This window comes from Acomys russatus, chromosome 18 (genome assembly GCF_903995435.1).
Source record: "Acomys russatus chromosome 18, mAcoRus1.1, whole genome shotgun sequence".
Taxonomy (NCBI): Eukaryota; Metazoa; Chordata; class Mammalia; order Rodentia; family Muridae; genus Acomys; species Acomys russatus.
In genome coordinates, this window is record NC_067154.1 from 45,835,341 (window position 1) to 45,979,519 (window position 144,179).

At 38.9% G+C, this 144,179-nt stretch overlaps 1 protein-coding gene across 7 annotated transcripts; it reads right to left on the reverse strand.

Moving 5' to 3' along the window:
* Window positions 1–33,276: 33,276 nt before the first annotated feature.
* On the reverse strand, window positions 33,277–102,838 carry Rbm26 (RNA binding motif protein 26). 7 transcript variants are annotated; one of them, XM_051160944.1, is made up of 22 exons: window positions 102,699–102,838; window positions 83,016–83,134; window positions 82,004–82,140; window positions 77,972–78,060; window positions 76,454–76,671; window positions 75,036–75,296; window positions 74,025–74,264; window positions 73,444–73,584; window positions 72,985–73,125; window positions 71,876–71,987; window positions 70,143–70,302; window positions 68,844–69,008; window positions 67,951–68,082; window positions 66,730–66,801; window positions 59,719–59,844; window positions 59,330–59,404; window positions 57,547–57,714; window positions 55,736–55,840; window positions 51,812–52,012; window positions 48,778–48,864; window positions 41,386–41,499; window positions 33,277–34,204 (listed from the first exon to the last, which is right to left on the reverse strand). In XM_051160944.1, the coding sequence occupies exons 1-22, from the start codon at window positions 102,767–102,769 to the stop codon at window positions 34,184–34,186; spliced, it is 2,955 nt and encodes a 984-aa protein (XP_051016901.1). In that variant the 5' UTR covers window positions 102,770–102,838; the 3' UTR covers window positions 33,277–34,183. The 7 variants fall into 7 exon arrangements, with proteins under 7 accessions (XP_051016901.1, XP_051016899.1, XP_051016898.1 ...); XM_051160942.1 differs by having other exon boundaries at window positions 72,985–73,140; XM_051160941.1 differs by having other exon boundaries at window positions 33,277–34,207; window positions 72,985–73,140.
* Between the last annotated feature and the right edge of the window lie 41,341 nt (window positions 102,839–144,179).

The following is a 144,179-nucleotide window of genomic DNA, read 5'->3' on the forward strand; positions in this document are numbered from 1 at the left end:
ACTTCGGAAGCTCAGTGCACCGGGGACTGCGTGAGGCTCTGAAGGCTGTGCCCCGGCTGGTGGTGGCTTCTTGGGATAGAGCACCAAGAGGCATTAAATTTCCCCCTTTGTGACCAATTTCCTGCAAGAGTCTCCTTTTCTTGCCCTGCCTTGTTGCTTGTGTGCACGTTCCTGCTTCTGTGTCCCTTAGAGCCTCCCTCTCTCCCCATGCGGCATCCCAAAAATATTTAAGGAAATGTTTTGTGAAGCGCATCGAGTGATTTGAGACTAACGGCTCCTTACAGAAGGAAGCTTCTAGGTGCCAACACCAGAAACATCAAATTACAAACTGTAGACTTTGATTGCTGACATGCAGTAATTAAATTATGTAGAAATTTCCTTAACTATGGGGCCCGAACAGAACAAAATAGCTAGTAATTGGTCTCAACCAGAGTAAATAATGCCGTCCTTTGTATTTACATTTGGCTCTCCTATAAACTGCCTACTGGGTTGGGTGGAACTAAGAGGCTAGCAAAAAACTGAGTCCCCATCCATCAGTATTAATCTCACACTTTACTGTGGCTCCATCCATTTATCTTTCCGACACAAATTAGAAATTCAAGAGTTTTAACAAATGAGCCTGCAAATGTAAACTTATTAGGCCATATATTTTTACTACACACTGTGCAGTGCCCTCCACAAAGCCGTCCCTTCAGAGAGCATTCTCCTATTTTGTGTTATTGATGGCAGCTAACTAATCACATTTTTAATGTTGTCTTTGGGGAGGGCTGTTTGAGTGAATGTGCAAGCTAAACTACCCAGAATAAATCTACCTTATTAAATGCTTGAAATTATGTGTCTTTTACGATAAAGAAACTCCCGAGCACTGTTACATTTGCTAACCTTCTTTTTGCAGGAATCAAAAGACCAGGATTAATTAAAATAATACATCAAAACTGGGGTGTTGCGCAGAATGTGTCTGTGTGTGAGGAAAGGCCAAGAAAAATTGGTTAATTGGTCTCTTCATCCCTATTCACTCCCCTCCATCTGAATGGCTTTAAGTGGTGTTTGAAACAGACTACAATAACATGAGCTGGGGAGGAAGATCTGCAGGCCTCTTTGCTAGACAATGGCTGGTCCCACGCATACCTTTACTCACAGGAAATTCCGATTGCATGGATCCTCTCTGTTTAACAAGGAATCAGAAACAAAACAAAACAAAAAGGCTTCTCGATCTAAATGTTCCAAAAACACATCAGAAATATACATACAGCTCCGGTCTTGTATTTTATCTAAACCAAAATGTCCAGCCTAGGTGCTTGTTGAAGAATGCCATGGTTCACAAGCACTGAAAGCAAACACTTGGAAGGTAAAATGTGCCTTTCTCGGCTGTGCGGGGCCTCTCAGGGATCCGTGAAGTCATTTCATTATTCTCAGGTAGGTTCATTACTAGTACATCCTTTATTACTGAGCTCAAGTTGCTAATCTGAGTGCTTCTGCTTCCTACTGTTCTGTGAGGTTTGTACTCTCCCAGGCAAACCAAACATGGTCACACTTGTGTCTTGTCACATGAATTTCAAGGATGTGGAATGATGCATAAGCTTACATCAAGGGGACAAGAGTCACCGGGGAGCCAGTGATCCCAATGGCACTAGAGGTACAGGATTTGCGATGTGCATCAGTACATCCCTTCAGGATAAAATGAGACATCGTAGAAATTTACTTGAAGAAACAAATGCCTGGAAAGTGGGAACATGAAGCCAGAAATCAATTCTTAGCAAATCTATGCCCCAATACTTGACAATCTTGCTTGAGCATTTCAAGCAAGCATTTCAAGGTAATCTAATGTGGGCTCTGGCATTCACCTACGAGGCATGGAGCAGAAAAATAAACCTGATTAGTACTTAACGAAAGTGGAATGGCTGATGAATCGTCCTTAGTGCTTTAACACTCAGCAACTACATGAAGGATGCCTAGAATTTATTTATTAACCGTGTAGATATACTCGTTTTTCTCTCTCAGTCACAGAATCCACAATTTAAGGATGCCTTGGCTCTCTGGAAGTTTCTTATTTACCTAGGCTTAAGTGTTCAGCCTAGCAAAGGTGCAGCTGAAGAGAGGACGTGATAAATTAAAAAGAAAGTACAGATGGCAGAGGTAAAACTCACCAGAAAGCTTTTTGCATTGGAAATTTGGTTTAAAAAATTCAAGGTGTTTAGTTAGTTATTCAGCAAACATCGATCATGGTACTTACTATGAGGCAGGTCCTGAGTTAGATAATAGAAAGACAAAGCTATCAGGCTTTGTCCATTAAGAGTTAATTACTGGAGAAGACATCCCTTCGAGCAGATGATAAACAAACATGGTAGGTTACGAACCAATATGGTAGCCAACCAAGAGGCTGAGAGCTTAAATAATTGCTGTAGAAATGTTCTTGCCTCCTTGAGCCATACCTGTTAAATGTTTAGAGTCTAGGTTACACTTGATTTCATTGTATTTTGGGGAAGAAAAATAATTCCATTAACTCTTAATGTTATTGAATCAATGTGTACATTAGGTAAAACTTTCCACCCCAATGCTGAGAATGAGTTTCAGACACCCCATGGTAACAATGTGTTCTCTTACAGAACACTTTGCAATGGGTCATTTATTTAGCAAAGAACCCTTTTTGTTGTAGGACTGATTAAGCCTGAATTTTCTTACATAAGATATGAATACCAAAAACCATAGAGAACTGTCCCCAGACAACATGCATTGTCTCCTTTGGCCCTGGCTGACTGTGCTCCCATGAATAGGTGGAGTGGGGCTTTAAAAACACCAATCCCTCTTACCAGCAGGATAAGGCCCAAATCCTGAACCCATCAAAAGCCTGGTCTCTCTCAACCTTCCAGCCTTAGGTTGAGTGACAAGACAGTAGAGCTTTAGCCTGCCTGACTCCTGAGTGATGGATTAAAACAGACTTCTTCCCACATGGCCCTCTGATCATGTTGGCTGAATAGCATAAGCCACAAGCCATTTTCCTTAGGCTGATAGATTCTGGGCCTGGTTGTTGTTGTTGTTGTTGTTTGTTTGTTTTTTCCTTTTATTGAATGTCTATGATTTACACGTCATGCACCAAAATCCCTCTCCTCCCCTCAGTAAAATAAAACAGACAAACAAAAAATCTTGTCACAGAAGTTGTAGTGCATCACACAGTATAGCCTTTTGTCCACATATGTTTACTTTCAAATGTTTATTGCTACAAGTCATGGGTCTGGTTTGAGAACTACACTATTGTTACCAGATCCTCAGTGGGACTGCTGTCGGATATCCCTTTGTTGCCTTGTGTCAAGGAGCTTCTTAATCTTTGAATCGGAGACCCAGCCCTACATGTGTTCCAGCAGGTCATACATGGAGTAGATATTGGGATGAAGTCCACTTACCACCCTAGATCAGGACCTGTTTCCTTGTCCTCAGAGCAGGGCCTGCTCTCTCACTCTCGTGTCATCATGGCAGGGCCGGCTTACTCTGGGGCTGTTTTTTACGCTGGTATAATCTAGCCATCCTTCAGCTCTGCATAGTGGGGTGTGGACTACTGCAGCCAGTGCTTCTAATGCTGGAGCAACCACACTGCTTTTACCCAGTTGGATGCATATGTTTTAAATAAATCCACATATCACTGCTGCAGATGGAAAGCCAGTATCATTTTCCATAAGAAAAAGGTAACTGAGAAAGGCAACATTAGATAATTATAGAGCATTACATTCAAGTCACTAAACACCACAAGTATAGATCTAAAGCATTTTTAGGAAAGTAAGGCACAGGCCTCAGTATTCAATAGAATTCAACTTGGCTTTCAGATCTATGCACCACTGTTGTTCCTCAGCTAATTTATTTAGTCTCTGTGCCTCAGAAAGTTTTATCAGTATTCACAGTGGAAAACTATTATTACATAAGATTAGCTTTAAGATGAGAAACACTCTGGTATTTAACACATTGTTAAGAAGTTTTCCTATACTGGTATATCTTAATGCTCAGAAACACCAGATGTATCAATGGTGTCATTAGTCAATGTTCATTTTCATAATCAAAGCTTGCTCCCATTCTCTGTGGTGGCCATCCCCACATGTGGATGGTCAGTCTGCCTGCTCTTGTGGTTCCAGTACAATTGCAGGCTTTTCTAGAATTCTGCTCAAAGGCTAATGAGGATTCTCATCTTCAGAAGCTGCCACTGAAGTGGGATAGAAAGGAGATTAAAGAGCATAAGGAAGGAAACACCCCCAAGCCCAACACCAAGTCAGGTTTACATTTCTTACTGAGAGTCAAGCGTTTCCCATACAAGAGAGGTGTGTGTGTGTGTGTGTGTGTGTGTGTGTGTGTGTGTGTGTGTGTGTGTGTGTGTGTGTACATGTATATGCTTGGTAAGGACCTTATGTGCATATTTGTGTGTAGGACACAGTTGGATGTCACATGTCTTCCTATGTCACCCTCCTAGTTTTAAAGGCAAATCTTGTAGGCTTTGATTTTGTAAAAACCTACTTTATTTTGGGTTCTTTAAAGCCTATACCTCCCTTCTAACCCACCTCCCTAGATAGAAGAGCAAAAGGATTAATAGGGACAATGGAAGTAGACCTTTTTAGACTCAGTTCCTTGGGGAAATTCCACTCTTCATAGTCAGGATTCCAGAAGACCAGTTAAACAGAAAACCCCAGAATACAGCAAAGCTGCCTGCAACTACAGCAGTAGAAACCCTAATCATTCTCTGGAGCATTTCTCTCTAGGAGCAGCATCTTGAGGTGAAGCAATGAGCAGCCAAGTGACACAAAGCGATGCAAAAGGCAATTGATTTTTGTTACTTGGATTATGTATACTCTCCCATAGGCCATACAGGGTGTTTATCAACTGGCAAAGACCATGCCCCTGCAAGAGGCAGCTCCCTTTCTAGTGGGCAAACATCATGCCCCCTCTCACAAGTCTGTTTCCAGAGGACACATATCACATGCCCTCACACAAGTCTGTTTCACATCCCACACTTGAAGTCAAAGAAAAACATGTTTATATCCACAACCAAACCTCAGATTCTTTCTCTTCATTTCCACTGCATCTCTTCCTTGTGCATGGTGTGGTGCTGCACAAGTATACACAGTATGTAGAGCATGTTCTCTTATTCTCCTCTACCATCCTCCTTATTCCTGTCGTATTAGTTCATTTTATTCTCCCCCCTCACACATACCCTTTTTTGAGACAATCTCTCCCACTGACACTGGAGATCATCAATTTGGCAAGATAGCTGGCTAGCATGCCACACGCAGGGATCCTCCTGTTCTGTCTTCCAGAGCTGAGAAACATTTCATGTAGGGACTAAAGATTTAAACTTGGGTCCTAATGCTTGCCGCCCAGTTCCCACATGACTAAGTCATTGTTCCTCCCACTTCCACTGCTCCCCTGTGACTGAGTCATTGTTCTAGCCAATGTCAACAATTTTGACACAATTGGCCCCTTGCAGGGAGATGATGCCCATTTTCTGAGATACGCCTCAAACAAGAACATGAAATCAGCTAATGAAGCATGTATGCAAAATACAAGTCAAACCCTATAACTATTGACATTTAACTTGGTCAGCACTTGTGTTTCCTCCATAACCCTGGACAGTCAGCTCATTCTCCACCACACAACCTCATCTACAGATGGTCCTTCAAGATACAAGAAACAAGTAAGCCATCTTAGGCATTTTTTTTTTTCAATCTAATTTTTAAACCGTGCTTAATCTTGGAAGCTGGTTTAAGTTGCATCCTTTAAACAATGTCACTTCAATAGCCACGAAATCACAGTTATTGCTAAAAGTTCTACGCATGTCTGCATCCTCACGCCTACAGATCTGTCTGTGAATGTGGACTAGTAGCCCTTTTCTTAATAAGTGCTCCTTTTGCCTCACGCTAACTCATCCTGAAAGCCTTTCAGGCAGAGTACGCCAGCTCAGCTACACACAAGCAAAGATTCTAGACTCCTCGGGTTGCACAGCAGACAGGACTGGGTTGCATCCCTCGCTGTGTTGTGTTCTCTCCTCAAAGAGAAAACAATCTATATATTGTCTTCTTCTTTGAAGATTCAATAATTCTATCAGAAGAATATATCTCAAGTATGAAGGTTTGGTGAGTGTCATTGTAGTTGGAAAATATGGCAGAACAAAAAGCCAGTCTTTGCTCTCAGAAATCAAAGGATCCGGGCCAACAACTTGGCTCAGTGAACACAACAGAACAGAACAGCCTGCTAACCTTAGTTTAATCCCCAGAACCCACAGACAGGTGGCTCCACAAGTTTGTTCTTTGATCTACACACATAGACAATAACACAATACACACTCCTCTCTCTCTCTCTCTCTCTCTCTCTCTCTCTCTCTCTCTCTCTCTCTCTCTCTCTGTGTGTGTGTGTGTGTGTGTGTGTGTGTCTCTCTCTCTCTATCTATCTCTCTATCTATCTCTATCTCTATCTATCTATCTCAGCAAATTATTAAGTAAATGAATACAAATTTAGAAAAAATAACAGGATCTATGATAAGGAATAATCTTTACTGCTCACCTTTCATGGACACATTAGAAAGTCATTTTGGGATGTTTAAGCATAGATAATCTAAAGCCAAAGTTATGACTTTGCATGTGGATTCATCATGGACAAATTACTAAATCTTCCTCATCTTCAGTTTCCTCATCTATAATATGCCCTTAATAACAGTCTCCTTTAACATTTATTCTGGGATTAAATACACGAATGAACAGAGCTTAAATGTATGGCTGCGCAAAGCTTTGATTGATCTGACAGCCACCAAGAGCACAGTATTAGTAGTGGTTGTTAGCTAGTATAGCAGGTATAAAGAACACTGGATCTGGACTCCATTCTCATAATCCGCAGCATGTTACTAGAAGAAAACATGGGATACCATTTATATGGGGGTAGGCAATAGAACATCAACACTGTAGAAACTTACTCCAAGTATTAAACGATGAAAATAGAAAGTTCTTCTATAGCAAAGGAAACAACCAGAAGAGTGAACTGTCCATGACTGAGTGCCATGGTAGGAAGAGTAGGCCACAATGTTGAGTCATTGCTAACATACATACCTCCACTCACTCACCTTATCCAGAACATACTGCTTAGCAGTCAGCTTTAGGGGTATCAGAGTGGTAGGGGAAGCAGCTCACTTACCTTCCATAAAAGAGGGGATCAGCTATCATGGAAGTATGAGGACTTCTCCTACAAATAAATGACCATTGCAATCACTCTTCAGATCACTGGGTCCTGGCAGTTATGACTTCTCAAGATGATGACACTGTCCTACAAAGCCAACAAAGCACTTATCAAGGTTCCATAGCAGATAATCAATAACCTGAGAGAAGACACTACAAAAACACTTGTAACAGTTTCTCCCCATACACCAGATTCCAGAAATGGAATCCCATTTCCAGGGCAAAAGCAATTTTTACCTAATTCTCAAATTGAATCAATATGTGAGGCTGATTGATATAATTTGTTTTAGGCAGTGAAACAACCAACAAGAAACCATCTTCCCTATAGGGAAGGTATCCCTGTTTCTCTGACTCTTCAAACTCTCTTTTCTTGACAAAAGAAGACTTTCTGGTTAAATCTCCCACTTCCTTGTGCTACCTCAGCAGCCTATTCTTTCTTTCACTGTCAAATGGCAAAAGCAAAGGTCTATCTTGGTTATCATTTTCTAATCCCCCTTCCCTGTACCAACCTCCCATCACCCACTCAGCAAAAGAGTACACAAAAGCATACTCATAATTCTCTCCCAACTAGTTCTGTCTCTTATTTTAGTTAACATTTTGCTCAAGTTTGAAATAAATGTTCAGGCTTTCAGCTATCTTAGTTCTAGGCTGTGTCTGTCCTATGGTCATAGTTAATTATTTTAATGAAATCTTTCTCTTGTGTGTCCTTTTCAATTTTTTCAATACCATTTTATTTGGTGCAAAAAAATCATCAGCTATTTGGTCTCCATTTCCCCAGGCTTTTCTGCATCTTTACATTTCAGTATGTCACATGCATAATATTTCTAAAATATTACTTTATTTTGTTTGTCACTCATAGCTTGCCATTTCACACACAGTAGCACCAACCACTTTACATGGGAATTCTTGTTTTAGGCATGAATTTCCTCTCAAATGAAATCAAAGCACTCATCAGTCTTAGGAAGATATGTGACCTTTCTCATTGCTCTGACAAATACTTGAGAGAAGCAATGTTAGACAGAGAAAGTTTATCTCAGCTTAGGGTTTCAGGAGAGTTTGGGGCCACCATGGCAAAGAGGGTAAGGAAGAGTTCACAGTGATGGGTACGTGTGTTGGATCCATTGAGTTTATATGGTCATTGAATCAGGAGAAAGCAGAAAACAGATGGACACAGAAAATGACTACAACCTTCAAGCCTTACCCCTTAAGAGCTACTTCCACCAGTGAGGCATCACATTTCCAAAGGCTCTACAACCTCCCAAAATGGCATCACCAGGTGGGGACCAAACCTCCCAACACATGAGACTGTGGGAGCATATATCACATTCGAGCCATCACAAAATGATGCTAACTTTCTCTCTCTACCCTTCATCTATGTCCCTATCTAGCTGGTTTCTCATCTTCTCTTAGGCAAATTCTATTTGTTCCAGAAGAGTTTATGAGGATAACTTCTTTCTGAACTATGGCATTCCTATAAATATAATATAGGGTAGTGTAAGTACTCCCACATGCCAGTCAAATGTGCTTTTTTTCCTCTTAAAATATTTCCATTGGTCTGGTATGACAATTCAGTGAGTAAAGGTACCTACCTCCCACCAAGCCTGACACTCTGAGTTTGATTCCTGGGATGCACATAGTAGAAAAAGAAAACCAACTCTCTCATGTTGACCTATACATGTGTTCTACAGTGCATGTGCACATACACGTGCTCATACAAAAAGAATCACATGTTTCTGTATACATATATATGTATATATCCATTTACATGGATAGAAGGACACTTTTATACTAATCTACATTGCGTATTGAGCACCTATCTCATGCCTACCCTGCTCTCCTTTTTCTCACTCCTCCCCCACTCGGTTCATTTGTCCCAATAAGTTTCACTTCTCTTGTTGTCATACACACATGATTTTATCTGTGTGTAAAAGTCTAGGTTCCACCAATTTGACAAACCATATATTATCTTCCTAAGGTGATTGAATCTGATTAGACATATTTTAATGATTAGTCAGGGTTCTCTAGAGGAAGAGAACTTACAGAGTAAATCTATCTTTAGAGAGAAAGGGGCTTTTTGGAGTGTTTTACAGGCTGTGGTCCAGCTAATCCAACAATGGCTGTCTATCAATGGAAGGAAGGGCCAGGAATCCAGGAGCTGCTCAGTCCATGAATCTTGATGTCTCAGCTGGTCTTCAGCATACACAAGAATCCCAAAGAAGTAGGCTCAAATGCTAGTGAGTGAAAGGACTTGCCAGAAAGAGCAAGCAGGCAAAACGAGCAAGCTTCCTTCTTCATGTTCTTTATATGGGCTGCCAGCAGAAGGTACACTCTGATTAAAGGTGAATCATCCCACCTCACAATATCTGGAGAAAAGCTGGGTCTCCCTATTTCAGGTAATGTAATTAAGAAAAAAATTCCTCACAGATGTATCCAGCTGCTCAGGTTTTTGTTAATTCCAGATGTGGTCAAGTTGACAATCAAGAATAGCCTTTCCGAGTCTGGGTGTGTGCTCTAATCCTAGCACTTGGGAGGCAGAGGCAGGCAGATCTCTGTGAGTTCAAGGTCAGCCTGGTCTACAAAATGAGTCCAGGACAACCAAGGCTACACAGAGATACCCTGTCTTGAAAAACACAACCAAACAAAAAGAATAGCTGCCACAGTGGTTAACATTGTGGTGATGCTTTTACTGTTGCTTAAGCTAAATTTTTAATGTTTTTCCACATTTTAAGACTGGTTCTCAATTCGTACCTCTACCTAGTCTGGAAATCATTATGTAAACCACAGAGATCTACCAGCCTCTGCTCCCTAGTACTGGAATTAAAGGCATATACCATCAGGCCCATCTTAACGCTTTTATGAACAATATATATATCCCTTAACACTTTAGTTTGAACATCCTAGTCTAGGGCACATTTTTAAAGAGGCACTCTCCAAAATCATTGTCTGTTGTGTTTTACAAATGTTTTTATTAACTGACTTGAATGCTTCCTAAGTCAGAGAAATATTTTATACAATGAAAACTTTAGACAAGGCAAGAGGAATGGAAATTATTTTGTAAACATAACTAGGCAAAGAGCTTTAGAAACTGCTTCTCTTGCCATATTTCCTGTCCATACAGAGACCATGAATATATCTTAGTGCCACTCAAGTGCAAAAATTATATTTTTCTCTGGAGAATAGGAATGATCCTCTAAATAATTTCTTTTCTCTTTTCCTGTATATCATCCAAACTAAGAACTCATATTTCCATAATAATTGATAGATTACTTCAATATTTTAAAACATTTAAGGCTAAGTACTTAAAAATTCTATGTATATAAAAAACAATAATCTGGAATATCATAAAAATCACAAAGAAAGATGTTTCTGAGAAGGTAGGATCAAAATGCAAAAATTATTCCCAAGAATAAAACATTAAATTCTTCAAGAGAAGCACAGGAGAATCTCGAACATTCATAATGTTTTATATATGGTAGAAGAGTACTTACAAGTAATATTTTCAAAAGAGCAAGAATTGGAATGTCCTTAAGACTGAATGAGTTTTTTTAAAAAAAAAAAAGACTGAATGTATGAAACATCACATAGTATTGTAATTTGATATAGCTTCAAAAATCATATTTCAAAATAACATTTCAAAGTATTGTACAGAGCCCAAATTCACTCTAACTACTATTTTTTTGAGCAAATTCTAATATAAAGCACCATATGTTAGAGAGATGGTTCACTGGTTAAGAGCCAGTACTGCTGTCCCAGAGGACCTGGGCTTGGTTCAGAGCGCCATTTTCAGAGGCTCACAGCTGCCTGTAACTCCAGCTCCAGGGGATCTGATGTCCCTGGCTCTATGGACACCAGCACTCACATACAGACACTAGTACCCATACACACACACACACACACATTAAAAATAATCTTTGAAAAAAGTAGTGGCTATTCTATGAGGACAGGGCTATCACTTCCATTGCAAAAGAGTAAAGAAAACCACAGTGATGATGGTCACATAACTGCTGATGGCACGACACAAGAGTCAAGCTATTGCCCACAGTGTCAGAGCTGCCTTCATAGTTACATAATTTGTGATTAGACCAATGCAAAATCAAACCATGAATGAGGATCACAAAGTCTCAGAGCAGAGAAGGGACACAAGTTAGGCTAGAAAAAAAAAAGAAAAAATAGACTTAGGTTTACTCCTTTGTCTAAGGCTGTGTAGTGTTTCCATAAGTGACTTCTCTGATAAAGTGCTTTATTTGATCTTCTTTAACACATGAAATTCGTTTTGAGAGTTTCTCCCAGATGCTTGGGCTAGGGAAATGAAAAGACAATCCCCAAAGTAACATTTACCATTGCTGTTCCTACTCACATTGGCATGTAGAGACTCAAGGAGATTTTCATTCATTCATTCATAATCGGAAACTATAATGACAAAAAGTGATGTAGGCACAAAACCATCCCCTTAGCTCTGCCCAAAAAAAGAATAAAAACTCAACGTGTAAGCTTGTCACTTGTGTTGAAAATAAAAGATTTTCTACCATAGTCTAGCTCCTTTGATCTAAATTGAGATAACATTTTAACATAATTGTGGATAATACCCACATTTTCAGCATTTGCGGAGTTCTGGCTAAAAGTTCAGTGTGTTGTTTTCTTTGAATTACTGAAACAGGTTTGTAACTAGATACTCTTCATACATATGTATGTAGCTTTTCCATTAATCCTCTTCTCATGGCCTACTAAAAAATAAATTCCCAAAGGAATGGTGCAAGAAACAACGCCACATTCAAGTTTTGCAGGCCAACTGTCACTATAATGTCACATTTCATTTTAACCCAATCTCAAGCTTATCTTCCCCCAATTCTCAAAGGCAATTTAAGGCATAGTTAACCTTAAAGCATTTCAACTGGAGTCAGTGCCGTCCTGATGCTTGGGCTTCCTTGTCTAAAGCAATGGCATCGAGTCAAGGCAGCAGCAGAAGGAAGGGTATTGTTTTAAACAGTAGAGACATTTTCCTGTGACTCTGAGTATGGACTATAGATGCACCGCATGTGTTGTTTTAATGGGCATCAAGAAATTACCAACCTAACGCCTGTGAAAAGAAAATAGTGAAGTCATCATTATAACAAATGCTGAAACACAGTGTGCATATTACAAGTACAAATTTTCAAAATCCTCACATTATGTACCATTTAAACACTGCTCCTGTGATTGAGTGTTGGCAGCAAAGGAATTTTATCCATTGTTTCTAATACTATTTCAAACGGAATCATTTTAAACCTTGATTAAAAATGTATACTATTATGTCAGGTCAGGTATTAAGGAATAGGAATATGCTTTTTAGGACTCATTATACACTTTATGTTATTTAAGGAACACAAAATAAGAAACAAAATAGCACATAAGTTTTAAAATCACATAAAGCTTGCGACAACACCCATCCTTAAATTTCTCCTACCAAAAGGTTATATAAAGAAACAGCATTTTGAGATGGAGGCACATGGAGGCATCCACTAGGATTATGGAAATCAATTGAAAAAGTGAAAGTGCAGTTGTCTTTCTTCCGTTTTTAATTATGTGTTTGTTTGCCATGGTGGCCTAATTTAGTCCAGGAGAGGAGCCAGCATTAAAAGCTGGTAGGAGAGGTAAGTAACCCCCAGGGTGGGCTGCCTGTGCTCAAGAGTTTCAAAGCTACACGTGCAGAGGCGGGAGCCAAGGTGCATTTGAGAAGGGGGTCCACATGACAAACAGTGAGAGGCAAGCAAATCAGATTTTTCACAATTAGTTGAACAACAACTGTGACAGGTTTAGCGCTTAGCATTTTCATTTGTGTGCTCAAATTTGGTTATCTGTCCTCTTTTATGCAAATGCGATGTGACAGGAGAAGCTGGGAGCACTGGAGCAGGCCAATCACTCACCACAGGGGCGAGGGCTGCTGGGCTGAGAGTCCGGGATTAAATGGACTGGATGCTGATGGATAAATGGCAGGAGGCTCACTGAAAGCCTCATGAACTGATTTAAAACTTCTAAGGGAGGACGCTAAGAATATAATTATGCTTTATGCTCCAGCCTAAACTGTCAAAAAATAAAAAGATAAAAGAAAAATACAAATTATACCAAATGAATATTATCAGAGTCCATAATTTAGTTAAACCCAATATGTTTATCCTACACCAGAAAGTACCTAAGATTGCAAAGCTGAGGCCTGAGGACTACCCACCTTGTGGAAGGAGGAAAGCTAGAAATGTGCAAGTGAAGTACAATTGAAAAGAATTTAAACCATGTTCAATCTGTAGCAGACAGGGTCCCTCTGTGAAATAGGCACAGCCAGTTAGGTTTAAGTGCATCCTTATTCCATTGTACAAAGACCATAAAGAGAGAGGGTGAACGGGAAAATTTTCCTTTGTTCATAAGGCACATGAGGAGCAGCACCTAGGAAACTTGAAGGACCACTTTTCTGAATTCTCCAGTGTTCTTCAGTAGCACCTAACTCTAATGTTCAATGATTGTCAAGTAAAGTGATTGAAGCATATCACGGGCTGTTATCATTTTCTTCCCCTGCATCTTGTGATTGCATTGTGCCTGAAAGATCTTAGTAGAATGGTTTGAAATGCTTAAAGGGTCAGCTCTAATCTGAAGCAGTGACCCGAGCCACTGTTCTCAGGTTTTTGGTTGGTTGGTTGGTTGGTTGGTTGGTTGGTTTTGTGTTTTTGTTTGTTTGTTTGTTTGTTTTGTTTTGTTTTTTGAGACAGGATTTCTCTGTAGCCTTGGGTGTCCTGGACTCACTTTGTAGACCAGGCTGACCTCAAACTCACAGAGATCGGTCTGCCTCTGCCTCCCAGAGTGCTACTCACTCCCTGCCTTATTCCCTTGAGACAGAATATTCTAAGTCTGGAGCTAATTGGCAGCTAGCAAGGCCCCACCCCCACCCCAGCAACCCTCCTGTCTCTGCCCTACTCAGCTTTTTGTGTTGTTCTGGGTATCTGAACTCAAGTTGTCATGCTTGGGCAGCAAGTGCTTTCACCCCCGCGACTACCTACACACACACACACACACACACACACACACACCTTTCTGAGAATACCTCAATGACATCTATCAAAAACAAAATCAATTACCTCCATGTATGTATTGTATGGCTATATTCATAAAAGAAGAGCATGAGCTTAAATTCTTTTAGAAAAAAGGATAACAAACCAGCTAATATATTATGAAGCCAAGCAGACAGCTGAGATAGGAGAAAGGCAAACAGTGAATTGAGTTGTGGAGTACCGCATGCAATAACATAAAGACACGAATGCTATATTTTCCTGTGCTTGAGTTTTATAAACTAATAGAAAATTTTTCCATTTATATTAAACCTGTACATAACTTATTATCATAGTACATATCTTAAAAAGTATTATTATTGCTGAGTATGGTAGGACACACCTGCAGTTCAGCACTCCAGATGCTAAGGCAAGAGAATATTGAGTTTGAGGTGGGATGGACTATATATTGAGAGAGGATAGCTGCCTTACATCGTCAGATTCCATCTCAAAATAAGTACAGAAAGGAGAGAAGGTGCAAATGTCACTGCCTTGTACAAAAGTCCTTAATATATTGAGCTTATGATAAGAATTATTAAACCAATTCGAGGCCAGCCTGGTCTACAAAGTGAGTCCAGGATGGCCAAGGCTACACAGAGAAACCCTGTCTCAAAAAACCAAAAAAAAAAAAAAAAAGAATTATTAAACCCATTTTTTTGCAGCGCTAGAATACATTTGCTACAAAGCACTTGTAAAATCAATTTATAGACACAAAACTATCGGGCCAGGAGGCAGCTCAGTTTTGGAGTGTATTAGCATGGATGAGGCCTCAGACTCAACTGCTATGACCATGAGGAGATGAGAGAAAAGTACAAATATTTATAATGTACATTCATCACTGCGTCATATGTAAGGCATATAAAGCAAACACAGCTGCATGCCACCATCCACATCAAAACGAAAATGTGAGCATGGAAGGCCTGAGCAGGCTGTCCACTCGACCCCTTGAAACGCAAGCATTTTCCAGCAAACCCTGTGCACAGCTCCACTGAGCCTGAATCATACAAGGTCTGCACACTGTGGTCCTCTTCTTCTGGTGAGAGATGACTTTTTTCTACTCGATATTTTATTTGCTGAATTATTCATAATATTGTATAAATGGTAGGTTATTGTTTTTCATTATATAATAGTCTGCTGTATTTCTAGAACACTCTACCACTAGTGAGCATAGGGAATATTTTCTGGGTTCAGCTACTATTCTTACTGTACACTTGCTCTGGTGTGGACTCTGCTTGTACCTCACTTGAGCAAGTACACATTTTATTTCTAGGGAACATTACATACCTAGGAGTTAGAGGGCCAGGCCTTTGGATTTACACATTTTCCAGTGTGATTTTATAGCTTGACTAGTTTCTCTATAGCCTTTTTCTGCAATGAAATAAAGCATTTTCTTTTAGATTATAAGACAAACAAAAAAGGCTTTATATAGTAAAGAAAACTTACTATGCTCTGTAGAATTTTCTTTTAGATTATAAAACAAAAACAACAAGAAACACTGGCCAAATTAAACCTACATCTCATGCACAAAGACTCTCAACTAAAATGAATGTGTCTGAACTAAAAGCTTAATTTGACTCCATCCAGCCCTTCCTGACTGAACGTGCTTCACTGAAAGTAGGGGTGCTATCACAGCTATCAACTCTGATGCAACCTACAGCGGGGATTCATGAGCTGTATCAGAAGAGTCACTTAGTGAGCAGCGTCAAAAGTGTGCTCAGCTTAAAAAACAGACTCTGCCACCTGCTACACCATCTGAATATGAGCTGTGTGTCTGTCCTTCAACACACCTGGTTTTATCTTTTCAGAAAGAAAAAACCCTGCTGCCCTTTCAGTGGTCTCACAAGTGGGCTAAGTGGACTGGCTGCTCAGGCGAGAGGGGAGCCAGGCAGCTGCCACATAAAGCCATCATGGCCCTACACTGGCTCATTTGCCCAAACGGAAATAGACCATGTGCAAAGCAAATCCAGCTGCCAAGTGTCATCTACGGGCATGCCGACATGTGCTCACAACTCAGAGCCTTAGTGAGAAACAATGTATGTATTATTACATTCTTAATGAACTGCACCTTCTTAATTAAAAAAAAAAATCATGCCATGCAAGCAACTTCATATTGGCAACTATCTATCTAATACAGTCAGCCACTCACATTAGATTTCATTTTTTATTCATATAAGTCCAATCATATGATACTCTAAAACAGACAAAACTGGTACGTGGTGATGACCAGAACAGTGGTTTCTTCTGGTCCCTGTAGTTACCATGAGCTCACAAGAACAAGGCAGATATCAATCTCTTCCTTCATAGAAGGTCCCTGGTGCGAGACTTGTCCCACTTCTCTGGAGATGACAATGCAATCTGCACAGTAGACAGCATTTTATTCCTTTCTCTTTATGTCATCTTTTTCACATGTATAAAGTTTTATGTTTTCAGTTGCTGAGACACATGGACTGGTTACTGCATGGTTTCCCCCATGATCATGCCTCTGAAGACAGATAGACTCCTGATGATGTCACTCATATTTAGCCTTACTGTCATGTTCTAGAACATGACACTGTTTCTATCTTCACATCCCTGGAGGAGCTCAGTGGTCTGAGAGGTGCTTTGTTTGGAGTATCATTTCCATTCTCAGTCCTTCTATGGCCCGCCCTTCCCTCTGAGCCTCCAGCTTTGCTTCCCGCCTCTGTCACCTCTCTTCTGAATGTTCTCCCAAGTCATCGTCCAGGGATATGTAGGTGTTTATCTGAAATCTCTTGGCCTTTCTCCTCTCAGGTAAAGGGTGGGATTTGAGAAATCACATTTCTAGGCCCACACCATCTGACCATAGATTCCTCAACAATTAACAAAATAATTACTAGTAATGATGCTTCAATTTTCTACACTCCATCTTTACCAAAAATAACCCTCCAAAATACAAATATTTGTCAGAAGAAATTCTATTTTCATTAGTATCAAAGCACATAAGCTATCCTCTGAAGGGACACATTACCATTCATTTTGAGCTCAGATAAGTCACTGCCTCTGAGGAATCTGCCACAAACTCCTTGAGACAAGTTAGTCACTTCATTGTCTGAGCCTCATGAGACTATTACAGCATTTAATATGTGGTATTATAATTACCTTCCAGGATGGCCGCCCTCCCCACTGGGCCATGAACTCCACAAGAGCAAGGACTGCATCTTATTCACCTTTCAATCCCCATTTCAATTCAATTCAGCAAATATTCAATACCCAGCACTGTGTCAATTTCAAAGTTAGCACTTAATAAATATTTCATGAGAGAATGAAAGGGTAAAGGAAGATAAATTTACATTATCTTAAAATACTTCTCAAAAAGTTTTAGCAGAAACTACTTTTTAGATTCTCACTTCTAAAAAAAAAAAAAAAAAGTGTGTTTTTCCAAAATCCATACTCAGATTAAGGGACTTCAAATTTTGTTCTTCCAGTTTGTTTTATGTTTCTAAATTTAAATTTAGAAGACAAATAAATTGAATTATATAGCAGAGTACAAGCAGCAATGTAGTCTAGGGAAAGAGCTAAAATAAGGCACATATCACCTGTTCTTTACCTCCTGAACCCAAAGCAGGCAGCATTAATGGATCATGGTGATTTCTCACCAAGTCTTGACTCTGCCTTTGAATGTACAGGTTAACACACAACAGGTCACTTTCAGGAGCTGGTTTGCAAGATGAATCTTATATGACACTATTGATGTAGTTCCTTTTCTCTTGCTGAAGATAAGCTAAGTGAGTCTCTGGGAAAATCAATTATTGTTTCAGTCATAGAGCTGGTTAGTATTCAGATGCCAAACTAGAACCCAGGTGACCTAAGTCTCTTTTTACACTTTACCTATTAGAATATACTTTAATTTTATAGCTGATTAATATTGTGGATCTATGTATAATATCCAGGTGCATATGCTAAACAAAACTAACATTTCAATAACAATTTGCTCTTTTTAACCAAAAAGATACAGATACATGTGTGTATATACTATTACATTATACAGTATATCTAAGTATTATTTTATATATTCTACTTCTTAATCAAAAGTAAAGTACATCTGAAAGCATTCCATTAAAAACAGTAAAATAAACCAGGCATGGTGGCACACACCTGTAATCCCAGCACTCTGGAAGGCACAGACAGATGGATCTCTGTGAATTTGAGGCCAGCCTGGTCTATAAAGGGAGTCCAGGACAGCCAAGGCTACACAGAGAAACCCTGTTTCACAAAAAAAAGAAAAGAAAGAAAAGAAAAAGAAAAAAGAAAGAAAGAAAGAAGGAAGGAAAGAAAGCAAAAAAGAAAGACAAAACAAAACAAAAACCACTAAACAAACAAACAAATAAGAGGTAAAATATGGGCTGGAAAGATGGTTCAGTAGTTAACAGTACTTGCTGCTCTTACAGAGGAGCCAGGTTCAGTTCCTGGCACCCACACAGAGGTTCACAATAGCCTGTAACTCCTGAGGATCAAAGCCTTTTTGACTTCCACAAGCACCATACATGGATGTGGCACACATAAATAAATTCAGGCAAACACTCATTCACATAACACAAAAAGTTTTTAAAATAGTAAAAGACAAAAGAAACCAGATAAAAATAAACTCTGATTAGTATAACCATTTGCATCTCATTTATCTTCTTAGCATAACTAAGACACAGATGAGAAAATAGGCATAAAAATTAAAATAATAGGTAAGTCTTGTAAAGTATGTTTTTGTCCTTTGCTTTTGAGGCAGTAATTGTAGTTTTCATTTTTCACTGAGCAAACAGCAAACGTTAGTACAGAAGGGAACTGGGAGCTAAGAATAGCTTTAATGGTTTTTCAATTCATTCATACCCTATAGCTGCCCATCTTTACTATGCACAAATGTGCACATCTAAAAATAAATGTATGCCAACAAAAATGAGATTACCAAAAAGTAATCATAAACTACTGTTTTCTGTTTCGGCACAAGCTTAACATTCTCCAAAGAAATAGACTTCTTTCTTCCAAGTCAGTCAACAGGGAATGAGGGGGGAAAAATATCACAGGAGCTGAGATAAAATACCATCTTCCTTAACCTCCTTTTCTTTGAGAAATAGAAAAATACTCTCCAAGAATTAACACCCAGGATACCTCATTACCAGAAATAAAAAGGCAAATGAGACAAAAAGGTAAAGAAAAGCAATCCCCCTGCCTGCAAATAGACAAAAGAGGACAAGGGAAAGATCTTGGACATGGAAGTACACAGAGGTTAGTCACCTGAGGAAAAGAAATGAAAGAAACTCTTGGAAAGAAAATGGCTGACTTTTGTGAAACAGTAGCTGTCACTGGTGTCTGGTTAAGACTTGGTGTGGTGGTTTGAATAGGTTTGGCCCCCCAAAGACTCATGTGCTTGAATGCTTGGCCGTAGGGAACAGCACTATTAGGAGGTGTGGCCTTGCTAAAGGAAGTGTGTTGCTGTGAAGGCAGGCTTTGCGATTTCCTCTGCTCAAGCTTTGCCCATGTGGCACACAGTCTCCTGCTGCCTTAGGATCAAGTTGTAGAACTCTCAGCTCCTCTCCAGCACTATGTCTGCCTGCATGCCACCATGCTTCCTGCCATGATGATAAGGACTAAGCCTCCGAAACTGTAAGCCAGCCCTAGTTAAGTAGTTTCCTTTTTAAGACTTGCCATGGAAATGGTGTCTCTTCACGGCAACAAAACCCAAGCTAAGACACTTGGGCTCCACATGTCCATATGTATCACTATGTTTCACACTGTCTTATGACAGTGGCCCTGGAGGTGTGCCTTTTCAGACATGGGGTTGAGGTTGGGGTTAGAAATTAAGACATTAGTGATCCTAGTTTGCTGGTAGCAAATGTGGCAAATGTGTCTCTCAGACTCTGGCCAACCTTCCCAGCTAGCTCTTTTCTCAGACTAACTTGACAGCTGGTTTCCAGCTGAAAAGACTATGACAGACTGTAAAGTGGAGGTCACAAAGGAGAAAGGTTGTCCCACTCTCCCCTCAGAGTGTTTTATCACTTTTGGAAACAATCGGATGTAGTCCCCTTGGAAGTCCAAGTATCTACTGTTTTAATCGTTCCTCCTCTAGGATCAACATTTATGCTGAGCCCCCAGACAGCAGCAAGTCCTACCCTACATGTTTAAGCTGTCATAGCACTTAAATTTATCTGCTTTGGTAAAATATTTCAGGAGTTGATCTTTGGGAGGCAAGAGAGCAACACAACTACATGTTTTGGTGTGTGTGGTGTGTGTGTATGTGTGTGTGTGCACACGTGTGTGCAAAGTAGGTATAAATTGAATAAAAGAGGGCTAGTGATCAATAACTGACAGATTTTAAAACAAAAACATGATGGGGGAGGGGCTGCTGTATTTAAAGGAACTATAGTTAAGTAACAGTTAAATGCATCAGCAAATCTTTAATGGAAGGACTACCCAGTTGTTCATGTGAAAACCCACTGGCAGCTGGGTGGTGGTGGCACATGCCTTTAATCCCAGCACTCTGGAGGCAGCAGTAGGCAGATCTCTGAGTTCGAGGCCAGCCTAGTCCACAAAGGGAGTCCAGGACAGCCAGTGCAACACAGAGAAACTCGAAAACACACACACACACACACACACACACACACACACACACACACACACACACACAAACCAAAAAAACAATTCCACTGGCATAACTGAATTCTTGACCTGAAAGTTTTTATTACCCAAGCAGTAAGAAATCTTCCAATTATATCTAAACATGTCTTAAAAGATGTGTCTTTGGCCACCATTCTTTTACAGCTGTTTTTATATCCCTCGTCTAATATCCTTTTTAACAATGCAACATGAACCATTTACCGATTATGAACAAACCATTCGCAGTCAACATCCTTCCTTCCATCTCTTTCTCTTCAGTCTATTAAAGATACTCACTCATGTCCATCCAACTAAAAGTCACTTTCCTCTTGCCCTCCCCCATGTCTAGGCATTACATGAAATGTGGCTTTGTCTTCACTATGCACATCATTTCCTGCTTTTAGTCTCACTTTCTCGGTTGTTCTTCATTCTACATCACTCTGTCTTCTATGGAGCTCACACATTTCCAGGTCTACAGGCCCTGGCCATCTTGGTCAGATTTGACATCTTACTTGAGCAATGCACAATGACAATCCTGGTTTGTATGTATACCACTGCACTTATGTCCTCTTCCTCCAGCTCTTGTGGAATTTACCACATGTGCACATGTACACAATTGCACCCATAGATAGGGTGACCAGATGTGTACTTTCAGCCTAGATTGTCCTAGACATATCCACTGGTATTTGCTCTTTGAAATGCCACAAGGCCACAAAGAGCTGTATGTCAGAAACCAAGTCAATGCATTTTCTTTGTCCTGCAAGTTGGCTTCTGGCCCCATGATAGATTTCTGGACTCTGTTCTTCAACCCAGAGATGTACTTTCCTATGCCCACCCTGCTTCTGTTGCATCCTTCTCACCATTGCAATGATTGTTTTAAATACAAATAGAACCATTCCTCACTCCCCCACCTTCACACAGATTCTCCTTCCATTCTATTCCAGTCTTTCCTAAGTTTCAGAGGCTTCCAGGGGTTCCCCAATACCTCGGGATAAAACTCAAAGTTATTTTTTTTTTTATGTGCTTGGTGTTTTGCTTGTATGTATATCTGTGTGAAAGTGCCAGATCCCCTGAAACTGGACTTACATACAATCGTGAGTTGCCATGTGATAGCTGGAAACTGAAACTGAGTCTTGTGGAAGAGCAGCCGATGCTCTTAACCACCGAGGAGCCATCTCTCCAGCCCAGAAACTCAAAGTTCTTATCACACACTAAAACTTTCAAAGCTCCTGTTTTCCTTCTCTCCTCCCTTCTCTCTTTACTCTCCCTTTTTTTCTTTCTTTTGTTTGTTTGCTTACTTTTAAACCCTTCACATTTTAATGATTTCTTGTTCCTTGCCATTCCTTTGTATACTTATCTGCATGAATATTCATGAAACATTTTCCTTAAGTAAGAGATTGGGAGGAAAAAGTGGGTAGAGCAGAAAAGGGTAACAGAAAGGATAAGTAAATGGTGTCCTCTTCTCTAGTTTGAGGAGTTCGGATAGGAAATAAGAAGCGTTCAAGGCTGGCTCTGAAGGATGCTATGTACTGGGCCACAGACACACTCGGATCAACCGGATGTTGTCAGACTACAGTGCAGCTTAGTGCTTGGCAAGACAGGACACAATGTGGGACCCTGATGAGCCTGGTATAGAAGACTCATAGAAGAGGAATGTAGTTGAGGTTGGACATTCCTTTTTTTTTAATGAATAGTTTTCATACAATATATTCTGATCATGGTTTCTCCTCCTACAAGTTCTCCCAGATCCTCCCTAGTTGCCAAACTCCACACCCTTTCTCTTTCTTCAGAAAACAGACAAAATAACTTTTTTAAAAAACTAAAAACACATGAAATGAGCAAACACATAAAACATAAAAATGAAAAATTTGAACTCATAATATACATGCAAAAGATCAGTGAGACCCCACTCAAACTAAGGCACCAGCCAAGGACAATACAGGAGGTAAATTTTAAACCCCTTCCCAGATCTAGCCAATGGTCAGAATATTCTCCACAGTTGAGTGGAGAGTGTGATACGACTTTCTCACGTACTCTGGTGCCTCACATTTGACCATGTCCCCTGGAGGGGGAGACCTGGTGGCACTCAGAGGAAGGACAACAAGTAGCCAAGAAGAGACTTGATACCCTATGAGAATATATAGGGGGACGTAATCCCCCTCAGGAACAGTCATAGGGGAGGGAAATAATGGGAAAATGGGGGGGGGGAGGAATGGGAGGATACAAGGGATGGGATAAACATTGAGATGTAACAAGAATAAATTAATAAAAAAAAAAAAAAAGATCAGTGAGACAACAAACAAAAAACAAGCAAAACAACCCAATGTGAGACAAGAGACTAGAACTCTTATGTCCCAGGTGTAAGTAGGAAAGACAGTAAAAGGTGCATGTGAGGGTAAGAAATCATGGAAGTGTAGAATATGCAGCAAACTACATTCCTAATACTAAGAAAAAAGAAAAGGAAGTCATGAGTGTAGGAAGAGGGCTTGTAGGAAGGAAGTGGGGTCAATAGAGGTACAAAAGAGATTAAGGAAGAGGATATAACAACAGTGCATCTCCCAAATAAAGAAAATCATCAAATAACATTTTTTATTTTAAAAAAAAAACTTTTTAGACAATATTTTCTGATCCTGCTTTTTTCCCTCCTCGGTCCCTCCAGATCCTCCTCATCCACTCAACCCCACGATCTTTTACTCACTTCAAAAAACAAGTAAACAGCAGCAGCAACAACTAAAACCCAAACCCAACAAATAGAAATAAGAAATTCACACACAAAACCCCACAGACACACAAAATCAGAACCCATAATAATACAAGCAAAAGACCAATAAGAAAAATAATTGCCCAAACAAAATGATATGGAGAAAAAAAGTCTGTAAAAGTAACACTGAATTCAATTTGTGTTGGCCATCTACTGCTGGGCATGGGGCCTACCTTTAACTGTGGTTAATATAGCCAGTAAGATTCCAGTGGAGAAAACAAATTTTTCCTTTGCAAGCAGGTGTCTTAAGGTTACTACTGCTATGATGAAACACCATGACCAAAAGCAAGTTGGGGAGGAAAGGGTTTATTTGTCTTACACTTCCGTATCACTGTTTATCATGGAAGGAAGTAAGGACAGGAACTCAAATGAGGAAGGAATGTGGAGGTAGGAGCTGACGCTTACTGGCTTGCTTAGTCTGCTTTCTTGCTTTTTAAAAAATATTTATTATGTATACAGTGTTCTGCCTAGATATAATGCCTGCACACCAGAAGAGGGCACCAGATCTCATTATAATTGGTTGTGACCCACCATGTGGTTGCTGAGAATTAAACTCGGGACCTTTGTTTTCTTATAGAACCCAGGACTAAGAGGTCAAGGGGTGGCACAACCCACAATGTGTTGGGCCCTCCACCACCAATCACTAATTTAGAAAACGCCCTACAGGTTTACCTACAGTCTTATCTCATGAAGGCATTTTCTTGATTGAGGTTCCCTTCTCTCAGATGACTCCTGCTTTTTTCAAGTTGACATAAAACTATCCAGCACAGTGACTGTCAACTGCATATAGCTTCTTGGTCAAGGGTGGGATCCCCTGTCCATTTTCCTTCTCATTGCTGGCACTCTGTCTGGATTGTACCTGTGCAGGCACTGTGCATGCTGCAGTCTTTTGAGTTCATATTTGGATCAGTCTACAGTGTCTGGAGGACACTGTTTCCTTAAAGTCATCCACCCTCTCTGACTTTTATAATCTTTCAGTTTCCTCTTTCACACAGCACCTAGAGCCCTGAGCAGGATTTGAAGACATCCCATTTAGAACTGAGTGTTCCAAAACCTCTCACTCTCTACACATTGTTCAGTTGTGGTTCTCTATGTTAATTCCCATCAAGAAGGTAGCTCTCTGATGATGGCTGAGCATGGCATCCATCTACTGGTATAGCCAAATGTCATTAGGAGTCATTTTATTGCTGTTTCTTTAGCAAGGTGGTTCTCAACTTATGGGTTGGGACCAATTTGGGGTCCAACAACAGATATCCTGCATATCAAATTTACATTACAATTCATAACAGTAACAAAATTAGTTATAGAGTAGCAGCAAAAATAATTTTACAGTTGAGGTCAGCACAATATGAGGAACTGTATTAAAAAGTCATAGCATTAAGGAGGTTGAGATCCACTGCTTTAGAATACTATTTGGTTTTCCCCTAAACCCACATCCATCCCGTCTTGGGTTCTTGGTTACCTGAACAGTGTCTGGAGTGGGTCTTAATTCCTATCAGAGAGTGGTTGTTTACTCCTTCAATGCTTTAATTCTTTTTAGTTCTTTGAGACAGCGTTTTTCTGTGACAGCCCTGGCTGTCCTAAACTCAATTTGTGGACCAGGCTGGCCTCGAACTCAGAAAACACACCTGCCCCTGCCTGTCAAGTGCTCGGATTAAAGGTGTGTACCACCACGGCCAGCTTCCTTCAATATTTGTACTACTACTACTGGTTAAGTCTCTGCCTTCCAAGCCGGGCGTGGTGGCGCACGCCTTTAATCCCAGCACTCGGGAGGCAGAGGCAGGCGGATCACTGTGAGTTCGAGGCCAGCCTGGTCTACAAAGTGAGTCCAGGATGGCCAAGGCTACACAGAGAAACCCTGTCTCGAAAAACCAAAAAAAAAAAAAAAAAAAAAAAGTCTCTGCCTTCCCTTTGTTTCTCCTGCTTTACAAATTACTTTCATCTTTTTCCTACACTTAAAAGTCCCAAAGAAATCCATTTGCAATGGTACATAACCATAATCTTAGTTATGTAGAAAGTCCAAGTACAAGGACTACTTGAATCTCAAAGTTCAAGGGCAGTCTAGGCAATAGAGAGACTTCTTTTAAAAACAACCAACAAATCTTTCTGTCCACTAACTCTTCTCTCTTCTACTTCTTGACATGTACTGTCCTACCTAGATGAAATGGAGAGCTCCTTCCACCCATAGCCTCCAGACTTTCCTCCTTACTTACTGGTTAAATTATGACGCTTCCTGAATCCTGGTTTACAGCTTTACACTAAAGTCATAGTAGCTTTCAGTTTCAAAAGCTTTTTATTTTTATAAACAATGTATTTCCTGAGTGGCTGAGGCTTCTCCCAAAAGCCAATGGCTATTAAATGAAAGTCTCCCAGTATGAGAGGTAGGCTATCTACATAGGAATTTTTGATCAGAGAAGCTCCTGAGTCCACCCTATGGTACTGGTTGCTCACCAGAATTAAATGGTAAGATCTGATTGCTGAAAACACATTATGTTGGTGCTGGTGTTGCTGTAGAACTTTTTAAAGACTTGCTCCCTACTAGCTAGGCTATTTGGGGGGGGTGGGGTGGAAGGTGCTATAAATACTGTGAGAATTACCAAGAAGTTTTACTCAGCTGTGAATGCTGCATGTTTCATTACTGTTAGGCAAGTAGGTGACCAAGCCTTACTGGATTTGACAATTGCTCCACAGGAGAGAATTCATGTATAGTACTGTTAATATGGTTTAAAAAAAACAAAAACAAAAACAAAAACAAAACCACGACTGAAGTGTTATATGGCGCAGAAGTGACTGTCATTTGCTAAATGTGCACATCAAATTGCTTTCGAGGTATTTTATGTTAATAAGTTGGTGCTGCTGTCAGCTCTGATTAAAGGAGCTCCTTTTACAATGGGAGTCCATTACTATAGCCAATTTCTAACTAGTCAAACTGATGAGAACGTGACTGTTCAATGTTCAGCTCTAACAGGGACCTGTATTTCACCCTCATCTCATAGACACAAAGTTCAGGGAATATAGTATGAGGTGGAAAGAAATAAGAAAGGAGTAGAATGTTGTCTTTTAAGTATGGCATGGTCACTGAAGCTTTGAATTTTCAGAAGTGATTGCCTGCAAAGGATTGGGTTATAACCTATTAACTCCAGCTCCAGGAGCTCTGATGTCCTCTTCCAGTTTCCACAGGCACTTTAAGCACATACATACATACACCTAGACACACACACAGGGCAAGGCTATATAGACTTTCATTCCCAAGCACTCAGGAGCAGAGGCAGATAGATACCCAGGTATGAAGCCAGTGTGGTCTACGTACCAAATTTCAAACCAGCAATGGCTAGAGAGACCTTCAATAAAAGTAAGATACTTCACAATGTTTTTAAAACTAAATTTGCTACAATCATATTAGATCATAAAATGGTAATGCAAGGTCACAACCAGGATGCTCACAATGGTAGTCAAGACAGAGTCCCATCATTAAAGGGTGACTTCTGTGGCCCTTTTAGTCACATCTACTACCCTCCCACTTGACCACCTCAAAAACCTGTAACACAGATCGGTTCACCACTTGCACACTTCAAGAATTACATATAAGTGGAGTTACACAACAGCCTTTCAAATTTGTCTTTCTTCAATTAGCACTGCCTCTGAAGATTTATTTGTTAAGCATGTCATCAATGGTTGACATTTTACTACTATGCATTAATCTCATGGAGTGAAGACTCATCGAAGACATGCTTATTCCAGGCATTAACTGACCTGAAAAAAGTTCCAGTGAACGTGTGCACAGACATGTTCCATTCATCAGGTAGTTAACACATTTATCTACTTAAGAACCTACCAAGATTTCCCACTATTGTGTAACACATCTCCACAAGCAATGTCCACATGGCCACTGCTCTGTGGCAGCCCTGGTGATACTTCTTTTCCTTTAATTCTGGTGTATAGTGATCTTGAGACGCCATCCCCTGAATGCTAATTGGTGCTGAACATATAGCCTTTATAATATTCTTTAGTAGAAGATTTATTTTTTTCTTTTTTGGGGAGGGGGCTGTATATTCTACTTGTGCTTTAGCATAAACTAGATATTTGTAAACATGTTCCATTTAATTTTTTCACATATTTAACTAGTTCTTTATCAACTTTGTAAAACACTGATGAAATGCCACTATGATGCTTTTATGGACCAAACCTAAGAATCTGTATACCTCTAAACTCCAAGCTTGTTATACTTTTCAATAGGCCCATGGTTTCAACTTTTATATCTAAGCTCAAAATCTGTTCTAATTGTCCAATAGGATATAGGGTAAACACTTGTGTTCATATTGTCCAATTTCCCCAGTATCATTTTTGTAAGAAAACATCAGTTTCCAAGCTGCTTTTGTACTTCCCAAGTCAACTGGACATTTGCACAGGATCTGTATTCTCTCCAATTGACCTATCACCACTACCGCCTCACCCCACCCCGTAATGTGACCCTTCCCAAGACCACAATCTTGGTGAATGTAAAAGCTTTCAAGTTGAGTATTCTCATTAATTCGTTTTTCCAAAAATTGTTCTTAGTGGTTCTAGTTCCTTTGCCTTTTCACATAAGGATTATCTTATGGCTGCCTATAATAATCTTGGCAGGAATTATATTAACTTGTATATGAATCTAGGTCAACTAGCAATATTCTGAATTTTCAATCCATGAACACCAATCATTTGTCAGGGATGAGTCCTCTTATAGGTTATGCAATCCCAAGTGTGCTCCTCAATAGGAAAGAATGATGGGGTTTTATTTTATAAGCCCTAATGTACAGATAATAACAGCAATCCCCCCACACACCCCCAAAAATTCAATACTCCTTTGGTTTCCCCACTGGTAAGCTTCTTAGACTTCATGAAAAGGAGCCTTCAAGAAGCACATCTCTCTCTCTAGGATGACTGTTATACAGCAATTTCATGTATAATTTATAAAATTTCCTGTTTGGCACTTCTTTAAAAATGAGGTCTTAGGAATAAAAATATTTGAACTTCAAAAGATTTTTAAAAGAATCAAGGACTTTTACAAGTTTACTTTTAAGAATGTGAGTTGTACTTTATCCTCAACTAAGCAACTTCACTAACCCCATACTCTAAATCCCCCAAACAGGAAAGACTGGGATGAGGCCCAATTGGTAGTGCCCTTTCCCGGCAGGCATACACACTGAGCTTGATGGCCAGCTCCTTGTCTGCCACTGGTTAACAGAGCAAGTTCAGCATCAGCCTGGGCTGCGTGACTATGCTCCCCATTCTCCTCGAAACTGCTTAGAATCATGATTTTCAGAGCATTGAATAAAAGATGTATTACATGACACTCCAATAATGCATGTTTTAAGTATACTGTGATTCAGTAATGGAGAATATAACACTGTACAACATTGCAAACCCTCAATGAATCAAACCAGTCATACTATATCCAAGTTTTCCCATTTCTAATTAAATAAAAACATCACCACCAGGTAGATGACTGAGGAAAATATATAGGTAGGTATTTTAAATTGGACTTACCTAGCATTTCCAAGATCCTGGATTTCAACTCTGGAAACACCAAAACTAAACACTCTTTTCTTTTGATGACTAGAGGGGGGGAGCTACTAGTATATTAGCTAATGTCCTTCTTTCACTATCTACTTCATGCTGTTTATCAGCCTGGACGTCATTAAACACACAATATTTTTTTCCAAAGAAAAACAGGATGGAAGGTTAAAATTTTAGTATCAAATTTTTATTTGGCAGATCTGTGTAAATCTTAAAGATAATACAGTTTAGAAATAGAAAACCCAACCTGGATTTTATCACTTATTTAAATAAAAAGGAACACTTACCATATCTTTTAGTAAAAAGTTTAATAATGTCTTAAGAATTAAGAGCTGAAGTTTAAAAAAAAAAATCCTGGCAACTAAATGCTATGAAAACCATCACTAGTAGTGTCACTCCTGCATCAGAGCTTAGAAACAAAAAGAATGTGGTTACTAATGTAACATTAACAAATGATATGAATTCAATGAGTTCTACTGAAATGCAAAGAAAACTATACTTTTGACTCCTAAATGTAAATTATTAAAGAACCTACATGCCTGTGCTTTATAAAAGATCATATACAAAGTATATCTCTAGGTTAAAAACCAGTACACTTAGCTGGGCAGTGGTGGCACCCATCTTTATCCCAAGCACTTGAGTTCAAGGCCAGCCTGGTCTACAAAGCAAGTCCAGGACAGCCAAGGCTACACAGAGAAACCCTGTCTCGAAAACTGAAACAAAACAAAACAAAACTGGTATACTTAAGTAGTTGAGAATGTGTAATATAGAAATAATCAGAAGGGTAAAGATTCAAAAGGATGTTCTGCTTACACTATTAACCTCAAGCAAGAACTACTTGATTCTAACTCACAGTTGAGAGATTAAATTGTTATAAACACACCAAAAAAGAGCAAATTATATAATCCAATTTTTAAATGTCTAGTTTCTCTACAATACATAATTACATGTATATTTGAAAAACACTAAAAAAGAAAGAACTGCATTCTTTTAAAAAAATGCTTTTGGGTAAAGTAGAAGCTGACAACATAATCTAAAAATGCCCACAGGACTGACTACATATTTGTGTACATATGTTTGTGTTAACATGTATGTGGCTACAAACTTTAGTAATTTTACCAAACACCAGTTTTGTTTTTAAATTTTACTATTTAAAAACTAAACCTCTGAAGAGTATCGAGCTTTATGCCCTTTAAGATAAAGATGAATTTTTAATCCCCAGACTCTGTCACAAGCGGACAGGCTATCCATCAATTTTTTATAGGTGACAGATGCATAGCTAACAATGAAAACACACAGAAAATGTGCAATCATTGTAACAAAATTAACTCTGAAAGAAACAAGGAAAAGGAAGCCACATCAGACCAGGAGAAAGAAGTCTATTTCACCATCAGGTGACATGAGGAACTTCTAAACACACTTTTATAGTTTGTAGATCACCACTGCATATATAATCACCTTCGGACTCCATAGCAGTCATTCTTAGTCATCACTGTAGTATCTTTATACTTATCACTCAACATAGGAACAACTTTTTGGCCACCAAATGGAATAAAGAAAAAGTTCAGCCGTAAAGTAGCAGGAACTAAGGAGAAATGGCATCTAAGATCTGTGCATATGTGGGTAGACTGACTACACTGGAACCATGGCTGACCTTCAAGAACCTCAAGTGAGAACAGAGGGTGGAGAGTCAAAGAGGAAACATGTGGCTATTTCTTCATTAAAAGTCAGCAGTATTAAATGTGTATGCATGGTAGATACAAATCACATATAACTGTTATAAGATGTAGGATAATTTTTAAAAAATTAACAACTGTTTTTATTAAGACTATTTTATTTTTAAAATTTCAAAATATAAAAATAATAAACATGGGTATTTAATAAACAACATAATTCAACTATAAATAATAGAAGTGTTGACAACCCACACAAACACAGTCACTATAAACATTCTGTGCATACAAGAGTAGTTTTCTAGTTCAAGTTTTACCTTTTTCAGTTCAAGTTTTATCTTCACTTTTAAAAATAAACAAGGAAGCTGCTACAGCTTAACCAGTTACTTTCGCTCCACTCAAAGAGCAGGGAATTTTCCCCATGCCAACACGCATTCATGAAATGGGATAGTTATGGGCACAGGCACTAACCACTGGAACAACCCAGTCTTCAGACAAGAAAAGACTCCTTTGGTGTTTTCATATTCAACAACAGTCCATAGTACTGAGTTAAAATAAATCACTTATTAAAGGAAATCTTGCATCAAACAGTATGTTCTGACGTATTATCACACTCAAAACAAGTTTAGGATTCTGAGAATCAAAAGTAAACATGTATGAATGCTTTGCTGATACTTAACTGTATCTTAAAAACATTCACTAAGGTGCTGGAGTGAAATCTTGAGGACAAAACAAAAAATACACATCAATGGAAAACTTACACAATGTAATAACTGATTTCTTTATAATTCATCAAATGTTCTGTAAATATCTTTAAGAAATACTCTGCCTTTGATTGAATAAAGGACAGATGGGTATTTAAAGCAGAGTAAAATGACATAATTATTTTAGGACTAGAAAAGTTTTCCATTTCAAATATGAGGGAAAAAACATGCTTGAGTATATCATTTTTAAATGCTAATCAAATTAACAGCCTTCCTCTTACCAAAATAAACTATTTTCTTTTGGGAAAAGCTGGGCACAAATAAGAATACAGTCATTCTGCGTCAGTTTCTTTATTATCAGGTGTTCTCTAATGGGCTGGGCTCTTACCCAACTCAACATCTACCTCTTTATAATTCTGCTGCTAGCTAGAGTAAAGTGTAAGCGATAATACATTAAAGCCTAGCAAAGACTAGACAACAGATTCAATGACACTGAAAGATTTTATAGCACCAATGACTGTTTCCTAAGACACTTGAGGGGCCTGTATCACTTTAAAGTATTATCTTGTAAACAAGACCAAAAATATTTAGTTGATCTGTATTTGAGCATAAATATTTATAAATTCTATTAAAAAAAAAACAAATATAGCATGACTAGAGCGACCAATAGTGTAAAATCTAAGTATATTGAAAAATATAAAGATATATAAAAGGCTTCCATAATGCAATCATGCAGAGGTAAACCGCTCCACTCAATTACACAAAAATGACTCTGTACAGTTATGTACACAGAGCTCCATAACGAGGCTGTTCAAAGACAAATTTTAGAAGAATCTCTAATAACCAATATATAAGGACTTCTACGTAACTGAACAACTGAATCTCCCAACAATTTTCAAAAAATGCAGAAAACTCAACTTGACTTCTGATCCCCAAGGGCATATTCCATTTTGTTTTGCTTTGTTTTTTAACTCAATAGCAAAAGGAAAAAACAATGGCAAAAGAAGTTAATGTGACAGCGTGTAGCACTCACCGAGTAACCAACCAAAAGAGGTCTTGGCTGGCAGGTATGGTGTCTTCAGACAATTGTTACTGGCTCTAAATTAAGCAGCTACAACACTATACTACTGTAAAGCCTTCTTTGAAAATAAAAATTATCAGCTACTCTGATAAAACATTTATGAGTTCCTCATGGCTATCTGCCAATCTATAAAAAAAGACAACAAAAAAGTTGGTGGGGGAACAACCAAACAAAATGCCTTGTAGGCAATCTAAATTATTATTTAGATAATAATTATTTGAAATACATGCTTTTTGTTTAACCATGCATGTATAATCAATGTGGATCAAGACAGATAATTTGAAATATGACTAATGAGTTTGTTACATTTTATTACTCATAAAGACAATCATAATGCATACTCAAGAGGAGAAAAGTGTTTGCAGGATATCAACTTTGTTTAAGAAAGTGTGACTGAGTAGAACTGAGTAGAACAGAGAGAGAGAGAGAGAGAGAGAGAGAGAGAGAGAGAGAGAAACAGAGAAACAGAGAGAGAGAGACAGACAGCTAGAGAGAGAGAGAAAAAAAATCAGAATCAATATAATTTGGCCCTCTCCAAGTAAGAGTGGTTATCACATCACAATTCTCAAACACCTCTAAGAGTCTATAAAGGAATAACTCAAAATAACTTAGTGAAAAAAAAAATACTTCTGGTACACTATAAAAAGAATTTCGTTAATTCATGTTTAGATTAAGAATTTTAATTGTATACTTTTTAAGTTTAAGCTATAATGGCTATAAATAATTAGTACATATACCTTTAAAGCAGCTGAAAACTATTCTTTAAAAATAAACACATAAAACTATTTCCCCTTGCTTGAAGGACTGTCTTTGATGTCCTGATTATAAGTGATGAAAACTGATGAATTAGACAAATTTAATGAATGTTGTTCAATTGCAGAACACACAGGTTATCATTTATTATTTGAAAAGAAATAAATTATTTTCTTTGTTTTTGAGGAATTAGAACAACAACAACAAAATGCACTGGAGAAAGTGGCCCTGGCAATCCCATCAATTAATACACTCACAAGAAAGAGAGAAACTAATTACAATATATAAAAATGACTTTACAGTCTACTCAAAAATTATTTTTAGTGCCTATCCTAATTCAATAAATACATTCTAAAAAAATAAAAAAATTAAAGCCAAACTTATGTTTAAGTTTTTAATTCATTTTCTTCATTCTAAAGTGTTCAGTTAATGCTCTCATGGCTTTATAGAGTTCACAGACGCATTTCTCAGTCTGCCTGAGACATAATACAGCTCATAAGGAAACTAAAAGGCCTTGTTCCTTCTTAAGGTGTTTTACAAGTTAAGTTGCTCTAAAGGGGAGAAAACATTTATGACTAAAGTCATACACATCACACATTGATACACTTCTGGACTCAGGTGTACTTATACAGAACTGCAAGGTAAAATGTTCAGCATAGGACATGTAAACAGCTATTCAGATTGATATAGGGCAAACCAAATGACAGGATGACATTATTAACAGTCGTCTCCAGAAAGGACAGGACAGGGCTTGCTCATGTAGTCACAAAGCTAAACTCAGGCAGTGATGTCCTCTCTCTGCTGGAAAAAAAGAACATTTATTAAAATACTTTTTTAAATAACAGAAGAATCCAAAATTCAAATTACTATATGAGCTATCTCTAATATAAAAATATTTCAAAGAGTCTACTTGAGAAGAATCAAAGCGTAAGTTACAGACAAATTATTCCAAAGATTTTCCTTGGGCTGAAGTGATTTAACAAAGCTTCTCTGCATCACTTTTTCTGAAAACATTGTCAAGATCACAGCACTACAAAATGACTATTACTGAAATGTGGGGATCAGAAAATTTACTAACTGGTCAGGTGGTATTTTTACATAGAGCTGTGAGTAGGCAAAGAAATTTCTGAAAATCATGTACAAGCCTCAAGTTACTATAAATAAACCAAAAGCAAAAACAAATTTCTTAAAGTTTCCCAATGATTTTTAAAATAATTACAAGGATATTTTATTTCCTTAATTCCATATAATGATCACTTCATTCTTTAATCATCTTATATATGATATAAAATTCTACACCAAGCGCCCAGTGCAACAACCAAAATTTTAAAAGGAACACATAATGAGGCAGTGCCTGGCATACAAAGGAAGATTAACTTTAGATGGGTAAGCGGAGTGGATGAAATAAAGAAATAGAGAGAGACTTAGAAAGGATCAAATGTAAAAAAGTAAAATTTTAAATTTCTCAGTAACAAGCACAGAAAACTAACACACTACCAAAAGTTATTAGCAAGTTAGATTTTTTTTTAACTAAGCATGTCTGTTTTCATGAGAAATAAGTGATAGTGGCAAATTGTGTCCAGCAATTTTTTTTTTTCCATTTTCTAGAATTGGGCAGCTATTTAGAAGGCTCTGTTCCACCTATTCAGAGAATGTGTAAGAGGCAAGGCAATAATGCCACTTTTTCCACAGGACTGTATTCAGACTGTAGAACGGGCAAGTTAATTCTTTCAGTCCAGAGAATTGACAAAAGTGAGTTCCTTCTACCTAGAAAGATGTTTCCTTTTTGCCTTACAACTATTTCATACTGGTTAGTGTACTGGTGGCTTAAAGTCTATGTTAGTAGATGTCCATTTTCAGTTCACAGATTTTTAGAAGAAAAAATGTCCTGGGAGGAAAACCCAGAGTAAGTAATCCAGAACTTCTTTTAGGACAATCTTAATTTTGAAGGCCCAACTGACTTTGTGGGGGCAATGGGACTTAGAGGGATTTATATGAATACTAGGGCTAAAGTGCTGCTTTTCTGAAATTAGCCTATAGTCATTGTTATGATGGTAGATATATTGTCAAAATCTGCACAATACTCTGAGACAGCCACTGATATTCCAACAAACTAAGTAAGTAAACGTTTGATTTCTTTTTGTGCCATTATATCCAATGGTTAGTGTTGTAAGAAAAATTGGAATACAGCCCCTCTTCCTACTCACCAGGAAATAGCTCTGGTTAACAAGGTACTTTCTTGAATGTGGCTTAGCCATACTTGCTACAAGTAATCAGCTAAAACAATAACATCTTATCTTCATAGTAAACTACTGGCTTGTTACATTTGACCATATTACAATAAAACAGAACCTATGGAAGACTCATTTCCTGCAACATCTTTTCATCAAATGTCTGGGCTTCAGTTACTTGTTTAAAAAAAAAAAAAGTTACAAGAATCCAGTAACATTTAAAACATTGTTTAGAGATTTAAAAAAAAAAAAAAAAAACAATGTGACAACCATCCCTTGAGGTAATCCTAATCAATCTTTTATCCAGAAATATATTAATATCTCCTATAATTGCCTACATTGCCTTTAGGTTTTTTTTCCCACCCCCAACTCTACCTGTACAACCAGATAACCAGATGTGTACAATAAAGCAGCAAACTTATCAGAAGAGCTGTAGAATTAAAATGGTTTCTACTTTTAGGTGGCATACTGTAGAAGAAAAGAATGGAGATGGAAAAAAAGATACAAATCTGGATTTGTTGACAAAAAATATAATAGGCAATACTTTTTTAAAAATCAATTTTAAAAGCCAAGAGGAAAGTTATTAATGGGAATAGGAAGAACGTGTAAATACAGAAGTTAACCTGCATGGTATAGGCTAAATGCAACGTGTGCTGGAAACATATACACAAAACTTTAGCAAGAAGTATTATATGATTTATTATAGTCAAATCTAAGTTGTTTCCACTGATGAGAAAAACATCATCAGGTAATAACTGGCTTAAAGGTATAAAATTGTTTTGGAGTCGAACACTAATTTACCACCAGGGACACCATTTAGTCCAGTGCTTTTCATTTTATACATAAGGAGCAAACTCTGTAAGGCAAGAGACTTGCCTAAGGCTACAGAGTTAGAGCAGAGCTGAGAACTGAATCTCTTAACACTTTTTCAGTTCTCTATACTCAACCTATGAACCAAAAAGACGTAGTGAGAAGGTCTAGATTGGTGGTTCTCAGCATTTCTAACCATGTACTCTAATAAAAAAAAAAATAAAGAAATAAAAGATAAACTAACCCTGTATATGACTATAGTATTTAATGTGCACCATCTACATGGATGCCTTAACTGGGGAAATGTCACGATTGATGATAGGTGTCTACCTCCATCACTACTTCTAGCCCTGTGATGAGACACACAATACTATCATTTAATAAAGTGGACCCAGTGACTGAGGAGACTTATTTAGAAAATTGATAAGAATTAACAAGGGAGGTAACTGTCAACCTCATTACTATAAATTTAAATATGCATTCATTCATTATTTCATCCAACAAACATCTAAGTGCTCACATGAGCCAGGTTTTACTATAAGCACTAGAGATAAAAAGATGAATAAGACATGGTCCCCTTCCTAGAGGAGCTTGCAATCTCTTGGGGAAAGACAGACATATAAACCAGATAAATTATGTTACAACATTAAATATTATAACAGAGATATGAACAAAGTGCTTTTTAAAAGGGTAAACATAGGAACTGCCTAATGACCAAGAAGTCTATTAATTCTGCGCAGTATTTTGAGGTAAAGACTACCATAGTTACTATAAACACAATCTCATGGTTGATCAGTAATTAGGAAGAAAACAGCAGCAGAGTTCTGTAAAAAATTTTTCATTTTTTATAAAAGTAGCATTGAAATCACAAAATGCATATGTTAAGAATCTAGTACTTCCACTATGACTTTAGGTAAATCACTCTATTTCTAACAGCCTGTTTTCTTATTAGAAAAATGAGAACTACCATCTACTTAAAAAGGTGTCTTAGGTTTTAAATGAAAAAAAGTGTATGTAGAGTACTAGTATTTAGAAACATACTCATGAAAACCCAATAGCAACACATCAGTAAGTAACATTTATAAATGCAGATTAATGCTTATAAAAGTACAACTGTGAATCTAAAGAATACTGGGAATATGTAATCCTCATACTAGGGAACCAAATTGAGTTATATTTGATCTTCTGAGCCATTCAAAGCACCATGACTTAAAATATTTTAAGTTCTTACATATTAGACAATTTCAGGCTAGGGAACTTGATGAGCTTAACTGAGTAGAAATCGTAATTTGAAACTATCATCAAAACATAGAGCCAAAAATAGAATGGAGATTTAACTGGCCTTGGAAAGATTTACTTTCTTTGTAATACCTGTTTGGTGTAAAGAGAAGAAACGTGAGCCTCTGCCAATTTGGCATCTTTCACGACTACTAAAAAGAAAAGAAAACAAACTTACCTAATGAATCAGAATAGCACATAGCAAACATACAAGAGACTACACAAAAATATACCATAGTCTTAGTAAACTTTAAGAGTCATTATTTTAGCAAATGGAATCTGAGTTTGAGAATTTAAATATGTGTACTGACTGCAAGTCAAACATTCCTATAAAATAGTATTACCACTAAAACCACACAACTAAGACCCCAAGTGTAAAGGGGGAAAGACAGAAAAACATTATCTAAGTTATATGATGGCTGAAGACTGGGGCTTGTGGGATTAATTTTGGATTGTGTTGTTCCCAAAAGGCAAGAAAGTAGTTCTGTTAAAATATGGTTTAAAAAAAAACACCCTAATTTTGAGAAGCAGAAATACTTGAAAATAAAAGATTTTTAAAAATACAGTAATCTAGTACTCTCCTAACCTCATTCTACAAAGAATATATTTCCTGAAAAAGGTTTAGTTAACTTTCAATAATGATATTTATGTGCCAGAGAAATCCACTTATAAAAATAATCACAATATTGTTGCAAATGTGAAAGAGTTTTATATAAGTATAGTAAATGCACACTTAAAATATCAGACTGGAACACTTACCAAACAGTGTTTTCCTAAAGTAGTATCTATAGTACATTTCTTTATTCATATATCTTCAAATGGTCAAGTTTTCTTTCATACATCCAAAATGTAATATGAAGTTGTCTTATTCATCAAATGTTAGCGCTACTTGAAGTCTGGTTCCAAACTAATCAGCCTGCTTTTAAATTTTAAGACATCTGTTGAAAATTTATATGATCAAACCAAACTGAAGTGGTATAAATTTTAAACATTGGATTGTACATCATTGTAAAAGTACTAGTAACCATTACTATTTAGTGATTATAGCTCCTTTTGATAGTTAGGGGGAAGGCAGGTCACCATCTGGAATGGTCTGTTTCTTTTTTCATTTTTTTCTTTCCTTTTTTTTTTTTTTTTTTTTTTTTTTTTTTTTTTTTTTTTTTAAAATCAAGGAACATTGTCATGGATTTTTTTTTTGTCATTGTTTTCTTTTTTCTTTTCTTTTTTCTTTTCAAAGACCATTCCACTTTATTTTAAGCATCCAGATGCATAAGGACTCATATGTAAAGCAGTCATACACCATTATCATTAACACCCATGTGATAAAATACATACACAAATCCAACAAATGGCTAATACATAGTAAAGCCTACGCATACTACTATGCAATATTATGAATACATAACGTGGAGACTTTAGAGTACTATGTCATCTATTCATTTTTGAAAACATTCATTTTTTAAGATTTTAAATGCAAATTCATTCCTTATTTGGAGTAAAACAAAATCCTCTATGTTATTACAAGTATTGGGTAATAAGTATTCAAATCTATTCATTAATTTACAAATAATCCAAAGAATTCTTTACTGCTCAATAGAAGTATGTAATAAAAACATTGCATATGTTCTATTGTGATGTCTTTAGCAATTGTTTACTGAAATAAAATGCAAACATCAATCTTCAAAATACAAGATCAGAAGGTAGTTTTCTTCTCTTTTATCTATTTGTGAAATCCATCTTCATCATATTTTACCAAAAATTGTTTTTACAAATATGTAAAAGTACATTAGATAATCTAATGAAACACAGGTAGAGTTCTAGCATATGCAGCTCAATCATCAGTCAAATCATCTTCTCCAAGAACGAGATTCATTGTCCTCTTCTTCTTCATCATCATCTTGAAGTAATGAGTCATCCACCAAAGACTCTTCCTGAAACTTTAGGTTAAGATGTATTTAGGAATTTACCCAAAAAAAAAAAAATAATAATAATAATAAATAAATAAATAAATAAATAAAAATAAAAGAAAGAAAAAAGAAAAAAAAAAAGGAAAAGAAAGGTAACACTTTTAAGCACTGTTCTCTCTCAAGAGTTGACTGCAAGCGGTTATTTGTATACCTAGCGCACTTGAGAGAACACAGTAAAGCAGGCCTGATCTAGTCCATCTCTCCACTGCACCAGCTTCACTGCTTACATGAAGTAAGCACTAAGTATGAACCTAAGGTTGTGTACATGCCAGCTCTCCTACTCTAACAAATCATGCCATCTGCTGTACTTCAAAACACTACTCAATGCTTCTTTTAAAAAGAAATACATTTCCCCTGACTTACCCTAACTCTCAACACTCAACTATTCAGTGACTTATAAAAATCCTACAATTTCAATGTTTTACTATATATATGACCTTTTAATTACAAAACAAACAAACAAGAACAACAAGGAAAATAATAACACCTTTCTTTTCCCCATTCCCTTCATAAAAGTTTCTCAGACTGCTTTCCCAAACTTTTCAAAATACCTAATACCAGGAGCTCTCCTGCTTTTCTCCCCATTCAATTCAAACTCATGGAAGGACAAAGGTATAATCTAAAATATAAAATGACAAATCATGTACATGAGTTTCAAATATACATTTCTTCTTGCATTTGACTATGGATATGCGTAACAGACTTGAAAGTTCTGCAAACAAAATGAAGCAGTATTACGGAAATCTAACAAATGTACAACAGAATCTTTTAGTTTCTTTACCTTACCTTTATTTTTTAACTTCTTCAATTTTTTTCTACAACTTTTTTCATGATTAAGCAAAACAGAATTGCTTATTTTAAATCTTCTGTCTCAAGAGCTTTTTATATTCACTGTCCTTCCTGCTCTATGATACTTTTTAGTGCACTAACTTGCTAGTGTTCCCTGAGAAAATTGCCTTCTCCCATACTTATCCTGAAGGTAGACTCCTGCTAAACACGCCTTTCTCCACTACATTCCTAGCCCCAGCACATCCTTACGGAACACTATTTTATCACTCAGGGCTTGGCTTTACTGGCAATAGACCTTTAAGATTGTTATGGACAGAGACAATTGTTCCTTCCTGGGGGTTGCCATAGCATGTTGTTCAAATCCTCTTTTGGCACATCAGCATGCCTGTTATTGTAATGAGTTTCTTCTGTTTCTGCCACCACCCTCCTTTGCAGATTATAAGCTCCTTGATGACAGGGACCGTGTCTTATTCATTTTTGTGCCTATCACAAAATCTACCACATACCAGGTAGTCACTCTAATGAACTAAACCAACATGAGTTTAAAAAGAAGGCTGAAATGTTGATACAGCAATTAAATAAAATAAATGCCCTAGAACTTAACATATTATTACAAAATTTCCTGTGGATAAAAATCTAATAAATAATTATTATCTTCTATAGTAATTGAAAATTGATATATCACATATTCTTTTGGGATTAGCAATGCACAACTCTTCTCATTAATCCAGAACATATAAAGTTGTCTGCATTTATCTGATCTCCCCTGTCTGGAATATGGCTTAGGAATAAAAGTATTATGTTAAGATCATAGCCATAAACAACGACAACAAAAAAAAAAATCACCTTTTATAAATGAATTATGAATAATGATGGGAAAACAAGTTAAAAAAAAGAGACATACTTCCTCTTCATCAGGTTCAATTTCTTCAGTTTCCACAGCTGAAATATTAGCTATTGGTTTATTCCATGCCAGTTTTAAATCCTGCCCTTTGAAACGAGCTCCATGAATTGCAGCCTAAAATAATTAAGAATACGGCAGTAGAGAACATTAACAATTTCTAAAGAAAATCTGAATTTTTTAATGTCTTTTTTTTTTTTTTTTTTTTTTTTGGTTTTTCGAGACAGGGTTTCTCTGTGTAGCCTTGGCCATCCTGGACTCACTTTGTAGACCAGGCTGGCCTCGAACTCACAGTGATCCGCCTGCCTCTGCCTCCCAAGTGCTGGGATTAAAGGCGTGCACCACCATGCCCGGCTCTAATGCCTAATATTTAAAGAGCTAAACTTAAAGACAGTTGCTTGTTTATTTGCTGTGTAGTCGTTAACCTGTCAATTTACTATTATAATTACTATTTTATAGTTACTTCTTTATATCATACTAGTGATATAAGAGATTCTTTAAGTAAACGATTTCTCATAATCAAGTACATTTCACTCCTGCAAAACTGAGTAGAAAAAACTGTCAGTTTACAGTACAGTAATAACTACTACTCAGCCAACAATCCCAATATACATGGATGTCTATTTTAAGATCAACAGACCAATTTTACATGCTAATTTACAACTGATAATATAAATGTAAGCTAGGAACCTTTAACAAAAATTAATTTGCATGTAAATGTCACATTATTTTCAAATTAATGAGCAAAATCACTGCAAAATCATGCAACTAATGCAAAATATAATACCTTAAAGAAAAGGAAAAGTAACTCTGAACTTTTCTACAGAAAAATACAGTATTTCCTATAAACTGTTTTATAACTAATTACAGTTGAACTCAAGAAATGGTCAAGCCTAAGTTCTTGTTATAGGCAAGACCTACAGGAAAACACCACATTTAAAGTAACATGAATGAACATAAATCAGTGTTAGCAACCTTTTAAAAAAACTCATGTTCCCAAAGATTATAGCACATACTCAAAGTATTGAATAATATAAAGTGTAGAAACAAGTACATATTCAATAACATCTTAACATGATTTGTGTGTGGCATTAATGCCCTGATATACAAATTTAAATGTGTACATGATAAATTTACAAGATTTCATGCCTATTAAAATTCAGCTTAGAATTTTCAGTCCATGCTTTATCAAAATGCCATACACAACACAACACACACACACACACACACACACACACACACAAATTTTAGTTCAGAAAAAATTGAAATTATATAGAAAGTATACTGGATTACTGTTAGGGAATTAAAAAAAAGCCACATGTAAAATACTTATAAAACCTTTCCCCGCCCCCCATTTATTAAAAAGGAAAATGTAAAAAGTATAAAACTATGACCAGCAATATCTACAAGAAATTTGGGTGAGGAGTTGTCTTTGCTGTGTAACCCTCCCTATAGTTTACCTCACCAAGCTCCAGCTTTAGCAATGTAACTGTGCATCACTACACCTTGCAACAACAGGTTACTGACATACTTCTAATAACCTCATTTTATCCATCTCTATATTCAACACACATTTCAAGTTTGTAAGGTCAACTTTATATAATTCTTTTTTTTTTAATAAACTGGAGAAAGGGCCAAAAGGTCCCCAAACCACCACCAATGATGCCATTACAGTAACTCTATTGCTCAAGATAATGACATACTCTGACTGTAGAATGAAGAGAAATTGATCCAGAAACTAGTCCATGCTAGCAAACAAAATGCTAGAAGATACTATGCAGGCTGCTGAGGAAAAGAAGGTGTCAATGGTCTTCCCCATCACTGGACTCTACATGCTAATTCTGTCCTACCAGAAAAGATATGCCTACTGGCACAATAGTGGTAAGACTAGCAGCCACTTTCTGAGTGGATTTCAGGCCTACTCCAGACGGGAATTTCATGTCTGGTACTCTAACCCTGGACAAAAGTTACTGTTAGTTTGCTCAATGGTCATGTTGTCAAACTACACCCTAACTATTTACACTTATGTTCACAGACCCAGGGTGCTCTCAATCTTGGTCAGAGAAGCTTCTTTTTGCAATGGGCAGCAGTTAATAATTGGTCAAAGACTGAGTGCTTGCTCAGTCTTTAATGGGAAAGTTTTGTCACCACCGCCCCCTTCTCTACCATCCAGGCTCAGGAGACATTGCAGAAGAGAAGGCAGAAAGACTATTAATATTTGGAGGATGAGAAGTGCCATGCAATGCTGTCTTCTGTATATGGCACAGCTACTGCAATCATGATCTCACAGCTGTGACAAAGTCCCACAGATAGAGAAAGGATTCTCCAGGCCTCAGCCCTTACTTAGAAGCAATTTACAGCAGATAGTTTCTAGGGGAGTGAGAAGCCTTCTGTATTGGGGACAGCTCCACCGCCAGGTTCCCCTGCTTCAGCAGACAGTCTAACACCCATACACACATGAGCAGCTGTAACAGGGCTTAGTGGGTTATCCAAAGAAACAGACAACAATGATATCAAGTTGGGAGAGGGGCTTGTCAAAAGAAAAGATGGAAGTAGATATATCTCATTTCATACATGTAGGAAAATTTCAAGAATAAAACAGTAAAATTTGTTATTGGATGTTTTCAAAAACTAGGTGTATTAAAATTTTAATGAATTTTGTTCATTAGAAATTTTTGACAATTCAGGCTACATAAATTTGTAACACAACTTTGAATCTTCAATCACTGAAGCTGAAAGTTTATTCAAGAAACCTAAGCTTTTCTGATATTATAACAAACATTATTTAAATTTCAATTATTTTCATTTTAGCAAAACCTATTTATAACAAAAGAAACCAGTATGTATTTCAGATAACTTAAAATATAAACAATTCTTTCTGTAACTCATCCACTTATTTATATAAAACTTATTTATTTATAAAAATATTTTTGTTTTATATACATTTGGTGTTTTGCATGCATCTGTGTGAGGGAGTTGGATTCCCTGGAATTTGAGTTACAGACTGTCGTGAAGTGCCATGTGGGTGCTGGGGGTTGGACCTGGATCCTCTGCAAGAGCAGCTAGTGCTCTTAACCCTAAGCTGTCGCTCTAGCCCTTATTCTGGTTTTTCAAGAAAAAGTTTCAGTTTGATATTTATTTAACTTGTTTTGGTTTTTCAAGGGTTCCTCTGTGTAGCCCTGGCTGTCCTGGAACTTGCTCTGTAGACCAGGCTGGTCTCAAAAGATCTGCCTGCCACAGTCTCCCTAGTGCTCAGATTAAGGAGTGCACCACCACACACAGCTTTGTTTTACATCTTTTAAGAGTTGAAATGTTAAACCACATAATATAAAAACTTACTTTTCACGATTATCATTCTCATACACCAAGAGAAAACCACCACTATATAAATAATTTAAGACAGAGTACAGTGCTCATGGAAGTCAGAAGAGGACACAGGATCCTCTGGAGCTGGAGTTACAGTGTTGTGAGTGTGAGATGTGAGGGCCGGAAACTGAACGTGGGTTCTCTGCAAGAGCAGTATTCATTTTAACCACCAAGCCACGGAGCCACCTCTCTAGTCCCTCTTTAATATTTTTAATTATAATTTTAGAAAGCAGTTATTCTTTGATCTTTAACAGAAAGCCTTTTCCTAAATAAATACCATGCTATGACTTAAAAAGCCCTTACTACATTAAGGTAATATTTTAAGTATTTTTATGTACTTGTTTACTTTGTTAAGTGTGTATATCCGAATGCCTGTACATGTACATGTGTATGCAGACCAGCAGTTGACACAGGATGTCCCAGGCATTCTATTTTTGAGACAAGATCTCCCACTAAACCTAGAGCTCATCAATGTGACTGGAAGGGTTGATTTGCTAGTAAGCCCCAGGTTTCTACCTGTGTCTACCTGCCCAAAGATGGGCTGGCAGACTCACTTGTCATGCTAGCTTTATAGGGGCTGGAGATCAGAGGCTAGGTCAACAACAAGAACTTTACTGACTGAACCATTCCCACAGAAAATTGTTTTATATTTATTTACTGTTTGTCTCTCTTTTGTGTGTGTGCATGCGTGCAAAAACATATACTGTGTGTGTGGAGGTGGCCCAGAGGGCAGAAGAGGGTGTCAGAACCGCTACAGCTGAAGTTACATGTGGTTATGATCTGCTACATGGACGCTGTGAATCAAACATGGGTCATCTCAAGAACACAAGGTGCTCTTGGGTGCTCTTAACTGCTGAGACATCTCTCCTGTCTTGCTTTGAGTTTTCTTGGGGCAGGGTCCTGGGTTTTGTTAAGTCAGGCTGTCCTCAGATTTCCCAGACTTTAACAGGTATTTTTGTTTTATTTTCCTTCTCAGTTTGAATTTAATATTTTTAAATGTAAAAATGAGTTACAAGGCTTTGGTTTTTGTCATCATCACTGTCATGCCCCACCCCAATCAGTCACCCAAATACCATTTAATAATGTTTTATTTTGTTCTTCACCCCCCACTCTCAGACAGGATTTCTCTGTGTTGACAGCTCTGGCTATTCTGGAACTTCCTTTGTAGACTAGGCTGGCTTCAGACTCAGAGATCCACATGCCTCTCTCTGCCTTCCCAGTACTGGGATTAAAGGTGTGTGCCAGCATCACTCAGCTTAATTTTGGCTTATAACCATCCCTTTTGTGATCCTTTAAGAGCCATATATATGCAGTGTCTCAGTCAAATTATTCTTGTAGTAGTTTCACTTTGAAATATTATTAAGCTTAGAAAATTAAAATGTTCATTGAATCATCTACAAAAATGGACCAGAAAATGAGAACATTAGTGAAAGCTGACAACTCAAAAAGGTGTTTTTTTTCTTTTGTCTTCTTCATCCTGAATTTATGACGTCTTAAACTTTAATGTCAGAATTTCTTTTTTCTCTTCTTTTTAAAATAGATTTACTTATTTTATGTATAAGTGCTGCATCTGCATTTATGCTTGCAGGCCAGAAGAGGGCATCAGATCACATTATAGATGGTTGTGAGCCACCATGTGGTTGCTGGAAATTGAACTCAGGACCTGTAGAAAAGCAGATAGTGCTCTTAACACTGAGGTATCTCTCCAGCTCCCAGAATTTCTTTTATTTTATAAAATGCTAGGGAAAATAAGTGGCAATCACTTATGTATTTTCTATTCTTCCTTATGAAATCAAGTATTTCATATTTTTGTCAAAAAACTAAATTTTAAATTCTCAAGCATTTTGTTGTCTGAAATCTAAAGTTTCAAAATATTTTATCTATACCTTGCTTATTTAAGTTTTAATTTAATTTTCCATTCTTTTCAAAACATTATAAAATTTCAAGACATTTGTTGGCTTAAAAATGTTCATGATCAAACTTATTTCCAAATATTTATATAATAGGAGTCTATCTATTCCTTACATCTTATTTCGTAAATACAACAGAAATAGTATTTACTCTCATTACGTGTGAGTAGACTCTATTCACTTAATCAACCTTCAAGGTCTTTCTTTTTTTGGGACGAGGGGGTTTCAAGACAGGGCTTCTCTGTGTAGCCCTGGCTGTCCTAGACTAGACTTGTAAACCAGGCTGGCCTCAAACTCAGAGAGATCCGCCTGCCTCTGCCTCCCTCCCAAGTGCTGGGATGAAGTGTGCACCCAACCTCCGCCCACCAAAAAAAAGGCCTTAATGTAAAAGATCTAGACTTAGATCTGGGATCTGTAGTTGCAATGAAGGGGGGTAGAGTGCATGTTTAACATGCACAAATTCCTGAGCTTAATCTCCAGCATCAACAAACAAATCCCTGTATTTTAAAAGACAAGCTCAAGTTATTCTACAAAATAATCTCCCCATGCCAACATCTTCACCCCTATAGCTAGATTATTTTAGGGTTCCGGATGAACATGTTTCTAAGGCCAATGAGATCTCGTCTTTCCTGGTTAAAATGTCCTGACAGCAACTCCTATCATATGCTCTTAGCAATGTTTAATGGTGCTAGCAGGAGTATTCATTTACAAAGATGACATAACAACTTAGTTTTGTCCAAAAAACTCATTTGACTATCAACTTAAAAGCTTTAGAAAGACATTTTCACCTATTCACATAGGTTTAATTATCTTGGTATAAAAGCAAGGACAAACAACACTGTCTTTATTTTATAGTATCTTAAAGAATCCACAGGGCAAAAAGTTCAGCCCTGCCGCAACACACATGCTCCACTTCCTTTTCTCTGTTATTGTTTGGAGATCAATGTACAGGGTAAAGTTCTTCCTATATAAGCAAGAGGACAAGAGTTCAGATCTCTAGGACCCATGTAAAGGCCAGGAAGGTGGGACAGTCCAGCAGGAATCCCAGCATTCAGGAACCCTAAGATCAAGCTGAGTTCAGAGAGAGACGCTCCCTCAATATAAGATGAGAACAGTCAAGGAAGACACACTGTACCTCAACCTCGAGTCTCCATAAGCACACACACACACACACACACATGCAGGTACACCTGCAGACATGCGCGCGCACACACACAAGGACACTTCTGAGCTGCCTTTTAAAAGACAATTCAAGTGCAGGAGCATGGTGGTACATGACTTTAATCCCAGCACGTGGGAGACATGGGCAGGCAGATCCCTCTGAGTTCAATGGCAGCCTGGACTACATAGAACATTCTAGGCCAGCCAGAGCTACATAGCAAGACCTTGTTTCAAGAAGAAACAAACAAAAATGACAATTCAAAGCTTACAGATTAAGTTAATAATCTTACAAGGACTTTAAAAGCTAACAGCAATCTATTCACAAATGTGCTAAAAGAGAAATGCTTTTCTAGAACTCATCCTGTTGGGACTGGAAACTAGTAGATGAAGGATAAGTAAAAGGGGTGGGCAACAGAAGTATACTTTCTCTGCATCCACCTTAGATAACTTTTACCATTCATTCTACTAATTCAGACTCTGTTCTAGGCCAGATAAAATAGTAAACAGTGATGGTCCTAACTCCTGTACAAAGAACTTACGACATCTTCAAGTTAATACAATCATTGTTTTGGTTTGGTTTGAGACACGGTTTCTCTGTGTAGCCCAGGCTGCCCTGATTCACTTTATAGACCAGGCTGGCCGCAACTCACAGTGATCTGACTGCCTCTGCCTTCCTGAGTGCTAGGATTAAAGGCATGTGCCACCATGCCCAGCTAAGTTAATGTAATCTTAAAGTCATCTTGATGTCAAATTTTACAGACTACATATATATAATTATGTTATGTTATAGTATATATTATATACAGAGACATTTTATGTGCACACAAACTTGCACTTAACATATTCTGCCTTCTGTCAAAATAGTTTCTCCGTAAACTTGAAAAATAATTTATATTAAAACTTAAGGAAATACTAATCATTTAAATATGAAGTTTTAATAAATTATTTTAATACTTACAGCTTCTGCTTCTGCTCTTGTCTTGAATGTAATTATCGCATGAAGTGAAGAGTCATCAATCTGACAATCCTCAATTTCACCATATTGCTGTAAATTAACAAATTATTTCCTAAAAGTGTTTTAAAAGACCTAACACCCCCAATAGTATTAGAACAGCAATAAACATAATCCAGAATACATAATAACCCATATTGATTGCGACAAGTAACTCATTTCCTTTAGTCCTATCTTCCAATCTCAGCTCTAATCCTATACGTTCCAGAATTAGTAACTTATACTCTATTCGAATTACAATGGGTAAACCAATGGTCAAAGCCTGTTTACTGGCCCTTCTCATGACTCCAACCTCAGGACAAGGTCATCTTTGAACAGCACACTGAGTCACCAAAACAAACTATGAAATTCTAGTATCACTTCCAACAAAAGGGGAAAAGATTCAAAGAATTTAAGCAATTTTTCCAAGTGGTCAAGGTATCGGTACAGGACTCTTGACTTACACATCTACTATAAACTGAGTATGGATGGGTTCACTTACTATGTGCTCCACTATGGCAGACAAAATTTACCACACTTAAATACTAAGCGTATCATAAGATACTTGATTGGAGTTTGTTGCATTTTTCCCATATAAAGAAAGACTTTTCTAAACAGCAGTTTTAGCACACAAGAGTTAGTCCTTTATATATTATTAGTATTTTCCTTCTCATTCCAAAGAAAACTATAGCCATGCACTAATTAATATAAATTTTTGTGAACAAATTTAAACTTGAACAAGGTTTCATTTTCTCATCTATAAAATGGGCACAATAAAAGCTATTCTTCGTGTCAATTTGACATCTAGAATTAACTAAAAGCCAAGGGCTGGGCACACCAATGAGTTTTTTCTTAATCAAATTACTTAAAGTGAGACGACCCACTTTTATTCTGGATGTCTGAGGTGGGAATATACATCTTCAATCCAGATATTCTGAGATAGGAAGATATACCTTTAACCTGGACCATACCTTCCCCTGGCAGCCTAGGTAAACTAAAGGACATGAAAGAAGGAAGCTGGCTCTGTCTACTTGCTACTGCTTCTTACTAGCATGAAGTTTCTTTGGGATTCTCAGATCAGCTCAGACATCCAGCTTTCGGGACTGAACAACTACTAGATTCCTGGACCTTCTATTGGATTCAACAATCACTGTTGGACTAGCTGGACCACAGCCTGTAAGCTATTCTACTAAATCCCACACCGTGCACATGTGCATAAGTGTGTGTGTGTGTGTGTGTGTGTGTGTGTGTGTGTGTGTAAAATCACTATAAGTTCTGCTCCTCCCGAAAGCCCTCACTAAATCAGTGATAATTCAAATAACTCTTAATATCCCCTTTAAGTTTTAGCTGCTTTTATTACTATTATTACTAGTCTCACTGGATACATTTTTTTTAAAAAACATTTTGCTAGTCACAATTATTCTAACAGTCAATTGTTCCCCGCCCCCCCCTCTCCCTTTCTCTCTCTCTCTAAGATAAAAAAGCTAAACTTTGAAATGTGTACTCTTGCTTAACACTAATATTTTTCATGGATAAATTATGATTACTGACTTTGAGCAGAGCTCAAAATTTCTGTGTATGAAACAATTTCCACTCTAAGTTTCTGAATATTTATTTCTCAAGCCTATTATTAACAAAACCAATTATAACAAACTCACCGTGTTTGGATTGTTTTAGTTACTGATTGCTAGCCCCGAATCGCTGAGTACCTAAATGCAAGACACTTAACTATCTGGATCTCCTTTCCTTTGAGGAAGTGGAAAACAGCAGGGAAAAGCTGGGCTTTCTCTCCAAGCACCTCTCTGGTTCTCATTCTTTGTCCCTCTGACTCCAACGAGCACAGGACTCTCCAGACTCCTCAGTCTTAAATTCTAATCACTTTAGTTATTTCTTATACATCAATCATTTCTATTAAAACTTCCTTATATTAGAATAGAGTATTAACTATAAGCCTAGAATAGGAGCATCAAACATTGAAATATAAATTTCTGAGAGACGAAGTCATCTGTATGCTACTTACAAGTTTCCCTATTTTTCTAGTTCTCCAATTCAGTTTTACTAATTGTTATACTTTCCTGAACCAATCTTTCCATCACACGCCAGGGGCAAGCATATCCCTCTAAGTCACTGAGGTGCGTAAGTGTTTAATACAGTGACTGGGTCAAACCAATGTGTCTAAAAGCACTGAGAGGGAAGAGCTGATGACTCTTACCAGAATATCCAAGAAAATTCTGGGTAACACTAAAATCTAAAATAGTTAAGATGAAAGGGCAGGGTAGGGATATTCTCCATTGTGCGCATTAGCCTAATGAACCCCAGAAGGTCAAATAAGCAGTGAACAGGGACTAGAATCTCTTTCTCTTTTAAGCCACTGTATCACCCACCATTAGATAAACTCTCTTAAATTACACTCTTGATCTGAATACGGCAACTTTCATATTATACATCAAAAGTGTATCTTGTTTCAGTTCTATTCAACTCTGTCAAGAGCATTCATACTAACAAAACTTAAGTTTCATATTTAAAACTCTGAATAGCCTATATAACATGTCAATTTTTCCTTAAATTACAAACATATACCTACATAAGGTCCCTCTCTGAAACAATGAAGCTTAAATTCTTAATCTTATAATATTTAAAGGCATATCTAGTTTAAGAATTATAGCATTTCAGCTAGTCAGTGGTGGCACACACCTTTAATCCCAGCACTGAAATGAGAGTCGGTGAGTCTGAAGCCAGTCTGGTCTACAGACTGAGTAGGTCACCCAGGACTATACTGGGAAACCCTATCTTAAGAAGAAAAGAGGGGGAGATGGGGAAAGAATTATAGCATTCCTCCCAAACAAGCAAAAAGATGCTATTGCTATTTTATAACTAAAAATAAAAGGCCACTACTGATTGAGGAAGCCCTGTGTATGTCACGTTCATAATTCTCTTTACTTAATATTTATTAACCCAAGTAACAATTATTACTATTATTTTCTAGGTGCTAAGAAAGTACCGCAAAATGAGGAAGAAGATCTTCTCTGTCACTCTCTGTAAATGCAGAAATCTCCAATGCTCTGGGTCGGTGATCCACCACAGCATGTCCGGGTACACCTCGGCCTCGGCCTCTAGCCCTGCCCCGGCCGTGAGCTGCACCTCGTCCTCGTGTATGAACTCCTCTACCTCGGCCAGATGAAAGAATTCCTCTTTTAGCAGCCTAGCAGAAAAGAAGCACATGGGTTACACAATGTGGTGATGAGGCACTGAGACCACTAACCTGAAATATCTAACACTGTGTTTCTGACTTTAGAGTTACAGGATTCTGAAATATTAGTGTTGACTTTACTGTTGAGCATGCCAAGTTTCAAATTAGGAATACATCTGTGTTAACTCAGGCTAAATGTTATATTTTCGAAAATGAATCAAACTTTTATGCTGTCGGAGTATTTAAATAACCATATTTTAAAAATCTAAAATTACTAAATATGCTCTCTTTCCACCATAGAGTCCAGGAAATAAATTCAAAGTATCAGGCCTGTCAGGAGGCAACTTTACACACAGAGTCATCTTGCCACATTACCCTTCCTCCTCCCAAGGTAAGTTCATACTCTAAGCATTGAGGACATATGACAAAAGACTGGTAACTCTGGATCTCTTCATAACACAAGAGCACTGGCCGTGACTGCAAAAGCCAAGTTAGTACAGACTGCAGTGTGACCCAGAGATAATAAGCATATTTTTATATTGAACTATATAGCCCAGCTCTTCAAGTTTTGTATAATTTTCAAATAAATGCTTCTATCTCATTGTCAGTTGACTCAACTGATGTAAGTTTTCTCAAATGCATTGTTTTAATGACACCACAGAACAAAAAAAGAATTTAATATTCTACCACACTATTTCTTTTGTGTGGTAGACCTTTCCTTCATTCCACAAATATTTCATAAACACCCATGTTAGTAGTCCTCAACCGCAAGTACAATTTCAGATTGTGCAGTTGGGCACATTTACTAAAGTGCTTACCACGAAGGAATGAGGCCCTAAGGTCAACCCCAAGCACCTGCATAACAAGGACATCAGTATGCACATTTGTCATCTCAGTAACCAGGGAGACATAGACAGGGAGAGCCCAAGCAGCTTTGCCAGCCAAGCAGCCTGGCTAAATCAATGAGCTCCAGACTCAGTGAACTCTTGTGCAACCCTCCCCCCCAAAAAGTGGAGATTGAGGAAGACACTCAGCATCAACTTCTGGCTCTAGCCTCCTCCACAAATGCAATAGCACACTTGCGACATGTACACAATACATAAAAACCAAATACACTAGCTCAATTTCCAGACAGGTAAATTATTGAGAGGTTCTTAACCAAGACTTGAGTTCAGATTCCAGCACTACATGGTGCTTGATAGTCCTAAGGGATCCAATATTATATGGATACCATCCCCGCTTGGGGGTAAGAAATTTGGCAGTTCACTCACTGGCTATGGAGGCTGAACAAAGGGTTGGCACTTCAGTCTGAGTAACTGTACATACAAACTTCAGAAGCAAGACAAGCACAATGACCAACATGCTGATAAGGATTTATGACATCCAAGTAAAAACAAATCCTCACATTACCAAAAATAAGCATAAAATCAATAAAAATCTAAATGAAATAAACCAAGCACAGAAAGACAACTACTGTAGGAGCTCAGTTACATGCAGAATCTAAAACAGCAATCTCATAGAAACAGAAGAATGGCTATTAGCAAGGACTGTGTTGGTCAAAATGTACAACAGTATAAATTGTACCATCTGCTGTATAGCATGGTAAGTGCAGTTGATAAAAACATGTGATATATTTGAAAAGACCTAAGGAAGAAAATTTTAAAATGTATTTTCACAAGTTTGACTATGTGAGGTGATGCACAGATCACTTTGGTAACATTCAATGATGCATACATATATCAAAACATCATGTTATATACCATATAAATATACAATTCTTAGCTGGTCCATTAAAAACTACTAAAGTAAGAAAAACAATAACTTTAATGAGGAAAGGATAGCTGGACAGTGGTGGTACAGGCCTTTAATCCCAGCACTTGGCAAGCAGAGGCAGAGGATCTCTGTAAGTTCCAGACCAGCCTGGTCCACAGAACAAGCTCCAGGTAGTCAGGGGCTACACAGAAACACCCAGATACGTGATTACACATGTCAAAGTATGCCCTGAAGAATATTAATAATAGCTCATAGATGCTCCCTGAAAATTAAGCTTCAGCAGCCTATAATTTGTAGATTCAAACTAAAAGTCTCCAAGAAATCCTATATCAAACAGTATATTTAACATAACCTTTCATAATGTATTTGATCTTAAAAATTTTTTGTTCACTTATCTCTATTAACAAGCAATAGAAAAATTACTGTGATGATCACATTCTGGCATCTACTGCATTGCTGAATATATAAGTATTGACTGCAAAACAAAATTGAGTCATCATAGAAGGTAAGAAAATATGATTCCATCTTTGGCTGAATTATAACAAGCAAAACATGAACAGTAATTTTTATGTTATTTACTAAAATTACGCAACAGAAATTTTACAATATTTCATTTTTTACATTACCAATGGCAAGAAATATTCATATGAGGAAAAACAATTTAAAATTATTTTTGTAGAATATATAGGTAAAACACATCATGTTTCAAGGAATTCAAGTGTATGTAGACTTATGACATTTCACAGCTTTTTCTAACTCCCAGATAAGACAGAGCCTAGGGCATGTCTAGCAGGTGCCATAAGTTTTAAATATTTTCACAGAACTAAACAGATTCTACTGCATTGTAGGATGAGGAGAAAAAAAAAAAGCAATGTCAACAAACTTACATGAAAGTATACTCACTGGGCACAGTGGCACACACCTTTAATCCCCAAACTTGGGAAGAAAGGGGTAGGAAGTTCTCTGAGTTTGAGGCCAGCCTGGTCTACACAGAGTGAGTTCCAGGACAGCCAGGGCTACACAGAGAAACCCTGTCTCAAAAAAGCAAAGAGAAAAAAGAGAAAGGAAGGAAGAAAGGAAGAAAGGAAGGGAAAGCAAGCTCAAATTAAGCAAAATAAACTATCTTTTAAAACACCTTGAATTGTGTCAAGCAATTGTGAATATAGACATTAATATTTTCATATTTTGTGATATAATGCTAACTTTTAAACTATTTTGCTAAACATTAAACATCTATGTTTTATAACAGACCAATTTCACTAGAAGTTTCTCATATAACAACCATGTAACTAAATTATAAGGTAGTTTATTTTATCTTTTAAAACACCCACAGCACCATCTATAGGCAAAACTTAAAAAGCATGTTTTTCAACAGATTTACAATTCTAAATCTCATCTTCAGCAATTCAGCACAGCATGCCTATGTGACTTTACAGAATATTTCCACACAAATGCCGGAAAAGCCTCTAATTGTATTTAACCTCAAGAAGAAAACAAGAAAAACAAACGGAGACACCAGGGAATATAGGCAGAAACAGTATGTCACCAATACCAGTTTCTCAGGCCAGCAGGACATATCAGAAAATCAAAGCACAGAGCTCAATCCCTGAGATCACACAGTGAAAGGAGAACTTACTCCTACAAACTGTCCTGACAGTCATATGCAATAAGTAAACAAGCATATATAAAATTGCTGTTTTCAAAATACTTTCACCAGTACTTTGTAAAATCAATTGGCCTGTTTCCTCTCTCTTATTCCAACATGCGCGCGTGTGTGTGTGACCCCAATCTCTCTCTCTCTCTCCATCTCTCCCTCTCTCTCTCCTCCCTTTCTATCCAACCATCTACCCATACATCCATGCTAGTCAGTAATTATTAACTGGAATCAAAAGACACATTTTCATGTTCACCACAACTGTATCTGTTTCTTTAACTGAACTGTGTAGCAGTGATAGAACATACTTCCAGCTGTAATTCTGTGTATTTTCTCCTAAGTTCAGTAACTTCTTCTCCAGCTTGCATCTTCTTATATAAATCCAATTCTGTGTCAAGCAATTCTTTCTGCATCTGAAAAAGTCATTAATGTTTCAAATAACAAGTAATACTCTGAATTTATATAAACATTTTTACAAGATTTTTTTTCTCATATTCACTTGTCCTTTTTTTTTTTTTTTTTTTCTTTTGACATGGACTAGTTATACATTCAAGATTCTCCTGTGTTGGCCTCAAAACTGCCAGGATTATAGGTACGTGTCACCAGGCCAACCAACATTTCTTTTCTATTGCCAGTAATGTTACTCAAGTAAGCTTCACAGTCAATTGTATTCTCACTGATTTCCCTAAAATTCATTGTGTCTACCACAGCCAAGGTGTGATTTCCATGAACTGATAGTGTAATAATTTTGAAAACATAGTTCTAACAAGCAATATATAGTATGTTTTTATAAAGGTGAGCACGTAGACCTTAGCTAGATCTGAGGAGAAAACACAGCTAATGGTGCTGGTCACATACAAGAAGCGAGACTAAAGACAGTGCATTGGGGTGAGGGTGGGAGAGTAGTCCCCTATGTGTATCTTTTATGTACTTTTAAACCATGCTACTATGAGTTAATGAAATAATAAAAAGTAAAAGGTAAGGAGAAAGAATCCAAAACTGAAAACTAACAAAAATAGACCTAACTTTATCTAATTAACAGTATTTACAAAAACAACTAGAAGTAAACCAACATCATAGTCTGATTTAATCTTTAGTGGAGCACAATTAGTTCATAAGGATGAAAATAAAATTTGAATCCAACAGTTCTGCAAAAATTTTGGAACTATTCTGAATGGATTGTACATCTGTTTGGATAAATAAATAGACTTATGTCTTGTGACCAAGTTGTCATTATGGAAATTGACAGTGGAATATGAATTTTAAAAAATAACCATGCAATTTATATTAAAATTAGAAATATCAATATGACTTTATATACATATACACATATTAATAAGTACTGTACCACCTGTAGTCTATCATTCATCAGAAAACGTTGTGCTTACTTGTTTTGATCATTTAGATGAAAATGCCTGAGTTTTTCTGAGCTCGCAAATATTCCATTCTGGACAGTGATGCGAGGTTACCTCCTTCTACATCACTAACTAGTTACAATACACAGTTCAAACTTCGCACCCATGTCACTGTTTCCTCAGATTATTTGCTCATAATCATCCTCTTAAAAGCTAACTTCACAACTGTAAGAACTAGGAGAAAGTATACATCCTAAAAAAACAAAACAGTGCTTGATATCTTCTCACCCCCTCTCTCTTCCTCTCCCCTCTCCCTTCCTCTCCCCTCTCCCTCCTCTCCCCTCTCCCTCTCCGTTTTTTGTGACAAGGTTTCACTGTGTAGCCTTGGCTGTACTAGACTTGCTTTGTAGACCAGGCTTGCCTCTGCCGCCTGAGTGCTGGGATTAAAGCACGCTTTTAATTCCAGCTTGCTTGTGTGCACACGCACACACTCACACACACTCTCTCTCTCTAAGATTTCTTTGAACTCACTATGTATGGGTGTTTTGTGGCCATGTGTATCTGTGCACTCTGTGTGTTCACAGCATTTGGGGGCCAGAAGGTGGTGACAGGCCCTATGAAACTGGAGTTACAGTTTTAGCTGCCAAGTGAGTAGGTTGAACCTGGACCCTCTGGAAAAATCAACAAATGCATTTAACCACTAGGCCACCTCTCCAGACCCATGTTTGATATTCTTAGTAAGTATGAATAACAAAACAGAATACCTGAGTCTTTGTTTTTATACTTTTTGGAAGACAGCGTCCAGGAGATGTAGATTTGACTTCATCTTTCAACTTGGTAATATTTTTTGTCAAAACCTCTAATGTTTTCATTATTTCTGCTTTATCTTCAGACTTCATTGTTTTGTTTTTCTCTAATTTTGAAATTAGCATCTAGCAAAATTTAAAACAAAACATGTTAGAGACTTACTCCTACTAATAATAACAAAACAAAAATAGTAAAATAGTTAAAACAAATAGATGCTAGTTTTAGTTTACATGTTCTCAACAAAGTATACAAAGAAAGAAAAGCAGACTTGGTAATACTAACAATGCTACAATCAGCTTACTGCGGGAAGAACCTTACTATTACTTAGCTCTTAGAACATAAGACCTGGACCAGAAAAGTAGAATGGGAGATCACACAGAATTATGTTCTCTGAGTTAAGACAGCTTTAGCTTCAGTTTTTTACAAAAAGCATTATAGTTTCTCTTTAACAAAATATATCCAAAATAAGAAAAGGCCATATTTCTAACCTTAATGTAGGTTTTTGAGAAAATCTTACTTTGTAGCCCAAGGTGGCCTGAAACTAAGCAATGTAACAGGCTCAGCCTCCCCAGGTACTAAGATTACAGTAACCAGCACTGTGACCCAACAAAACATTGTTTCTGTATTTTCACACATTTCTACCTAATACTCATTACAAAACACAATCAAGAACTGTCTTCTAATTAAATGTCATAAAGTAAACTAATCTGCCCCCAAAAATGTCAGCCAAAAAAATACCAGCCACCGTCAGTAATATTTTTTAATTGTATGTGTTTTTGTGTGTGCCATAGGAAGGCAGATGCCAACGGAGGCCAGGAAAGGATGTCTGGTCCATTGCAGCTAGAGTCACAGCAGCTGGGAGTGAACCACCTGATGTAGTCTAGGAACCCAAACTTGGGTCCTCTGAAACAGTAGTAGTAGCAAATTCTCTTAATCACTGACCCATCTCTCAGTGTCCCATATAATGAGATTCTTTTTATTTTTAAAATCAATCACATTAAAAAAATTAAAAAAGAAAAATTTAATTATTTCAGTAATTTAGCCTAGTGTACCAAAATGCACATTTCAACAACAAAACTACTGAGATTATTTTTCCTTCATACTTTATCTTTGAAATGTTGTATAATTAACATTTTCACCTCAATTTGGACTAGACACATATAAAACAGTCACAATCAGGTGTGGCTTTTTTGTTCTTTTTACAGACAGGTTTCTCTGTGAAGCCCTGGCTATGGTGGACTCGCTTTGTAGACCAGGCTGGCCTCAAACTCACAGAGATACACACCTGCCTCTGCCTCCCCGAGTGCTGTGATCACAGACATGTGCCACTGTGCCCGGCTCAGATGTTGCTTTTGACTATTCTATTGTATAATACAGGAGTAGAGGATCCCAAATTAGTAAAGGACATATCAATAATGAGAAAAATATTTCATTTCATTATTTACTAACCAAACTATTCTACAGTAAGAGCTAAATGAACTTATTTTCATTTCATGTTGATAATCAGTTCCACATAAACTATATCTATCACTTCGTATGTTTGCTCAACTCCAATGCTAACAAAATACATAACGTTGATGATACTCTTAAGTTTTTCACTTTTTCTACTACCAATTACAATAAATCTGCTTCTCATTGTGAATTAAATAGATTAAATTCACTAAAAGACAGAAACAAACAAAAACCCCCAACAACAACCACCACCCTGGTAATGCTACCACACGGACCTCACGTCCTTACCTTCTGTGTTTCAATGTGCTTTTCTAAAATTTCCTGCTTCCTCTTTCTTACATCTTGCTGAAGTTTCAGTGCCTCCTAAAAGAATCAAAACTACCATTTGAGTATGACTACAGATAGATAAAATACAAGAAAAGGGCAGCCTTAATTAAATAATCATGGCAACAAAAGCAATATACAAAGTTCATGTCTGTAAAGCTTAGACCATGTATGCAAGCTTCAAAGATGAACCAGAGGAAACTTCCTCACAGAATAAAGGTGGAAAGAAAGAGCATTTATTGTTACACATGGAAGATCAAACCATACAGTCTTACTGTAACTAACACACACACACACCAAGTAGAAAGGGCTCTCTACACAAAAATTTTGTATGTTATACTATTTGTGCTTACCTGTTTCTTTTTCTGTGCTTCATTATTATCAACTGCAGGAGCAGAAACTAGTAAAGTTTTTTGTGCAGCCTTCAAAGCAGCTGGATTATACACCGTTTTCGTAAGGCCAGTAGATGTAGACAACACCTACCAACACAAATTCAAGTTCTTAAAAAAGAGTGTTATCAATTGTACCTTAATTTCTTAAGTCTTGCTTTCTAAGAAACTCTAACTTTAAAACATATCTGCCTAAAATTAGATGTTGAACTAAGCGTATTATATGGTTATAATAACTAAGTTATTCATGACTTGAAATGAATGGCATGAATGTGTAATACGCCCTTAAAAAAAATCCTGGTAACTTAATACCTACTAAAAACAAAAAACAAAAACAAAAACCACAACAAAACAAAGCCAAACATGTAAAACATGAAGTCAAAGCAGAAAGAAGACTGCCATTATTGTCCTTATGAATATATTAACGCCTGCCTATCTGAATAAAGAAAAAAAAAGCACAAGAAGAAACGGACTGTTATCCTTCGGTTTAGTCTGATCACTGTATTTGTAGCCACAAAATAAATGCAGCAGCCATTCTCCATTCCCTACAGGCCACTCTTCCTACCTGAAGTGATTTTAACTTCCTAAACCAAACTCAGATGCCATACAAGCCAAAGCCCTAACCACTTTTCCTTTCTTTTCAATACTTACAGATTTTTTTTCTTTTTTTTAATTGCACATGACTGCTTTATCTGCAGAAGAGGGTATCAGATTACATTATAGAGATGGTTGTGAGCCACCAACCATGTGGTTGCTGGGAATTGAACTCAGGACCTTGGAAGAGCAGGCGGTGCTCTTAACCACTGAGCCATCTCTCCAGCCCCCAGATTTTTATTCCTTAAGCCACGATATAAAAATATCATTAAATTTGCTAGGTGATATTAACTATTTAATAAAATAAAGATTTAAAAAAGAAAAGAAAAAACAAAAAGAAGCAGATGATAATATCTTCAGTCCTAACTACATTACAAAGTCCATGAAACAAAGATCTAGTCTCTCTCTTCTTTGTGACTATTGAACCTAAGACTTACTGACACACAATTATGAGACTTTGGTTAAAGTGACCTTGAAGTGGGGTAACCTCAGTGTGCTCATCTATAAAACTGGGAGGTTCATCTTGATGTATCTAAAATACAAACCGAAAGCTCTCTCCTTGAGCAGACATTACTTTTTTACTTGGTGTATCACTATACTGTTAGTATCACACTACAATCACACATGTTAATAATAAATATATTTATACATTAAACAAATGATTATAGGTTGAAGTGAAAAAGCCTTTAAAACACAAGATATAATAATAATAATAATAATAATAATAATAATAATAATAATAATAATAATAATAATAATAATAATAAATAGTAAGGTAGTACCTACAGGCTTTTTATTCCCTTCATTAGGCACCTGTCTTAGAAGAGTATCAACAGTCTATAAAAACCTAAACAAGTAACCATGAACCATGATTTTCCAGAGAAAATAGTACTTCCTCTTTAAAGTTCCTGGACTAAAAGATGATACAGACAGATAAAAGAGTATAAATAAGAAATATTACCCCCCCTTTTTTAAAAGCTACTAACATGTTAACATCTGATGTAGCATAAAAGTAGCAATCTGGAGACCACTTTCTGGTCTTTCATCATGAAATTAAAGGACAAAAAACATAGGCAACTTATTATTCTTCAAAGCATCCATGAATGTCTCAGAATCCAAATGAAATAAAAACTGTCATGCTCGCTTCACAGAGCACAACTTAAAAGGCAAAGGAAAATAATACTCTACATGTATCAAATTTTTATGGGTAATTTTCTTCAAGTTAAAAAACTGTCATTATGCTGCACACCTTTAATCCCAGCACTCAGGAGGCAGAGGCAGGTGGTTCGCTGTGAGTTCAAGGCCAGCCTGGTCTACAAAGCAAGTCCAGGACAGCCAAGGTTACACAGAGAAACCCTGTCTTGAAAAACAAACAAACAAAAAAAAAAACCAGAACAAAACAAAACAAAAAACTGTCATTATTGCCAATAAACATGAAATGCTAACTATAAAATACTTGCAGTCATTAGAATACAAAGTACAGATTTAGTTTATAGTCTAACTTCAGTGATTATTCTGGAATAAGTCTGGAGAATTTCTTTGATGTCACAAACTGCTAAGCCATGTTACACAAAGAAGAGGTTGTAACTACTGAGAAACACAAGACAGTTGAGACTTTCTTTTAAGTGTGATTATACTGTTTCTTTGCGAGAATTGCCTAATAAGTTAAAAAACTATGAATAGAATAAATCTTGGGAATCTGAGTATCATGACCCTATTTTCCAGCATCAAATATACATTGTCATAAAATAATGTTTAACCTAGATTTTTTCCTATTTCAGTGGATAAGGAACACACACCCCTTTAAACCATCTTAGCATTTCATATCAGACCAAGAAGTGCTGGCTTGACATGAGTGTCTGATAAGAAAGCACTTCCTTGTTTCTATATGCGTCATTACCACATCCATAGCCTTATCTAGTGATTTCCTTCTACAAAAATAGATCTATGATATAATATTCCACAAAGCCTCAATCTCAAGGACCCCTACTTAAACAATAAAGAAACAACAGTAAAGTACTTACAAACATAAATGTATTTACAACAAGTGGTGAAACGCAGCCTTACTTCAAGGGTGCCAAGATGTAAAATTAAAACGTGTCTTGGAAATAAAAACTGTGGGATTACAAATACTGCTTTTTATTTGAACTTCTTTAGTTCTAGCGCTTAACTACTAGAATGGTAAAGAATATCCACATTTTTCAAGACTTAAAATTTATGCAGGCTTGGTGGCATGTGCCTATAAAATCCCAGTACCTGGGAGCTGGAAGCAGTAGGATGGTACATTAAAAGCCAGCCTTAGCTGTGTATGAAACTGAAGGCCAGCAGCAGCACATGCTCAAGGCCCTGAGTCTGACGACTAGCACTCTCAATAAATTAATTAATTAATTAATTTAAAGTAAAACAGCAGAAGAAACCAACAAATACATCTAACAGGTAAGATTAAGTTACAAATTCTGAGAACATGGAGTATGGACAGAGGTCTTAACAAGTAAACACAGCATGTTTATTTTCCAATTTTTTTCATGTGCTGTAATTTCATATAGTAACATAATCTAGCTTAACTCCTAATGATATGATTCTATTCACCTATTGTCTCAACTGCTTACAAGTTTACCTTGGATTTTCTACATATATAATAATCATGTCACCCACATATATAAGCAGTTTTCTTTCTTCTTTTCTGATCTTTATTATGGTTTATTTCATTTTATCACTTTATTGGTTAGACCCTATGGGAAAAAAAAAAACTGAAAGAAAGTGACATTTTTGTCTTATTCCTGATCCTAACAGATGGGAGATATTCAGTATGTTTCACCATGAAGTTTAATGTTAGTTCTGGTGAAAAGAGTGCAAACATTCTTCATCAAGGTAAGGAAATTTTCTGTCTGCTTCTACTTTGCAGAGTGTTAAGTATTTCAATAAATGTTTTTCTTAACAGGTAGCCATGCAAGGTTTTCCTTTTCCCTTACAATACGAACATGGTCAGTCAGACAAATTACTAATGTTAAATCATCTTGAATTTCTGAGCTAAATATTTCTTGTCCCTGATGTAGTATGTATTTTACATGTCACTAGAAATTGCTACTATTTCATTTGGAGTATTTGTGCCTATGTTCAAAACAGGTGTTAGCCTATAATTCTCCTTCCTTATAGTATCCTTAGTCAGGTTTTGGTAGCAAATATAAACCCAGAAGAAGAGTGCTATGCTTTTCATCATCTCCTATGACCAAGACAAATGTCAATCATCTAAATTGGTAAGAGGTTATATTCCATCGATACATTTTTTTCTTTTAGGGTTACTTTATATGTATTAGTGGTTTTGCCTGCCTGTTATGTATATGCACCATGTGCATGTGTGGCGCCCGAAGATGTGAAAAGAGGGCATTCGACCCCATACACCCTCTCAGTTAGGATGGCCGTGAGCTACCATGTAAGTTCTGGGAGACAAGGCTGGATCCTCTACCAGAGTAACAAGTGCTCTCAACTGCTGAGAACCGCCCCAGTTCCCACAGCTTTATTTCTTATGTAAAACACTACCATCTATGCCTGCTATTAGTAAGTGTAAAAATCAAACATTTCTTGCTAAGAATGAAAAGAAAAGGTCATTCTGTTTATATATATATATATATATATAGGCTTACTATGAAGCCATCTAAGCTTTTTTTAAAATAACTATGCTCAAACTGAAATTTAATATGAAAGGATGCAGACATGTTAAAGTAAATAGCTCTAACAGATATTTAAAGCAAAAGAGAAACTCAGTTTAATTTTAAAAGTATCTGAAGAGCTATGTATATAGGAAGATCAATATGCTCAATGTTTTGACTAAGTATTTATTCAGTAAATTGCAATATTTATTTACAATACTGTTTAAGAGCACATAAATATGTACAACAATGGCCAAATGGGAAATTCTGAAGAGAAGAATAAGATTTAACGTTTTACTTATAAAATATTTTAAAGACACTTCTCAAGAATATTAAGTACTTTTAGAAACTTCACTTAACCAATAAAAAGTTACTTTTTCCAGTGTGTGTGTGTGTGTGTGTGTGTGTGTGTGTGTTTGTGTGTATGATACATCCATTCATCCATCCATCTATCTATCTATCTATCTATCTATCTATCTATCTATCTATCTGTGTGTCTGTCTTGTAAAATGACTAAATTGGCCTAATATTTGCATTGCCTCACATTTGGGTTGTGAGAACACTTAAAACTATGGTTCTTAGTTGAGGTTACCATGTTCTGAAATTACTTTACACCCATTAACCACCATCTTCATAACTTCCTCACCCTGGGTTCCTGGTAACCATCATTTACCCTGCTCCATGAGTTCAACTTTGTACTCTTCCATATATGATAAAGGAATTGAAGGAATGTATGACCTCACAGAAAAACATTTTAAACAAATATCAAAGAAAAGTGTTTACAATTCATAATCAATTTTTGCTACAGTCCCTAGTTCCCAGAAAGTGCAGCCAATCTTTTAAATAAGTACAATTTCCTTGTACTTAAAAAAAACAACCCAAGAAAGTCTTCAAGAGAACAATATTAAAGTAAAAATATATAAATAAACAAACCAAAAATGGGATAGAAAAGCTTCATAATTTTCCCAATCTTTGGATTTATAGTAGCAAAACTGTACATCAAATCAAAATTTAAAATCAAAAGGCATTAGCATCTCTAGTTTATAGTAATGGGAACTTGTTCCATGTCATCTACCAATGGCTAAATGAAAAACTAAAGTCTCTATACCACACAATTTCCCATCTAAAATATTCCAAATAAAAACATTAACTTATCATTATAAAAGGAGAGTAATATAGATCTCATATTAAAAAATACATTAAAAAATTAACATTCTATGATAAACAGTTTCTAAAACTGGTATGCTAGACACAAGGACATTTAATTGGCACTCAAGATGAAGTACCACAAAAAAGCTATAACCAGACAGAAATCAACATAGATAAAAGGAGAGTGAGCTTTTAAAAAAAAAAAGTTGAGAGCAAACAAGACTGAAACATCAGGGATTGGAAGACAATACACAAAAGGGTAGAAAAAAATAACACTGCACAGCAAAAGTAACAGAACAGTAACTGCTTGGTGGGGGGTTGAGGATGGACTGTGAAGTACACTAAGTAATTGTAGCTAATAAATTCAAATTTTCTATAACAAATAAACATTAAAAGAGTACTGATAAAAATGGCAACAAAATAAAACTTAAAGGGGAGAATGGCAAGACATCAGCTAAGATAAGGCACCCAAAACCCAGAGAACTAAAGGCAGTGGAGAAAAAGTAGTAAACTATAAATACACATACAATGCCTTTAAGGCTTTAAGACTATACTCCTGAAACAATCACTCTTAGTGGTAAGATCTAGAAATTAAAATTAACTTCTATGTGGAAAAAAATTCATTTTAGGCACTGAGATGTCCAAGAAGAAAGTCTGAGACAGACTGAGTTTCAAATTCCACCAATGCTAAAGTTTAACAAAGAAAGTAATAAATAAAATAGAACTCTAAACAACAAATGATGGCAGGTCAGCTATATGCTTGATTCACTTTTAACATGAATTTTTCAGTCTGGAAGCAACAGGGATTAGAAACAGAAGGAACACAAATCTTGTGGGGTTTCGCTATCCTTGGTCTTTCGATCATTCAATTCTAATATTCTACAGTCTCATATACTCAAGCAAACAAATCTATCAGAGTATTCCCTGGTGCCTAAGCATGAAAGCAGCATGCACCTTGCTCAGAAGATATAGGCCTTAACAGTCTGTGTTTGCCTTCTTATTTGAAAAGAAAAGTGTTGGGAAGCCTTATATGAAAAACTGTCAGCAATAAATTTAAACTGCCAGTAATAAAATAATTTATAGCAAATAAATCATAAGAATTTTATAAAAAATAATTTATATCAGTCTTCCCAGTAACAGACTTTTTGTAAGTAAATAAAGCAAAACAAACATAACCATCACCAGTCTACCACTAAATAAAAAGATGCAGAAAGATTAAGTGCACTGCCCAATTACCATGCAGTTAGTAAACAAAGAGCTCGGGATCAAAGCCAGATAGCATTCCTAGCTCATGACCCTTTCTACTACACTACCAGTTTTCAAACTAAAATGCACGAAAGAAAATGAATGTAAAAGAAAACAAAGAAGGGTGCACACAGAAATAAGAGAAGCAAGTATTAAAATGTTGATGTAAAAAAAAAACAGGGAGCTAGGCTAATATTTTTTCTTTTTCAGCAAACAGGTAGAAGAGCTACCAACACTATTAAGAAGCAGGAGTTTGGAGCTGTGAAAAAATTAAAAATGAAGATGCCACCTGGAATACATTTATGAAGCCAAGACAAACACATCATGCTATTCTTACCTTTTCAGTTGCTGAAACAGATGGCTTTGATACAAAACCCAACCTGTCCTTCACAGATAACTTAGTTACATTCTAAAAAAATTAAAATGGACATATTCAGTGTTTCCCCAAACACATATTAAGTCTGTTGGGATTTTGAACATCCTGATTCTACTAATATACACTGAGTTTGAGCATAACAGTACTAGTCACAGAAATCTGAGCCTTTAAAAAAAAAAAAATGGGAGAGAAACAAGGACAAAGAGGAAGGGAAAAGGACAAGAAAGGATAAGGAGGAAATAAGTGTGGAAAAACAAAAACAGTCTTTAAAATTACAATGTAATATCTGTCCTCAAGTAGATGGTTCCTAAAGCCCCTTCCTGGATTTTTATATTACCAAGTAAAAAGTGTACATTTTAAAATTTAAAATATAAGCCTGTATCATTAAGCTTAAAAATAAGTACCATTCATTCCTAAAGTATGTTTATAACTAAATAGCACTATAGTTAGTAATTATTTAGATATAATTTAAAAATAACAGTCCATCGATTTATATTCTGAGCCTTCATACAGTATCTCATTGTCTTACTTTATGCATCAGGAATTATCTGAAAAACTAACATGGCATCCATTACCTAAGTAGGATACTACACCCTAACCCAATTTTGCACAGCAAATCTTAAAACATCTACAGAAAAAGGAAAGCTAAATTTCTGAGACTGAGAGTATAGAAACAAGAACTGCCACTCAAGTATGGCAGTGCAAAGAGATGGCATGTGGAGAAGAGAGTGCAGTACCAGGGATGCAAAGTTCTAAGCAGGGCAAGTGAGCATTTAAACAATGTACATCAAGCAAGCATGTGGAGCCTGATGGCTTACGTCTTCCCTTCTCCAAGTTTTCTGTTCACTCTACTGCATAATTATCAGGAGAGAGAACTCTAATTAAAAGGTAACAGAAAAAAATAAACTTTAGTGTACTCAACTTTATTCTCAGAAAATTTGTTTAAATGCGTCTCCACAAAGTAAAGAGAAATCTTTCTGATAAGCATTAACTAGGAAAATGAATTTAAGAGTAAAAAGACAGTGAAAGTGGTATGGCAAACTAACCTATAGGTGGAATCAAAAATATAAATACCATATTTCTGTGTAGAATATACATTGTTAACTATAATTCTAGTTACCAAGAAAAATTAATTGATGAAGAACCTACTTGACAGAGCTGTTGATAAAAGCTGCTACTTACCTGGGGGAGGTCTGAAGTAGCACTCTGGGCTTCTGCCGGCTCAACAGTACCTGAAGGTACAGGACCCAACCGCTCTTTTACTGACTGCTTCATAACAGGTAAAATAGGCTGCTGGACTAATGGTTGTATTACCTCAAAACAAAAGAAAAAAACCACAAGCTAACTTATTAGAAAAGGAACAGGAAGCATAACCAAAATGATTTTGTGCTTATGTACCTATATAAAGAAAAGTTTAAAATGCAGTTCATCATCAAACCCAAGTTTCATTTTTTCAATATATATAAATCCTCTTTATAAGACATGAATTATAAAATTACAAAAAAATTAAATGATCATTGTTTGTTTTAACAATAAAAAACCATTCAGGTGTGATGGTACACACCTTTAATCCCAGCTCTCAGGAGGCAGAGGCAGGTGGATCTCTATGAGTTCAAGACCAGCCTGGTCTACAAAGTGAGTCCAGGACAGCCAGGACTACAAGAGAAACCCTATCTCAAAAAACCAAAACAAACAAAACAAATCAAAAGCCAGATTACTCCATAACACCTCTCAAAAAAATTAAGGAAGTATTCCTACCCCACCCCCTGCCAAGGGGAAGTAGAAGGGAAGGAAAAAAAGAATCTCTAAGAACACTGTATAGTGTAAACTTACAAAATGTATAGCCACCACTTAGTGACTGATTACTTCTCAGTAATTGTTCTAGAGGCTTTACACATACCATCTTATAACTGATTAACTTCACAAACTAATGAAGAGTAGTTTGGAGAAGAGACTTTCTTAAGCTGCTGCAGTAACAGCAGTAAAGCCAAGTGTCACATGGCTCAAAAGCCCCTGCTTCAGCACTGGTGTAAGACGCCAAGAAACATCTGACTTCCCACAATCTTCTCTCTTACCTTTGGTGAAGTAGTCTGTAACTGCTGAGTAACTCCTTCTCTGTGCCAATAAACCTTAATAAAGCGATTATTTAATACTGCTTCTGTACTGGAGATTGCTTTCTTTGCTTCCTCATATGTTGCAAACTGGATAAGGGCACCTTCAGGATCACCATTGTAGGCAACCTAAGATTTAACATATTGACAACAGCTTAGTTCTAAAGGAATTTATGGCTTTAGACAGATCTCAAGATACTGGTCCTTCCAAGTAACATCTTATCATCATTCTTACTCTATTGTTATCTGCACAACATGACAACCTAGTCACTCTTAAAGTATTCCAAAGAACCTGAGAAAGTTCTTTGTTTTCGTTTGTTTGCTTGCTTGTTTAAGGGAATAAGGGAAGCGCTTATTCTGGGGCCAGATCTGAGTGACCATGGCCTGAAAATACAGATTTAGGTTTCAACGTGGAAGCAGTTTCTTGACATGTTTTAGCGTTACAGAACAAAGAAACAAAGGTCAAAGGAAGTTATCAGTGCCAGCAGTACTGGTAAGTGGTGTGACTCTTTTAAGAAGTAAGGCCTACTGGAGCTTATGAGGTCATTTAGAAGACCTGACCCTTAAAGCTATGCTGAGTGGTTTTATGTCAACTTGACACAAATTAAAGTCATCTCAGAGAAGGACTCTCTACTTACAAAATGTCTCCATGAGATCTGGCTGCATGCAAGCCTGTAAGGCATTAAAGTGATGACTGATGGGAAAGAGCACAGTCCACTGTAGGTGGGACCCTCTCTGGGTTGGAGGTCCTGGTTCTATAAAGGAGGCTGAACAAGCCATGAAGGAGCAAGTCCATAAGCAGCACCCTGCATGGCCTCTGTATCAGCTCCTGCCTCCAGGTTCCTGGCCTGCTTCAGTTCCCATCCTGACTTCCTTCCATGAGGAACAAACCACTTTCTGATCAAGTAGCTTTGGTCATGGTGTTTCATCACAACAATAGTAATCCTAAATCAGACACAGTTCTTACGGGTCCCTGAACTCATTTTTTTTCCCAAGACAGGTGGTTTTTCTACGTAGCCTTAGCTGTCCTGGACTCTTTGTATACCAGGCTGGCCTCAAACTCACATCAATCTGCCTGCCTCCCCAAGTGCTAGGACTAAAGGCATGCGACACCGTGCCCGCTGCGTGTCACTTCATTTTAGCATCTCTTCTTTATTAAGTTAGCCCTCTTCAGGTATTTCATTACAGTAACAGATCAGATGCTAACTTCCCAATCTTAAATTCTTTAAATAATTACTAACAAAATTATTCCACAGCTCTTACCTGTAAGTTAACCAATGTTCCAAATCGACTAAAATGTTCATTGAGTTTGCTGATATTATTTAATTCTGGAGGAACTTTCCTAAGTTCAAGTTTAGTATTTTCATTTCCAAACTGAACCTTCTTCTGGAAACCTGGGCTGTTTGTCCTATTAAAATTTGGTCTGTAAGCAAAAATCAAGTTGATCAATATATTTTTAAGTCCTGATTCCCACTACAAAGGAATACAATTTTACATGTAAAATGGATGTTTTTAACTTAATCAATTTTTCTCCAAAACCGAAAGTGCTAGCTAATAAAGAAAAAGTTTTCTTTCAAGCAGTTTGCAAATTAGTGATAGTATATTCTATGGACGTCACCGGAGAAGGTTTACCATATCCCTTTTTATTTCTACACTTTTCATTTTCTGTTAATTATTTTTAATCAAAAAAGGTACTTCTACCTGCATTCAGTCAAAATGTACATTCAAATCTTGTTCTCTTCTGCAAATCAGCTTACTGAAAGGTGTTTCATTTTAAGATTTTTGTTTGTTTTTTGTTTTTGTTTTTGGTTTGGTTTTGGTTTTGGTTTTTCGAGACAGGGTTTCTCTGTGTAGCCTTGGCCATCCTGGACTCACTTTGTAGACCAGGCTGGCCTCGAACTCACAGCGATACGCCTGCCTCTGCCTCCCGAGTGCTGGGATTAAAGGCGTGTGCCACCACGCCCAGCTAATTTTAATTTTTGATATAAAGATGACACCTCAACCTATTATCAGTTTTGGGGTTTGTTGTTGCTGTTTTGTTTTTGGTTTTTTCGAGACAGGGTTTCTCTGTGTAGTCCTGGCTGACCCAGAACTCACTCTGTAGACCAGGCTGGCCTCGAACTCAGAGATCCACCTGCCTCTGCCTCCCAAGTGTTGGGATTAGAGGCATGTACCACCACGCCTTTTAATTAGATAATTAAAAAGAATTATCTAAAATACACGATTGTTTTTGGTACATTTTTAAAAAATAATACTTTAAATCACGGATTTAATTTTTAAAAACCAGATATACAAACTACTCCTTCTAAGCTATTTTAAGAGTAGCCCTGGGGCTGGAGAGATGGCTCAGTGGATAAAGAGCACCAGCTTCTGAGTTCAATTCCCAGAAACCACATGGTAGTTTACAACCATCTATACTGTGATCTGATGCCCTCTTCTGGCCTGCAGTTATACATACAGCTAAAGTACTCATATACATTAAACAAATAAGTACATCTTTAAAAAAAAAAAAAAAAGCAGAAGCCCTAATCTCCCTTCATACATGAAAATGTATAAATGTGCTGTCACATCATCCAATATTCTGACTTACTTCCTTTCTCCAAAGTTCTTCCTGACCTACTTAGTGCCTCTTCAGCCTCTCTCCCCACAAAAGCCCTTGCGGGCCCTAACAGGAAGTACCTACATACTGAAGCCTCAATCTAGATTGTCTACATCCTTTTCTCCTAATGGTGCAGGGCTCATAACTACCCTGCCCACAACTGCCATTCAGTAGCACATCCAGCATGTATACGGGGCTGTTTCTTTTACAGGTGGAAGGAGAAAGAAGAAATTTTGTATCCTCCATTATCACACCATTTTTATAAGAAAAAAGCTTTGTAGTGCCAAACCAAACTCACAAATTCTAGAAAACAGATTAGCAGAGAAAAGATTACAAGGTCATAAAATATAGCAATAATCTATGTTCAACAAAATTCTTCAATATTCCGTCAGCTTACTTATCAAACCATGTCTTCTTTGTAGAAACTCCAGACTCCCCAGGCCCAATGGTTCTTTTCCTCGATTCCGAGTCCACTACTATCCTCATGCTGCTTTTGTTAGGAGGCTTTTCTGTGCCAAGAGAAAGAAAGGTGTACGTTAGCATTCTTGTGTTTGTCTCAGCTACTTTCTTAAATTCCTATGAAAATGTTCAGGTTTTCTATCAAAATGAATATATTTTATAAGCAAAGGGGCTAAATATATACATTCAAATACAGTAGTCCAGGGGAAATTTAGTTTACTTCACATATTTTTTTTTTTTTTTTTGCTTGAGGCCAGCCTGGTCTACAAAGCAGGTACAACACAGCCAAGGATACACGGAGAAACCTTGTCTTCAAAAACAAAAAAACAAAAACAAAAGAACATCTGGTGCCTTGGCTCATTCTAAACTTTAGTTTTTAATAATTTAGCTAAAGAAAAAGTCTGTCTGTCCTAGAATGTAAAAGATGAGTCAATTACTAGCCCATATTTCCTTTTGCTTACTAAATATATGTATCAAGTTTTAAGATGTCACGTGTACAAAAAACTGCAGAGCTAAAGTTTTAGATAATTTCATCATGCAAAGTAAGACAGTCTAAGAATTCTATAGTTACTCTCAGAGGTGATTCTCAACCTTCTTAACACTGCAACATTTCCTATGTTATAGTGACCCCCAACCATTTAAAATTATTTTTGTTGCTACTTCATAACTGTAATTTTTCTACTGTTATGAATATTTTTGGAAATAGAGGTTTGTCAAAGGGGTTGTGACCCACAGGTTGAAAATCACTGGTTTAAGTAAACTAGTAAGACTACAAATGACAGAAAACATAAGAAACAAACAAGTTACCTGAGAAATGCGTAATTTGGGAATATTTCATAAATATGGAACACATGGCAAACTAGAGAACCAAGTGAGGAAACCACTATCTCTTCCGTATGTTTTCCTCTTTTCTAGTTCTTTGTTTGTTTTGCTAGAGATCCGCTCAGGCCCTTGTGCATGATAAGCAAGCATTTTACTACTGAACTACACCTAACCTACTTTCCCATTATTAACATTGTGAAAATAAGAGAAGATTGGTCATAATACCTCTGGGTGGTAAATCCATGTCCCCTGATGTTAGTCCTATCAAGTTAGGCCTTTGTGCATGCACTCTGTGTCTATACATAGGTCTGGAAGTATTTGTTATGCTTGGGGCTTCAGGATTGTAGCCATCTGTATCATATGTATCTGGTAACACAAAAACTGTAATTAAACAACAATTATAAAAAATATTTTGGTAACTTTTAAACACTGATAATAGAAAAAGTAAACATAATTTATCATTAATAGACAACATACAACTGATGTGTTTTAAATATATGGTAGTTCTATAAAAACAAAAAACATTTCCAGTAGAAGTCTTCCAAAAGATCCTAATGGGGGACTTAATATTAATTCATCAAGTCTACCTTGCACTATGTAATTTCAGTGAGAAATTTTGTCTCATATTTCTAACTCACTTTAAGCTGCATTACATTATAAATTTAGAGGAGACCCAAACTGCACCTGCAGTAAAAAGAGAGGGTGGAGCAGGAGGAGGCTGGTGATGAATACCGGTTGTTACTACAGTAGGAACAGAGCTGGTTGCCGAGTTGGGTGGTGCATCCATGCCAGATGGCTGCAAAGGAGGGAGTGGAGGAGGTGGTCCTGTTAAAACCAAAGAATAAGAGATATCATCTGAAAGCAAACAAATGAAATAAATTATTATACATATAAACCTGATACTACTTTAATCAAGCTAAACAAGCTCTTACAAGTAAATCAGCTTTTTAATGGTATATATTCTCTTTAAACTATTACAATACAGGTTGGCTATAAACTGTAAAGGACTAATGGTAAGGGAATTATTAACATAATGTATGTAAGTCACAGGCTTTTAGATATCACAGTAACTAGTTTATCAAAGGCTGAATCTTGTATGATATTCCAAAGGGGAGTAAGTACACTTGGTTTCTACCAGGCATGTATGGGCCTACTTTACAAAGAAAAATAAGTTTGTTAACAAATATGGACGTGAAATATTAGTTTCATAAAAAGACTGTAACTGAGAAAATAATAAATACTAGAAAACAAATTTATCTACTGACCTGTGACAGGTGGCAGACTGGGTGGTAATGGGCCTGGAGGTGGCACAGGTGGTCTAAGATTCACAGGTGGGGGTGTAAGAATTGGAGGAGGTGGAGGCAGCCCAGGAGGAGGTGGACCTTCCACAACAGGCGGTTGTGCTGGGAAAGGCAGCATGCCAGGCAGATTCACATCTTCCACCACTACTGGGTCACTTCCATGATCAAAAGGACACATGTCTCCTCTCATACAAAACCCCTTTTCTGTAAGTAAAGGATCATTAGAATTAACTGCAAACACTCTGGAAATATAAACTATCTCTGAGCTAACAAATGATATCTAAAATAACAGTATTTTTAGTACTGGGCATAATTATAATTTACATTTTTAATAGAGCTCTCTTCATTCCTAATAATATAAGCAATTATCAACTAATATGCTTATCATATACAATAAAAAATTTAAATATGCATACTCATTAAGTAAAATAATACAAACTTACATATAACTTTTGGCAAATATGTATCATTAGATAAAGCACCAGTTACTTAGTCTCCTTTAACACTAAAACCACACTACAAGTATGATGTCAGTATTAAATAATCTTCTATAGTAAATCCTTAAAAAGTCTTTGCTTCTCTCTGAAAATTATTACATGGGTCCTACATATATTCCAATAATCACTGGTTTCTAAAGAATGATTTGATCAAAAATGTTTAAGTGAGAAGATTCCTTGAAAAGTTAACTCAGATGGTATTGACTCTTTTTTGGCAAACTCCAACACTATTATAAATACAATCTAAATTGTCAATACCAGTGAAGTAATGGGAGATGACATTGTGGAATTCATACTGTGATAAAGACTAACCTGTCCTTTCTAACATCGTAGATAATGCCTTTTGAATAATCACACAATCTAAACAAAAAATGTGGGCAGAAACTTGTACAAAATATGTATGCACAAAATGAATAAATACAAACTAAATTACGTAAAAATACAAAACAATAAATCATAAAACAGTTGAGTGGCTTACCATCATAATCTCTACACCGTTTCTTTGGCATTGGTGGCCTTACGTAAGAGTTGTGATCTACTTGGTCTTCATGAAATTCAGACCAGCTTTCGGTAGTGTTATTACCATGATGAGTAGGAGCAATTACGGTAATGGTGCTGCTCAAAGTAGGCACAGGATAGTGGCCAGATGAAATATTAGATACTGAAGAGACTGGTGTATAATTATTTTCCAATGGATCTGTCCTATCCAGATCATATTTAGGTTTCACGAGGTCCCTTTCTGAAATAAAATATAAATAACTTGTAAAATTATATTCTTAAAAAAAAAAAAAAAAAATCCCAGGTCTAAAAACACAGTTTTAAACATAGGAAACAGTTCAAACTTTACACAAATGTTCTCCTTTTAAAAGTTACTTAATAGCTCACTGATCAAAGTGCAGAAAGTGACTGTGAAGTGCTCAGTCCTCCAGAGAACAAGTTATATCACAGCTTTTCCCCCAAAATGTGCAACAATGTTTGAAGAGGAGACAGAAAGATTTTAAAAGGCAAAATTCAAGATTATTAAGAGCCAGAAATAAAGGAAGACTACTGATACAAAACAATGTCTTCTGGGCTTGTTAAGGACTTTTCGTTCATGAACTCACAGCCAATGAGGCTGCCTGCAAACCAAGCCAGTCAGCATTCCAGCGCGGAGGAGGCAGGGACTCTGCAGGAGGCCCCACTCTTACCTCAGGAGCTCTGGGCTGCTGACAGCTGCATGGAAAGGGAGAGTCAGTGTGTTTCAGTAGTATGGCCCATGGGAAGCTGCTGTGCTGTGCTACAGGGGATGAGGACCTAGACTCGTATCCATACATCACTTGGTCTATAGTGAGCTCCAGGACAGCTAGAACTACATAGTGAGACCATGTCTCCAACAAAAGCATAAAAGCAAGCCGGGCGTGGTGGTGCACGCCTTTAATCCCAACACTCGGGAGGCAGAGGCAGGCGGATCGCTGTGAGTTCGAGGCCAGTCTGGTCTACAAAGCGAGTCCAGGACAGCCAAGGCTACACAGAGAAACCCTGTCTCGAAAAACCAAAAAAAAAAAAAAAAAAAAAAAAAAAGAAAGCATAAAAGCATTAATTAATTAATTAATTAATTAATTTTTTGAAAAGCATTCACCACAGAAGCCAAGCATGGAAATTGCCTTTTTTGGGAGGAGGGGTGGGGCTGAGGAGCATGCCTTTCCAGTACTCAGGAGGCAAAAGCATGCAAATCTCTGGATGTTTGAGGATAGTCTGGTGTATATCGTCAGTTCTACGCCACCAGGGCTACACAGTGAGAACCTGTCTCCAAAAGAAAGAAAAGCATTCTCAAAAGTCACAGTAAGAAGGGTAAAAGACAGTACAGTAAGCAGCACAGAAGGCCTCAGGTCAGTAGTAGACACATAGATTACCCACCCCTGCTCCGTGTTCGGCTCCTGCTCCGCGTCCTGCTTCTGTCTCTGTCCCTGTCACGAAGCCTCTCTTTACTCCAGCTTCGACTCCGACTCCGGCTGTAGCTGCGACTTCTCCCTCGTCTTCTGTTATAGCGGTCTCTGTAGGAATCTCTTCGAGGAGGGTTTCGATCATAATCTCTTTTTCGAGAACGATCATCTTTTTTCCTCTCATCACGGCTTCTAAAGCATATCATCACTTTATGTGAACAATGCTGAGGTAAATGCAAGGGGGAAAGGCTCTCCAAATATTTGAGCTGTGTCATTATCATAATATAAAGGCAACTCCCAAAACTGAAAAGCCTTGAGTTTACTATACTTATTCTAAAAGTTTTAAAAAGAAAAATCAAACTTATTTCCTAATTCTTAGTCTTATGTTCAATATCTATACAATTATGTACATCTCCATGTCTTATATCACAAATAGTCTATATACAGAGTCACATTTGCATGTATCACCTGCATGATACACTGAACAGTTTTGGAACCAAAATTCAATCACACTAAATGGAAACTTCAAGCTCCCACCCTACCCCTAAAAGCCCAACATTTGCCTTATTGTTTTTATTTGGTTTAGTTTGGTTTTTCAAGACAGGGTTTCTCGGTAGCCTTGACTGTCCTAGAACTCGCTCTGTAGATCAGGCTGGCCTCAAACTCAAAAGATCCACCTGCCCCTCTTTGCCTCTTGTGCAGTGGGATTAAAGGCATGTCCCATAACTGCCTGGCTTCATTTGTCTTACTGTTTAACATAGATACTGCTATTATCTGAGACAGTCTTAGTGTATAATCCAGACTGGCCTTCCAAAGAGATCCACTGCCTCTGCCTCCTAGGGGCTGGGATTAAAATGGCTGCCACCATACCCAGCTCTATTTTAACTATTACTATCATACACGTATTATTATACACTGTGTTTTTTTATTATAAACATGTACATATGTTTACCATATTCTAAGGTAGGGGAATTATCCTTAACCTCCTTTTCTCAGTTGGATATGGGCATTATTCTGTCCCCCATCCCCACACCAAACATTCCTTCTAGAATCATTATTTGGAGTGATAACCCTTTATATCCCCAATACTTTGTCCTTATATATAAACGACATACTCCGTGATGTAATAATGTTTCTTGATAAGTTATTAAAAGAAAAGCCCAAAATAAAATCTCTTATTAAAAGGCACTGGATCTGAAGTTAGGAAAAGCAACAACAATAGTTCTCAGCTTCAGTCCCAGCAAAGGGCCTGGTTATATTTCCCTGGACCAGTAAGGGAGGACCAGTGCTGGGCTAAGCCTGCGATGTGATCCTGGCACTCTGGAGGCGGAGGCAGGATTTGTGCTGAGTTATATGCTATCTAACTGGCAAGGTTCCGTCTCCAAACAACCCAAAAGAATAAAGAAAATATAAATACTACTTGGTCCCATGGGAAACATAGTCAGTTGAAATAATAGAAAACAAAATCTTTACAAATGATTCAACAAATCACCTATTGTCTCTGTATCGGGAGCTTGACTGGGGAGGACTGTGATTCAGCCTTCTGGAAAATTTCTTCTCTCGTTCTTCCTCCTTTGTGAGCTTATATTAAAAAAAGAAAAAAAATTTGAGCAACTTTACCCAAAGGAATTCTTCATTGTGTTACTATTCCAGTGACTTAATATTGTATTTATGTTACACAGCATATAATTATATATTATTATAAGCTTATTTATAATAATAGACACACATTATTTGTCACAAATATTCAAGCAAAATTAATATCTATACCAAATACAACCATTTAACTGTTACTGATGAAACTTAAACTGAATAATAAAGTCAGAAACCCTTACTTTAGATAATAGTGGCAAGAAGATATTTTAAGTGAATGTCTTCATTTTTGCATATGAAAGCCAATGTTATTCCTTCTTTCAAAAGTCTAATATACATGTTTGCTTCTGTTTTGTGGACTTGGTCTCACATCATAAAACAGAGAACACATTAGTACTAATTAAGTCATAAAAAAGAGTACACAAGAAAATAATTTACAAAATGAACCGGTTCTCTGTCCTTTTAGAGAATCGTGTCAGCTATATACTCTTTCCTACAGAGGGCCTCTATTCATGTTTTATAGCTACTAGCAAACAATAACAAGAATATGCCCTTAGTCGCTGCTACACTATCCAAATTACACTTCCCAAAACACTGATTCCATAGAACATTAATATGTGATTAGAAATAATTTAGAGCCGGGCGCGGTGGAGCACGCCTTTATTCCCAGCACTCGGGAGGCAGAGGCAGGCGGATTGCTGTGAGTTCGAGGCCAGCCTCGTCTACAAAGTGAGTCCAGGATGGCCAAGGCTACACAGAGAAACCCTGTCTTGAAAAACAAAAAAAAAAAAAAAAAGAAAGAATTTAGAAGTTAAACAAATTCAAGAGACTAATAATAGATTCTGTAAATATGGCAGGGCTTTGAAGACTGTGTGTTTTAAATAAGAACATAAAGAAATTCGGAAGCAGACAATGTGAATGCAGATATCTAGGTTTATGTCAGCCCTCCCAGCATTCCTCTAAGTATTAAACAATAAACAAACTGGTATAAAATGTGTGCCATATGAATTAAATAGAAACCTATGAAAAGCCTAACCTGGAAAAATAATTCTTTCAAGAATTTGTACAGCCCACCCAACAATTGTTTGTTTTTTTTCTTCCTACTCACTTCAAATTCTCTTGCCAATCCATACAAAAGCCTACTACTGATGCAGTTTTATTTAAGACTTGGACTCATTATAGAGCTAACACTGGCCTGAAACTTCAAACCCTTGTATCTCAGCCTCAATGGCTGGTATTATAAGTCTAAGGACATCCAGATCTCCTGGTGGATTTTCCCTCTTCTATTTGCCATAATATACTCTTTCAAGTAAAATATGTTGTAATATCCCATCCTATAAACATACACAGCAACATATTACACACACACACACACACACACACCATACCTTAATACATGCCCAAACAGAAACTTAGAGCTTCCATATGGCATTTTGATAATTCTAAGAGCTCATTACAAAAGCCTTCCACAACTGGTCAAGAAGACTGTAACAAAGGCTTACACTAGGCTTAGGCCTTTGTAATCATCATGCACTAAGACAAGGGCCCAGAGTTGACTCGGAGGTTTTGGGAATTAAAATATAATTTAAAGCTAGATATAGAAACATGTGCCTATACTTTGAGATATTCCAGAAGCTGACCCAGATCTTCACTTTCTTTCTCTCTCTCTCTCTCTCTCTTTCTCTCTCTCTCTCTCTCTCTCTCTCTCTCTCTCTCTCTCTCTCTCTCCATATGTATACATAAATATTTATGAATGGGGACATTTAAGTATACACACACACATGAAATTAACTGCAAGCAACCCAAATGTCTATCAGTGGGCAAACTTTTAATCATCTTATGTCTCTGTGTGGGCAAAGTGATGATCAGTACAATGATGCCCTCACATTCTTTCTACTGTACTTCCAGGTGCTATAACCAGTTAAAAGTATACGTATGATCCTCTCCTGCAGATAAACCTGAATTGGATGCTGTGTGTGCACATGTGTAAAAATCTATGCACACATTCAGATACAGAGATTAAAAATAATGTTGAGGGTTATTATACATTATTATATATCTATCACTACACACTAAGCTGCATCGCTTATATAATCTGAGAACAAATTAAGAGGAAAGAAAAATACCCAGCGCATCCACTTCTCTGACAGCACAAGAACCTCCCAATAGCACCAGCACTAACATTTACTAAGAACTTGACATGTGCCAAGCAGTACACCAAACACTGCATAGACACTATGTTACACACTCCATAACCCTGTAACATTTCCACTTCACAGCTAAATAAACCTAAGCTCAGGAAATTAATGTTTTCAATAGCATAGAGTAGTTACGCAGAGAGCAAAAATTTCAGATTGCTGTGTAGGAGCTAAAGAAGTGGCTCAGTACTTAAGAGCATATACTGCTCTTGTAGAGGGTGGACCTAAGCCTGTTTCCCAGCACCATGTCAGGCAGCTCAGAGCCACCTATAGCTTCAGATTGACCATGGACACTGGCACTCACATGCCAATACACACACACACACACACACACACACACACACACGCATAATTACCACTAAAAATAATATTTTAAAGGATGGGCTGGGTCAGGTGTGGTGACACACACCTGCATGAGGTATGTGCAAGAGAATTATCAATAAACTGGAGGTCAACCTCGTCTACACTACAAGTTCTAGACAAGTTAGGAATACATAGTCCCTGTCCTAAGAAAACCAAAACCAAAATTCATTGAAACTAAAACTAGCCAAATAAAAAACCATAATAGTGTGAACGCCAGCAATTGTTTTTTCTGGCACAACCCTCCTGAGTCATCTTGATTTTTAACAAACCGAGAAAAATCTAAACGATTAAGGTTATTAAACAAATGTAAATACAGATTATAAAATGCAATTAAAAACTTCCAAAATTTTAAGTACAAAGTTATTTTTATTGCCTTGTGAAAGTCCCTGAGTTTAACTACCTCAAAAATATTTTAACTAAATCTATGATGAACAGATAGAAATAAATTCACTATCCACAGATTGTAACAGAAAAGAGTTAAAAGCAGACTCAGAATGCTAAGCCTTAGTCGAGCCTATTTGTAAGACTGGACCTCAGCTACCTTCTGAAAATGTTGGTATTTATAGTGTCCTCACCATTTCCTAATAAGAAAAGCTCGATGAACTTGTTTGTTGGTGAAAACAGTATGGTTTATGCCAACACATGCTTGTTTCTTGGGAGTCTGGAACTCTGTCCCATGTTTGATAGAAGAGGCCTACTCCAAATTAAAAACGAGCACTATTGTTCTCCCAGAGGATTAGGGTTCAATTCCCAAAACCTACATGATGGCTCACAACCAGCTGTAACTCAAGTTCCAGCAATCTGAAACTTGCTTTTGGCTTGTGTACACTAATTACACACGCTTCTGCATATACACCTGCATGCGAGAAGAGGACATCAGATCGCAGCACAGATGATTGTGAACCACCATATGATAGCTGGGAATTGAATTCAAGACCTCTGAAAAAGCAGACAGTGCTCTTAACCACTGAGTCATCTCTCCAGGCCCCAATCCTTTTTTTTTTTTTTTTTTTTTTAAATACAAAAAAGGAAGCAGCAAGTCTCTAACTTTTTCCTTACAATACACATTGCTGCTACTACCTGTTTGTAGGGAGTTGAGCACATTCCATGTGAGCCCCCCTGAGTCTAGAGTGCTTATATTTCCACCATATTTCCTCTCTTAAAACATTTTTCTTCACTAATTTTTAATTCTTTTGCATTAATAAACCATAGCCATGACTACGGTTCAGTAAGTTCAGTATGTACTCCTAGAAAAGTCCCTGAACTTAGGAACAGGTATTCAGGACACCCAATTAAAAAATGCAGAAAACTAACTGATTGTTACTTCTGTGAACTTAAGAAATATATAACACAGTATAACTAATTCTCACCTCATCTTTTTTTATGTCTTTTTCTTGGTGCTGAAGAAAGTCTACCTTCAAGCTTCCTGATGATGGCTGCTCTGGAGGAGGTAGATAACTCTTTGTATTCACAGCATCAAAAAGTTTTTCCACAAATATTTGTGTCTCTAAAAACAAAACCAAAAGATTCGCATATCAAAAGTTATTTAACAAGACCTTAATTCTCCTTATAAATCAAGCTTTTTTAATAAGTTCCACAATTCAGGATTCTAGATTCAAATGACAAAAGCATTTCAGCCAGCTGCTTCCATCCGTGACTATCTGTACCAGGTAGCAGTGTATCCGATATACAGACACAAATACTAGCTGTTATCTAGATGTGGGAAAAGTACAAGTTTGAAAACATGCCCTACACAATATTCCAAGAAGTTTCTTTAGTACTGCCCTAAATAGCCAGTCACTTTCTTAGTATATTAATCTATGTAACAAAATAAGCACAAAACACATTGAGGAAGCACGCCATATATATGATTAGGAACATGTGTACTCAACTTTGTTACAGCTAAAAGCTTTGTTATAACTAGAGGCTTAATTTCTTTAATAGTGTATACATAACTTACTCAAATAGCATTTTTTTTTAAGATTTATTTATTTAGTATGTATACAGTGCTCTGCCTGCATGTAAACCTGCAGGACAGAATAAGGCATCAGATCACAGTACAGATGGCTTGTATGCTACCATGTAGTTGCTGGGAATTGAACTCAGGACTTCTGGAAGAGCAGTCAGTGCTCTTAACCTTTGAGCCATCTCTCCAGACCTCAAACAGTATTTTTAAACCAAAGGTACTGGGGCTGGAAAGATGGGTCAGTGGTCAGGGGCACTGATTTCTCCTCCAGAGGACCCAGGTTCAAACCCAGTACCCACATCTCTAACTCCAAGATCTGACACTCTCACATAGACATACATGCAGGCAAAACACCAATGCACATAAAATGAAGGTAAATTTTACAAAACAAAATCAAAAAACCACAAAGGTATTACCTTTCTGAAGAAATACATCAAGCTGATCAATGCATAATGCCTTTAGTTCTTTTTCACTTTTGTCTTTCTTTACCAAAGCCAAAACATATTTTGCTAGGGCCGATGGATCAGCATCACAGCTAAAAAAAATAATAATGGTGGTTAATGAAACTTAGCCATAAATGATGTCATCCTATAACCGAATTAAAACTTGTAAAATATGACATATAATTAGGTAAATTAACATATTCAAAAACACTGGGCTCATGAAAGGCCCTGATAAATATATTTTTCCTTATGTTAATCTATTTTACATACTCTAGCTCTTCTTAAAAATACGTCACTGGGACTGGAGAGATGGATTAGTAATTAAGAGCACGTGTTCTTACAGTGCCCAATTCAGTTCTCAGAACTCACTTATGTCTCTAACTACAGCTCAACAGGATCCAATATCCTCCCTACTGATCTTCAAGGGCACCAGGTATGCATATGGTACCACATACACAGATGCAGACAAAAAACTCTACATATTAAATTCATATTTTTTTAAACTACCACCCACAATATATAAAGCCGCAGAAATAAAAGTCTAGAAATTGACTCAAATGTATTAGAAATTTAGATTGTATAAAATCTAAATCAGCCAAGAAAGGAACTTATGCACCGTGGTATTCAACTATCTTTAAAAACTAACTTAGATTCATAAATATCACATTAAATATGAAACTAAAAACATGTATCTACTACAGAAAAATCACTAGCATTAGAGGAAAGGGGAAAAAAAACAAGACAAGTAAGTAAATGTGCCAATATTTAACTAAAATATTCTACTCTAAAGCTCATCTTCTGACCACTATGTAACTCCTCTCCCTTTACAATAGAATGCCCAAAAACCAGATAATCAACTACTCATTTCTCTAAATTCCTATTGTTACAACCACAAACTCCTATCCATCTCCCAGCTTCTTTTCTGTAAAAGCCCTCCATAGCTTTACCTCTCTCCATAGCCTTAGTCACAACCCAAGATCGCTCCCTTAGCTCCTATCTTGCACTCTAGCCTTACAGCTTATTTTTCTTTTCTTTTCTTTCAGATTTTTTTCAAGACAGGGTTTCTCTGTGTAACAACCCTACCTATCCTAGATTAGCTTTGTAGACAAGGATGACTTTGAACTCAGGGATCCACCTGCCTGTCTCCCGAGTGCTGGAATTGTGTCCAGCCTTCCAGCTTATTTTTCAAAGACCACTATTTCGCAAAGCCTCTAAATTCCTCAGACTCCCACAATCCCTACCTTTGCTTCCTTCAAATATCCACTCAATAAAATGCTAACTAAGAAACAGACACTTAGCTTACTTACATTTAATATGAACACTTGGTACAGTAACATCTATTTAACTTATACAAACAACATAAGAAAGACTGTCTAAAAGATTCTGACAATACAAAAACTTAACAGTAGCTTTTAAATATATATGATATTAAGGGATCAAAGAACAAAGAGATTAGTTAGGGATGTGGTACATGCCTTTAATCCCTGTACTCAGGAGACAAAAGTGGCTCTCAGAGTTCCAGGTCAGCCTAAGCTATACATAGCAAGTTCCAGAACAGACCAGACTACCTAGAAAGAACCCAGTCTCAAAACAAAACCAAAACACAAAAGCTGGGGAGAAGGCTCAGTCCACAAAGTGCCTCATGAAAATAAGTGAAAGCAAAAACTGCTGCTATGGGCTAGGGGTGAAAAAGGCACTGTGTCATCTTCCTTGCTTTTTCTGTCACCTTTTTAGAGAAATTATAGTCAATACCCAGGGGTACTCAAGCACTATCATGCAGACTCTCCTAGGGCAGTGAAATGAGGGTGCAAAGACTGGGTAGCAGAGAACTATGATTCTGGCAAACTTGCCAACGGCGCATGTAATAACCCTTGAAGCCAACCCTGCAGTCCCAAGGAAACCTAAATGCACCTCTAACAAAGGGCCTGACTGCAATCCCATGAGAGACAGATGTATCCAACTAACCTAACCCCATATTCCTGACCTATAAAAACTGAGATCTTTATAAATGCTTTGTTCCTTAATCCCTGGGTAACTGTTTACCCAATAACTATACATCAGTTTTCTCATAAAACTACTTTCATTTTTAACAAAGGCTTGAAGTTGGTTATAATCTAAACGGAACAGGGTGCATTTTAATGGTACATGAGAAACTTTATGAAAACTTCCTTCAAAACGTACTTTGGGCTAGAGAAATGGCTTGGAGGTTAAGAGCACTGCCTATTCCTCCACAGGTCACAAGAGTCATTCCTATCACCCACATGATGGCTGAATTCTTACAATGATTATTAAAACTGAGTGCAAGCATACTTCACGACTGGGAAAAGGACAGCCGACTACGCTAGGAGAGCCCAACGTTAAGAACCGAAGGTGGAAAAATGGTTGACACCAAAGAAAGATTCCAGTGAGATGGAGTAAAATGAATATAAAACATTTGAATTTCCCATGAGATTAATAGCTTCAGTGCCTTTTGACAATTACCTAGATTAATATAGCCATTCACAAAATTACTTAAAAGACTAAAAGTAAAACTTCATCAATATTGAGCATGCGTGGTGGCGCACATCTTTAATCCCAGCATTCAGGGAGGCAGAGAGAGGCAGGTGAATCACTGTAAATTCGAGACCAGCCTGGTCTACAAAGTGAGTCCAGGACAGCCAATGCTACACAGAGAAACTCTGTCTGGAAAAACGAAGCAAAAAAACAAAAATGTCATCAATATGTAAATATACCTTAGTACAACTAATAATGTTTTTACTGTTTATAATAGTGAAGTTGAAAATGTCCAGCTTTCTGTCACTCTTTAAAAACATAGGACGATGGACCATGAGAAGGTTCAGCGTGTAAAGGCAACTCAAACAAGTGGTATTTTGACTGCCACATGCACACGAAGGCAAACGTGCCCATTACACATATACACAAAAATAAACATTTTGAAAAATTTTAAAAGAAAGCATAGGAGTAGCTATTAAGAGTCTTAGGCTCAAAGCCGGGCGTGGTGGTGCACGCCTTTAATCCCAGCGCTCGGGAGGCAGAGGTAGGCGGGTCGCTGTGAGTTTGAGGCCAGCCTGGTCTACAAAGCGAGTCCAGGATGGCCAAGGCTACACAGAGAAACCCTGTCTCGAAAAACCAAAAAAAAAAAGTCTTAGGCTCTTTTATATAGGTAAGAAGGAAACTGTATATAGCAAAATATTTGTACTGAGCTGGGCATGGTTAGCACACACCTGTGATCCCAGCACTCAGGGAGGCAAAGACAGTGAGTTCGAGGTCAGTCTGATCTACAAAGTGATTTCAGGATAGCCAAGGCTACATATGTTCCCACCGCCCTACCCAACCATCATACCTGGCATTTGCTTTTGTATGATGTAAGTTTGCATATGTATGAGTGTGGTTATGTGAAAGCCAGGGGGTCAGTATTGGGTATCATCTCTGATCACACTCCATCTTTTTTTTTTTTTTTACTTTTACTATTTTGTGGTATTTACTTTTACTGTAATTTTTCACATTAGATCCCAATTGTTATTCCTTCACTCTTATCTTTCAGTTCCCACCGTCCCTCCCTCTTCTGCCCTATTCTCCTCCCCTAGACCTCTGATTAGGGGCCCTCCTCCTCCACCATTTGATCACAGTCTATCAGGTCTCATCAGGGTAGCCTGCATCCCCTTCTTTTATGTGCCCCCAAGGCCACCCCGCAAGGGGAGTGATCAAATCAAAGGCACCAGAGCTCATGTCAAAGGCAGTCTCCTCTCCTCCCTCCCCACACACATGGAGCACGAGTGTCCATCAGCTACATCTGGACGGGGGCTAAGTACTTTACATGCATCAAGCACTGTTCTTGGTTATCCATCAATTTGTGCTGGCCTCCTAGGTCCAGATCCGCTGGCCTTGGTGATCTGCCTGTGGAGCTCATGACCCCTTCAGGTCCTTCCCACCTTATTTTCTGAATTAAAATATAATTACATCATTTCCCCTTCCCTTTTTCCTTCCTCCAATCCTTCCATGTGCCCTTCAAGTCATGACTTTTCTCTTTACTGTTACATGCATATAAAAATGTATTAATATATAAATACAACTCATGAGTCCATTTAATGTTATATGTATGCACAGGATATCAGAGCTGACCATCTGATACTGAATAACCAATTAAGGAATTCATCCCCCAGGAAGACTAATTCTCCTGCTCTCAGAATTCCTTAGTTGCCTACTGTTCTTTGTTTAGGAGTATGAGATTTCCCCCCTTCCACATTAGCAGTCTATTACTGTTGTTTCTAGTTCATGCCTTGTTTAGGCAACCATATTTTTAAAGTATAGTGCTTGAAGCTTCACTGGCATTTCTAGAAAATACAATCTCACAGCAGCTTTGGGGTCCTGTGGCTAAAAAGAAGCAACTGAAAGAAGAAGTTAATTGTGGCTTCTGGTGTAAGGGACATGGTGGTAGACAGCTCTATCAAAAAGCAGGAAGTAGCCGGGCGTGGTGGCACACGCCTGTAATCCCAGCACTCGGGAGGCAGAGGCAGGCGGATCGCTGTGAGTTCGAGGGCAGCCTGGTCTACAAAGCGAGTCCAGGACAGTCAGGGCTACACAGAGAAACCCTGTCTTGAAAAAAAAAAAAAAAGCAGGAAGTAGCTGGACCAAGAAGTCTGTACTTCTTTTATGAACTGTTCATTGCCCAAATGACTGGATTATTTAGTCCTCTTTTGGTGTTTGATGGTTTGAGTTCTTTATATATTCAGCAATTACTCCTCCTCCTATTGGCTGTTTCTTCATTCTATTGTTTCCTTTGCTGTACATAGCATTTTGATTTCATGCCATCTAATTTGTCAACTTTGGTGCTTATTCCTTGAGCTTGTCCCTCTCAGAAAATTGCTGTCTTTGCCTAGATCTTGAAATATCTTTCCTGTGTTTTCCTCTAGTACTTCTAAGTTTCAGCTCTTCGTTTTATTCACATGGATAATCAGTTTTCCACATAATGAAAATGCTGTCTTTTTTATTTGGTTTGGTTTGGTTTGTTTTAATGATATGTATTTAGCACCTTTGTTAGGAATAAGATGGCCACAGCTGTCTCGGTGGTCTCTATGGATACCACACTAGTTGATGTTGACCACGTTCAGGGTATAATTTTAAATGAGGTTTTACTACACCTCCATTTCCCCCTTTACCTCAAGTTGCTCTGACTTTTCAGTATCTTTTTGGCTTCCATATCAATTGTAGGAATTTTTCTTCTAGTTCTGCAAGAAATATGAATGGAATTTTGACGGCTATTACATAAATCTTTAATTACTTTTGGAAGTAACTTTATTTTTACAATAAAATGGGCCATCTGAAACAAAGGACTTTCTATCTTCTACTGTCTTTTTCAACTTATATTCAGTGTTTTATAGTTTTCACAAAATCCACTCACTGCTAAAGCTTATAATACTTGTAATAACACTAAAAAGCTTTTAGTCAGCTCTTTCACTCCCCATAGCATCTGAAAAAAGGGATTCCTTCTTACTTCTGAAAGAATACTTTTGAAGTATTTAGAAAGTATTTGAAGAAACATTTTTATGTTTCGTATAAACACTCTACGCATTAAATACTATAACTCCAAAGAACTTAAAGGCTCTATCTATCAGTATCAACATTAAAAAGAAACTAACATTAGCATAGCCACGTTAAAGTAATTAAGAGGACGAATTATTTGTGTAAATAAGTGTAAATCCAAAGGTAGTACCAACTTTACACTTAGCTCAGGTGATGTGCAGAACACCAAGACTGACAGCCTCAGTGGAGATAAAATATTGTATTTTTAAAAACTAAGAAGAAGCCAAGCACAGTGGCGTACTCCTATAATCCCAGCACTTGGGAAGGCGGAGGCAGGCAGATCTCTTTGAGTTTGAGGCCAACCTAATCTACAAAGTGAGTGCAGGACAGAGGACAGACAAGGTTACACAGAGAAACCCTGTCATGGGGGGTGGGGAGGGGGGGAGGAACTAAGAAGAATAACAGTATTTCACATTTTTTGGTTTTTCTGTTTTTGTTTTTGAGGGTTTTTCTTTTTTGCAAATATTTTTAAAGACATGGCTTAAGAGAACACAGGCTGACAAAAGTATATAGTTTTATATTTAATCTGCTATGAACATATGCTGTTCTAATTGACATATACAAAAAGAACTCTGGCCCTGCAGAGACATAAAATTAGGTGAAGAAAAAAACCCAAATGAAGATCTCACAAACGCCATGAAAGTATTTCTGGAAATACCTCACAGTGTACTTAAGAAGTACTGCTTTAGAAATTATTATGGAATCGCTTATTGAAGTTTAACTCCAATACAAGCTAATCTTCAATAATCTTTTTTAAAATGTCAAAGTTTATACAGCTCAGTTCAAAAAAGACAAAGAACTACAGACAATTGAGTAATGCTAGGAGCAGGAGTCATAGTCTTTCCCCATGGACGAGCACAACTGGTTGCCCAAATCTTAGCCAGGCCTGAAATCACATGCATACAAAGAAAAAAGGAGGTCATGGGGGGGGGGGGAGCACACAGGTGGCTTAGAGGGAAGAAAAAAAGGAAGGATGATGTAATTATATTATAATCTCAAAAATTTTTAAAGATAAACCACTAACTTAAACTGAAAAGTAAATGCAAATAGTTCTAGTTATAACATCACATTCAAGAGAAAACTGGGTGGCATATGGACATCTCTCTAAGTTACTTTTCTATTTCTGTGACAAAATGCCATGACCAAAGCAACTTATCTCTGAAAAGTATTTAATTGGGTTTATGGTTTCAGAAGTTAGCTTACGATGGTGAGCAAAAGCACTGGGGCGCAAAGCATGGTGGTAGGACCAGCTGAGAGCTCACATCTTGATCTGCAAGTAGGAGACAGAACACCTAAAATGGCACAAGCCTTTTGAAAAATCAAAGCCAAAAGCCAGACACGGTGGCACAGACCTTTGATCCCAGCACTCAGGGAGACAAAGTTTGAAGCCAGCATTGTCTACAAAGGGAGTCCAGGTCAGCAAAGGCTACAGAGAACCCATATCTTGAAAAACCAAAAAAAGAGGGAGTGGGAGAGAGGAAGAGAGGGACAGGGAGAAGGAGAGGAGGGAAGGGGGACAGGGGGAGAGGGAGAGGGGAAGGGGAAAGAGGGAGAGGGGAAGAGGGGAATAGGAAGAGATAGAGAAAGAGAGGCGGGGAGGAAGAGAAGAAAAATCAAAGCCCACTCCCTCCAACAAGGCCACACCTCCTAATCCTTTAAACTACTGAGAAGCCTAAAGCAAAACTCCAAAACTCCATATAGCTTTATACCAATTCACATACAAAGGCCAGTGCTTCCTTAGGCCACCAGTTTACTGACATTCTACTTAACTACAAAAGAAACTAAGAGACAATGCCTCCCCTCAACAGGAACTAAACTGAGCTAGAAAAGGCTAGGGAGCATTTTGTCATGCCAAGAAGGGGAATCATTCTGTAGACTTAATATAAAGGGCAAGGGCTGGAGAGAAAGCTCAGTTTATGTGGCATGCTTGCCTAGCACTCAAGAAACCTAGTGTCACGGACCTGAAGGAGGGAGTAGGGACAGGAGGATCAGAAAGTTAAGGACATCTTCCTCTCAACCAGTCTGAGCTACAAAGAGACCTCCCCCTTCAAAAAACCTGACATCCAAGCCGGGCGTGGTGGCGCACGCCTTTAATCCCAGCACTCGGGAGGCAGAGGCAGGTGGATCGCTGTGAGTTCGAGGCCAGCCTGGTCTACAAAGTGAGTCCAGGATGGCCAAGGCTACACAGAGAAACCTTGTCTCGAAAAACCAAAAAAAAAAAAAAAAAAAAAAAAAAAAAAAAACCTGACATCCAAGTTTTCTAATACTTCTTCCAAAATCGTTTTGAAAATATTTTAACCGAAATTGAGACCAGCCTGATATTCATCAGATAAAGGCACTTTCATTGAAGCCTACAATATGAATTAATTTTCTGGAAAAAGCATGGAGCTAACTGACTACCACAAGTTGTCCTCTAACTGACCTACCCACCCACAAAATTTCTTTTTAAAGTTTTCTTTGTTTTTAGGACTAGAGAAATGGTTCAGCAGTTAAAAGCACTTGCTGTTCTTCCTGAAGACTACAGTTCAACTGACAGTATCTACACCACCAGTCACAGCCAGCTAGATCTAGATCCCTCTCCTGGCTTCCAGTGGCACCACATGGTGCAAAGACATACATGCAAGGAAAACATTTGTATGCATAAAGTACTATTTTTAATTTAATTTAAAAATCATAGACAGGAGCTGGGCGATGGTGGCGCACGCCTTTAATCCTAGCACTTGGGAGGCAGAGGCTGGTGGATCGCTGTGAGTTCAAAGCCAGCCTGGACTACAAAGTGAGTCTAGGCCAGCTAAGGCTACACAGAGAAACCCAGTCTTGAAAAACAAAAACAAAACAAACAAACAAAAAAATCATATAGTTTTCAGCTCAAAAAAAAAATCTCAAGACTAAGGATATTAATCTTTAATTTCTTCTGAGAAAACAGATGTTCTGCCAAATTGGAACTACAAATCAAATTACAAGAAGGCATTTGACTAATTTGTCAAACACGGTAAAAAAAAAAATGTATTTAGGAATTACTGAAGAATGAAAGAGCTATAGTAAAAATATATTCATCCCTAAGACAATGCTTTAGCCAAAGAAGTCTGGTTGCTGTCTTTTAAGTACTATATCCTCTTTCTAGCCCATTCAATACTAAACTAAGCTGTTAACCTTTCCTTGAAACAGTCTAGTGGTAGGGAGAGGAAAGAAAAAGGGGAGGAGGAGAAGAAGAAACAGCATATGAACTCCAAAATAACTGGGATTTTAAGGTTCCTTGTCTGGGGTTATTTTTACTTTATTCACTAGGTCTGTACTACTCCTGGGTTGGCATCTTGCTTCTCTAGGGAGCAGCCTTCACATAAGCCTCCAGAGATAGTCCAGATGCAAACTCTAGCAGAGTAAACCAGGCAGTGTCTGTCTGTGAGCGCCTCTCTCTTCACCTATCCTCTCCTCGCCTTCTTCCTTCCTCCTCCCTCCTACTCCCCAGGACCTCAAACTTTGGAATTTACTCTGTTGGCCTCTGCCCCTTCCCCGCACTCCCAGATTTCTGGGGTTAAAGATGTGAGCCACCAAGGACACCACATTTACAATCTTTAAAAATCAGACACAGCAAGTCTCAAAGTGTATGTTACTGTGTTTAGAACAACAAATAAATTATCTCCTGATCAGCATGTTTACACCTGTTAGATTTTTAATCACCCATTTTTTTCTATTTGTAATGAATGATTTCACTAAAAATTTAGTAATTTTCATGTCAATTTTTGAAGAAAATAACTGGCAAGTAGCAGGGGAAGTACAGAAATAGCAGGGTGTAGAAATCCTGTGAAACTCGAGCCCAGGCTACAGCTTATACTGATACACTGTCACCCGTCACTTCTTAGAAAACATGGAAAATGAGAGAACTCACTGGCCATGATAGAATGAGTACCATAAAACAACTTTACCTGAACTGCTACACTTAAAGAAAGTATACGGCCCAGCTTTCAAGCATCTATACTTTGATAGAGTTTTCAGCATCAACATGAGTCAACCAACTCCTAATTAGAATAAATATGTACCCACACAGAAACCACATAAGAAAAAATGTTCACTACAGATTTATATAATCAAAAAATATATAACAACCTAATAGTTAGAACAAAATGGTGATATAACCATGGGACAGACCACACAGCAAACTGAATTTTGGTCATTTTAAAAAACGGAAAAACTGTCAGGTGTGGTGGCACGTGTCTTTAATCCCAGCACACAGGAGGCGGAGGCAGACAGATCTCTGTGAGGCCAGCCTGGTCTACAGCAAGTCCAGGAACAGCCACACAGGTCCTGAAAGTGCACACTTTCCCTTTCCATTCCAAAGCATTCGGGGATGTTCTATTCTTACTATGCAGTGATTAACTTTTAAAAATGAAGAAAAGTATCTAATTTTTCTTTAAAATTATTTACCTGCTATGGATTAGGCATCTCGACTGGAAGTGAAAATTTAATCCCCACTGTGAAGGATTATGAGGAGGAGCCAAACGGGCCTTTTAGGTGACTACATTCAGGTGAGGCACATCCAACAGCATAAAAAGCTTTTTGTCCTATGACCTCCTACTAAAATGCAATCTTAGCCTATCTGAACCAAGCCAAATGTTTCAGAAAACAAGTTATTATATAAATATCAATTCTATTTCTAACTACTAGTAACAGTTGCAAACTGAAATTTTTAAATGCTAGTTATAAGACATAGGAAAAAATCTAACCTTTAAAAATTCTGAAACCTTTGAAATCTAACCAGAGAAAACTATAAAATATTGCTTGTATGTAAGTAAAATATCTCAGAAGGGTGCAATAAGTCTCAAACTTATTACATGGCTTACAAACAGAAATTTAAAATAAGTTTTTTCTTGGTCCAGAAATCATCAGTTGTATGTACACTGTCTTCAGTAGTTTTATGTTTACTTGACACAAGCTAGATCTGGGTGCAGGCAGGCAAGCCTGTAGGGCTTTTTTCTTAATTAATGATTAATGAGAGGGGTCCAATGGCATTGTAGGCGGGGACCTCCCTGAGCTGCTGGCCTTGTGTTCTACGATAAAATAGGTGGAGCAAGGTAGTAAGCAGCACTCCTCCATGACCTCTGCTCATTAGCTCCTGCCTCCAGCCACCAGGTTTAGTTCCTGCCTTGGCTTCCCTCAACAAACAGTGATTCAGGATAGGTAAGCGAAATAAACCCTTTCCTCCCTAATTTGTGTTTCATCATGCTGTTTCGTCACAGCAATAGTAACCCTAAGGCATATACTAAAGAGAATTGCTCTCCTCACAGAAAGGAGGAGGTAGGAGGGTAATAAACCTGGTAAGAAAGGCTCTTCACCCACTTCATCTCATTCATTCTCTCTGCAATGAAAGGAGGAAGAAAAAAACAAAACACAAAAAACAAAAAAAACCTCAGTAAACTGTTCATGCTTGACTTACCCATTTTCAACATGGATGTACCAAACAAGGTAATATATCCATTTTGTGGTTTATGGGTAAAATAATTTTATTTGAGAAGTACTATGAGCTAATCAAAGTGCTGAAACACATAAATTAATTACACAGTATTAAGTATCCCATCAACTAAAATTAATCAAATTAGAAATTATTACTTTTGGGGCTGAAGAGATGGGCCCATAGTTAAGGACGCAGGTGCAATTCCCAACACCTATATGGCAGCTCACAACTGTCTGTAACTCCAGGAAATCTGACACCCTCAGACATACATACATGCAGGCAAAACACAAATATACATTAAATAAATAAAAATAAATAAATCTAAAAAAAGTATTACTTTTGTCAAACTCTATGAACAGAGCTGTCTTGCACAAAAAACACTCAATATTTTATTCAGTAAGAATGAACTGTTCAGTGCTCTCCCTCAAAAAAAAAAAAAATTACTAATTTTAACTAAATATAAGCTTTAAATTCCTAATCTTATCCTGGCACAGTAAATAGCAAATGGAAGTAAATGCCAGCACTTTGAAAGACTGAGGCCAGCCTGCTAGGCTCAAAAGTGAAACTTTGTCCCCTAAGGGTTCTTGTAAGACGGCTAGGCAGCTAAAGGTACTTGCCACCAGCTTGATCACTTGAGTTCAACTACCAGAATCCACTCCTATGTGCTGGTGCCTGAGCGCACACATAAATGTTTAAAGTACTAAAATAAGCCTAACAAGCCGGATGTGGTGAAGCATGGCTTTTGCAGCTCGCTGAGTTCGAGGCCACCCTGGTCTACACAGAGAGTCCAGGACAGCCAGTACTCTGTTTAACACAGAAACCCTGTCTCAAAAAAACCTAAATAAATAAATAAGAAATAAGCCCGACAGTGGTGGCACACACCTTTAATGCCAGTACGTGGGTGGCAGAGACGGGTGGATCTCTGAGGCTAGCTTGATCTACAAAGTGAGTTCCAGTGCTACACAGAAAAACCCTGCCTTGGAGAAAAAAACAGTAACAACAACAAAAACTTGAAATAAAAAGAAACTGACCCAAAGAATCTATTTTTACTGCTGTTCATCTCAGCCACTCTGAAAGTTAAGGAAACACAGTGTGTATTTTAGTTTTATCCACATAAGCTTGTCACTCTAATAAGATTTTCAGCCAACAAAGTAGAAATTTCAACTAATACATTTAATACTGAAGTCTGTGTCAGACACATTGTACAAGCTGCTACCTAGAACAGGAAGACAGTTAAACTGTAAGAGGTAAAGTCTGCTTTCAACTGGCAGAGATTCCAACAATGATGCTAAAACAAGGAACAGCTAACTATTACACCTGAATTTTGCATGTGATGCATGTCAAAAGTTATGTAAGAGTAATTATGTTAGAAAGAGTCACTACTTCTAACCAGATAAATCACAGCTAAGTTTCTCAAAGAAATGCACCACACTGGACCTGTATTTTAGTACTGACACACAACACACATACATATACAAGGTATGAGGTCAGGAAGCACCACCATCCACACAAGGCTTCAGAATCAAATGTCTTCTTTTAAAGTCTGTTGCCATCATGTACTGGCTATATTCATATAAGGTTGCAGCAATAGAATACGGTCTTGAAAGCTGGTTATCCAAAGTATATTCATAGCCAGTAAGGTATACTGCCAAATAATCCTGAGTCCATTTTGTCACCTTTAACAGAACTTAGTTCACAATCATTAAAAGCACATTAATCAGCACTGAATAAGCTGTCAGTGAATTTTACTTCTTAAAATTGGAAAAAGAGGGCCAATATAAACAGATGATAGAGAATCACACAAAAAAATTAAGCTTTGCAGAAATTAGGATGCACATAATAGAAACTAGCAAGAATGAACTATAAGAAGAGTATGGGTATAGTTTTTGCTTTTTGCAATTTCTGCTTAGTCTTTATTCAAGGTGGCAAACTGACTGACTGTGCCAAGGGAGCTACTAAGCAGTAGGGGAAAGAAATATCAAGAAGAAAATCTAATCAAGGTTCAGGGATAAAAAGACCAGTGTGAGCTGGGCGGTAGTGGCACACGTCTTTAATCCCAGCACTCAGGAGGCAGAGGCAGGTGGATTGCTGAGTTCAAGGCCAGCCTGGTCTACAAAGTCCAGGACAGCCAAGGCTACGCAGAGAAACCCTGTCTCAAAAACTAAAAAAAAAAAAAAAAGACCAGTGTGCAAACACAAAAGAACAATTTTTCCATGATTTAAGAAAAAAAAAATTTAATGAAGTTTTAAAAAAAAATACTTTTTTTTCCAAGTGCTGCACTCAGTTTGGCTCTCCAGATATCTAACTCTTTGCATTTTTTAAAATATTTTATTAAATTATTCATATTACATCTCAATTGTTAGCCCATCCCTTGTATCCAATTCCTCCCTCCCTCCCGCTTTCCCCCTACTCCGCTCCCCTATGACTGTGACTGAGGGGGACTTCCTCCCCCTGAATATGCTCATAGGGTATCAAGTCTTTTCTTGGTAGGCTGCTATCCTTCCTCTGAGTGCCACCAGGCCTCCCCATCAAGGGGCGTGGTCAAAAATGGGCACCAGAGTTCATGTGTTAATAGCAAATATAAGTAAAGGAAAAAGTACCACAAACACTCTAAGGGGGTATGTCTCAAACTGTGTGTAATGCTTTTAGGACTATGTTCCTTTTCAAAAGGGTTACTGTGAAAGAAAAGTCCAATAGTTTAAAAAGTATACCAGAGTGAAAAGGAAATACTATGACACTACCATGCAGGAGCATACTAAGAAAACGCACGGCTCTGGAGCAGTGGTTCTCGACCTTCCTCATGCTGCCACCCTTTACTACCTTTCAGGTTGCTACTTCATGACTCTACTTCTGCTACTGTTGTAATACAAGTTTCTGTGCTTTCCAATGGTCTTAGGCAACCCCTGTGAAAGGGATCTCCACCCACAAACTGAGCACCACTACTCTAGAGTGCAATAGATACAGCTTGACTTTAATTATCTGAATTAATTATCTTATCTTCACACTTTAGTGCCTCACTGTCATCATCCCCAGCAAAATAGAGGTAACACTCAGCAAATAAAAAGGACTAGAAAACACCAGCAATGTATGCAAATGTTAGTGGTAGCAGGAGTAGTCAAATAAGTTATTTGTGTTTAATCAAGCAGTATTTGAGAAAGAAGGTGAGACTGTAGGCATGTCGCATTCTCTTCTAACTATACAAGGAAACAAATAATTCTCCCTAATTGTAGCAATAACGAAAGGGAGGTTCCATTGCCTAGGTCACTAAGCGAATTGAAGGGCAGAAGTGAGATCTCAATACTGACCTATGAGGTCAAGAAGTTTGCTTTCTTTCCTCTATACAACCTACCTTCACGGCAATGCATAGCAGCACAAGCAAAAACTAAGGCATTCACACGTTTACAATTAAAACTCCAAAGTCTGAACATTAGTCTGTCTCTCAATTTTATTTTCTGAAAAAGTAAAGGATGACTGTATCTTGAAGAATTCCTTCATATTAAAAAAAAATCTAATTTTATTACATTATCACATGTGGTTATAAGCCCACAAAAAATTAAATAGTGAAGGAAACTTTTTCTATTAAAAAACAACAACAGCCGGGCGTGGTGGCGCACGCCTTTAATCCCAGCACTCGGGAAGCAGAGGCAGGTGGATCGCTGTGAGTTTGAGGCCAGCCTGGTCTACAAAGTGAGTCCAGGATGGCCAAGGCTACACAGAGAGACCCTGTCTCGAAAAACCAAAAAAAAAAAAAAAAAAAACAACAACAACATCTGAAACCATGGAAAAACAGATAAAACATTTTAAGATTTATGCACAGGTTATACCTTTCTGAAAAGGACTCTAACACCAGAAATAATCTCAAGAATTTACAAATGAGTTTACCTGAAATTAAGAGGCATAGCAAAGGAAAAAATTTACCGGAGTGAAGAGACAACCTAGAGAATGGGTGGGCAGACAGGGTGGGGGTGGGGGGCAGGCACAGTAGGGCACACCTTTAATCTCAGCACTGAGGAAGGCAGAGGCAGTGGACCACTAACAGAGGACAGAATGGGGGGGGGGGGGGGGGGGGACGGGGACAACAGAGACAACCGACGGTGCAGGAGATCTTCAGTAGGGGAGATGGCAAAAACAGAGAGTAATGGAATACATAACATGAACACAGAAAGGAAGACTATTGAGAGGAGGAAAGGAGAAAGCAATATAGAGAGAGTGGGGTTAAGGCTACAGTTAGAGAGAGGGATAAATAGAAACAAATATAATTATACATATATGGAAATCCTATAACAAAACCCATTATTTTATATGCTAACTTAAAAAAAATAAAGTTGAATCATCATGACAAAGCTCCTATGGGGAGGGGGAGGGGTTTATAATTTCACAGTACCAAAAAGGCTTAATTAAAAGTCTGGGGCTGGAGAAATGGCTCAGTGGTTAAGAGCACACAGCCTGCTCTTCCAGAGGTCTTGAGTTCAATTCCCAGCAACCACATGGTGGCTCACAACCATCTATAATGTTATCTGATACCCTCTTCTGCAGATAAAGCACTCATATACAAAAAATAAATCTTTAAAAAAAAAAAAGAGCAAAAGTCTGAAAAGCAAATAGTTGAATTCAAAAGAAATGAATTCTAAGTATTGGGAGGAAATTTTAATAGCTAAATTTTCAATGATTTGTGAAAAAAAAGAACAGAACAATTTAAAATTGAATAATCAGATGCATATATTTGTCGTTTGGGCTGAAAATGCAACCAGGTTTTCCCACCCTACCTCACTCTCATCACTCTCAAACCACATCTGCCCTTCACTGGCTTCTACAAAAAGCTTCAGTCACAAAAAATTATTAACTTGACTCAACAAAGTCCTGTGTGATCTGGTTCCTCTCCCATCCCTAACCATTGGAATTCTTCCTTTCCTCTTTCAATTTCTCCAATCTACCCCAATTCATTTTTAGGATTCATACAATCTGTTCTCCAAAACCAAGCTGAGATCTAATGATAGCCTTTCAAAAATCCCTTTCTTGACCTCCACGTAATGCATTTCCAAAGCATTTTAGATTTCTCCACCACACATAGTACTATAAATACTTGTTCAGCATGTCTTCCCTAACAAATGAAAACAGTTATTTCACGCCTTGCTCAACACTATTTCCCACACTGATTAGCACATCGTAAGTGAAGTACTCAAAAGTTTGCTAATAGAAAAAAAGGAAAGAAAAAAAAAAGAAACCATGTGATACTTCACTACCATGAATTGCTAAAAACTATAAAGATCGTTCATATAGACCTTCCTCAAACGGTATGTATTTTATTAATTGCTTGCCAAAACTACACACAAATAAGAAATATATATATATATATATATATATATATATATATATATATATATATATATATATTTAAATAACCCAACATTAGAAACCAGAGGTGGTAATTAAGCTTTTTTAAGTCACCACCTAGAAGAATAAAAAAACACCTACAAATTTAAAAAAAAAAAAAAAAAAAGAGTAGAAGCTAAATTTTACAACAATATACATTAGAAAAGGCCACTGTGTAGACTTTTATTAGCAGTAACTGTTTTATTGTAATCAGGGAAAGTAGCAGTCATCTGAGTAGTTGCTACAATAAATGTGCTTTTTTTTTTTTTTTTTCAAATTAAAAAAAAGTTAAAGCCAGGTGTGGTGGCACAGGCCTTTAATCCCAGCACTGGGGAGGCAGAGGCAGGTGGATCACTGTGCGTTTGAGGACAGCCTGATCTACAAAGTGAGTCTAGGACAGCCAAGGCTACACAGAGAAACCCGTCTCAAAACCAAAAGAAAAAAGAAAAAAGAAAGAAAGAAAAAGTTAGAAGCGTATACACTAAGTATATATGCTTTACGTTAGTAAAAAAAACACGAAATGACAGTAAAGTTGATCTGAAACTAGGTAATTAGACACTGGGTAATATTCTAATATTTTCCTTACATATACTCACTATTTCTCAGACTTTACAGACAGAAAAACAGCATTGAGTTATGTGAGTTATCCAATGATGTCATGCAATGTGTCAGTGAGTGGTAGTGACACAATTCAAAGCTAGTCATTAGGCTCTGGAACCCACCCTCTTACCTGTTACACATGTTACCACTAACTTTCCAATCCACTGAAAGAAATTTTTTTGCTTATTTAGAAGTGGAGGGCTTTGCATGCTGCATCTACCACCACTAGGCTACACCCTCCAGATCCCTAACACAGAACTTCTCTCTACTCCATTCCGGTCAACTTTGCTAAGACCACCAATGGCTGGCCACTTTGCCAAATCTGCGAGCTCTGAATCTCTGCATCAGTCTGTGGAATCCCATAAAGTTAGTAAGTCCCTGCTTTTGCCATACCTCCTACCCCAACCTGTCGATTCGGTATCTACACGCTGTTCTCAGGGAATCTCACGCAATTCCATGGCTTCAACTCTATTCACATGACTCTATGTCTCTAGTTCTGGCTCCAGTTCTAGACTCCAATATCCAACTTTACTTAAAATGAATAACTAAATATGTCACATTTAATCACACCAGCACACCAGCCAGCACTCCATTCCCCCACGCGCATTGCCCTTGGCCTTCTACATACATAACCCATGGAGCTGGTAAAGCTACCTTTGGGGCACCATCCCTGAGTTTCCTTTTCCTAGCTGCCATATCCACTCCATCAGGAAGTTCTATCAGGCCTGCTTGTGAAGTACATCTGGTTCCATTCCCACCATCATTCCATATCCACACAGTCTCTGCCTACAGTGCCTTTAAAATAGGCTCCCTTCATTTAACTCTTATCCCTTAAGCCTTCACAAAACACGGATCTAAACTCCAATCAGTCCTGGCCTGCTTTAAATAACCTTTCTATTATGTGTTAAATAAAAATCTTAATTTCTGACCCGACCTAAAAGCTTCCATATGATTCGGCCCTGGTTACTATTACCTTCATGTCTTCCCACTCTCTTCCCTATTTCTCTTTTTTTGGACAAACCAAAAACTCGGTAGATGTCTTCCACCCAGCCTCTGCACCACACTGCATTCTGCAAACAAGCCTTTCCTCAAACGCAGAAGGGCTCTTCTCCTCTAAGCTTTATTAAATATTACTTGCTCAAACAGCTTCACTGACCACCAAGTGCTGCTGAAGCGTCCCTAACCGTGTTTACATGATTGTCTACTATCATAATAGTCATAACTGGTCAAAGAAATAGCATCTTTTTTGTTTTGTTTTGTTTTTTCGAGACAGCGTCTCTCTGTGTTAGCCTTGGCTGTCCTGGACTCACTTTGTAGACCAGGCTGGCCTCAAACTCACAGCGATCCGCCCGTCTCTGCCTCCCAAGTGCAAAGAAATAGCATCTTATTGCTTTTTTTTTTTTTTTTTTTTTTTTTTTTTTTTTGAAACAGGGTTTCTCTGTGTAGCCTTGGCTGTCCTGGACTCACTTTGTAGACCAGGCTGGCCTCGAACTCACAGCGATCCGCCTGCCTCTGCCTCCCGAGTGCTGGAAGTAAAGGCGTGCGCCACCACGCCCGGCCTTGCATCTTGTTAGCTGGAAATTTTAAACACCAGTCCCAAAGCTTCCCACAGTACACAGCAAAAAATACATGCATTGTCTGTTGCTGCACTTTAAGTTGTTACTGAAAATCAACAATGCAGCCCGGCGGTGGTGGCGCACGCCTTTAATCCCAGCACTTGGGAGGCCGAGGCAGGCAGGATCTCCATGAGTTCGAGGCCAGCCTGGTCTACAAAGTGAGTCCAGGACAGCCAAGGCTACACAGAGAAACCCTGTCTCGAAAAAAAAAAAAAAGAACAGAAAATCAACGATGCAGAAAATAAATTTATCTATGATAAAAACATCCTTAAATATATCCATAGGACATTGCTAAAATTTTTCAATCTAAGACATTCCAACAGTTGAACAGTTCCACGAACTACTGAATTCTTCCTTAAACTGCTAAATATTCCATATGGATAGTGGCTTTGGCTCTCTCTCTCTCTCTCTCTCTCTCTCTCTCTCTCTCTCTCTCTCTCTCTCTCTCCCACCCCCCCCCACGTGAGCGAGGTGTAAGTGGAAAGGGAGGCTTTACAGTGCTTAGCACCTGTTAACATCTTCAATCAGTTAAGAAGGTGCGTGTGAGCCAGCCACCACATGGAAGACGTGGCCTTTCTCTAAGGGATTGTAAGTGAAACAAGTTTAAACTCGAACTACCCTAATCCCTAATAAAAAGCCACTCACTTCGTTTAAGGAAACACTGCAAAATAACCTATGGCCAAAGATATGCTAGCATTCCTGAAAAGCAAAAAAATCCGATTTGGAGGGCCTCAGAAAACCGAAGTATATGGGGAAGTTTAGTGTCAGTCTACATACATGTAACGGGGAAACAAAAGCAGTAAGACACCGGTTCAAAGATCAGTTCAACGATTTAAATAAAGCACGGTTCCAGCTTGGTCTATCTTGATCGTGGACGCGAAGGTGGATGAAGAGCTAAGACAGAGCCCAGGACGACTCCTGCTCTTCGCTTTGGCCTCCACCACAGGCACTTTGAGTAAACTGCACGGATCTTGTGCGCCCGCCTATCCACCACCGCCACCCCCTGCAAGAACAGCTCCCCAGGGTACTCACATGGGCTCGAGGGTCTTGCTGAGCCAGGACTTGAGTGCCTCGAAGTTTTCAATGATCATCTTAGAAACCATCCACGGCGGCCCCGAGGCAGGCCGGTCACACTCCTGAGCTCGCCCAGGTCGCAGCCGCCACCACCGCCGCCGCCGCCCCCTCCTCCGCGCGCCGTCCGCGTGGGCCGCGGTGGGAGGTGCCGGTGGCAGGTTCCCGCGAGCCGCGGTCGGCGAGCAGCACGGCGGAGCCGCCGCAGGCCACGCGCCCACCTGGTACCGGGAGCTTCCCCTGTGCGGACCCCCGGCCCAGGCTGAAAGCAGCAACCGTTTGCCCGGGCCCTCCCCCCCCTTGCCCGGCTCCCCCAGTGAATCTTCCCGAAGGAGAGCCGAGCGCGCTTAGACCCGGGCTTTTCTTTCAGCTTTGGGACTAGGTGCTTGTTGGCAACGCGGCAGAGAAGGAGTGAAGAAAGCGAAAACGAAGGGCCGCTCAATGGGGACGGTCCGGGGGTCTTCCCGGCCTCCAGCACCCCCAAGAAGATGGCTGCCAGAAATCTCGCGAGAGGTAATTGAAGTCTCGCGGTGAGTCCCAGAGCATGCTGGGAAGAAACGCAAGTTCGGCAGAGAGTGCACCGAGCAAGTACCATAGTGTGTTTTGTTCTTGTGTGGGGTGAGGCCTTATCCCCGTTTTGCTCATCGGCCCTCGTAGTGAATAACCACACGCGCTGTCTTATTTCACAAGGATGCGAAGGCCGCAGACTCCCAGACCTTGTCCTCCAAGAGGATTGTGCTTGTGCGCACGAAGAGCCCCTTGAGGAGGCCGCAATCTGTTTGCAGGTGTCCTGCACTGTGCAACCTGCCTTAGTTTTCTGAGCACCCTCCCGGTACAATGAATAATCCCAGACTGGTCTTCTCTAACTCGCTGAGACCTGCAGAGGATTAATGTCCTTATCCAAAAGTACATGACTTCTTTGGCCGGTAGATTCCCCCAAACAAGAGGAGTTAACCTTGATGATTTTCAACCTAGCTAAAGACAATTTTGTTACGTTTTAAATTCTGTTCATTTAGAAACTATTCGACACTTTTCTCCAAGTAATTACAATGTAACAAAACAGAGCACTCAAGCTAGCATCCTATGTATCATGGGCGCTCCAACAAGTTTGACTATTATATAACGTTATTAGGAGACTAGCACAGACTCTAAAAGTCCATACACTACAACTGGGATGAAATCTAAAGACACTGTGAACCATGATTTCTTTGTTTTGTTTTGTTTTGTTTTGTTTTGTTTTGTTTGAGACAGGGCTTCTCTGTGTAGCCTTGGTTGTCCTGGACTCGCTTTGTAGACCAGGCTGGCCTCAAACTCACAACGATCCGCCTGCCTCCCGACTGCTGGGATTACAGGCGTGCGCCACCACGCCCAGCGAACCATGATTTCTTGATGAGACAGAATTTAAAATTTGCTGGAGTGGCGTGTCTAAGCATTAACTTAAGAAATTATAAAATACAAAGCTAAAAAAAAAAAAAAAAAACAAAGCTAGACATTTGTTCTAAAATGCAATATATTGACTCATTCATTAATTAGAAGCAAACAAACAAATAATCGGGATACTGATTAAAGTGATTTAGCTAACTGAAATAAGCCAGTTATGAAAAGCCTTAGGACTCCATTTATAGAGGCTGGTAGATTAGCAGGAGACACAGAATGTAGATTGGTGGTTGCCAGGAATGAAAGAGAGAGAGAAGAAAATTGGGAATTATGTCTCAGTGATACAAGGTCTCAGTTTGTAATGATAAATGAGTTCTGGGATGGATGATGTTGAGGCCTGAACAGTTCCACTACATCTAATGCCATGAAGTTGTACACATACAATTATTAAAATGTAAGCTGTGGGTTACCTGTAAATTTTGTTTCGTTTGTAAGTGATGTGTTCCTGAGAATTGTGTGTTTCTGTTTAAAGGCACATACCCAATATTTATTGTTGATTAATCAATATTGAACTTGTGTTCACTGGCACAGTAACACATGTTTAAACAAAGCCCATACAGTTCATTAATTTTTCTATGTAAAATACATCACAGCTTTCTTATATGTAGGTGCCATCAAGAGTAGCTCATTGTTGCATATGGAGAATGGGGGCATTTTAGACAGTGATATCATCAGCAAAAATGAAGAAAATAAAACACAGCACCAAGTAGACCACAAAATGGTACTTATTTCCACTTTGAATGAAAAAGAATGCAATATATCCCCTTGCCTCTTCTCAGATGAGAGCATTCACGTCATTAGACTTGAGTTTGGTTTTGTTTTTGCTTTGTTTTGTTTGTTTTTCAAGGCAAAGTTTCTCTGTTAGCCATGGCTGTCCTGGACTCCCTTTGTAGACCAGGCTGGCCTCAAACTCACAGTGCCTCTGGCTCCCACCCCACCCTACCCCGAGTGCTGGGATTAAAGGCGTGCATCACCACACCCGGCCTAGACTTGAATTTTTAACTACTCAGCCTATGGCCACAAATGTACACTGTAGACCACCATTACTATTGCTTGAGGGTTCATTAGAAAACTCATGAATATAGACTCTATAAATAATGCAAATTAGATATATTTGTTTGTTTGTTTGTTGTTGGTTTTTTGTTTTGTTTTGTTTTTTGTTTTTCTAGACAGGGTTCCTCTGTGTAGCTTTGGCTGTCCTGGACTCCCTTGTAGACCAGGCTGGCCTTGAACTCACAGCGATCTGCCAATCTGCCTGCCTCTGCCTCCCAAGTGCTGGGATTAAAGGCGTGCACCACCACACCCTGCCCTAATTAACTATATTTCTGAGTGACAAAATGAAGCCCTGTAGTCCTGGGAAATTTGCCTTCACCACTGAGCATAATACCAGTTCCTTCCTCCTCCTTCCAGAGCACAACCTCCACTGCTAGTCTGCAATTAGTCACTGCTGCTTTGTAGAGAAATGTTAATCCAGCAACAAAGCTACTCTGGCTGGAATACAGACAAGCCTTTAAATCCAAGAGGCAGAGGCAAGCAGCTCTCTGAGTTCAAGGCCAGCCAGGTATAAAGCAAGTTTTAGGGAAAAAACAAAAAAACAAAAAAAAACAAAACTTAGATCCAGCACTTCTGAGACAGACACATGCAGATTTGAGTTCCATTCAGGCAGTTTGGTTGAATCAGAGTTAAGAGGCCTTGCAGTGCAGCTGAGCACCTGTCAGTTCAGTTCATGGAATTCAGAGGCAGATTTTACCAGGTGAGTTTTACAGAAGGAAACTGAAGAAAGAACAAGTTAGACACAGCTGAAGACTGAATTAGCCAGAGAATGAGAAGGAGCCAGAAGACTAGAACAGATTGCTAGAGTTAGTTTGAAGCCAAGCAGAGAAATTCAGAAAAAAAAAAAGCTGAGAGAAAGCCAGTTTGGATCAGTCAGCTTGGCGAGGAATTTGAGCCAGAACAATTGAGTTAAACTAGCCAGCCAGAGTTCAGAAAGAACAAGAAAGCATGAGCTTATTCAGCAATAAGTTTCAGAGGCTGAAAACACTCTTTGTGGAGGCTAGAATCATCTAGGACTAGGCCTACGTTGGCAGACAGAGGCAGTAAGGCTGATGACAAGTCAGTCGAATAAAAATTACTGTGGGAAAGATTAAGCTTTGTCACAGGTGGAAGCAGTCTTGGCGGGCTTTACCCTTGGGGCACCCCGTGAATACCTTGTCACAGACTGAGTGGAGCCATCCAGGGCCTGGAATTCAGGAAGCAGACCTGGGATCCCCACCTGGGCTATTGTTTTTCTAATGGACCCTCAACGGGAGAAGGAGACCGCCCTTCCCACGCAGGTGGGGAGGAGAGAACAACAGGTTCAGCCCGGGCTTGAGCGCGTGTGGAGCAGCGAACAGGTTGGACCAGCACGTGGGCCAGAAAGACACCTAAGGACCCCTCCCGTGGAACGGATACCGGAAGGTTCACTCTTTTGTCCCTTTAACCTTTTTTCCTTCTTGTGTAAGCTAGTTGGGTTGTATAATAAAGTTTAATTGTTAAGAAACAGAACCAACAAGTTACCTTTACACTGCTCCCAAACTTTTCTTCATTAGCCATTGTTATTCTAGCTGTATCTTTATCACTTTTTCATGTCCTTTACCTTAGACTTGCCTTCAAAGATAGAAATTTGATTAATGCAGTAATAAGTGATACTCTAAGAATATTAACTGCTACCATGAACGTTTTAGTATTCAACATTTTGTTACTTCACATGTTCCAACAGTATTGGTCTTTGAAGACTCTGTCACTATTAGTGTTGCTCCTTTTGCACAAAATAACTCCACATTGCTCACATCTATTTCCTCACTGACAGCCTAGACAATGGTTTTAATCATCTTTTGCTTTCCGAATGTAAAATAGAAGTTAAATTTTTCGTTTAGTTTTCTAATTTTTCTCATCTCCAAATATGCCTGTCAAATTAATTCCCTTTTATGCTTCTTGACTTAGCATATCTGAAACAAACTAACAAAAGTTAAAGGCTATTTGCTCTACTCTAAGTAGGAAAGAAACCAAAGTAAGTGAAACTGGTTCCACCGGGCATGATAGTGATACATTTCCTACACACTTGTATCTTTTTAAGCTCTTTTGTCTTGAGTGGCTTTGTATTTCGTTATTTCGTTGCCCAGCCCCCAGGAGTGTTTTCCCTAGCCTGCTTAACTTCTTCCATTCCTCCAGTTCTCTCACAGGGTTGATGAATACAGTCTTAACACTCTGAAAAGTGCTTTAAGCATTATCAGCCTCCTTTTTTTTTTTTTTTTTTTTTTTTGGTTTTTGGAGACAGGGTTTCTCTGTGTAGCCTTGGCTGTCCTGGACTAGCTTTGTAAACCAGGCTGGCCTCGAACTCACAGAGATCTGCCTGTCAGCCTCCTTTTTATCTCTACACGCTGAACTAGTTTTTCTCTACAGTGCCCCTCAGCAGCCTGTTATTTCCATAGTGTGAGATGTTATTTATCATGCATTCTATTCGCATTTATACATAACTCAGGCTTAGACTTCCTTGTCAGTTGGCAGGTTCCTCTGTGACTACACCAATACTGTGTTACTTTACGTACTATTGTCTAATACCTCTTCTTTCTGCCTTTTTTTTTTTTTAATTCTTTCTTTTGTTTGTTTTGTTTTGTTTTTCAAGACAGGGTTTCTCTGTGTAGCCTTGGCTGTCCTAGACTTACTTTGTAGACCAGGCTGGCCTCAAACTCACAGTGATCCACCTGCCTCTGCCTCCCCAGTGCTGGGATTAAAGGCGTGTGCCACCGCCACCCAGCCCTCTGTGCTGCTTTTTACAAATGAAACCTGGCTAAATGAGAACCTTTGACCTTCCAAATATTTAGATATTGGGCTTTAGGAATATAATAGAGAATGTAGATCACCACAACAGGGTAGACAGGGAGGCTCGAGCATGGCTTTTTTTTTTTTTTTTTTTTTTTTTTTTTTAAGATATAAAATGTTTAATGATTAAGAAATGTGAGTTGGAACAGAAATTAGCCAGAACATTCCAGGCTTCTGTGATAACTTTGCAGGATGTTCCTGATCCAAATAAAAGCGAAAGATCTTTACAAAGGTGTAAGAAGTGGGAAAGTATGATGTTGGGTGGAGGAAGAGAATGGCTGTGGTCACTTTTGAGGTTAAAAAAAAGGTCACTTAGCCGGGCGTGGTGGCGCACACCTTTAATCCCAGCACTCGGGAGGCAGAGGCAGGCGGATCGCTGTGAGTTCGAGGCGAGCCTGGTCTACAAAGTGAGTCCAGGATGGCCAAGGCTACACAGAGAAACCCTGTCTCGAAAAACAAAACAAAACATACACAGAGAAACCCTGTCTCGAAAAACCAAAAAAAAAAAAAAAAAAGAGCAAGAAAAACAAAACAAAACAAACAAAAAAAGTCACTTAAGTTTTCTTTGGACTAGGATATGGTGAGAAGCTATTGAAGGGTTTTCAGTATTGCAGGGCAAATTACAGCCATGAGAACACCTGTGCCTACTACTCAGCATTTATTTTTGACAATTTCAACATAAATAAAATGAGAGACCAGACAAACTGGTCTTTAGCATAATAATATCAGAGGTGTTGCTTACCTAGAAATAATATCAAGGGCATATTAATAGAATGTTTTTCTTTTTCTTCTCACTTTTTTAATTTAATTTTTATTTTTGGTATTATAATTTAATTGAAATATTTTCTCTTCTCTTTCCTCCTTCCACGCCCTCTAATAAACTCTTCCTGCTCTCCTTAAAATTCACAACCTTTTTTTTTTTTCTCGAGACAGGGTTTCTCTGTGTAGCCTTGGCTGTCCTGAACTCACTTTGTAAACTAGGCTGGCCTCGAACTCACAGCAATCAGGCTGCCTCTGCCTTCCGAGTGCTGGGATTAAAGGTGTGTGCCATCGTGCCTGGCGGAAATATATTTTCTTTTTTTTTTTTTTTTTTTTTTTTTTTGGTTTTTCAAGACAGGGTTTCTCTGTGTAGCCTTGGCCATCCTGAACTCACTTTGTAGACCAGGCTGGCCTCGAACTCACAGCGATCCGCCTGCCTCTGCCTCCCAAGTGCTGGGATTAAAGGCGTGCGCCACCACGCCCGGCTGGAAATATATTTTCTTAATGAAACTGACTACTGCTAGAAAAAGAATGTTTCCTGTGGTAAGCATAAAAAAATGCAAAAGTAAGTACGTCACCATTTGTTGATGATGTACACTCAAGTCAGAAGGGTGACTGTGAGCTGCCTGGCCGAGCCCTCTGAGCCATCTCTCCAGCACCCTACTGTGTGTCTTAAACATAAATACTTTAGCCCCGCATGGTTGGTTGTTCATGTCTGTAACCCCAGCAGTTGGGAGGCCCTTGATTACAAAAATAGTTCTAAGCTACATAGTGAACCTGTTTTAAGAAAGAAGGAAAGATCCCTCAAAAAAGGAAAGAAGCCTTTATTCCCAAAAGAAAGCCAAACACAAATGTCTACCTTGGGATCCCATGACCAGTGCCATTGTCTATGGACTCTGTCACATTCTTTCTTTTCTCTTTTTCAACAAATAGTTATGGAGCAGTGCCTCCAAAGGCAAAAGCAGTCAAATTAAATAAATAAATAAAAAGTGTGCCTTTTACCCTGTCCTCCCTTTCCCTTCCTTCCTTTCTAATCGAATGGGGGAACTAATTAAATATTCCTCTGAACTCAGTCCACCTCTGAATGCTATTCTTGGCCTCCATCAGCCTCAGGGCAGAACTGTCTGCTACAAAGGCAATGATGTAGAACCTGAGTCAAGGCTTCCGAAATTCAAGGCCGTTATTTTGTTGGGGTTTTTTTGTTTGTTTGTTTGTTTTTTGGTTATTTGGTTTTTCGAGACAGGATTTCTCTGTGTAGCCTTGGCCATCCTGGACTCACTTTGTAGACCAGGCTGGCCTCGAACTCACAGCGTTCCACCTGCCTCTGCCTCCCGAGTGCTGGGATTAAAGGTGTGCGCCACCACGCCCGGCTAAGGCCGTTATTTTGAAAGCCAGAAACCTGAACAGAAGAAAACCAAAACAGTAAGATACCAGATATTGGCCTAATTAAATACCTTCACGAGACATTGTCCATAAGATTTGAAAGCTGAACTGTCCGCTATCTTAACCATCAACAATGGCCACTGAGCACTTGGAATGTGGTTAAGAACTATTGGACTGTGGTGAACATCAACGTTAGACTACATTGTGATCTCCAAAGTCCCTCAGTTAACATAGTATGAGTTAACAGGAAAACAACATTTATGTGTGTGTGCATAGGCATCCCACAAAGTGAACTTAAGGTAGAATCGGATGATTAAAGGTTAAATAGCATCCTAAAGTACACAGAGACAGAGTTCTGTCACTACCGGTGGTGGTAGGAGAAGTTACATAAGGACAAAAAAAAAAAAAAAAAAAAAAAAAAAAAAGAAAACTGTGGAGAATAAAAGGTATCTTGTTAGACAAGTGAAAGGTCACTCAGGTAGTAAATATTCTTCTTCAATTACCTTTGAAAGAATAAGTAGCTGTTCTTTGCAGACAGGCAAACCAGCAGGCACTGAGAGCTCCCATTTGATCAGCAAGTTTTAGAGAAAGAGAGAGACTGCGCCTGGTGAGGACTTTTGAAGCATCAAAGCCTACCCCCAGGGACACACCTTCTCCAACAAGACCGCAATCCTTCTGAAACAGTTCCACTAACTGGGACCAAGGTGTAGGAGGATATTTGATTCCATTGTGAACTTCAAGATTATTAACTATAAAACCCTGTCTTTTGTTTGGGGTGGCTCAGCCCTAGCACGTACCTTTAGTCCACAAGCTTTCTGTCCACAGGATTTAATAAAGTTAACCCTAGCTCAAGAGGCAAAGCAAGAAACCAGCTGACAGGGATTAAAGAGTAGGAGGGACTTTGAGTTGAAGGGTAATTAAGACAGCATGAAAAAAAAAAAAAAAAAAGACATCCCAGCACTCGGGAGGCAGAGGCAGGTGGATCGCTGTGAGTTCAAGGCCAGCCTGGTCTACAAAGCGGGTCCAGGACAGCCAAGGCTACCAAGGCTACACAGAGAAATCCTGTCTGGAAAAACCAAAAAAAAAAAAAAAAAAAAAGAAGAAGAGGCTTTAAGAGCTGTGAGCTAGCAAGCTCTTTGATTTTTAGGGGTTTTGGTTTTTTGGTTTTTTGTTTGTTTGTTTGTTTGTTTTTTGTTTTGGCTTGGCTTTTCTTCCTGAGCTGTAAGCTGAGCTGGTGGGCTTTGGTTTTTCTTTTTAAGATTTATTTATTTATTACATATACAATGTTCTGTCCACATGTGTGCCTGCAAACCAGAAGAGGGCACCAGATCTCATTATGGATGGTTGTGAGCCACTATGTGGTTGCTGGGAATTGAACTCAACACCTCTGGAAGAGCAGACAGTGATCTTAACCACTGAGCCATCTCTCCAGCCCAGTACCTATACTTTTCCAGCACTGGATACATTACCAGGTATTCCCTCCTGTGGGACAGACCGCAAATCCAATTAGAAAGCAGTTTGCTACCCCTGTAACAGCCATGACACTGTTTTGTAAGTGGGTGCATCTTGCCAGACACATTGGTATTAATAATATGCAGGATTTGATCCTGGGCAAGACCACTGATATCTTTTTATGCCCCAGGAGCCTGAATAGTGTTTTCAAGCACTAGGAAAACTAGCCAGCAAGGGGGAAGTTCAAATGGATTTTTCCATGTCCTGAAGCTGGAGTGTGCAGTGTCTTCAGCAATTGGACCTAACAACGTAGTTATGATTGATAACCAAGGGCAGTGGCAAGAGCCTGCATTGTTTTGGAGACCCCTAAGAGCCTCTTATGTGGGTCACATTTAGGAGTATTTCCTGAACTACTTCAACCGCTTGTTTTCTGTAATGGTTAATCTTTGTTGTCAGGCAACTTGACCATATCAGAAAGACCATGGAAACCCAATCTCTGGGTAGGTGAGTTACAGCAAAGCAGGGGACTCTGCTAAATGGCCACAGATGCTGTGGTGGTTTGAATAGGTGCGGCCTCCAGAGATTCAGGTGTTTGCATCCTTGACCCATAGGGAGTGGCCTTATTAGGAGGTATGGCCTTATTGGAGTAGATGTGGACTTGCTGGAGGAGCTGTGTCACTATAGGGCAGGTTTTGAGGTCTCCTGTGCTCAAGCTACACTCAGTGTGGCACACAGTCTCTCCTGCTGCCTACAGATTGAGATATAGCACTCTCAGCTCCTTCTCCAGCACCTGCATGATGATAATGGACTAAACCTCTGCAACGGTAAGCCAGCCACAATCAAATGCTGTCCTTTCTAAGAGTTACTATTGCCACGATGTCTCTTCACAGCAGTGAAACCCTAAGACAGATGCTATCTAATGACATTCACAGCTTTTCGTTTGGTTGAATCTGGTAGTCTAAGCTAATACAATCTAAAAGGTTTCATCTGATAGCCATGAGACTATTAGGGCAGACACAGATGTAGACAAGGAATGCCTATTAAGGGGCTAAGGTAACCCAAAATAAATTGCAATTGGGCTCTGTGGGATGATGTGAGGTGGCACTATGGCAGGTCCATGCTGAGGTGTACCCCCCTGCGAAATTACACACCATGCAACAAATCTGGTATAAAGAGTTTTGTTGGGGAGAGGCGGGGACTCTGGGGGAGTCCCTGGGGAAGAGTTGGGGACAGTTAGTGAGCCATGAGGGCAGAGAGAGATGGCAGAGAAGGAAGAAAACAATAATGGGGGGAAAGACTATGAGGATGGGGAGAGAGGGAGGGAGGGAGGGAGAGAGAGGAGAGGAGAGGAGACTAGGAGGGTGGGAGGCTTGAGCTCTATATCCCACACACCTGGCACATTAAGCCGTGGCAGGTGATGACATAAGCCATTGCTAGAACCCTGAAGGCAGGCTAGCTGAATTACCTGTACGCTAACACTGTGTACCTACTTATTCCAACCTCTCCACAGTCTTTGAAGTGTTCAAATTTTTAAAAAAATTCTCTCATATATTACATCCTGACTGAAGTTTTCCCTACCTTCCTTCTCCACAGACTTCTGCCCTCTTTTCCTCCCCCTTCCATCCCACCCCACCCCCATCTACCCTCCCCTACCCCCTCCTCTCCTCACAGTGGAGCAGGCCTCCCAAGGACATCAACCAAACCCAGTCCCAAACCCAGCCGAACAAACTACAATAAGACAAGGCACAGCTGGGCAGTGGTAGTGCATGCCTTTAATGCCAGCACTGGAGAGGCAGAAGCAGGTAGATCTGTGAGTCCAGGGCCAGCCTAGTCTGAGCAAGTTCCAGGACAGCCAAGGCTACACAAAGATACCCTGTCTTGAAAAAACAAAAAAAACAAAAACAAACAAACAAACAAAAAAAAACCAACAAAAAAGACCAGGCACATATTACCACATCAAGTCTGGACAAGACATCCCAGTAGGAGGAAAAGGGTCCCGCAAGTAAACAGGAGTCATGAAGGAACCAACTAAGGGGAGCAGATATAGAGTGAAGACTTTTTGTTTGTTTGTTTTTGTTTTTCGAGACAGGGTTCTCTTTGTATAGCCTTGGCTGCCCTGAACTCTCTTTGTAGACCAGTCTGGCTTCTAACTCAGAGCAATCTGCCTGCCTCTGCCTCCTGAGTGCTGGAATTAAAGGCCTGCACCACCATGCCCGGCTTTTTTGTTTGTTTTTTGAAGACTTTAATTTTTAATGAATCCATTGCATACATACACTGGAGAATCACACAATGCTGCCTGCACTGGATACAGTCCTGGGCCACAGATCTGCACACTCCTTTGCAACTGGACCTGTGATAACAGAACCTTTCATCTTGCCTTTATTTACGATGACCCCTGACTACCTTCAAAATAAAGAAACACACCTATCTATCTATCTATCTATCTATCTATCTATCTATCTATCTATATATAACTATATATAACTTTTCCCCCTTAGTTCTGGTTTGCCCCCCTTTCTCTCCTTCCCTCTCTCCCTCCTTTCCTCCCTCCCTCCCTCTTTCTCTCTCTCTCTCTCTCCCTCCCTCTCTCTCTCTCTGACAGGGTTTCTCTGTGTAGCCCTGCCTGGAACTCTGTAGACAAAACTGGCCTGCCTCTGCCTCCCCAGTGTTGGGATTAAAGGGGTGGCCCACCACCGCTGGCTAGGTTTGGTTTTCTTGACTGTGGCCGTCACCGTGTTGCTCACACCAGCATCAGGAAGTCTGTTTAGGCAGCCCTTGATTCCCTTTACAGAGATGATACACAAAATGTTGGCTCCTGTATTGTCAGCACAGCTGACCACGGCTCGTACCAGGAGACCCCGGGAATCCAGAAGAGCCACCACCTCCTGACTTCTACATCTTGAGCCCCTTGAGTCAGAAAGGAATTAACTACCACGGAACACTGGGCTATGAACTGGAGGCCCCACGCAGTACAATCTGTGAAGTTCTAATCGATTAATCACCCTTGTGAAAGGTTCAGAGTTAGGTGCAGCCTTGGTCCAGGAACTTCTGTTCACAGTACTTAGTTACAGGAGCCATTGTTTAACTACACAGACGTTTTCTTTTGTTTTCTTTTGAGACAGGGTCTCCCTCTGTTAAGCTTGGCTGTCCCGGACTTGCTCTGCAGACCAGGCTGACCTTGAAGCCTCTACCTCCCAAGTGCTAGGATTAAAGGCATGTGCCACCACACCCGGTGTACACAAACTTTTTTTTTTTTTTTTTGGTTTTTCGAGACAGGGTTTCTCTGTGTAGCCTTGGCCGTCCTGGACTCACTTTGTAGACCAGGCTGGCCTCGAACTCACAGCGATCCGCCTGCCTCTACCTCCCGAGTGCTGGGATTAAAGGCGTGCGCCACCACGCCCGGCCTCACAGACTTTTTATATTCTTCTTTGCTCCCGTGTATGCATCGATGTGTTTAGTCGATGAACTATCAACATATGGCTACAACATGTACACTTCCTATATTTCCTGAAATTTGAAAATCACAGGAAACTAAAAACCTAAAATTCTCTCGTACATACTGTATATATGTAGAGAAATTACCTATGGGAAAACACTTAAGGGCTCCTACTTTGGGGGAGGTATCAAATTGTCCCGTCATAATTCAAATGAAACTTTTAACATTTATATTGAAATGTTTTTTTTTTTTAAATATTTATTTATTGTATATGAGTGCTTTATCTGCAGAAGAGGGCATCAGATAACATTGTAGATGGTTGTGAGCCACCATGTGGTTGCTGGGAATTGAACTCAGGACCTCTGGAAAGAGCAGGCAGTGCCCTTAACCACTGAGCCATCTCTCCAGCCCTATATTGAAATGTTAATGTTTATATCAGTTGTATATTGTAATAGTTTCACCTAAGATTATGAAAAACTGCTTAATATTGTTCTTTTATACTAGCAAACTGAATTCATGGCATGAACCATGTGCCTGATGTCTCTCTCTCTCTCTCTCTCTCTCTCTCTCTCTCTCTCTCTCACACACACACACACACACACACACACACACACGTACATTTGGTTCTGCTACTATAGATCCAGTAGAGGGAGCTCACACATTTCTGTCCTTTAAAAATTACTGAACTTAGAATGTCATTATTATTGATTCAATAAAAATACAGTAGTAAACAAAAAAATATACTGTTGACTAAAATAAAAATGTAAAAAGATACTAATGCTACTTATTTTACTTAGAAGCAGTTTCAAAATTACATCCTTTCAATTTACTTCTCATGTACACACATACATACGTTTGCTGACATTACTACTTTTACAGAGTGGATAAAAACAAATTTCCAACGACAAGCATAAAATATGCTAGACAATATTTATTAAATAAGTTAATATAAATTGAAATCTTACACATGAAATTAATCACAGTCATTTAAACATTTTTTATTGACTCCATAACTTTGACTTTTCCAAGATATATATAGTGTTTATAGTGCTACTTATAGACTATTAATCACGTCGTATTAGTTTCTCTCACTGAGCAATATGTATTTGAGGGTCAAGGGTGTCGATAAAGTCCTTGCCTATCGTGGATAGGCCCTGTGTCTTATGCCCATCACCACCACCGAAAACAAAATGTGGGAACATCCGAGTTCCTCTGTGTCTTTCCAGACTCCATTTTCATGTCTTTAACTTTATTCTCATCTGTTACTATTATTTTCCTGCAAGAGTTGACTGCTGTATTAGATACTTTTCTCCGGCCGTGATAAAACACCTTAACTAAGACAACTCCTGGAAAAGAGAAGAATTAATGCGTGCTAGTTCTTAGCTTGCGCTCTCTGCTTTAAAAAAAAAAAAAAAAAAAAAAAGTACTTATTCTTCAATCATTTTATATACTTAGACAATATATTTCGATTATATACATCCACCGCTACCTTTATCCAAGTTTCCCTAGCCCCTCCCACTGCTCTGACTCCTCCTTTTTGTTGCTGCTAACAACATTGATTCCAATTGATCTGCCCTTATGCGCATGGGCAAGGGGAGGAGGGATCCCCTGGAGCGTGTAGTAGTGAGTTTCTTCTTCAGCCATCACTGACAATAGCTCCTCCATTAAGTATGGGGCCTCAGGGTGCCTCCCTGTGCGCGCTGGAATTTGGGCTGGCTTGATGTTGTGCAGGTAACTACAGCTGCTGTAAGTTGCTGTATGCAACAGCCATGTCAGGTCCAGACGTCACTCAAGCACTTATAGTGACTTATACTTGGCATCTTGACAAATTGAGGTACTCTAAACTCTAACTGCTACTCACTGGAAAAAGAAGCTACTCTGACCAAAGTTGACAGCAAAGCAAATGGACCGCTGTAAGGACAAATATTTAGACGTCATCAGACGTCAGTAGAAGATCCTCACCATGAAGTTACGGTGGGCAACCAAACACAATGACAGTAGCCTGTTGTGCTGGCCAGTGATATGTCAACGGGACACAAGCTAGAGTGATCTGAAAAGAGGGAACTTCACCTGAAACAAAGAAACAAACCAAAAGCCTGGACCAGATTGACCCATGGCCAAACCTTTGGTGCATTTTCTCCATTAAGAGCTTGATGTACAGCCAGGTACCGTGATGCATGCCTTTAACCCTAGCACTCAGGGAGGCAGAGGCAGGGAGATCTCTGTGATTTGAGGCCAGTCTGGTCTACAAAGAAAGTCCAGGACAGCCAAGGCTACACAGAGAAACTCTGTCTCGAAAAACAAACAAACAAAAACAAAAAAAGGGCCCAGGGGTCCCTCTCAAACTAAGGCACCAGCCAAGGACAATACAGGCGGTAAACTTTAAACCCCTATCCAGATCTAGCCAATGGTCAGAACACTCTCCACAGTTGAGTGGAGAGTGGGATATGACTTTCTCACATACTCTGGTGCCTCACATTTGATCATGTCCCCTGGAGGGGGAGATCTGGTGGCACTCAGAGAAGAACAGCAGGTTGCCAAGAAGAGACTTGATACCCTATGAGCATATACAGGGGGAGGTAATCCCCCTCAGGAATAGTCATAGGGGAGGAGAGTAAAGGGAAAATGGGAGGGAGGGAAGAATGGGAGGATACAAGGGATGGGATAAACATTGAGATGTAACAAGAATAAATTAATAAAATAATAAAAAAATAAAAAATAAACAAAAAGGGAGGGGCAGGGGAGAGGGTGGTGTAGAAGGTCACAGCAGGTGGTCCTAAGTTCTATAAGAAATCAGGCTGACAGCCGGGCGTGGTGATGCACGCCTTTAATCCCAGCACTCGGGAGGCAGAGGCAGGCGGATCGCTGTGAGTTCGAGGACAGCCTGGTCTACAAAGTGAGTCCAGGATGGTCAAGGCTACACAGAGAAATCCTGTCTTGAAAAACCGAAAAAAAAAAAAAAAAGAAATCAGGCTGAGAAAGCCATGGGGAGCAACCCAGTAAGCAGCACTCCTCCATGGCTGCTCTAAGATCCTGTCTCCAGGTTCCTGTCTTGAGTTCCTGCACTGACTTCCCTCAGCAGTGGTGTGTGACTTGAGAATTGCATGCTGATATAAATCCTTTCATCTCCAAGTTGCTTGCTTGCCTGCTTTTTTTCTTTTTTGGATTATGGTGTTTTATCAAAACAGTAGAAACCCTAACTGAAACACCTCTTGTTTCTTTGGGTACCTCCAGGGTCTCCCTGACCAGTAACTTGTAAGGAAGTATCCAGCAGTTGGCAATGAGATTTTTCAGTTAATAACTGTGCTTTTTGGAAACAGGGTTGTCAGTCCATGCAGATACTTCTGGTAAAATACCTTAAAAATTGTGTGTGTGTGTGTGTGTGTTGAGACAGGGTCTCATCCTCTAGCTCTGCCTAGAATTTACTATAGAAACCAGGCTGCCCTGGAAGTCATAGAGCTCTGCTTGCCTCTGCTTCCAAAGTGCTAGGATAAAAGTGAGCACCACCATGTCCAGCCAATAGCACATTTCTTTTTTTTATCATAATTTCCAATTTTTATATTATAATATAATTATATAAGTTCCCCATTCCCCTTCTTCTCTCCAACCCTTCCAATGTACCTTTTTGCTTTCAGACAAATTTGTGACTTGTTGTTTTGTTTTGTTTTGTTTTTCAAGACAGGGTTGGCTTCTTTTTTTTTTAACCATTGTTGTTGTTGTTGTGTGTGTGTGTGTTTCTACATATAGAAATAAATCCTGCTCAGTCTGTATCATGTTACTTGTCTTTCTATATTTTTTCAGGGCTCACCATTTGGTCTTAATACATGGGTTCTGAACTGGGCATGGTGGCACACATCTTTCATCCTAGTACTCAGGAGGCAGAGGCAAGTTGATCCCTGTGAGTTTGAAGCTAGCCTAGTCTACAAAGTGAGCTCAGGACAGCCAGGGATACACACAGAGAAACCCTGTCTCGAAAAACCAAAAAAACAAACCATGGTTCCATCTTCAACCATTAGGATTACAGCCATCAGGTGTCCATGCCAAACCCACCATCACCGCCAAAAAGGAAGGTAGGGCACAGATAAACTAATATAAGCTTTTCATTAATAACAATATCCAACTGGTCTTGGTGGCACATCCCTTTTATCCCAGCACTTGGCAGGCAGAGGCAGATGAATCTCTGAGAGGTTGATGCTGGCCTGTTCTCACGGTGGGTTCCAGGACAGCTTGGGCTACATAGAGAGACTTGCCTTCAAAAATTAAACATGCTTACACATGTAGAAAGATGAGAAGTGCATAGTTTAAGCTGGGATCACTGGATCTTGAATATATTGAATACATAAAATCCATGTTAAATAGAATGAAGATGAAAATAGGCATAAAATAGGCAGTCAGTGGTCTGTCACATACTCCAAATGGCTTATAGCCTTCTCAGTCAACTTAAGAAACAAAATGGTATATGTGGAGTGGGTGATGAAGGGGGAAGAAAAGGAAATATATGACCCACATTCATAAGTATCAGGCATGTCTTTGCAGGCATACTCAATTTTGGTGGTTAAATGGCTATTTGGAACCTGTTTCCCTTTTCTCTCTGTTCTGCCCTCTATTTGGGATGGAAATACTATTTAAAATGCTCTTTCCTCTGAGCAGCAAAATAACTGTAAGAAACCAAGCTTCTTTTCCCCTGAGTTAGCAATCCCAGGAGAAAGAAAGCCCCCATTTCTTGGTAGTTTTACTGTGAGTCGTGAGAGGTACTGGTGGTCTTTGGCATGGTATGCCCATTCCTGAGCCAATCACTGCAGCTGTAACATGTGCTGCTTGGACTGCTCATATTTTCTTCATAAACCCTGTCCTCTGAGGACAGCTCCACATCCCGTGAGTTAAGCTGAGGGTGGCAGTTTCCAGAAGTAAACTTGCTTGATGGTGCCAGAAAATAACAGATACCAGGCAGACAAAGATAGTGTGTTTGATAGAAAGGGTAAAAACTTAAAAGGAAAAAAAAGTTACTTACATCCTAGAAATGTAATCAGAACATACTAAAGATTCAAGAAGCCCTTTTATAATATCTCATTTTCTTTAATAGTATTTATCAGCATTGTGCCCACAGAAAGAAAGCACATACCAGCTCAATTCTAGTCTTGTTCTGGGCTTCATGAAAAGCATGCGCAGTTCTAAAGCTGCAAGCTAAATACCAAGAGGGGGATTTGCAGAAGAGGGCTATTTATAAGGATGCTTATTTGAGGTAACTTCTTTAATACCTAAATCACAGAGATTCACAGGGATGCACACTCACAAATTAATCCTTTCAGCACTGTACCACAAGCTCCCGTGGAACAGACTGTGAAGAGAATAGGATGCAGGACAAACACTGTCCCCTCCCCTGCCCAAGGTCATGGGCTGAATGAGTGACCAACCAGAGCCGCTGACTCCTAAAACACATGACTCATTCTTTTGTCCATTTCCATAGCTTATTTTAGCTTATTGCAAGGACTGGTCTATTTTGTTGTATTTTTGTAAAATGATTGGCAGAAAGTGAAAATCGCCATATGTTTAACACTGAGCATCATCTGCCCTAGGGAAATAACAAACCAAGGAGAAGAGAAATGGAGATTCTGAGATGAAGAAGTGAAACACAGAGGGGAAAAAAATCTAAATGGAAAATTTACCAGTAGCTAAAAACTAATGGTTGAGTGTAAATTTGAGTGTGAGAATTTTTAGAGTTTGGTAGGACAGTGAGGACATTTAAGACTAAGCATCATTTTCCCTCTTGCCACAATTTTGTATTTATAAAACATTTCAAACCAGGACAAAGAATTCAAAATAGCTTCTCCCAGATTCCCAATGCTAACCTTTGTTACATTTCTGGTCTTTCTTAGCTTCCATTCATTCATTTTCCTGTTTTTCTCTCTCTGTGTACCTGTACACATATATGCACATGTAAATATTTTATGAATCATTTGAGAGCAAGTTGTATATATAATGCTTCCCCTTTCCCTACCCCCACTACCTAGCTTAGTGTACATTTGACAAGACCAGGGATGGCTTATGTAACTAAAATGTAATTATAAAAATTATGATCAACACTGATACTGTACTATCACATAATGTAGAGCCTTTTTTCATATTTCACTGATGGTTCTGACAATGTCAAGTGCAGCAAAAGAAAGCCAAGATCACGTACATTCATTTTGCAAATCTATTTGCTTCTTATATTAAAGAGAGCCCGAGACTTCATTGTATTTCAGAAAGCTGACATTGAAGAGGTTAGGACAATTATTTCAAAGGTGCGTCTCTCAATGACTTAGTCAGGGTATTATTGCTGTGATGTAACACCATAGCCAAAGAACAAACTGGGGAGGAAAGGGTTTATTTGGCTTATGCTTCCCTATCACAATCCATCATTGGAGAAGTCAGGACAGGAACAGAAGCAGGGCAGGAACCTGAAGGCAGGAGCTGATGCAGAGGCCATGGAGGGTGCTGCTTACTAGCTTGCTTCCCCTGGCTTGCTCAGCCTGCTTTCCTATCAAACCTAGGACACCAGCCTAGGCACAGCACCACCCGCAATGGGCTGGTCCCTCCCCCATTGATCACTAATTGAGAAAATGCCGTACACCTGGATCTCAGGGATGCATTTCCTCAACTGAGGTTCCTTCCTCTGAGCTAACTCTAGCATGTGCCAAGTTGACACAAACCAGCCAGTACACTCAAATTTGAGTTTTCCTACTTGCTTCTGATCATATTCCAGTTATAAACTGTGGACAGAGCTTTGAGTATACCACAGGGGTGATGCTGTGTTCTCTGTGCACTGTATTTGGAGGCACAAGCTGTTGATTTGCCCCATTATTAGTGACATTGTTAGGGCTCTGCTTCAGTCCACCTATCTGTGATGTCGTTGCTTACCTGCCATGGGGGCTTGGCCCTTCCCAGGGCCCTATAAAAGAACAGACCCTCCACAAGGTCTTTCTACTCTCTCTTCTCACTCTTCCTGTCTGTCTCTGACTCTCTCTCTCTCTCTCTCTCTCTCTCTCTCTCTCTCTCTCTCTCTCTCTGAGCTTCCCCTGCCCCCTTTCCTTCACTCCCCATGCTCATTTAATAAACTCCTCTACAAGATAATATCTGGCATCTGGTACTTTATTATATCTTATTACCTTTATTACCTTATTGCCTTACCTTATACCTTATATCTTATTGCCTTATATTATCTTATATATTATTCTCTTATTTATTAATAATAAAAGACATTAACTTTGATCACTTGCTGAGATGGTACCTGCTGTGCCTTTTAGCTTTAACTGTTTATTGTTATAGTTAATACCTTGTGGTGTTGCAGGATATTTGATCACACTGTGAACCTGACCGAGATTGGGTTGTTTCCTGGAAACACCTGTTTCTAGTTGTGGTGTAGCTCAGCCTGCACCTTTAGTCCAAGAGTTTCCTGCTTGAGTATTGTAAACAGGATAAAATAAAGTTATCCCTAGATCAAGAGGAGAAGCGAGCAGCCAGTTGACAAATGGTGAACATAGGGGAAAAAAAAACCATAGAGAGTAAGAGGAAGTCAGGATATTGGATAGAGAGACGAACAGCAAGCAGAAGGACATTAGTTTGGGGAGTTTTTGGAGGTGTGGGGAAGGAGGCTTGCTTTTCCTTTTGGGACATCAGCTGAGGAGGAAGGTCAGCTGGGTGCTTCTCTGCCTCTCTGAGCTAGTAGGCTTTCACCCCAACATCTGGCTCAGAGTCTTTATTGGTAAACTGGAATGATGGAGATTTTGTTAAAAAACATTGTGGGGACATAGTTTGAGGCTGTAATTCTTTCTTAGCCCACCAACATTTACTACCATCTTTAACATCCATGATGACTCTTGTCTGAAACCATTAGCATTATAATCTTTTCATTAAACATGTTTCTCAAATGTCATGTAATGCTGTGTGAACACAGTTATAAGACTTGTGTTATAGAGTAATCCCCATAAGCTCAGAACAAATTTAAGCAGTTGGATATAGAGGTAGAGTGCCATTTTTTAAAATCTGTAACAGTTAAAGAGTCTGTTTTCTTCTCCTGATGTGTATTCTGGGGATGAAACCGAGCTTATCAGTCATGCTTGGTGTTTTGGTCACTGTTCTACTGATGTGAAGAGGCATCATGACCAAGACAATTCTTTTATCTTTCTTTCTTTCTTACTTTATGTTTCTTTTTAACATATACATTTATATTATTACACATGAATAAGATAAACTACATATAGCAGGAAGAACCATAAGACAACCAGGAATTATATAACTGTTACATTCATAGTGATTTGGCTATTTGCATTTGGCAGACTTGAAGTAAACATCTTTCCTAGCTTGTTGGGTCTGAATTTCTGAATGAAGATCAATATCTATCATATCTCATCTCTATTAACTCTCATCTGTCTTTGTCCGAACCCACCGGATAATCACCTGGGACCCTCGGACTCCTAAGGAGAGAATGGGGGACAAGAGACGTGAAGAACGGACAGCAAGTCAAGGAGTCTGATCAAGCTGACAGAATTTTATTTTCTCACAGGCAAATATGTACCATTGAAGCAGGAGGCTGAGTGGGGTGTTCCGGGTGGGTGGTTTTCACAAGATATCAGGAAGTCAGGAAGTTGGGCAGGGCGAGGGCCCCTGTGGTTCTGGGGCTGGGTGGAATTGTTTGGCATCTGGAACCACAAGATGTTATCTATAGACTTTGTTCGGCTTGTCCTCTGAAGGCCTCTGAATTCCTGGAGTACTGAGAACAGCTGGAGAGTACTTTGAGGGAGGGGAAAAGGTCTCAAGGCAGCCTTCTGGAATGTACCCTGAGGCAAGGAGGGAAAGAGGTCACAAGGTAGCCTGCCCCAGGTCCACTCGATGTATTATGCCAAGGTCAGAAGTGCAGGTTAGCAGCTTCCAAAGTGAAAGAGACAGTTTACTGCCTGAACAGTCACCCAACACTCTCTATAACATTGGAGCATCATCTTCAGCCTTCTATTCCAATATATCTGACATATTTGCAAGGCAGGAACTATTGAGGACTTGATTACCCTGTCTTGGCAGAGTTTGGCCATCTACTCTGCCCACATCTAAGCTTTCCTATTTTTAGGCAGAATTCTGTCTGTGGCAGAAACGAGGACATTTTGCCCAGGGACTAGTTTGCCACCAAGACAATTCTTATGAAAGAGAACATTTCACTGAGGCTGGCTTACAGTTTCAGAGACTTAGTCCATTTTCACTAGATCAGGGAGCATGGTGCTGGAGCATTAGCTGAGAAAAAGGAGAGAGGAGATAAGAGGGGCAGGAACTGGCTCTAGCATTGGAAACCTCAAAGCCCACCCCCAGAGACGCTCTTCCTCTAACAAACCCATAGCCTTTAATCCTTCTAATCCTTTCAAATAGTGCCACCCCCTGGTAACTAAGTATTCAAATACATGAGCCTATTGTGGCCATTCTATTGAAAGCACTAAGCATGGAAAGTACGTTAACCAACTGGGCCATCTATCTCACTGGCCCTCTTGTGTCTTTTTCTAAGACAGGAGTCACATTTGTGTGAGCTCTGGCCTGCTGATGACTCATCTCCTAGTACCCTCACTTTAGGAAGTAGAAGTTCGGCGTAAGAATTTGGCGGCAGGAGACACAAACACTTAATCCTCTGAAAATATCCAAATGCCCCAAATCTGTTTGGGTTAAAATTTTATTATGAGGTTACATACCATCACCATTTGGTGGCCCTGTGTTCCTCCTTAGTCAGCCAGCTACAGGGTTTGAGAGTGTCTATAGACAGGAGGGTGAGATCGAATACAAAATGTTTCTGACTGAATGACAAAAACAAAAAGTACTTTGAGATATCTGCAACGCTTTCACTGTGATATGAAAATATCTGTGGTTTCTGTTTGTGGCAAAGTCAGAGAGACTAAGATATTTGCCAATATTCATACCTAAAGAAGTATTTAAGTTTCAGTTAAATGTTACTGAAAACAATGATGTAATTTTTAAAAAAAAAAATCCAATAAAGGTCAAAGATCCTCTGAATTCATCTAAGAACTTCAGGGTAAGAGCTTCTTAAAGTAAAAAGAATTTACGACCTTCCTGTTCTGTACCTGGTAGGGTTACAGAGTCCTCATGACAGAGTAAATATACATGGGGAGTAACTGAAGGGTGAAGGGAAACTTTTGGCTTGGTATGTCAACTCAAATGACCTGAAAGTAGAATCGCGATCTGCACGCTTCCAGATTCTTCCGCGTTCAGTGTGGTGTGGCAGTGAGTGCTGCTCCATGTGGCAACACAGCGCTGCTGCCCCTTGTGTCTGGGCATTTTTCCAACCAGAGGTCTTCTGACCTCATTGCTTAAAATAGGAAGAAATTGATCTCTTGTTTCTTATTTGTTATTTCCATTCTAAAGCCTTCTTCTTCTTCTTCTTCTTCTTCTTCTTCTTCTTCTTCTTCTTCTTCTTCTTCTTCTTTCTTTTTTTCATTTTGCATTCTCATCTGGATTTTGGAACTGATTTCTTCTGAAATTCACTGCAAGATAAATTCATCCCAGCACTCGGGAGGCAGAGGTAGGTGGATCGCTGTGAGTTCGAGGCCAGCCTGGTCTACAAAGTGAGTCCAGGATGGCCAAGGCTACACAGAGAAACCCTGTCTCGAAAAACCAAAAAAAAAAAAAAAAAAAAAAAGACTCAAATAAAACATCTTATCGGATTTTTCTCTTTTAACGCGGGGGATGGCATGGAGACTAGAGAGGTTTCTGATACATGCACACTAACCAAAAGCTAAGTATCTGGCAGTAAATAGGAATTAGGGCATAATAAAGTTGTACTTGCTGAATGTCACACCTGTAATTTGGTTCAAATTATGACAAATTCAGTTCCACTACCACTGTATTTCCAAGTCCTATGTGGAAAGTAAATGGTGATGTCTTAAGTTATCTGTAAGCTTTTTCATACTTCTAAAAGAGCCCAGCTGGTCATGACTGTTTAACATAGGCATCTGGGGAATCGGTGGACATTGTTGGCACCCTGACTCACTGGCATGGCTGCTTTGGCCATCCCATGGCTGGCCGGGAGCATTGTTACAGTAAAGGCACTTGTCACCATGCCTGATGGCCAACGTTCACCCCCTGAACCCATCAGTAGAAGAGAGAGTGACTCTGGATCGCTGTCCTCTGGAGCACATGCCTCTACCCACCCACACTCTGCTTTTTAAAAAGGTGCTTTTATTCCCGAGACATAACTCACTTTCTCACAATACCACAGAAAGCCAAAGCAGCCACACCATTGCGAGCTTTCTTCCTAAGGAGAGCAATTTTCTGTTAAACTGGACCTAACATACTAACCCCATGAGACCGTATTCTCTCTAAATGCTCCGCTTTCATCTTCCTCCTCTTCCTTCTCCTGCAAGCCCACCCTCAGCTAATTGTGTCCACAAGAACTCTCCCCGTCACCAAAACTTCTACGTGGTAGTTGGTAAGTACTGTCTCTCTTCCTTAACAAAAGAGAAGGATTTATTTCTTTATTTAATTGTATGTGTATGGTGCCTTACCTGCATGTGTGTAAGTGTGCCATGTCCATAACTGGTGTCTCTGGAAGTCAGCAGAGGGCATCTGATCCACAGGAACTAGATTGGTGAATGGTTGTGAAACAGCATGTGGATGCTAGGAACTGAGTCCGGTCCTCTGCAAGGACAACAAGTGCTCCTAATCACAGCGTCATCTCTCCCAGCCCAGTAAGGACTATCTTATAGTATGCATTCAGTAAATTCTTGTGGAGTGACTGGCTAAGTGAATAAATATAAGTAGTTACGTCATGTGAACGACACGATGTATAAACAGCCTGAAAAGACTTCATGAGTTTTCAGTAATAGCTGTATCTTAATGCTTGCTGAATGTTCATCAGATAAGTTAACGGGCAAACACTGGCCAAAGTGATCAAAGCTATGAACTCAGCAAAAAGAGAGGCAGGTGGCTCATATTGCCAGCGTTCAGCACCTCAGGTTAATTATTTATTTCTAACTTAAGGGTGGTACATTATCAACCTAATAGTGATATCATATTAAGAATGCATGAGAAGACAATGTAGTAAGTGCTCAAATGTGGGGCTAACTTTCAATTATTCAGTGACAGAGATGATTAACGTAGATGAGTAGGCTGGAACACGGTATACAGTTTGTACAAGACCCACAAAGACCAGGCAAAACTCTGACTTATTAGCATTCTTCTTCTATTTCTAAACTGGAAAAAAATGTGTACCTTTTAAAACTTTTTTTTTTTTTTTGGTTTTTTGAGACAGGGTTTTTCTGTGTAGCCTTGGCCAGCCTGGACTCACTTTGTAGACCAGGCTGGCCTCGAACTCACAGCGATCCGCCTGCCTCTGCCTCCCGAGTGCTGGGGTTAAAGGCGTGTGCCACCACGTCCGGCTTAAAACATTTTAATGGTGAGAAATTCTCTGATATTACTCCCCAGAAAAACGGGAAGGTAAGAGGAATCTTGGTTTGTGAAATGGTGACAATCTAATGTGTCACAGGTAGGATGTTAGCTCCTCCGACTCTGCTCTGCACTCAACTCTAGACACCAGTCCCCTGTATTTTCAATGGAGAATGATCACCTATTGGGGGATTATTGGGCTTTCCAGTTAAATGTACTATCAGTTTCAACACTTTGACTTCTGTGTTTCTCATGATTCTAGTGCAGTTGATTTAGAAAAATTAGTTCGCATCAAAACTTTCTCTGGGGCTGGGGACATGGCTCAGTGGCTAAGAACACTGTCTGCTTTTCCAGAGGTCCTGAGTTCAATTCCCAGCAACCACATGGTGGCTCACAACCACCTACATTTGGATCTGATGCCCTCTTCTGGCATGCAGGTGTTCATACAGATAGAGGACTCATATTAAATAAACAAATCTTTAAAAAAAAACTTCTCTGAAAAACATTTACCTCTGGAATATAGTTCAAGCAGACATTGTGAATCTATTTTAGACATGAAATGAAAACTCAAATTTCTTTTCTGTTTAACAAAGAATATATGAAAGCATAGTTGTATATTCACTTTTGCTTATTATAAATACAATCTTCAACCTTCTTAATTCTGTAGACTAGGCTGGTCTTGAACTCATAGAGATGCCTGCCTTTGCATCCTTGTGCTAGGATTAAAGAAGTGCCCCACTATACCTGAAGTGAACTTTGTTTTGTTGTTGTTATTTTAGGTTTTATTTATTTGTTTGTTTGCTTTTACAAAGTCAGGCAAATCTTTAGTCATTATATAGTTTAGGATGAACTTCTCCTGCCTCTGCCTCCCATGTGCTGGGATTATAAGTGCATTATCACGTCAGACCTGACTTTGAGTATTCTAACAAATGAAACAAATATTTGAATGTCTGTCTTCTTTATAGTGTCTAGCATTTATTAGGCATTTTAAAAATCCTCATTGAAGGTAAAACTAAAAACTCTTTGCATTCTATTGTGATGGCTGCCATAACAAAACAAAGGCCATTTTCTTATTGTGACTACCCCCTGTCTTTTGTGTACCCACATGTCTATTTTCAAATTTTCTTTTAATGAGAACCCCAGTCATATGTAATTAGGATCCTCACATATAACCTTATTTTATCTTACTTTTTAAAGGCCCACTCTTGGAGGTATGAGGGAAGGCACACATATAGCCTGTAATACATGTAATATCAGCAAGTGGATTCTGAGTAGGCTAGGCTGTATATTGAAATCTTATCCAAAACAAAACAAAACCTATCCTATTTCCACACTCATGCTCTAAAATACTGAGGACTAGGAAATCAACATCAAAGTTTCAGAGTAGACAAAATTGAACTAATAGCAATCTTCTATATTGTTCTTATAAATTTGACTCTTATTAAATTTATATTTTAGCCGGGCGTGGTGGCGTGTGCCTTTAATCCCAGCACTCGGGAGGCAGAGGCAGGCGGATCGTTGTGAGTTCGAGGCCAGCCTGGTCTACAAAGCAAGTCCAGGACAGCCAAGGCTACATAGAGAAACCCTGTCTCGAAAAACAAAAAATAAATAAATAAATAAATTTATATTTTAAAAGAAAATAAATATAAACACTTAAGTATTTTTAAAAATAGATATGAAAATAAAAACATTCTTTTTCTTGTCAATGGTTTGGAAAAGTTTGTGTGTTAGTGGCAATTTAGCAATTGTTGTAAGCTGTATTAACAGAGGCTGATGAGATAAATTGAGCTTCCATCTTTTAAAGTTTCAACAGAAATAAATAGAAATCTTTGTCTGAAATACATGTTTTTAACTGACACCCCATCTAATAAAAAAAGCACAAATGCAAAATACATGTGTTAGTTCATAAACACGTAGCATAACTATATTATCATTTCAGTAAACTCATTAAGTTACAAAATGACTTTGAATGGGTGTGAGGAAAATTCTAAAGCAATTTTCCATAATATTACTATTCTTTGTGTTAACTACATTTAGAGCCATGCCATTTAAATAGGAAACTTTTATTTTGTAACTAGGGAAACTGTAGGGGACAGGCTATATGGCCAATGTTCTTCCATCTTGTCAGAGCCTAGGTTCCTATTTCTCCAGCAGTCTGTCATTTGCCAAAAACCAGCTGACCCTGTCGTGGTTCGGCAATTAGACACCTGTTGTGGTTTATTGTGGGGGATGGTCATTCTAAGACCCCGAGCTACTCCTTCCTGGCTATAAACTAGCTTTTCCAGTAAGACTACTGGTAACATCAGATTAAAGGCCAGCTGCCTGCAAGCAGCCGTTCCGGGAACTTTTTCCTGACTAACCAGATCTTTCACAACTTCCCTTTCTCTCTGGAATTTCTCTCTCTTCTGCAACTGTAGCAGCTGTAAAGGTAGATACCTGCTGGAGCATTCCAGAGTCAGGTATCCATAGGAATCCTTGCTTACGCAAATACCCATGCCTCTGTGCCTCTAAAAACTCTGTGAAAATGTTCAATAAATGGGGTTTGATCAGAATCCAAACTTGCCCCCATTTCTTCGTGTCTTGTGTTCTGTCCCTATACAGGAGAATTCTCCTCCTGAGGGTTAGTCGAACCCTGGCAGGCTGGGTCAAGAAACGATTTTTAAAGGTAGAACAAACTGTACTTTGGAACTTGACATTCTTTTTTAAGCAAAAAAATACAATTGTTAGAAGATACTATCATAGCATATTGGGAAGAAAGAAAGAAAAAAGCATTGTGTTAATTTGCAAATGCCTGATCCACACAATTCATCCAGTATAAAAATTCTTTATTTCAGTTTTATAAAATATGAACATCTATCACTTTTATCACCTTATGATATATGACTATCTTACCTATGGCACACACATGCATACATACATATACACAGTTGGCAGGCTTTTTGTAGAGCCCTTTACAAGTCGAAGAAATTCTTGTATATACATGTATTGAGTTTTCATCATAAACAGATGTTGAATGCCGTCAGATGTTTTTTTCTACATCAATTGATACCAAACTTATGTTGTTTCTTCCTTAGGCTTATTAATGCAGTACTTTAGCATGCATGTCTCGCTTGGTTGCACTGTATGCTCCTTGCTCGATCTTACTTGCTAATATCGTGCTGAGACAATTACGGTTTTGTAAGTGAAAGCTTAAGAGGGAAGGAAGGAGGGAGCAAGAGAGCAGAGGAGTGAGGGAGTTAGAAAGTACAGGAGCCAGGGCACTGAGTGGAGCACCTGCCTATCAGGAGGAGGAGGGCCCAGGAGACTGGGCACAGCCTGAGGTGAGGTATGGGGCGGGGGTGGGGAGGGAGCGGGGGGGGGGCAGGGAGATGAGCTGCTCAGTCTAGTTGCTGGTAACTAGGTGTCCCAGTGTTTCGAGGATTTCTGGATTTTCAAGAGATTGCAGTTGTTTCTTTAAACTTTGGGAACAAGTCTCTTGTGAAATATTCTGTGCATAGATATTTTTTTTTTCCTAGAAAATTTTAGGCTACGAATCTAGTTTCTTCAATTGTAGAAATATTCAGGCTGCCTATTTCAATTTAAATGCTTTTATTGTAGCATGTGATTGTCAAGGAATTGATGTTTCTAACGTTCACTTCTGATCTTTGTGCTGTCTGTGGGGCCTGGAGTGCTGCTGTCTTCCCTTTCCTTGCTTGTGTTTTGTTTTGCTTTGCTTTGTTGTTTCCACCTTTGAGATAAGAAAGTGGCCTTGAGCTCCTGAGCCTCCTGCTTCCAACTCAGGAGTGTTAGCATTACCTGCGCTACCCTTCAGCTTCCCTCTTCTGTTTTCAGACATTGATTATTATTATTATTATTATTATTATTATTATTATTATTATTATTATTATTATTATTATTATTTTGTTTTTCAAGACAGGGTTTTTCTGTGTAGTCTTGACCATCCTGGACTCACTTTGTAGACCAGGCTGGCCTCGAACTCACAGCGATCCGCCTGCCTCTGCCTCCCGAGTGCTGGGATTAAAGGCGTGCGCCACCATGCCCGGCTGACGTTGATTATTTTATGTCCTTCTCCTGTTTTTCATCCTTGCTGGGGTGGGAGTGGGATGATCATGTTCACTTTTCCCCTCCAAAGAATTGCCTCTTTGTTTCATTACCTCTGTTATTTGTTTTCAGACTTCGTTCATTTCTGCTCTAATCTTCACTATTTGCTTCATTCTTCTTGCTCTCAGTTTATTTTCCTCTTTCCTAGCTTGTTCCTAAATTGGAAGCTGATATTATCGATTTGAGACATTTCTTCCTTGCTAACATAAATATTTGATGCTGTAAATATCCCAGTAAGTACTGCTTTAACTTTAAAGTTTGTTGTATATTAGGCTTTCAGACTCAGTCTCACACATCATGAGTACCTGCATTCCTAGTTTGAAAGTATGCTTTTACTGTTGGCTTTGTTTTTTAACAATTAAACTTTATTATACAACCCAACTATTTTACACAAGAGGGAAAAAAGGTTAAAGGGAAATAAGAGTGAACCTTCCAATACCTGTTCCACGGGATGGGTCCCCAAGTGTCTGGCCTGCGCGCTGGTCCGGCCTGTTCACTGAGCCTTTTTCTAATCCTTGTTCAAGCTCAGTCCAAACTTGCTGCCTCCTCTTGTCCTCTCTGTCTGTCTGTCTCCTCCTCCCATCAAGAGTCCATTAGAAACACAGTAATCGGGGTGGAGTCCCCTGGTCCGCTTCCTGAATTCCAGGCCCAGGATAGCTCCATCCACTCTATCTCAAGGCTAATTTCAGGGAGTATCTGTGGAGTGTCCAAGGGCAAAGCCCTCCAAGACTGCTTTCACCTGTGACAAAGGTTATATACTCCTTCCCACATTTACTGTGCTGGGGTTTCTTTTCTTTTGTTTTCTTTTTCTTCCTTTTTTTTGTTTTGGGGTTTTTTATTTGTTTGTTTTGGTGTTTTTATTGTTGGCTTTTTTGTTGCTGTTGCTCTTGGGATAGGGTTTTTCTTGTGTAGCCTTGGCTATCCTAGACTTTCTTTGTAGACCAGGCTGGCCTCAAACTCACAGAGATCTGCTGCCTCTCTGCCTTCCGGTGTGGAGTTTCTTGGTCATAAATAAAATAAAATAAAATAAAATAGCTTTAAATACTGGAATTCCTTATTTTATTAGTGCTCCTAGATTTTTGAGACATGATTAGAATGTCTTAATAATATCAAGGCTAAAGAAGAGTTCACCAATATTTTCTTCTAAGATTTTGTAGTCAATGTGGAAGTTATATTTGTGTATGATATCAGATGAAAATCTATCTTTTTCCAAATAGCTACTTGGTTATCTCAGCTCATTTGTTAAAAATCATCTGTAATTTATTATGCTTATTCATATATTTTTTTATGTGTACATATGTGTGTGTGTACATTTGCATCTCAGTATTTTGAGGTGTTATGTTCATCCTATCTTAAATTTATGTAATCTTTTGGATGTACTCTGGACATTATCTCCTATATCATTAGCCTATTTCTCTAGTCTTGTGTCTGTCCCGTGCAATTTTAATTACAGAGGATCTGGATATACTGTTTTGTGTGTATTCATGTGTGTGCACCTGCTACAACATGTGTGGAAGTCAGAAGACAAGTTTGGGAGTCCGTTTTCCTTCCATCATGTGAGTTCCAGGAGCAAACTCAGTTCATCAGGCTCGGAAGCAAATGCTTTAACCCGCTGATCCACATTATAGTTGGCCCCCAAAACTAACCTTTTAAATATAAATGTATATATTGTATGTGTGAGTGCCTGCACAAACTTAGGAAAACCAAGTGGCTAGTACCTGCAGAGGCCAGGGTAGGGTGCTGGGTCCTATGAAATCAGAGTTACAGTCAGTTGAGAGTCACCATGTGGCTGCTGAGAACAAAACCTAGGTCCTTTGCAAGAGCAGCGAGTGTTCTTAGCTGCTGTGACATCTCTCCAGACTCTAAAATTCATCTTTAATCCAGTATTTTGAGATGTTATGCTCTTCATATCTTAACTTTATCTAATCATTTGGATGTATTCTGGACACCCTATGTCACTAGCCTATTTCCCTATTCTTATGTCTGTTCTGTGCACTTTAATTACAGAAGATCTGAATGTACCTCATCTGGTAGGCCTAACTCTTCCTGTTAATTTTTCCTTTTTTCAGTGTCTTCCTTACTATCCTTAAATTTTCGCTTTTCCATCAGACATGACTATCAACCTGTCTAATTATAATAGCTTATTGGTAGTTGTATCCATCCCATATTAAACTTAATCTTGCTAAATTGAGTCCCAACTTTAAGTTTGATAGATATTTTAACATCTTCTTTTTCAATTTATTTTTGTCCCTTCTGATTCTAAGTAATCCATAGATTATAATAATGCAGTCAACATCAAATCACAAGGGCTGGGGATTTAGGTCAGTGAAAAAGAACTTGGCTACTGTGCATGAAGACTTGGATTCAATCCCCAGTACTTCCTGCCCCCAAAGCAAAAACAAAACAACAAAACAATTAGCCATATAATTTATCAGCATGTGATACATTAGTAGGCCGAAGAGGCTTTTGTATCAGTGCACTGGCCATGTGTCTCCAGGCAACATTGACCCAGGAACATGCTGAGAATGGAAGTGTAACAATTCTCTAACCCAAGTCAGCATCCAATTTATAGTTCCCTACGTTTCATAATCGTGTCATGATCCATTTGTTTAACGTGGATAATAGAATCTAAGCTATTTTTATTATCTGTCCTGAAAAGCAAACAAAAATCTCTTTAAAAAAAATATGAAATCAAAGGCATGGAAGTAGCTGAACTACACTAGTAGGACATAGTGTAATGAAAGCATAATTATGGTCCTAGTTATTGTGTGTGTGTGTGTGTGTGTGTGTGTGTGTGTGTGTGTGTGTGTGAAGATAGGAGGTTCTGTCTTACAGAACATAGTATATGCTCCATGGGTTTGGCCCCATATCTGGTAGCGAGAATCAGGAATAGATATGGGAGTAGGTTTTTTTTCCTTTGGGTTTTCGAGACAGGGTCTCTCTGTGTAGCCTTGGCTGTCCTGACCTCCCTTGTAGACCAGGCTGGCCTCGAACTCAACATCAATCTGCCTGCCTCTGCCTCCTGAGTGCCGGGATTAAAGGCGCGCGCCACCACCGCTCGGCGGGAGTAGGTTTTCCCATCCCTTGTATCCTCCCATTCCTTCCCCCCCCCCATTTTCCCATTATTCCCCTCCCCTATGACTGTTCCTGAGGGGGATTACGTCCCCCTGTATATTCTCATAGGGTATCAAGTCTCTTCTTGGCTACTTGCTGTCCTTCCTCTGAGTGCCACCAGGTCTCCCCCTCCAGGGGACATGGTCAAATGTGAGGCACCAGAGTACGTGAGAAAGTCATATCACACTCTCCACTCAACTGTGGAGAATATTCTGACCATTGGCTAGATCTGGGAAGGGGTTTAAAGTTTACCTCCTGTATTGTCCTTGGCTGGTGCCTTAGTTTGAGCGGGACCCCTGGGCCCAAATCTGCCTATCATATTGTTCTACTTGTAGATTTCTAGGACCCTCTGGATCCTTTTATTTTGCTGTTCTCCCATGCGTCTCTCATTTAGAGTCCCAATAGGATGCCTTCCCCTCTGTCCCAGTTTCCTGGTAAGTGAAGGCTTTTGTGGGACATTTTCTTAACTGTGCCTAATAACTCACTACAGAGCCTCTGCCTCCTGTCTCCTAAACTGTTCCAATCAGACTCTAGGAAGAAATGCTTCCAGTAGACCAAACAATGCTTCTATTTGAAGTTTGCCACACTTCTGTGTCTTGAGATCAGTTCAAAAGGAAGAAGAAGAACAACAGAAGCCACTCAACAGGCTGTTATGTTACTGCGATTGGCCAATTGGCGCTCATTACTAAAGGGAAATGCAGTAGCTGCTCCATGTGGAAGAAAGAAAGACTCTTTCTGGAACTCCGGGGATTCTCTGCACTGCCCCTTAGAAAGGCCAAGTACTACAGTTGATGAAAACCTCGGCAACAACCTCCTCAAAAACACATAGAGAAAGCTTTTTTATTATTTATTTTATTTTATTTTTTTGAGAAAGCTTTTTTAAAACACAGAAGAGCAAGATTGCCAGGAGTTCAGACACTCCATTAATTGTCATTTCATTCTGCCTGTAAAGAGACTCAGGCAGCTCAAGTTTTCTTTCAAATAATGAGAACATGGAAAGTCATTTATAGCCTTACGGACAATCACAGAAAGGAAGGCGGCAGTAATTGTGCTTATTTTGTATTTGCATTTGCATATGTTAATTTTCTTCTCTCTCATTTATTATTGTATATACAAGTGTTTCAGTGTTAAGTCAGCTTAGATTTTTAGAAAAATATTTGGTTGGGTTCTGATTCAATTATACAGCAGTATGTATGATAAGCTTTGTAACTATGTCTTCTTACTTTTGGGAATGATAACCTCATCTCTTTGGAGGGAACTCAAATTGCTTTGCTGGTTAGCGGAAGGCTAAACACGTGTAGAGAAAGGCACGAATGGAAGCTCAGAAGCTAACAGTTGGCTCTATGCTGTTGTCATTGTATCATACCCTACTCATGAACGCTGCTTTCTTAGCGAGGCTTTTTGATACACCCCGAATTCTCAAACAGTTCCCAGGAGTCCACTGGGAAATTTGCCAGTGGAGTCAACTAATGTGACCCTGAAATGCAAAGGCAGCAAGAAGATGCTTTGCTTTCCGATTCCATCCCTTAGTCACTTTATCCAGTCAGCAGCCAGCTATGTAGTGTGCTCTAGTTACGAGCTGAGGCCATGGTCTCTCTACCAGAAGGGACTGAACACCCTTGCCTGTCCATCTTTTGCAGTGGTGAGCCACATGACAAACTGATGCCAGCTACATTCTGGTAACCACAGGCGTCACTACTTTATGCCCGTTACTCTGTTGGCAGCATTTGACAAATAGCCAGTTCCTTTCATCTTAGCCAGTCTATGTTTTCAAAGAGAGTGGAGCAGGAGGGTGTGGCTGCTGGTTTACAGCACGAACAGTTTGTTATTGTTTTTATTTTATTTTTTTTGGTTTTTCGAGACAGGGTTTCTCTGTGTAGCCTTGACTGTCCTAGACTCACTTTGTAGACCAGGCTGGCCTCAAACTCACAGCGATCCGCCTGCCTCTGCCTCCCAAGTGCTGAGATTAAAGGCGTGCGCCACCACCGCCCGACATGTTGTTTTAAAAATAGCCTCCCTAGTATGTGGTCCTGGCTCTGCTAGAACTCATTATGTTGACCACAATGGCCTTGAACTCACAGAGATTCCCCTGCCTCTGCTTCCTGAGTGCTGGGTGCATGCTACCTACCATGCCTGACTTACAAGTGACACGTTTTGATTCCTCTAAAACTCCAACTCCTCCATGTTGATTGAGGGTCACCTTCTGCTGTCAGCCAGTTTCTCATATTGAACTTCCCCAGCTCAAATAACTGGCATGCTTCTGTTACGTCACTGGCTCCTGATGCATCAATTCTGTCTTACTCCGTCTGCAGTGTTGTCACAAGACTGATCTAATTATATAAAGAATAGAAGTTTGCAGTTCCCAGATCAGAAAGTTAGGACACCCAAGATCAAGGTGGCCGCAGTATTAGTGTCTGATGCGGGCCCTTTCCTCACAGACAGGACTGTCTGGCTGTCCACACATGGTGGCTGGGCAAGGTGACACAGAGACAAACAGCTCTTAACACCTCTTCTATGGGGATGTACAACCATTAGCCAACTCCCAAAGGCTCTCCCTTTAATACACTGACCACTAAAATGTAAAATATGTGTTTTTAGAGGACAATTATGATCAGAGAACCCTGCAGAAATAAGCCATATTCTTATCAATCAGCTTGCCTTCTGCTCTTTGAACGTGTTAGGACAGAATCAGATTGCATCTTAGCTAGCAAAGTACTTTCTGCTCTCTTGGCTCCTGTGCTCAAGGAGAAGAGGACATGCTGGGGAGCTCCTTCTTTTCTATCGTGAAATACAACAGGAGTCTTCATACCTGAATTTGTGCGGTGGGTTTGAGAAGCACTGCTGCACATAACAATCTTTCCTTTAAATATTTATTTTTATTTTATGTACATTAATGTTTTGACTGCATGTACATCTGTGTGAGGGTATCAGATCCCCTGAAACAGGAGTTATAGACAGTTGTGAGCTGCCATGTGGGTGCTGGGAATTGAACTTGGGTCCTCTGAAAGAGCAGTCAGTGCTCTTAACTCCTGAGCCATCTCTCCAGCCCCAACACATAACAATCTTAAAATGTAATAGCTCGAGTGAAAATTGATGATGGTGGTTTGAATAGGTATGGCCCCCATAGTTTGGTGTGTGTGACCGATTGGCCCCTTAGGAGGTGTGGCCTTGTTGGAGTGGGTGTGATCTTGTTGGAGTGGGTGTGGCCTTGTTGGAGTGTGTGTGTGTGTGTGTGTGTGTGTGTGTGTGTGTGTGTGGCCTTGTCGGGGTAAGTGTGTCACTGTGGAGGCGGGGCTTTGAGGTCTCATATATATGTTCAAGATCTACCCTATGTGGAACACAGTCCTGTTCACCTGCCTGTTGGTCAAGATGTGGAATTCTCAGCTCCTCCAGCACCATGTCTGCCTGCATGTATGCTTCCTTCCATGATGATAATGGACTAAGCTTCTGAAACTGTAGGGCAGCGCCAATTAAATGTTTTCTTTTATAAGAGTTGTTGTCATGGTGTCTTTTCTCAGCAACAAAACCCTAAGGCAGAAGTACAAATGAGTAAGTGGCAGGTTCACTAAGTTGCTCTTTCACATCTTTCATTTTCAGAGCTATAAAACCATTCATTGTACTGGTCTACAAAGAGAGTTCCAGGATAGCCAGGCCTATCATACAGAAAAAGCAAAACCAAAGGGGAAAAAAAAAAAAAAAGAGTATTGTAGTCGGGAATGGCGGTGCATCTCTGTGAGTTCAAGGCCAGCCTGGTCTACAAAGAGAGTTCCAGGACAGCCAGAGCTGTTATACAGAGAAACTTTGTACATTTTGGAAACTGCTAACCCACACTGCTGATTCACTCAGGAATTTAAGTTTTATTCCTTCTCAAGTCTCTGAGGGGCACTGAAGACAAGATACTATAGTTCTATAACCAAGTTTAGCTGGTTAGGGGACGAGATCGTTTTAGATCAAGATAAAGAAGTTAAGCTATTAGAGTTGAGATAAGATAGATATTGAATCTCATTCGGAAATCTAGACCCAACAAGACAGGAAAGACACTTACTTCAAACTGGACGAATGCAGATGGCCAAGTCACTATGAATGTAACATGTATAGAACTCATTATTCTCATGATTGTCACATGGTTCTCCCTGCTGTATGTAGTTTGTTTTATACATATGTAATAAAATAAAATATAAAAAAAAGAAAAGAAAAACTAAAAGAAAGAAAGAAAGAAAAGTTCATTGTACTTTCAACCTCTACCTTTGCCACCCTTGAGATAGTCTTGGTGGTTAGGAAACTAGCGTTCTTTTCTATAGTAGGTGTTTGGTTGTTTGGCTGTTGGTTGGTTTGGTTTGGTTCATCTTACAAAAGCTTGTGCTTGACCCCTAAGGTCTAAATACAACATAAAAAATTTCAGTGACTCTGTCTGTGTTTTAAACTAAGAAAATCTTTGGCCTTCAGAGTTATTCTGAAGCTGCAGCTGGTGTTTGAGGAACGCACTCTCGAACTGTAGCTCAGATCAGAGTCAGAAACTCCCAGTGGGCCTGTGCAAGCTGGCTGCCACATGGCAAGCCCTCAGTTTGCCACTCAGGAAGCAAGGCAAGAGATTTTGCACTGCCAGCTCATCCTTCCGGGACGTTTGTCTAATCGTGTTTTAGAGGATAGTTCCTGATACCCTCTCTTTTTCTGTTGCCGGCCTGGGTCTATGCTTCCATTCCAGGCCTTTATCCAATCAGTGTCTTTCTCCTCCATCCACCCTTCATTTGCAGGTACTCAGACACACTGACTACAGCCAATAATGAGTGGTAAGACCCTCAGACTTGGAGTTGTGAGTTTATGTGATTTCACCTCTAAGATCCCTAATATTGAATTATAAGGGTTTCAACCTATAACGATACACTGAAAATGGAAACAAACACACTAGAACAGAGATTGTTTATTTTTCAATTACCACTGCACTTTTTTTTTTCTTCTCCCAAATGGAAAGAAAATATTCCCGTTGGGAAGCAGAATAGGGATATGCATAACAAATTTATTGACTTTTTAAAAAACCCAATTATAGCATATGTTCAAGTAAATAAAACAGCCTACAAAAGAAGTTACATAACACACAAAGTAGACATAATGGCTGTCTCTTTAAAAGGTCACTGAAGAGGAGAGAGGATGAGTAAAAACCTGCCTCTGTAGAACTGAAAATTGGGGCGATTCTTCAGAACTCAGGGTGCAGAGGACATGGGAACAGAGAGGAAGGTGTCACCATTGACCGAACAGCCATCCAGGCACAACCGAGTCTGGTTAGCCCAGTGACTCTTCCACGAGAGGATGTGGCTCGGTGGTTGTAAGTGACAGACTGTGAGCTAGGTCTATACTGTCAGCTCCACATCGTCTGTGTCTTCCAAGGGGCGGTCTGTCTGACTGCCTCTGCCTTATCTTATACTCCAGGTGCCTCAGAATTTCCACACCAAGATAAGCCTGCCTGTAGGAAAATGTTTGACCCTAGAAGTTCATAAAAGGACATTAGAACAGCTAGATCACCTAGGGAGTAGAGACAAAAAGCACTGAGGCTAACCTGGTGGTTGGTTACAGTTCAGAGGTTTCTGCTACCTAGGATGACCAACCACTCAGGGCAAAATTCCCTTCAGAAACTACAAAAGAATAAGCACCAACCAAGAGGGAAAGTCAGTGCGCCCGATTCCCCTGCCTTCTCATAATGCAAAACTAAGCAAATGTCTATTGTGTAAATGTAGAACTCTAATTCCTAAAGCCAAGGAATACTCTAGCCAGAAAATGAGGCATCCAATTAGATCTGCCCGAACCTTTTGTTATTGAGAGAAAAACAATTTTTTGTTAGAAATGTTTCCTAGCTGATTAGACTATCAGGTGTTTATTGTAAACCTATCCATATACTAAAATTATATGACTTTAAGAAATGTTGTTCTTTAACAAAGGCAACCAGAAAGGCGTGCCGAGAAGCAGGTAGAGCTCATCTTTTCCCTGATGACCTTCAAAAGCTAACATTCAGAATCAAGGTTCCATGTAAAGAGGCTTGCCTTCAACTTGTTATGTAGCTGGTGCTACCCTTGGACTTCTGGCCTCCCTGATCCCACCTCAAAAGTTCTAGGATTACCATCATGTGCCCCAACAGCCAGCCTAGCATACTGGTTCCAGTGTTTTTCCAAAAGAGGTCACCATGTCACTCTGACCTGAATCATAAATATTGTTTTTCCTGTATACCTGATCTTCCCCGAGATTTGCCTTGACAACAAAAATAAAAATGAGATAGGATGAAAAATGGCAAAGGAGAGCTTGTAGAAATAAATGATATGGTAAATATCAAACTTTGCTTGGAAGCTATAAAAGATTTAAAAAAAAAAAAAAACCTCTCAGAAAAATAGGAGAAAAGGACTAGGAAAAAACAGACGATAGGAAGGAAGCCGGAATAGATGCCAAGAGTGGACTTGGAAGATAACTGAAGAAGAAGAGGTCCACAAAGGGAACAAGAAGATCCTTGGAGCCGGGCGTGGTGGCGCACGCCTTTAATCCCAGCACTCGGGAGGCAGAGGTAGGCGGATCGCTGTGAGTTCGAGGCCAGCCTGGTCTACAAAGTGAGTCCAGGATGGCCAAGGCTACACAGAGAAACCCTGTCTCAAAAAACAAAACAACAACAACCAAAAAAAAAAAAAAAGATCCTTGGAAATCCCTGAGGCCTTGCACCTTCAGATTTGAAGAAGTTCATTGAGTGTCAGTCGGAACAAATGAGAGAAGATCTGCATGAAAGAGGATTGTCATGACACTTCATGACATCAGCGAGAGGGAGTCTGAAAAGTGATTTCAGAATCAGTCCTCAAGCTGGACTCAAGAGTCTGCACGGCATCAGGCTTGTTAAGCAGCAATTATACCCCGCAGAGCACCAAGCCCGGGTTCTGGGGTTTGTGAGACAAAGGTTTTCTCTTAAACAAACTTAAGTATCATGGTAAATAGAGACATTTAAGACATGAGGATTAAAATAGATAACTTTTGTAAAGCAAAACAAAACTGCTGGAGAGTATGTGCCACAAGATTTGGGAGGGCTCATGACACAACTCCAGGGGCCACAGGAAGGATGGAGCCAAAAAAGGCAGGCAGCAAAGGGAGGTCTCAGAACAGTTGTATTGTTTTTAAGGTATCTGTATTATCTGTAGGCCTGGCTAGCAATCAGTTAAGACACAGACACTTGTTATATTTCAAAATAGCCTTAGTTAACCTGGGGCAGGGCAGATATCTATCCTCTAAGCTACCTCCCATTGTGGGCCAGGCATGGGATCCCTGCCTCAATCCTATGCCATCTGTTTCCAATAACTTCTATCAAGCTACCTCCCATCTACAATCCCATATACTTGCTCATGTTCTTCATCTGGGCCAGATTCTCCATTGCTGGCCACGTGTTTCTCCTCCATCTAACCCATGGCAGCCTTCCTCTCTTCCCTTCAGGTCTCTCTCCTTTCTCCTCGTGGGTGGTCTTTCTTCTTCCCAGAATTCCTCTCGCTCTAAGCCCCACCTATCTTCTCTGCCCTGCCTAGGTGGGATGGCTTTTCATTAAGCAAAAGGTGGGTCACACAGATAGCAAGCAGTAACTAGCATCAAAATACATCAGACTATCCTCCAACACAGTAGCCCTAAGAACTCCTAAGTTACAGCTGTATAACAAACTCAGCCTTCAGTCCTGACTGGAGGGGGAGGTGGGGACAGAAATACTAGACAACCTGGTGCACTGAACAGTGAAACATACTGTTAAGTACTTGATGGATGAGAAAGAGCATGTCTAAAACTTCTCATAGGAAATTGCCAAGTGAGGCAACTCTTTATGTAATAAATGATAAAACTAATTACTAATGTAGGAAAAATAGTATTTTATAGGAAAGGACGTGGCTCTGAAAGTTGAGTATTTACTAGTAATGAAAATAACAAAACCCCTACCCAGATCTAGCCAATGGTCAGAACAGTCTCCACACTTGAGTGGAGAGCAGGATATGACTTTCTCACATACTCTGGTGCCTCACATTTGACCATGTCTCCTGGAGGAGGAGACCTGGTGGCACTCAGAGGAAGGACAGCAGGTTACCGAAAAGAGACTTGATACCCTATGAACATATACAGGGGGAGGTAATCCCCCTCAGGAACAGTCATAGGGGAGGGGAATAAGGGGAAAAGGGGAGGGAGGGAAGAATGGGAGGACACAAGGGATGGGATAACCATTGAGATGTAACAAGAATAAATTAATAATAAAATTTTTTTTAAAAATTAAAAAAAAAAGAAAATAAAAATATAGGGAGCTGGAAAAAAATCACAGTGATTAATTAAGAGCACTTGAGGGGCTATCATGAGATTCAAGGTTCAGATTCTACTACCTACATATCAAGTTGGGCATCTGGAGCACCCCATAACCCTAGGTTCAAGAAGGGTACAGAGAGGAGAATCATTGGGGCTTGCTGAGTTTCCACATATCTAAGAACAGGTAATCCCCAGCTGTAAGGAGAGACCCTGCCTCAAAGGAAAGGTAGGTATAGAGGAGGACACCTGACACCTTTGTCTGTCCTGTGTGCACACGGAAGCTGTCACTCCCCACACCTGTTCAGACACTCACACATACAATAAATTGTTTATAACAATATTTATATAAATCTTTATTGTGAGTGTCCACAAGTGCATGTGCCATGGCACACACGTGGAAGTCAGAGGACCAGTAATATGAGTTCGTTCTTTCTTTCCATTAAGTGCGGTTCAGGGATTGAACTCTGGTTGTTGGGTTTGATGGAAGTGCCTTGTCCATTGAACCCAAAGAAATATACAAATGTGTCTTTGAAAAAATAAGGTATCACTGGGTGTGGTGGTGCATGCCTTTAATCCCAGCACTTGAGAGTTTGAGGCCAGCCTGGTCTACAAAGTGAGTCTAGGACAGCTAAGGCTACACAGAGAAACCCTTTCTTGAAAAATAAACAGATAGATAGATAGATAAATAGATAAAATAGAGTGTCATTCAGGCATGGTGGCACATGCCTTTAATCCCAGTACTGCAACGTGGAGACAGGCATATCTCACTTAGTTTGAAGCCAACCAGGTCTACAAAGTGAGTCCATGACATTGAGGACTACAAGAGAAAGCCTGTCTCAAACAAAACAAAACAAAAACAAAAACAAACAAAAAAACCCCACCAACAAACAAACAAATAAATAAAATATCAATACTGATTATTTAACTAAAAATTATGATATGTCTATCTTGGAAGATATAACCGTAGTAGGATTGATGGTATAAAAGACACACCTCCTTATTTACCACAATTGGCCTAATTTGATATTGATAAATAAGATAGGATATACACCCATTATTTAGAAATATCATGGTAAATGCCAGGAAAAAGCCAATGCAAGTTCCAAGTTTTTGTTAGTTTTCCTGTGCATGAGCCAGAGATGGGCATGGGATTCCAGCAACTGTGCTGTAATTTGTTTGTTTTCTCC

Excerpts from the sequence above, each read along its gene's own strand:
- Rbm26 (XM_051160939.1), bottom strand. The coding sequence starts at position 102,769 with ATGGTTTCTAAGATGATCATTGAAAACTTCGAGGCACTCAAGTCCTGG. Across the intron at positions 82,141-83,015 it reads TGATGTATTTCTTCAGAAAG|AGACACAAATATTTGTGGAA; the intron begins GTAATACCTTTG and ends TTTTGTTTTTAG. Across the intron at positions 59,405-59,718 it reads AAGCACAGAAAAAGAAACAG|GAGGCACTGAAACTTCAGCA; the intron begins GTAAGCACAAAT and ends TGATTCTTTTAG.